A 121,896-nucleotide genomic window follows, 5' to 3' on the forward strand; every position below is an offset into this window, starting at 1 on the left:
ACTTATACATGGCTTAAATGCCCTAAGCTTCAGCTTCCTCACCTGAAAAACAGGGGTGATGATAATGTCCATTTTAAAGGCTTGTCATGGGAATCACATGAAATAATGCATATGAAATGCACCCAATACATGGTTTCCCTTTCTTTCCAATAAAAATTCAGTACTAAGAGGATGGATGATCATATGGATAAATGGCTAAACTACTGGAAAAAATAGTCAGTGCTTCCCATACACACATTCCCCACTCCTATCCCCAAGTCCTTCCCACAGAGGCAGTGACATTACAGAGTTGCCAAAAAAGCAGCCATCAAAACCTAGTATGATTTTTGTCATGCCACAAGCCCCAAGAGGTGAAGAATATATAAATCCTATGTTCTTCAGTAAAACTGAGATCTGCTGTATCTCAAATGGCAGGACCACACTCCAGCTAACAGAGACAATGTTGGGTTTTTTAATATAGGTTTAGACTGTTTGGAAGGAAGGAAGGAAGGAAGGAAGGAAGGGGGGAAAAAAGAACAGAATTAAGCAATGAGATTACATAATAGGTCACCTAATGAGGAAACCAGTGGGCCCACAGCTCTCACTCATGAGAAGATGGAATAAAAATTGGATTCTCACGTTTTTTCTTTTCTTTATTGGCATGGAACTCACACCCACACATACACACTAGTCTGCAAGGCTAAGCCAAGTCAGCAATTGAATTAGTACTCTTTCAACTGCAAGTGACAGGAATCCAGCTCAAAATGCCTTTAGCAAAAATAAATAAATGTATTGTGTCCAGTAAAGTCCAGGGTAGACCTGGCAAAATTGAATGTAAGAGCTCAAATCCTTTCTTCAGAGCCCTCTCTATCTCTCTCTCTCTCTCTCTCTCTCTCTCTCTCTCTCTCTCTCTCTCTCTCTCTCTCTCTCTCCTCCCACCACTTCCATCTTTCAGCTATGCTCCTCTCTGTTTTGAATTCACTCTTAGGGAGATCATCTCCCTATGGTGGGCCTTGCATGGCTTACCTCCCAAACACTAAAAAGAGAACTTTACACTAGCAACAAACAGTTGAAAATGATGTTTTTAATTTTTACAATACCATCACAAAATATAAATTGCTTGGGAATGAACATGGTGAAAGACCTCTGTATTGAGAACAACAAAACATTGTTGTGAAGAATAAAAAAATTTTAAAAAATGGAGAGATATACCATATACACGGATTGGAAAATTCAATATGAATAAGATGTCAACTTTCTCTGAATTGATCTGTAGATTCAGTGAGGTCCCAAACAAGATCAAAGCATTTTTTTTGAAGAATTGAAATAGTAATTCTAAAAATTATATGAAAAATTAAAGAATGAAATAGCAAAAACAATTTTGTAAAGAAAAAAATTAGAAAATTTATACTACCTAACTTCAAGGCAGTATATCAAGGCAGTGTGATATTGGATTAAGAATAGACAAGTAGATAAGTGTAACAGAATGAAAATGTTTAGAACTAGAACTAGAAGGAAAAGTAATCTATGGTGATAAAAGTCAGAATAGTGATTGTCTCTGGTGTGTATCTTAGGGAAAGATGGTATTGACTGGAAAGGGACAAAGGAAACTTTCTGGGATTGACAGGAAAAGAGGCTGAGGGAACATCTCAGGGTGATGGAAATGATCAATACCTTTATTTGGGTGTTAGTTACAAAAATGTGGTATACATTTGTCAAAACTCTTCAAACCAAACACTAAAGATATGTGCATTTCACTCTATGTAAATTTATCTCAATGTTAAAAAGTTAAAAATAGATCTTCTCTGTTATAAGTTCTAAAAAGTTCCTAGTGCTCTCATTGTACAAGTATTGTCACATTTTGGTCTCTGAACCAATCACTGGCCAGGGAAGGAAATAATCTGATTGTCCAGGCCTGAGTTATCTGTCTATCCCTGGAGTTTAGCACCCTGAACCATATAACCTGGCACTTCCCCCAAGTAAAAATCAAGTATGTATCCCTTTATATTCAAGAAATTGTGAAGGGGGGAAAAAAGAAGATGTGAGAAGTAAAAGATGTGTGGAGGGAGAGAGGGGAAACTGAGGTTCAGGCCATTAGGTTCTAATTTTTCCCATCTAACTATAATATCACCATGAAGGAACAAAGTAGATAGGTTGAGGAGAAAGCCAAGGTCATACAAAGAACTAGGCCCATTTCCCATATCTACTAGCAGAAGTCTGTGGACCCCTAGGAAACGCCACTTTCCAACATGGCAGAGAGGGATGGCACAGGAGCAGTTATAGGAAATGACCAGAGGAATGAACCTGAGCGAACACCCCTGACTCTGTCAAGGAGGGAACCAAAGAGGGCACACAAACATATTGAAGGGCAGAGGCCTGGGATCCAAAGGAAGAAGCCACCATGGACAGGAATTTTCTAACCTGAGGACAAGTGGCCAAAACCAGACTCCACCTGCATATCACTTGGAAGACTAGAAGAGACCAGTCATACTTCAGTGGCCACCAGTCCAGGGAGCAGACCAAACTAGCTCTTGGATATGAAGGACACCATACAGATCAAAGACCCCTCTCCCTACTGCCTTGAGAATGCAATAAACCCCTCAAATATGCAGATGCCCTCTTGGAAAGAAGGCGTAGGAATGGATTCTGAAAGACTGAGCATTTACTTAAAGAGTTATTCAGACCTGACAGGTATGGCTCAGTAGGTTGGGTGTTGTCCCACAAACTGAAAAGTCACTGGTTCAGTTCCCGGTCAGGGCACATGCCTGGATTTCAGGTTCGGTCCCAGGTCAGGGTTTGTACAAGAAGCAATCAATCAACGTTTCTCTCTCATACTGATGTTTCTCTCCTTTTCTCCCTCCTTTCCCCACTCTCCAAAAATAAATAAATAAACATCTTTAATAAAATAAATAAATAATAAAAGAGTTGCTCAGTAGTCCCAAAGGTACTACATAAACCAGCTTCAACAGGAAGATAAAAATGAAGACTGGAAACATTTTCACTGGAAGGAGACTGAATGGAGTGGTAGAAACTGTTGATTGGCATGTTACATTTCCCTATTCCCCTGCAGAGAAGGGGTGCATCAAGAAGGTCAGGTAAACCAAGGGGGCTACATTTTGGAGCATGTTCATTAAAGTGAGGAAATTTGCTAGTTCTCATTTAATTGCAGGTCTCATTTAATTTCAGTGTCATAAAAGCAAAATTATGTGCCCAGAGTCACATAGATAGTAAATGACAAGGCTAGACCTGAAAGAGGTCTGTCGTATGCCAAAAACACACTCATTCTGCTGTCTTAGGATCTCTCCCTGCCTCAGTGTGGTTGGTTATCTGTCCTGCTGTATCTGAAACCTTCCCCCATTGACTCCCCAACCATGTTTTTGTCCTGAGGAACATTTCTGCCTAAACTAGCCCCTTTCTGTTTTCTATCTGCTCAGGGAATAATGACTCTAAAATCAGAAAGCCCCAGCACTAAGGCTCAGGGACAGCCCTGGAAACCCCAGACTCTGGGGTTCTGAGTTTCTTATTCCACCTCCAGCAACACAGCAGATTTCACTCCAAATGATCTCTTATGGCCTAAGGGAACCAAAACCAGACTCTCAGCCAGCCATTCCAAACAACTCCCCATCTGGCTCCAACCTGCCTTTACCCTTGCCCTCACTGTCTCAGTGCCAATCATACCTATCTACTCTTGGTCCCCAAACTCTCATCTCTGCACCTTCACTTGCCACCCTCCCTGCCTCTATCACATCCTCTCATCTGAAGACTCTCCAGAAGATGACTATTCCATTCAATAGTGGCTTTCCCCTCCTTTAACTCCTCCAAAATTCATTTACTGGAAAATTGTCACTCAATGGAGAGAGTTTTGAAAAACAGACAAAACTGGATTCAAATATTGCCTATTAGCTGCTTGACATTGGACAAGTCACATGATCTCTTCCTGCCTCAGTTTAGCTCACCTGCAAAATTTCAATAGAATTGCTTAACATACAGAGTTGCCCTGGGAATTAAATAATGCATACCAAGTATGTGGAAGGACCTGGCACATGGTAGGTGTCCCATAAATGTCAGTTCTCTTTTGCTACATCCTGGGATCTTTCTAACTCAATCCTTTTACCCACAAAGGGGTAGCTTACTATGTAAGTGTCTATCCTTATCTATTCCAGGAAGATCACTTAGAGTAATGTGGCACAATAAAGCAAGAATGGCTTTTAAAAGTATACTGGGAGACTTCTGGTCAAGATGGTGGCATAAGTAAACACAGTTCACCTCCTCACACAACCACATCAAAGTTACAACTAAAATATAGAACAACTATCATTCAGAACCATCTGAAATTGAGTTAAACAGAAGTCTGACAACTACAGAATTAAAGAAATCACATCCATCCAGAATGGTAGGAGGCACAGAGATGCGGAACAGGCTGGTCCCATATCCATATGTGGTGGATAAATATTCAGGAGGGATATCTTGGGAACGAGGAGTCCCAGCCCCACACCAGACCACCAGCCCAGGTTCCAATGCCAGGAAAATAAGCCCACACAACTTCTGGCTGAAAAAATCAGCTGGGATTGAGTCAGTGGAACAAACTTCTGGAGTCCCAAGAAGTTCCTCTCAAAGAACCCACACATAGACTTCATCAGACTCTCCCTTGGAGCTCCAGCACTGGGGTAGCAGCTTGAAAGACACCAGTGGCATAAAGGGAGAAACTGAGATGTTTGGCATCAAGGTGAGAGCTGGGGGACACCTCTCTTCCAGATAGAAAGGTGGGCAGAGGCCACTGCTCCATTTCTGAACCCTCCCCCGACATAGCCACAGAGATGGAAGGCTGGTGCCATATCTGTGAGATGCCATCAACCTGGCTAACACTGTTTGCCCCACCCTCAGGTCCTCAGAGACTGCCCCACCCAACTTATGGGCCTTCCCAAGCTGCTTTTCCATATGAATGGCTGGTCTTTGCTCATGCTTCACAACTTCCTAAAGCCTCTCAAACAAGCAACAGCCAGCCTCTGTGGACCCCCAGCCCCCATGCCTCTTGCTAAATGGCCCCAGGCCCAGCATTAGCAGCAACCAGCCCAGATTTAAACCTTGGCTTCACCTGGGAATCCCTAAGCCCAGCACAAGTAGCAGCCATCCCAGACTGCTTTATAACTCAAGCAGGGTGGCCCCAGGTAAAACATAGGTAGGGGCTGACCTTGGCTTAAACCACCCAGGAAACCCCAGAGCCTGCACACCCAGCATACAGCTACAGACCAGGCCAGGGAACCACTACCCTGCCCCTGAACAGCTGATCCTCCACAGAGGGCAGATGTCAGTGGTCAGTGGTCAAAGCCAGTCCTTGCAGTTGACTAGGCTGGGTAAATCCCTCCCATTGGCCTGCCAACAGTAATCAAGGCTCAACTGCAAGAGGAGGGTATACTCAGCCCACACAAAGGACACACCTCAATTACCCATGTTTGGTAATAGGGAAGGGCTGTGCCACTGGACCCTACAGGACACCTACTACATTAGGCCATGCTACCAAGACAGGAAGTCATAGCACCTCTATGAAATACATAGAAACAAACACAGGGAGGCTGCCAAAATGAAGAGAAAAAGAAGCATTGCCCAAATGAAAGAACAGATCAAAACTCCAGAAAAATAACTAAATAAAAGGGAGATAAGCAATCTATCAGATGCAGAGCTCCAAACACTGGTTGTAAGGATGCTCAAGGACCTTAGTGAAGGCCTCGACTGCATAAAAAAAGATCTAGTAGGAAATGAAGGATAATTACAATATAGAACAATTTACAGGAAACAACAGTAGAGTGGATGAAGCCAAAAATCAAATCAATGGTTTGGAACATAAGGAAGCAGAAACAACCAATCAGAAAAGAAGAAAAAAGGACCCCCCAAAAAACAAGGATAGTCGAAGAAGCATCTGGGACACCTTCAAACAATCCAACATTTGCATCATATGAGTACCAGAAGAAGAGAAAGAACAAGAAATTGGAAGTCTATTTGAAAAAAATAATGCAGGAAAAAATCCCTAATTTGATAAAGAAAATAGACATGCAAGTCCAGGAACCACAGAGAGTCCCATACAAGATGGATGCAAAGAGGACCACTCTAAGACACATCATAATTAAAATGTCAAAGGTTAAATGTAAAGAGAAAATCTTAAAAGCAGCAAGAGAAAAACAGTTAGTTACCTACAGAGGAGTTCCCATAAGACTGTCAGCTGATTTCTCAAAAGAAACTTTGAAGGCTAGAAGGGATCCGCAAGAAATATTCAAAGTCATAGAAAGCAGGTACCTACAGCCAAGATTGCTCTACCCAGCAGAGATATCATTTAAAATTGGAGAGCAGATAAAGAGCTTCGCAGACAAGAAAAAACTAAAGGAGTTCATCATCACCAAACCATTGTTATATGAAATGTTAAAGGGAATTATTTAAGAAAAAGATCAAAATTATGAACGATGAAATGGCAATAAATATTTATCTATCAACAACCAAATCCAGAAAACAAACTAAAGAGACCTGGCTGGTGTGGCTCAGTGGGTTGGGTGCTGGCCTGTGAACCAAAAGGTCACTGGTTTGACTCCCAGCCAAGGCACATGCCTGGGTTGCAGGCTAGGTCCCCAGTTGGAAAGGCAACAGAGTGATGTTTATCTGTCACACTGGTGTTCCCCTCCCTCCCTTTTTCCCTCCCTCCTCCTCTCTTTAAAAATGAATTAATAGCCCTGGCTGGTGTGGATCAGTGGATTGAGCGCCGAACTGTGAACCAAAGGTTCACTGGTTCAATTATCAGACAGGACACATGCCTGAGTTGTGGGCCAGGTGGCATGGAAGAGGCAGTCACATGTTGATGTTTCTCTCCCTTTCTTTCTCTCTCCCTTCCCCTCTCTCTAAAAATAAATAAATAAAAATCTTTAAAAAAAACAGAAACAAAAAATATATTAATAAAGTCTTTTAAAAATTAATTTAAAAATAAATAACTAGGCAAATGAGAATAATAGAGGTAGAATCATGGTATGGAGCGGGTTTTGATGGTTGCCAGATGGGAAGGGGAGGAGGAGGAATGGGTGAAGAGATGAGAGGATAAGATGTAATAAGTAGTTACAGAATAGCCATGGGGATGTAAAATTCAGTATAAAAAATAGGGTAGACAAAGAACCTATGGATATGAACAATGGTGTGGGGATTGCCTGAGGGAGATAGGGGAGCGTAATGGAGAGAGGCAAAGGGGAAAAATTTGGGACAACTGTAATAGCATAATCAGTAAAATATTTTTTAAAAGAAAATTAAATAAAATAAAAAATAAAAGTATACTGGGTGTCAGACAAATCTAAGTTTGAATTTTGGCTAGCTTCTTGAGCTGTGTACCACTAGTCACATTATTTAACCTTTCTAAGCCTCAGTTTCATGATACTTAAAATGAAGGTAATAATAGAAACTACTCTAAAGGTTTGTTTTGACAATTCAATGCATGAGTATTTGGTTTAGTAGTGTCTGAAATTAGTGAGCCACACAAAAAAAGCTTTGTTTCTTTCTTTTTTTATTTAAATCCTTACTCAAGGACATGTTTATTGATTTTAGAGTAAAGGGAAAGGAGGAAGAGAATGACAAAGAAACATTGATGTAAGAGAGAAACATCACTTGGTTGCCTCTCATACATACCCCAACCAGGATCAAACCTCAACCTAGGTATGTGCCATGACCAGGGATCAAACCCACAACCCTTTGGTGTACAGGTCGACACTCCAACCAACTGAGCAACCCAGCCAGGACCAGCTTTGTTTCTAAGTATTGCCTTCACTCATGTCCTGATAAATCTCAATTTCCTATTTTGTAATGACATTTCAGGAAGAGCCCCCAGTAGGCTTTTTTTTCCCCACTATCTAAATGGAAAGTCCAGTCCAGTTTAAAATCTCAACTGCATATCTAATTTAGCAACTATATCTTGCCAAACCTCCCATATTAGCTAAGCATCAACCTGACAGTCTTGTCATGAAGGAGGGTACACAGTCTGCTCTTCCTCTCCTAGGGCCCTTTCTCCTTGGGAGCTTTTGGGCCTGGAAAGAAGGATAGAGAGGAAAGGGGGATTTGGTAGACATTAGTGGTAGTCAGTAAAAATATTTAGTTCTAACCTCAGGCACATGGTACGATTACAGTTTCCTATGCACTTGAAATTAGGTGGAACCATGTAGCCTGCTGTAGCAAATGATACTCGAGCACAGGTCCCACTAGAATGAGTAGAGATGAACAGGAGTAATGAACTAGGAATATATCTCCTTTGTCATAAAGCTCTAAGATTTGGTGACCATTTGTTACCTAACATAACCTAACTGATACAGGTGGCTAATAGCATTTTCATGGCCTACTCTTCACTGTCTCTGGTAATAATCTCTATGTGGTAGATCCCGAACTGATCTCGGAATGCATGCATCAGCTCTTCAGCAGACCCTACATGAAGGAGGGCTCACCACTACACATCCCCACTACTCCAACCTGACATCCTCTGAAACCCCTCAACTACCACCCTTGGTGGTCTACCCCAAATTCTCTTGCTGCCAAGCTTCCTTCCCCTGCATCCAGGCTCTTGGTTAAAGGCTTCAACCCTGGTTATATTCCCAGATGTTTGTTCAACTAATGAGCAAATTGTGCAATTTTATTACACCAAAATGCTATACCTCTCCAACCCAATGTCTCTCTGTATTTGTTTCCTATTGTTGTCCTAATAAACTACCACAAACAGTGGCTTAAAACAACACAAATGTATTATCCTACAGCCCTGTAGGCCAGAAGTCACACACAGGTCTCACTAACCTGAAATCAATATGTCAACAGGGCTGGGTTCATTTCTAAAGGCTCTGGGAGAGAATCTATTTCCTTGCTGTTCCCGGCTACTAGAGGCCATCTGCATTGCTTAGATCATGGTCCCCTTCCTCCAATTCTCCCCCTCCCCCTCCCCACTGATAATCCTCCATGTGATCTCCATTTCTGTGATTCTGTTCCTGTGCTAGTTGTTTGCTTAGTTCATTTTTATTTGTGTTTTTAGGTTCAGTTGTTGACATCTGTGAGTTTGTTGTCATTTTACTGTTCATGGTTTTCATCTTCTTCTATTTCTTAGATAAGTCCCTCTAACATTTCATATAATAAGGGCTTGGTGATGATGAACTCCTTCAATTTGACATTATCTGGGAAGCACTTTATCTGCCCTTCCATTCTAAATGATAGCTTTGCTGGATAGAGTCATCCTGGATGACTCTTTGGATGTAGGTCCTTGCCTTTCATAACTTTGAATACTTCTTTTCTGTCCCTTTTTGCCTGTAAGGTTTCTTTTGAGAAATCAGCTGATAGTCTTATGTGAACTCCTTTGTAGGTAACTGCCTCCTTTTCTTTTGCTGCTTTTAAGATTCTCTCTTTATCTTTAATGTTGGGTAACTTAATTATAATGTGCCTTGGTGTGTGCTCCCTTGGGTCCAACTTCTTTGGGACTCTCTGAGCTCCCTGGACTTCCTGGAAGTCTATTTCCTTTGCCAGATTAGGTAAGCTCTCCTTCATTTTTTTTTCAAATAAATTTTCAATTTCTTGCTCTACCTCTTCTCCTTCTGGCACTCCTATGATTTGGATGTTGGAACATTTAAAGTTGTCCCAGAAGTTCCTACGCTGTTCCTCATTTTTTTGAATTCTTATTTCTTCATTCTGTTCTGGTTGACTGTTTATTTCTTCCTTCTGCTCCAAATCATTGATTTGAGTCCTGGTTTCTTTCCCTTCACTCTTCCCTGTACATTTTTCTTTATCTCACTTTGCATAGCCTTCACTTTTTCCTCTATTTTGTGACCATACTCAACCATTTCTGTGAGCATCCTGATTACCAGTGTTTTGAACTCTGCATCTGATAGGTTGGCTATCTCTTTATAACTTAGTCATATTTTTTCTGGAGCTTTGTTCTGTTCTTTCATTTGGGCCATATTTTTTGTCTAGGCATGCCTGTTACATAGTGAGGGGCAGAGCCTTAGGTATCTGCCAAGGTGGGGCAACCCACTTGGATACATTGTGGTGCTGTATGTGAGGGAGGGGTCTGAGAAGGAACAATACCACTTGCTCAGCTCTCTGTCAGTTTCCAGTCACTTCCCCTACTACCCACAAGCAAATTGGGCCCATCTCGTGTTGATTTCCAGGTGAGTGGGTAAGTGTATCTTCTAGGACCCTGTGGGTCTCTCCATGAACCCTCTTATGAGGCTGGAAGTTTCTCCCACACCGCAACCCCCATAGGTTTTTACAGCCTTAAGTTTTGAGGTTTTCTTTTCCCACACCAGAACCTTGGGTCGCATGATCTGTCTTGTTTCCCAGTTGTGCCTCCCAGTTTATCCACATGCAAATGTGGGACTGCCAGCCACTGCCTCTCCCGCCCCATTCTCCAGCCACCACCTTGCCACTCATCCTCTCCACCCTGGATGCCTGTCTCTGCTGAGGGGGCCTATTTCTGCCTACCTCACTCTCCAATCATCTTTTCCTCCTGTTCAAATGAGCTCAGAAACAGGTCAGCAATTCCCCTGTGAAGGAGAATTTGAACCAAGAAATAAGATGTCAATCTTCCTTCATCCAGCACCCCTCCAGCTATGAGTGATTCTCTTAGAACTTCTGGTAGGGAGTGAAGACAAACTCCCCCCTAGCCTCCTTCATGAGAAATGGAAAGGCAAAGCCATATCACCTCCCTCCTAATCCTTGTCCTCATGAGCTGAAGTAGTCTTTGAAAATATTTAAATGCTTCTATTTCCAATACAATAATAAGACCTGTAACTTTAAATTTCCTACTAGTCACATTAAAAAATAAAAAAGAGCCCTGTCTGGTATAGCTCAGTGGATTGAGTGTGGGCTGCGAACCAGAGCATCACAGGTTCGATTCCCAGTCAGGGCACATGCCTGGGTTGCAGGCCATGGCCCCCAGCAACCACACATTGATGTTTCTCTCTCTCTCTTTCTCCCTCCTTTTCCTCTCTATTAATAAATAAATAAAATCTTTAAAAAATCAAAAAGAAACAGATAAAATTAATTTTAATAATATATTCCTTTAACTCAAAATACCCAAAATATTATTTCAACATGTGATCATAGAGAAATTATTGACATACTTTACATCTTTTTATTGTACTAAATATTTGAACTTTGGTATGAATTTTACACTTTCAGAACATCTCAATCAGGAGTAGCCACATTTCAAATGCTAAATAGTGACCTGGGTCCACATTTAACCATACTGAATAGCATCAGGTCTAGACTTTCATTTGGACAGGCTGGGACAGCACGAGGGCCAGGGTTTGGGCTGCAGTGAAGGGTGGAGGTAAAGAGCCCATTCAGTAGCTTCTGGAGGGGGGATCTATACCTCTTTGCTTTCAGTGTTCTTTATAATGTAATTGTGTTCTGCCTCTTATCCTTACCTTTACTTCATGATGGCCCATTCCCAAGCAATGGGCCTTAAACAGGTGAAGTGCTGAACTCAGTCCTTAGTACATAGTCCATATTCATAGATGTTACTATTATCTTACATAATGCCATGTATAGGGACAGACACACAGTAGGTGCCCCAAAGAAGTTAAGTGAATTTGATAGGGGACTCAAGACTTGGAAAATTTTAGCTTAAGGTAAAAAGTTATATGGCTAGCAAGTGATGTGTATGTTAAGCTTCTGTTTCAGAAACTACAGATAAGGCCCATCCTGGCTCCCGGGAAAAGCAGCTGACCTCTTGGGGCACTGGCTAGAGATTACCACCTGGGGACATGTTGGAGGCATCCAGGCCTTTTTTATGACCACCCCCACCCTGGGGAACAGCTAACTGCCAAGAACAGGAATGCTGCAACTTCGCTCACCTAATCCTCCCTGAATTTCAAAGCCCTCACCTCACCTTGTTTGTCCTCCCCCATCCCCTTATAAAAGATCTGGCCAGGAAGAGAAGGTGAAGATGGTTTGTTAGGGTATGAACCTGCCATCTTCTCAGATTGCCAGCCATCTGAATAAAGCACCCATAAAAGATTCAATCACTGTCATTGCTTATTGGATTTGGTAGTGACAGGCTCCCCAAACGCCGGTGTCTTTTCCAGTTACATATTGGCTTCAACTTAGTTCCCAAGTTGAACTTCCTCAGTTCCATCAAGTATGTCAGTATCAGGGCCTGCACCAGGCACAAAGTAGGACTCAGTAGGCATATTCTCCACAACACAAGGCCTGGCCCTTGACACTGACCACAGTAGGTACTCAATAAGAATGTACTCTCCCACTGTGCCTCCTTGCACAACCAAGATAGGGACAACAACAGAATAACAACCAGAACTGACAGAAAAGTGAACTGTATGGAAGTCAGACAACCAAGGAATTAAAATAGACATGGTCATCCAGACTGGTAGGAGGGGCAGAGTCAGGAAGCTGGGCAGAGAGGGCTCAAGTGGCAGCACAAAGAGCATTGGTTCCGGGTGCATAAGACTGCAGTGGGCAGACTCTGGGTGCACAGGTGGTGGCTGGCAGACCCCAGCCGAGGGGTGGCAACTGGCAGACCCAGCAAAGCAGCAATTGTGAAGCAAGGCACTGAGCAGAACCCAGGATCCCAGCACCGGGAAATAAAGACTTGGGGCACTGATTGAAAACACCTGTGGGGGTTGAGGTGCAGGGAGAGACTCCCAGCCTCACGGGAGAGGCCGTGGGTGCACAAGCCCACCCACATGGGAATCAGCACCAGAAAGGCCCAGTTGGCTTGGGAGAAGCTACGGAAGGGACTGAAATTGGCAGAGAGAGGAGCAAGCACCATTGTTCCCTCTCAGACCCCGTCCCCACATATAGCGTCATAACCCAGGGACCTGGGTTACCCCGCCCTGATGAACACCTAAGGCTAAGCCCCTCATACATAACAGGCATGACCAGACCAAAAAAAAAAAAAAAAAGAGAGAGAGAGGGAGGGAGAGAGAGATGGCTCAAACAGAAGAACAAATGAAAGCCCCAGACCCCATCCTTTTAAGCGACTAAGAGATAGCCAACCTATCAGATGCACAGTTCAAAACACTGGTGATCAGGATGCTCACAGAATTGGTTGATATTGGTTGCAAATTAGGTGAAAAAATGAAGGTTACAATAAGTGAAATGAAGAAAAATACACAGGGAACCAATAGTAATGGAAAGAAAGCTGGGTCTCACATCAATGGAGTGGGCCAGAAGGAAGAAAGAAACAACCACACAGAAAAGAATGAAGAAATAAGAATTCAAAAAAATGAGGAGAGGCTTAGGAACCTCCGGGACATCTTTAAATGTTCCAACATCCGAATTACAGGGGTACTGTAACAGGGTGCAGCCAAGAGGGGGGACCCCAAATAGGGATTTGGAATGGGGTCCAGAATTCAGGGTGTCCAGGAAATATTAAGATGTCCTCACCCCACCACAGGTGTGGGTTGGGGGAAGGGACAAATGGAACAAGGCCATTGAGAGCTGTTTTGTACAGCAAGAGCTTTGCAGCTAACCTCTGGTGTGGTCATTTAACATATCTATAACCTTTAACTGGTTGCATAGATATGTTAAATAGCTGTGGCTGTGCTCTGAGCCAGGTGAATGGAAGTAAATTCCCCACCTAGATGTAACTGGGGGGCAGGTCCCCTGAGTTATAGCACCTGCATGAGAGCTTGGAGAAGATTGGTTCTATGACATGGGGCCACACCTGCGCAGACTCATGATGACAGCTCAGTAAAGCTGGAAGGATATGAGAGGGCTAGCAAGTGTAGCCGATGGTGGGAGGAGTTGGAAATGGGGCTGCAGAGGAAGATTGTCTTGGGGATTTAAACCTAGGCACAGCAGCCATTGCAGGGAGAACCACGTGGTTTTGGCTGAGTGGAGACTCCCGCAGCCATTGTACAGAGAGGACCACGTGGCTGGGGCAGTGGAGAGAGAACCTCATGGTTTTGCCAGAGTGGGGACCCTGCAGCTTTAAAAAAGGGAACTACCACCCAGCTTTAGCAGAGATCATGGCAACACAGCTGATGGTGCCAGAAACCAAGGGAGGCCTACCTGCTGAGATGGATTGCTGGGAAGAACTGGGGGCTGCCTGAGCCATGGATTTCCATTTCTTTTTCTGAGATACAGTACCCCAGACTGGGCAAAGGGGGAAAGGAAGGACTGTGTGTGTTTGTGGGTGTTTTAAGGGACTTTGGGATTTTGATGAAGACATTAGGTCACTACTTTAAGTTCGTACAGCATTAAATAAATATTTCCTTTCCTTTTCATGAATCTCTGGCATTGAGAGACATCTTTCCTCTGGCGGCAGACATAACAAATATGGGGGATTCCTTTTGGGTAATAGTATATTGCCTCAGCTGCCCTTTGCCCCCCACCGTTGTGTTAGGTAACAGTACCAGAAGGAGAAGAGGAAGAGCAACAAGTGGAAAAGTTATTTGAACAAACAATAAAGGAGAACTTCCCCAATCTGGCAAAGGACATAGACTTCCAGGATGTCCAGGAAGCTCAGAGAGCCCCAAACAAGTTGGACCCAAGGAGGAACACACCAAGACACATCATAATTACATTACCCAAGGTAAAAATGAAGGAGAGAATCCTAGAAGCAGCAAGAGATAAGGAGACAGTAACCTACAAAGGAGTCCCCATCAGACTGTCAGCTGATTTCTCAAAAGAGATCTTGCAGGCAAGAAGGGGCTAGAAAGAAGTATTCCAAGTCATGAAAGGCAAGGACCTACATCCAAGATTGCTCTATTCAGCAAAGCTTTCATTTAGAATGGAAGGGCAGATAAAATGCTTCTCAGATAAGGTCAAGTTAAAGGAGTTCATCATCACCAAGCCCTTATTATATGAAATGTTAAAGGGACTTATCTAAGAAAAAGAAGATAAAAAACATGTAAAGTAAAATGACAGCAAACTCACAATTATTAACAACCACACCTAAACAAAAACACACTAAGCAAACAACTAGAACAATAACAGAACCACAGAAATGGAGATCACATGGAGGGTTAGCAACACGGGAGTGGGAAGGGAAGAGGGGGGAAAAGGTATAGAGAATAAGTAGTATAGATGGTAGGTTGAAAATAGACAGGGGGCAGGCAAGAATAGGATGGGAAATGTAGAAGCTAAAGAACTTATTACACATGGACATGAACTAAACAGGGGGAATGTGGGTGGGGGAGGGTGTGCAGGATGGAGGGGGGTAATGGGACAGCTGTAATAGCATAATCAATATTTTTTTAAAAAGAATGTACTTTCCCTCCACAAATAAGTTAGAAGGGTGGTTACGGCCTAGAAACAGAAACTAGACCCTTCCTCAAAGTATGAAGCCAGAGCCAGTTGAGGAACTTAGAATGTAGGTGACGACATGAAATGTCAAAGCTAAAATAAGATCTCGCCTACTATGTAAACTCACCTCCTCCAAACCTTTGTTGTACAGATGGGGAAGCTGAAGCCTGGAAATGGAAAATGACTTGCATACCCACAAAGGCAAGCCAAGTTCCTTGACATAGAACCTAGGGCTCAGCTCTGAAATAAAGATTCAGAATGCTCTCCATGGCTTTCAGTGCAAATGAAAAGCAGTATTCTGACTTGGGGGTTCACTGGGTACATGGGAGTGAAAATTCTCTTGACTCTGCCTCTAACTTGACATGTGGGCATTTTTAATTAATTTGAGAGAGAGAGAGAAAGAGATTTGTAGTTCCACTTATTTAAGCACTCATTGGTTGATTCTTATATGTCCCCTTACCAGGGATTGAACCTACAACCTTAGCAAAGCAGGATAATGCTGTAACCAGCTGAGCTACCCATCCAGGGCCCCATGTGGTCTTGAGAAAGCCCCTTCCCCTATAAGGTTCTGGAGGACAAGGAACAGAAGCCAAGTAAATGAGATGCTCCTGAGCATCTACCAAGATTTCATAAAATCGTATAGATTACCCAGACCAAGACTCATTTTTCAGGTGAAAAACTAAGGCCCAGACATGGGAAAAGACTTAGGTAAAATCACCAGCAAATCAGTGGCTGGCCTTCACTTAGGGTTCTTTCTTCTAGGACAGGGAGCATCTATCTCCCCAGATAACAGCAATCACCTCTTTTCCATCCAACCTCTTTAATTCTGGGCTGAACAGCATGGGCAACCACCACTTCTTTGGAAGGTGGAGGGGAGAAAAAGGCATATGGAGTACAGATGGACAGTCAGCTGAATTTTCTAAGCTGGGCTCTGACACTGGTGGATAAAAGAGTATTCAAGGGCCAGGCTGAGGTAAGAGCTGGCAGCCAACAATCAGCCTAGAGAAAAATGCAAATGAAATGCAGCCAAGGAGGAGAAATGCTGAGACCTGAGGCTGGTTCCACCACACACACACACACACACACACACTCAGCCTCAGCCTCAGCCTGGCATCCAGCGTCATTCAATTCCCCTGCGTGTTCTAAACCTAGATGATCAGATAATAAGAGGTTGAGTGGTATGCATAACATCAAGTTGATTAAATTTGTTTACTGATAATTCTTTCAGGTTCCCATGAATATCGTGTAATTTCCTTGCTGTATTTCAAACAGATTTGGGCTAATGCATTATTGACAGCACCCTTGCAGACCATCTCGACAATGTCATTCAGGATAATTATTTCACAACAGATTTCCAGAGCCCCTGGTTCCTGTTGGGATTCACTTGGGCATAAATTACAGAGCCGAATATTTAATCAGTGTCCCCATTAGAACCCTGTGGCTTATTTTTAGGATTTGAGGAGGGAGAGCGGGTGGGGGACAGGGTATTTGTATTATTACAGCATGAATACATTTCTTCTGTTCTGGGTGGCTTTTTTTTCCCCCAAACCTCAACCAAGCTGAAAAGCTGCCTGAAGCATCCTTGCCTTTTTTAGAAATAAACACAAACATTAATCTTTTGACTGCATTAAATTAAATATTAATGTTAACGGATCACATAATGTGAAGTTAAAAAAACGATTAACATTTACACCACATTCTCTCTCTCCCTGACTTTTCTATTACACAAATTAGTCCCTCTCTTGACTAATAATGCCTAAACAATGGTGCCTTGAGAAGGCAGGATCAGGAAGCAGGGCTGGGTGATTATTTTTGGCATATCTTAAGGAGAACAGCAGGGGGCGGGGTACGGTGTCAATGGGCACTGGAGAGCCCTGCCCTGCTCAGGTAGTTTAGCTGGAACTGAAGTATGATGCAGTTGTTCCTTGTAAGGAGTAACCTCAGTCAGGGCTAATTAGCAATGCCAGAGGTGCTGTGCAGGCTCTGGCAATGTTTACATTTCCAGCTATTTGTGTTGTTCAAGCATCAGAATCTATCAAGCAGTGAGCCTGTGTGGGCTGGCACCTAGCAAAATGTGCCAGCTACCTGCCTCCTAACTGCCTGCTTTAGCTCCCTCTCCCCAGCCCTCCCAGACTGACCTCCTCCAAAACCTGTGAATTTGTCCATTACCCCTCCTTTTTAAAAGGGTGTATGCCTGGGTTTTTGACACTTCCTCTGAGCCCTCCTTTCACTTAAAATTCTGTATCCCACTGCCCAGCTGTCCTGCAGACAGTCAAGGCTGAGAGGGTTCACAAGGGATTCGGGCAAACAGAAGAAAATTCAAGGAGCTGTGGGGATGCCTGACAGGCCTTTATTCTGAGGTGGGGCAATCCACACGTGCTGAAAGCCACAAGTCACACTGCAGAAAGTCCCAACTCCCTTATATACTACTGAGTGCACACAAAGCCGGCTGGGTTCCAACATAGACTATCACTGGTTATATAACAGACCTTGATTCTGCACTCACGGACCATTAAGCATAGTTATAGAAACACTGCTAAGTCCCAGTTCCCCAGATATCTGGGTGAGGGAGTCTGACTGACTCCGTTTTCCATACACCAGCCCATCAGAGGACATAGAGCAATGTAAGTCCCCTACAGCCATTTCTTCCTTCCTCATACTCCTCCTGACTGCTGATTCCAGCTCTGGCTAATGCCCTACAATGCCTCCCCACCAGCTAATTCAGACATACCCAGCTTCCCTAGGCCTGTGTGTCCCCTGGTCATTCACATCCAGGCCCTGTCTCCCTATAGCTCCAGGTGTCCCACCTTACCACTGACAGAGGGACCACACAGGGTAATTCAGCACCTCAGTGGCACCCAAGGTCTCCAGGATCAAGTCTTCCTGCGGCCTACAGGACAGAGGGCCCTCACAGCAAGCCCTAGCTCTGAGCACTGTCTAGCCTGGCCACTCCCTGCCATCCAATCTCTGTTCCAGCCACCTGCACCTAGTCACCGTAAAGGATTTCTGTCTGCAGAGAGGAGAAATGAGGCCAAACAACCTTTCAGCCTTCATGGAACATGACTGTGCATCTATAATTTGCCACAGGGTGGGCAATCTCCAGGAATATCTCTGAGGAGGAAATTGACTATTGCACTCTGCCTGGGTCCCAGCTGTGCAAAAAGAGATCTAACCCACTGGGGCTGTTCAGAGAATCTTCTATGAGGACAGGCATTTGAGCTGGACCTTGAAGAAATAATAAGATTTCAAAAGAGAATGCTTGGTTTACTCATTTATCTGGCCTGTCACTTAGCAATGAGAAGAGGGAAATGGGACCAGGATGTGGCAGAGCCTTCCGCAGGGTTCCAGAGGCATCTTCCTCCTCCCCATGAGGAAGCATCCATAGCCCCAGCCTAAGGAAGTTCCTGGAGGTCAGCAGCTGCCTGTGAATGGCCAGCTCTACCAAATCCACTTCTCAAATCTGGGACCCTGAGCTCCTTCAGTCTGAACCACAAACAGGGCAATGCCATTCCCTGCTAGATAATTAACAGCTAACAACCCCCTTCCAGCATTCACTGCATGGAATTTGGGGCTAGTAAACTGAGTTCCAAATCCTGCTCAGCCATTTACCAACCATGTGATCTTGGGCAGTTCCTTGAAGAAAGGAGCCTCCATTTCCTCTTATGCTGACAGGGATCAACAACCACCACCTCTCATAGGTATGCCTGATATTGAGATTACATAGAGAGAAGGGCACTGTGAATGGGAAGCCCTATGGAGAAGTCACTGGCTCCAGCATAGACTCACCATCTCCCAGCAGCCCCAGGGTCCTGGATTCAGTCACACAAGTGTCTAGCTGGAATCTACTGTGAGGTCAGTGTCCTGAATGCCTGACAAGCACAACTCTTCCCCCCAGTGCTTCCCTGCTCAGCTCAGTCTATAGCCTATAAGCAGAGGCTCTCTGTACCTCCACATCTCCCTTTCCTTTGCAAGGTGCAGACACAGCCCCATAGAGCTAGGCCATTTGTGAGTGTGTAATTGTGAACCCTATCAACACCTGTTGCCACACTTCCCTCTGGTCCTCTCTCTCAGAGAACCACATAAGCCTCATTCAGGGCCAGACAAAACTGTGGTTCTCTGTTGAGGCTGCTTTTTATTGTGTTGTCATTGCTTGAGTAGTATAGGTACATGCTTTTAAAACTCAAACCGAAGGAAGTATAGTGACAAGCCTTGCTCCCATCCACCTCCAACACCGGTTTCTAATGTGCCCTTTCCAAGAGGCATCTACTATAGCCAGAGCTACCTTACATATATTCAAACATGTTTATATCTTTCTCACACAAATTTTAGCACATTATATATAACGTTCTCTACCTTGGTTTTTTTTACTTAATGTGTCTGAAAGATTGGCCTACATCAGTACATATACATTCTCCTCATTCTTTTTGACTGTGTAAAATATTTTATTGTATGGGTGCACCATAAGTTATTTAACCAGTGCCCTACCTGTGGATACATAGCTGTTTCCAGTCTGGTGCTTTGAAAATCAGGGATACAGAAAGCCACCTTGCCAATATACCTGACCCTACACACCACAGTCCACAGGGGAGCCCACAGAAGTCATCTAATCCAGTCCATACCTCAGGTGTCACCTCCTCCATGAAGGCATCTGAATGCCTTTCCTTTGATGGATAAGAAAATGGTACCCAGAGAGGTTTTGTGGCTTAGCCAATGACACTCAGCTAATTGATAATGGAGTAGTGTGAGGAACACAGTTTTTTCAACTCCATGGAATTACTTGAATTCGTAGTTTCAAAAAAATTATTCAGCCCTGGCTGGTGTGGCTCAGTGGGTTGAGCATTGACCTGCAAATCAAAATGTCACCAGTTCAATTCCCAGTCAGGGCACATGCCTGAGTTGCAGGCCAGGTCCCCATTTGGGGTGCACAAGAGGCAACTGATTGATAGTATCTCTCATGCATTCGATGTTTGAATTCCTCTCTTTCTCCCTCCCTTCTCCTCTCTCTAAAAATAAATAAAATAAAATCATTCAAACAGTCCACCTTAATAGGTGGTGGTGGGGGGAAGCACACCTCCTCAAAATCCTAAGGCAGTGGGTCTCAGTACCCCTGGAGGAGCTTATTGAAATGAAGTGCTGTACCCTAGCCCCAGAGCTTCTGAGTCAGTGAGTCTTGTGTGGGGTCTGAGAATTTTATTTTATCATGTTCCCAGGCAATGTTGAAGCTGTTAATATAGAGACTACACTTTCAGGACTACTGTCCTAAGGGTTTATGATATTGTTTCAGGTGATGCTGGGGAAGTTGTGTGGTTTCTGGCCTCCACCCAGCCACCCACCCACCCATGATTCAAACAGACCAGCACTACTTTTTTCTGTTGGATGAATAAGATTAGCTTCTGTTTGTTATTGGTGTTTGACTGCTTAAGCACTGTTTTTGGAAAACAACTAGAAGATATCATGGAGAACCCTTATCATTTGGTGATAAGAAGCTATATTTCATTTCCCTGGAGCATGGTAGGTGGGTGTTGAGGCAGGGTGAGGGTGAAGTCCCAGGGAGATGAGCCATGCTGTCAGAGCAGGAAAAGGCCATTTCCCAGTCTGCTCCCCACTGGACATGCCACATCATACAGGGACCTGGCCAGGAGAGGGGGATGTCACAGTCTGAGCATGTCTCCAGAAAGCCAGCATGGCAACTCCCCACTATGGCAGCACTGCCAGCTCTCCCAATACCCTGCAACATTGACTCTGACTCACTGGTTCCCTAGACAGCTGGACTCTGCCCTTGCCTTGAACTTGTTGACCAGCTGCCTTAAAGGCAGGAAGAGGTCCAGCCATCACTAATCCCCTCTCCAGGAGCCTGTTATTGCTCATCACAAGGTCTGGGCCCCAATATCCAGGAGCCCAGGTACCTTTCTCAACACAACAGGAGGCACAGAAGTACCCGTCAATACAGAAATATACCAAAAATATGCCAGGTAAGGTTTCAACATTATTGTGGTCCACTGGATGGGGATTTTGAAGACCTCTAGCATTTGTCACTGACATACATCATTTTATGGCTGCCCCACATCTGAGTCTTCTTACCATGTAATAGCCTACTGTGTGAGTCTTCAGGAGGGCAGAGCCCTCCTCCTAATTCAGAAAACAACACAGTTCTGACAGTTGCTTACTATTTCCCTACTCCTCTTTGCAGCTGAAGTCCAGTATGTCACCAAGGAAGAGCAGATTGGATAGATACCCAGGACTTCAAAGTGGCACAGAGAGGCAGGGTCAGGAAAGACTGCATCCTAGAGGGAGAGGCAGCTCCTATGTCCCCAGGGCCTCACAGTGAGAACAGAGATAGAATCAGCTCCATGCCAAGCCTTCCCTGCAAAACCGTTCAGACTGTGGTCCCGGTGTCCTGCCAGCCTTATCCTGATTCCCCAGCTTTCCTACTGATGCTCTGATATCTTCTTTCAACAAATTCCTTTCCTACTTAAACCAGCCAGAGTCCATTTCTGTAGCTGGCAACAGCAAACTTGAACTAACACTCATTCCACCACAATCCTCTGAAGCTAAAAGGAACTTTTATTTGGAACTTCCTCCCTTATGTCATCAGAGCAAGCCAGCCCTCCAGAGAAAGGTTCTGCATATGGTCCAGATGAAAAGTACAGTAGCCTTGTGAGTTAAGTACTGCTTCGAATGATTGTTTATGCTGGATATTTTCTCCCTATAGAATGTAAGAAAAACTTAATATTTGCCACCAATAAATAGTAATGCTAAAATATTTTTTAATTTAAAACCCCTAGATGATCCTGCAGTCTTCAAATTAGCTTATTAGTAATAATAATGCCCATGCTTAAGCACCAATGATGTCCTTTTCAAAGATGTCCCCTCCACTTTCCTGCCTCACTATAATGAGGTACAGGTGAAGTAGACAGGGCAGGTCTTGCTATTACCAGGTGAGGTTGAGAGAGGTCAAGAGAGGACAGTGCAGGACACCTGAGGGTTTTTTTTAGTTTATTGTTATTCATAATAGGGATAACAATAATAAAAGTTACCATTTGTTAACAGTTGGCTATTTGTGTCCTGACTAGTGTGGCTCAGTTGGCTGGGTGTCGTCCCATAAAGCAAAAAGTCACCAGTTCAATTCCCTGTCAGGGCCCATGCCTGGATTATAGGTTGGGTCCCTGGTCAAGGCGTGTATAGGAGGCAACAGATCAATGTTTCTTTCACAATGGTGTTTCTCTCCTCTCCTTTTCTCCCACCCTTCTCTTCTCTCTAAATGTAAACAAATAAAATATTTAAAAAGAGTTGGCCATTTGCAAATACTGTGCTAAACACTTAATCTACATCATGCAACCTTGCAAGTTAGATGGTTTGATATGCATTCTAATAATAAGGAAGAAAGCTCAGAGAAGTTAGGTAATTTGGCTAAGGGCACTCAACTGCTAAGTATAGAACTTGGACATCAATCCAGGCCCTTCCAGCTCCAAATCTAGAAGTATTAGCCATTATAGTAAATGGATTACAACTGTTTTGCCACTGCCTGGCTCTCTGGGCAAGTCATTTAAGATCTTCTGGATTCCAAGGTCACCAGCTGCAGTAACTGCTCTGACTTGCAACATTGAAGTTTAGATTCTCCAGAAGGAAACTGGGTACCCTTGAGGCAAAGTTCTCCTGAGCCAAGCTCTCTTCAGGAAAGGAATTCAGTTACAAGTCAGGTGTCCCAAACCCCAGCACCAAAGCCTACTGGACAGACTCACATCCAGCCAAACATGAAGCCCTGATTTTGCAGTCTCAGCATTAATAAACTCTCTTTCCTCCTCTTTAAACTGTTTGGGAGGCAAGGTGGCTGGCTGGACAAGTGGGCACTGTCATATTATTAACTTGGATTCTGATTCACTTTGCCTCCTAATTGAGAGGGATTCTAATGGCAAAGTTCGGAAAGTGGCAAATCCTGGGTGCTGGTGGGATCAGCCCATTACTGTTCTTTCCCTTGCCTTGCCCCAGGGGCCATGTGGAAGAAGAGCACAGAGCACAAGGAGTGCTGGCAGGAAAGGGCATGTCTCTGCCCGTTGAGGGAAGGGGTAGCAGGCCCTGCTTGGCAGTACAGAGCGGGGCTGGGTTCCAGGTAGCAATGCTGGGGGGCCATTCTGCCCCCTTCATAGTGCTCAGAGGAGGCAGAGCCACACACAACCTCCAGCCCAGTGGGACCAATTAGAGCATTTACAGTAAAACACGGGAAGAGGGGTGCCTCCTTGTCTCCATCTCACCCTGTTTGCTGAAGGAGTGCTATGACACAGATTAATATTCTCCTGAGCAAATTACTCCTTGGGACTTCTCTCACTACCTGTGGCTTATAAATTTTAATTGGCTCTAAACGACCACCTAAACTGATGTGAAAGTGTGGTGGTACAAGGAGAGATATTGGAAACAGTGCCAGCCACACATGTAGCCTCTGGAAGAAGGAAGGAGGGAGGCGTCACCACATTCCAGGTGCCAAGGGGGTGAGGGAAGGAGGGGGATGTCTATCAGGATGTTCTTGGCCTTCCCCTTCCCTCTGCTTGATCATTCTTATCCTTTGGTCAAAGGTCCCACTAATTCAACAACTCTTCAAGCTTTGATTGAGTACCTGGTACGTGCCATGACTTAGGCTGGGTGGTGGGGAGTCAATGTGTTTATAGAGGCTTCGGTTGTAATAAAGGGACACCCATTGAAACTCTCTTGGTTACAAGTGGAGGCAGCATTGTTGTGAAGGTATCACAGGAAGAGCAGAGGGTCTCTCAGAAACCGGAACCCAGAAGGTGATCAGACCCAGACTTTCTCTGCCTCTGGCATCTTCAGCAGCAAGGACCTCTTCCTCTTTGTCCTTAGACGGGCTTCTCATCTTCATGCACACAGCCTTTGTAGCCTCCCAAACAAGGCTGCCTCAGGCTCTGTCCCCTGTGCTAATGGCCTTTCAACACAGCACTCACAGTTAATGAACTCAGCCACTATGTCCCAGGTCATATTTCCAAGAGAAAAGAAACCACTGGTCCAGGTTGAGCCCCCTGATCACTCCTGCTCGTGCTCTTCTCACCAGTGGCTTTCACTTCTTGACTTCTAGGACTCAGCTTGAGCCATCTTTCCTCTGACTATGGCTTCTCTGGACACTCCCTTTGTTTCCACAGCCTGTTAGCAGCCTGTTTCTAACCTCTGTTAGCAGCTTGTGAGCACTGCTTCCACTCCACCCACATACTGTCCTTGAACTTGGACAAGAATATCCTGTACTTTTAGAGGGTTCTACTCTGTTCCTCCTCTGCTGCACCCCTCTCTTCATGGAGTCAGGAGTCCATGGATTCAACAGGATGTGCCCGGTCAGACACCATTGTCCCTTCTAGACTAGCAGTGTCCAGGAGAGCATTCTGCAGTGATGAAGTTCTGCAAGCACTGTCCAAGGGTAGCCACTAGCTACATGTAGCAAAGGAGCCCTGGAAACATGGCTACTACTACTGGGGAACTGAGGCTTTTATTTTATTTTCATTAATTTTACTTCCCACTAAGTCTCTCAGCCTGCCAGACTTACTTTCTAATCCCATACCCACCCATCCACAGTCATTTTTGTTGTTGTTAATTTTAAAAAATTGGCCTTGACTGGTGTGGCTCAGTGGATTGAGCACCAGCCTGTGAACCAAAGGGTCACCAGTTCAATTCCCAGTCAAGGCACATGCCTGGTTTACAGGCCAGGTCCCCATTGGGTGGCATGTGAGAGGCAACCACACATTGATGTTTCTCTCCCTCTCTCTCTCCCTCCCTCCCTTCCCCTCTCAAAATAAATAAATAAAAATTTTTTACATTTGTTTTACTATGTAGAGAGAGAGGAAGGGAGAGAAAGAGATAGAAAGATCAATGTGAGATAGAAAGATCAATGTGAGAGAGAAAGATCAATGTGAGAGAGAAAGATCGGTTGCCTCCCCTACACAACCTGCCTGGGGATTAAACCGGCAACCTAGGCATGTGCCCTGACCAGGGATCTAACCTACAAACTTTTGGTGCACAGGACGACATTCCAACCAACTGGCCAACTGCACCACCCAGCCAGGGCTATGTCAGCCATCAAGAGTCACTCCCCCAAACTATAAAATACCAACTGATTCTCTAGCACCGGTATTTCAGAATAAAGTCTAGTTTTTCCACCTAGCAGTTAAGGTTTTTGTAATCCTTCTTCATCTCCTAACCTTCTTCCCTCCTCTCCCCTTGTAAACAGTCATACAGCAATGTCTGTGCCCTTCTCTATGCTCTTTGAACAAACCTTACCTTTTCTCACCTCTGTACCTTGCAAAGACTGTTCCCTCTGCCAGAAATGTACTCGACCCCACCTTTACTGCAAATGCTAGCAAACTCCTATTCATCCTTCAAACCCCAGGTTAACTGTCACCTCACCACTTCCCGTGACCTTCCCGGACCCTCTTCTCTGTTCAAGTTAACCACATCTTCTTCAGTGACCAAGTCTACATAAGCTTTGGGTAGACCTGGACGTGTGTAGATTTAACACTAAGATGACATTTGCATCGCTGCTATTTAAATGTTAATTCCCCCAAGGTCCCATATACACGTGAGCATTCCTAGAGATCCCTGCAAAGGAGTAATTTGTCATCTTTTGCAAGCGTAGCTTTGAATTTCACTCTGGAAGGCTAGTGTGGTGGGGGAACAGTGCAGCTGTCTCATAGACCAACTAACCACTCAACATCCACTTCTCAACACATATTGGTTATTCTCCATTTATTATTTATGAGATAAGTGATTTTTAATGGAAAAAAAGTTTATTTGTGAAAAAGTGCCCCTCTCATCTGCCAGCCAAGAAAAGGTCTAATTGTGGTATATATAAATTTAGATACAAATTGAGATGGTCTCAGGATGTAATCTCCCAAAATCCCATGAGTTTCCCACAGTGGTTCTCAGAAGGTGATTCCTAGATCAAAGCATCAGCATCATCTGGGAACCTGCTAGATATACAAATTATCATCTTTCCCTAGACCTGCTGAATCAGAAACTCCAGTAGGGCCCAGCACCTTGTGCGTCAACAAGCCATCCAGGTGGGTCTGACACGCCAGTATATTTATGAATTATTAGTCTTGAGGGTGGGGACCCTGCCATCCTCAGCTCTCCAGGCCCAGCCCCTGGTCCAGTACCCTTGTGTGATGGGCTGTCCATAGGTCAGTATGTGTGCACTGAATGAGCAAATAAATGGATGCATGAATGAATGAACAGAAAGCTAAAAACAAATAGAGAAGAAGTTGTACAACAGATGCAAAAGAAACTAGAACTTCCTGTTAGGCACTCATCCAGACCTTCTAATGCAACGAGTGCAGGCACTGTAGACCTTCCCCTGTACCCTGCCTACCTCAAACCTTATGCTCTCTCATCCTCCCATTCCCTTCCCTGGACGGAGAATTGAGTGGAAATGCTTGGTCCCTCAGCCTTTCTAAACCATGTCCCCACTGAAAACTCCAAGCTGAACAGCTTCCTCAAAAAATAACCCCAGAAGGAAGGGAGCACTAGGTCTTAAATGGCCTGTGCAGGACCCATAAATTAATTACTTAATATCATTTACAGAAGGCCAGTTGGTCTCAAGATGAATGAAGCTAATGCTGTTCTTGGCACCCAACTTAAAGATTCAAGGCGCCAGAAATACAAAGGAAGGCTTTTTTCAACTTCCAGACTAGGCTGCTGAATAAAGCTGGAAGGATGGGATGGCGCAGCAGGGGTGGGGAGAACTCCTTTTCAAAGAAGAGAAGAAGGAATAAAGGTTTCTTTGGTGAGGAAATATTAATCTCAATATTCACATGGTGTTAAAATATATGTTTGAGATCTCCAGAATGAGATGTTCATAAATAGATAAAGTCTAAGTGGATGATTTTTTAACCTTGATTTTCCTTTACTGAAATATAATTAACACTTCCTGAAACCAGCTAGCTTGGAATAATTTAATTCAATTGTAAGTATGCAAAACACTTAACAATTAGCTCCATGAAATGAGAACCAGCCCTGAGCCGACTTCATTAATGCCCTAAGTGCACATGCCCTATTATGAGAACCCTCAGAAATATTATATAAATCTGAAATGCCCCACAGAATGGAATGGGAAGGGAGTTTCGATTATTTCCATTCATTTGAAAGCTATATCTCATAAACACAGTGGTCTGAAAGATGACAGCAATTGGTTTTAATATTTTTATAGCACTTCCAAGGTAGTAAAAAGAAAATAAAGCAAGGTATTGTAATGGGATCTTTAAAGCCAGCATGATTTAACCTGCTATGTAGAAGGGCAGCATGTGCATTGGGAAAAGCTCACGGGTCCTCAGAGCCACAGGCCCTGGGTTCAGCTGCGTGGTTTGCACACATCCTTCCTATCTGAGTTTTCTCTTCTGTAAAATGGGGATAAACAGAGGTCCTATTCCAGCAAGTGACCCTCAATGCAGCACATGCCCTGAGCAATCAGAACAGATGCTGGTAGGTAAAGGACAACAGGCCCAGTTTCTGCATTTCCCTGCCTGTTCATCCTGGTTAACTGTCGGGTCAGAAGAATAAGAACAACTCCCTCAGAGAGCTGTGGAGAACATTCCAGCAGATAATGAATGGGACAGGGCTGCAAAGGGGGAGGCCTTTATTCACATGTGGGAGAGTGAATATTTTTTATATTTTTTACTTCTTTTTCAGACACTGACTAGTGGCAAACCTTCATGAGGTTAGGACTAACTCAGGCTACTGCCATTTTCTTGAAGCTCTGAGTGAAGTGAAAAATTAAGAATTGCCAAGGCCAGAATGCAAAAGTAAAAAAGAAGAAAAAGGTGGGAAGTTTTCCTTTTGTACGTTTACCAAAATGTTGTTTTAATCCACCAACCCAAAGTGAACTACAATGTGGTTGAGCTAGTCATGAAATAAAGCCTATATTCCTGAGGAACAGGGAGCACCACAGGGAGTGAGGCTAGGCCTGAGCCACAGGTGCAAGATGGCAAGACGCACATCCTTCTTGCTCAGTCTCACCAGTGGGTTCTGTGACGGCATGTGACCTCAGGAGGTGACAGCATCAAAAGTCCACATTTGGACTTCCAGCCAATATGGAGGCATAGGTAGACACATTATGCCTCCTCACACAGCCAAAAGAAGGACAACAAAAATTTAAAAACAAAAAACAACCAGAACTGAAAGAAAATCGAACTGTATGGAAATCCAACAACCAAGGAGTTAAAGTAGACAACACATTCATCCAGACCCATAGGAGGGGTGGAGTCGGGCAGCTGGGGCGGAGAGGACTCACGGCAAGGTGGTGGCTGGTAGACTGGGGTGAGCAAGGCTGCAGCTAGCTGGCAAGGCAGCGGCAGACCTGATGGTCCCACATTTGTGTGCAGATAAACAAGGTGAAACAAAGGGGGAGCAAGATTGACCACACAACCCAGGGCCTCAGCTTGGGGAAATAAAGCCTCAAACCACTAATTGAAAACACCAGTGGGGGTTGAGGCTCCAGAGGGAGAAACTCCCAGCCTCACAGGAGAGTTTGTTGTTGGAGAGACCCACAGGGTCCTAGAATGTACACAAGCCCACCCACCCAGGAATCAGTACCAGAAGGTCCCACTTTGCTTGTGGGAAGCCAGGGAAGTGACTGAAATCCAGCAGAGAGCAGAGCAAGTGCCATTGTTCCCTCAGACTCTTGCCCCACATACAGTGTCACAAACCAGCAACATGGGTTACCCCTCCTGGGTGAATACCTAAGGCTCCACCCCTCACTATGTAATAGGCCCAGCAAGACAAAAAAAAAAAAAAAAAAAGACCCAAATGGAAGAACAGTTCAAAGCTCAGAACAAATACAACTAAGCAACTAAGAGGCAGCCAACCTTTCAGATGCACAGTTCAAAACACTGGTAATCAGGATGTTCACAGAAATGGCTGAATTTGGTCACAAATTAAATGAAAAAATGAAGGCTATGCTAAGTGAAATAAAGGAAAATGTACAGGGAACCAACAGTGGAGGGAAGGAAACCAGGACTCAAATCAATGGTTTGGAGCAGAAGGAAGAAATAAATATTCAACCAGAACAGAATGAAGAAACAAGAATTCAAGAAAATGAGGAGAGGCTTAGGGACCTCCAGTACAACTTTAAATGTTCCAACATCGGAATCACAGGGGTGCCAGAAGGGAAAGAGGAAGAGCAACAAGTGGAAAAGTTATTTGAACAAACAATAAAGGAGAACTTCCCCAATCTGGCAAAGGACATAGACTTCCAGGAAGTCCAGGAAACTCAGAGAGTCCCAAACAAGTTGGACCCAAGGAGGAACACACCAAGACACATCATAATTACATTACCCAAGGTAAAAATGAAGGAGAGAATCCTAGAAGCAGCAAGAGATAAGGAGACAGTAACCTACAAAGGAGTCCCCATCAGACTGTCAGCTGATTTCTCAAAAGAGATCTTGCAGGCAAGAAGGGGCTAGAAAGAAGTATTCCAAGTCATGAAAGGCAAGGACCTACATCCAAGATTGCTCTATCCAGCAAAGCTTTCATTTAGAATGGAAAAGCAGATAAAGTGCTTCCCAGATAAGGTCAAGTTAAAGGAGTTCATCATCACCAAGCCCTTATTATAGGAAATGTTAAAGGCACTTATCTAAGAAAAAGAAGATAAAAAATATGTATAGTAAAATGACAGCAAACTCACAATTACTAACCACACCTAAAACAAAAACAAACTAAGCAAACAACTAGAACAATAACAGAACCACAGAAATGGAGATCACATGAAGGGTTATCAATGCAGGAGTAGGAGGGAAAGAGAGGGGGAAAAGGTACAGAGAATAAGTAGCATAGATGGTAGGTAGAAAATAGACAGGGGGAGGTTAAGAATAGTATGGGAAATGTAGAAGCCAAAGAACTTATATGTATGACACATGGACATGAACTAAAGGAAGGGGAATGTGGGTGGGAGGGTGTGTGCAGGGTGGAGGGGAGTGAAGGGGGAAAAATGGGACAACTATAATAGCATAATCAATAAAATATATTTTAAAAAAGAAAGAAAAAAAAGTCCACATTTGAAGCTCTTCACAATGTGAGGCTCTAGCCAAATGTCTCTTCCAGGCCCATGTGGCCCAGGACAGGCCCACAGGAGGGCAGTCATTACACCTGGGTCCACCCACAAACAAGGTAGCAAGGAGCTGGTCCCACCTCTGGAAAGCCTGGCTGAAAGTGAGTTCTTCCCCACTGCCTGGCTCTAACTCTGTCCTTGAGGCTGCTGGACAGGCTGCCTCTTCCCCAGGAGAGCCCCACACACAGCAGGCTACATTTGTAAGACAAGAGAGCTCTCTTGGGGAAGAGAGTGATGGGAGGAATAAGTAGCAGCATTACGTTGGGTTAGAATCCACTGAGTTCCAGGCCCATGTCAAGTGTTTTTCATGTGTTAAACTCTACAGATTTGGAAACTAAGGCTCAAGGTAACTGCCCAGATCATACCACTAATGAGCAGTAAAACTGGGATTCCTGCTCAAGTTTTCTACATCAAAGAACACACTCTCTGTACCCTTTCATCACACTCTTCACAAGAAACATACAGGTGGAAGTACTGGTACAATGCCTGGCCTGGAGGAGGCGCTTAGAAATGTCTATGGAATTTGTATAGAAAATATTAAATAAGAATATTCTATTAATTTCCTACTGCTGCTATAACAAATTACCACAAATCGAGTAGCTTAAAATCACTTAAATTTATTACCCTACAGTTCTACAGGTCAGAAGTCCTGAGTGGGTTGGCAGGGCTGCACACTTTCTGGAGGCTCTAGAGGAGAATTTGTTCCCAGGCCTTGTCCCACTTCTAGAGCGGGCTCACCTACCTTGACTCGGGGACCTTTCTCCATCTTCAGAGCTAGCAGCAAGCCATCTTCAAATCTCTTTCTCTGAACTTGGCTTCTGCCATCATATCTTCTCTAATTGTCCCCCCACCTCCCTCTTTTAAGGGCCCTTGTGATGACACGACCCACACAGATAATCTAGAAAAATCTCCCCACCTCAAGATCCTTAATTTAACCACTTCTGCAGAACCTCTTTTGCCATGTGAGGTAACATAGTCACGGAGTTCAGAATAGGACATGGACATTTGGAGTGCCATTATTCAGCCTACCACAGACCTTAACAAATGAAATCATAACAGCTGTTCCTTCTTTAGTAATTAGCCAGAAGCTTTAGCATATGGTTACAACAAACTTAAGTCCAGATTTCCAGGACAAGACTCGGTATCAAATATTGGCACTTCTTAAAAATAATAATTATTATTTATTAACTTGATGCCCTAAATGACTCCCAAGGATTGTCTCATTTTATCCTTTAAAAAATGCCCTGTGATTTAGACTTTAGTACCCCCAATTTACAAAATAGAAAATGAAGCATCAACAACTGTGTGACTTGCTCAAGGCCACAGTTAGTAAATGGTAGAGCTGGGATTTGAACCTGGATTGTCTGAAGTTGGAATGGCCATCATAATTTTTGGTTCAGGAATAATGGCCACCAGACAACCTGTGTATCAAAGAAAAAGTGCGCTGGAAGCTATAAAGAGAACTTAATATTAAAAGGAAGCACAAAGAATAATAGGGAATTATTTGGGGGCCAAACCCCAGTTCTGCCACTTTGGCTTCAATTTCCTCATCTGTAAAGTGAGTTTAATAGCACCCACCTCCATGTGTCGTTGTGGAGATTAAATGGAGATAATGCATACAAAGCGCTATAACAGGCTTCCACATATGTTTGCTGGGCAGGAAGGAAGACCAGGAGTGGCCCTAAGAGTCAGTCCTAGCACTAGGACTAATGCTGGTCAACCTTGAGCCCCTCCCTTCTCCTGTCAGGCCAAGTCTCCCAAATGCAGTGAAAAGGGTGGAATAAGCTGCTCTCTAAAACACAGCCCCTCTTTCTGATTTCCTGGGAGAAGACCTTACATTTTTTATTTACAGGCTTCCTCTGACTCTAAAGACCTTCAGAACATGGCTTCCCAATGCTGTGAGCATTCTCATTTCTTGGTCCCAGGGCAGCCTCAGAATGGATGAGAATTATAAAAAGGTCTGAAAGGATCTTGCTCACAACCACTTTCCACAGATGCTCTTCAAGCCTCTTTCAGCAGACTCGTTTATCAGGCACATGAAAACATGGCAGTAACTACAAGGTTTGCAGCCTGGTCACAAACTGTGTTTCACATGGGGATTAATGACTAGTGTGGTCAACCAGGAAAGGCTGGCCCTGCAGCTCAGTGATGGCGTCATCTGGGCAGTTCCTTTGTCCCTGGAAAGAGACACTCTACCCCTCGCCATCACACACAGGGAGGCAGACTGCAGTGTCAAAACACAGTAGACAACACCAGACCAGCTACCGCATGGAAAGAGGCCCAGGGGTCTGGCCCAGGTCACTCAGCAGGCTGACACAGCTCATGACTGTCTGCTTAGCCACTAATAGACTATGTGACCTTGGGAAAGTCACTAACCTTCTCTGTGCCTCCATTTCATCAACTATAAAATAGAGTCAATGATGTACCTATTTCACAGTGTTGTGAACATTAAATAAATTAAAACTTGCAAGGTGCTTAAAAGAGTACCCAGCCCATAATAAGTACTATGTTATTATTAGATTGGCTCCAAGCCCCCTGACTCCTACATTTTTACTCTTCCCATGACGTCAAAGCCAGACATCTCCCTGCCAGGTCAGTGCTCTGACATTGCCATGTCTTCTCTCCTCAGCTGAAACAGGAGTCCTGGGCCAAGGTCCTCTTTCATTTTCCCAATTCATGCAAAACAGGACTGTTCCTTCACCAATACTCTCACTGGTGGCTTCTGGGTTCATTATAACATAAGGAGCTAGTTATAACAACCTAGGAGTTAAAAACTCCCAGCCAGAAGCTCCTTCCCTACACAGTGATAAAAGCAAACAGGCAAAGGGAGAAGGCCCTCACACTTTCCAGAAAGTTGCCCAAGCCTGTTGGTCCCTGCTGGGATTAGTCTCCTGAATTTCCAGAGCCAGAAGGAAGGCTGCCCCACATAGTTCTGGTTGAGCTCTGGCAGTGTGCTGCCACACGACCCCTAACCTAACATAGCTGATGTTCAAGGAAGCAGGAGGACTGTATGGATGTAGCAGGACCCAGCTGGCTGTTCTGACAGGCAGTAAAGAATGATCACGTTGTCACATTGCCCATTAAAAGCCCTGATGCTAAAATACTAAAGCCTCCTTGATGTCTAACACTCTCTCTCTCTCCCCTACACACACACAGCTTATTTTTTCACGTAGACATGACTCCAACATTGGAGTGATCCATAGCACTCAGGAAATTTTTGGCAGGAGTGGCCACAGACAAACATGACCCTGCTCAGCCAGCTGGGCCAGCAGAATTCCCAGACACAAAAACAGTGTCCTGGCCCCTTCAAACTACTATAACAAAGACCACAGACTATATGGCTTATGAACAATAGAAATTAATTTCTCAGAGTTCTGGAGGCTAGAAATCCAAGATCATGGCACCTGCATGGTCAAGTGAGGGTCCTCTTCCAGGTCACAGACTTTTCACTGTGTTCTCACACAGAGGAAGGAGTGAAGGCACTCTCTGGGGCCTCTCTTTTAACAGCACTGATCCATTCACAAGGGTTCTACCCTCATGACCTGGTGGCCTCCCAAAGGCCCTATCTTCAAATGCCATCACCTTGGGGGTTATGATTTCAACATATGAATTATAATCTGACACAGACATTTGGATCACCATACATGCTATGACATGTGGCCTATGAAAAGCCCACAGGTCTCTGTGACACTGGAATGGGGAACACCACACAGGGAGGAGCAGGAATGGGGCCAGAAAGCAGAAATAAAGTCCTGGATGCCTTGCAGACACTACCGCCACCTTGGATCTTCCTGAGCTCAGCCACAGTCAACCCCACCGTGTTTTTCGACATCACTGACAACAGCAGCCTTTGGGCCACATCTCCTTTCAAGCGTCTCTTTTGTCTTTGCAGACAAAGTTCCAAAGACAGCAGAAAACTTTCATGCTCTGAGCACTGGGGAGAAAAAAATTTGTTATAAAGGCCCCTGCTGTCACAGAATTATTCTGGGATTTCCATGCCAGGGTGATGACTTCACATGGCACAGTGGCACAGGCAGCAAGTCCATCTACGGGGAGAAAAGTGATGATGAGAACTTCATCCTGAAGCACACAGGTCCTGGCATCTTGTCCATGGCAAATGCTGGACCCAACACAAACAGTTCCCAGCTTTTCATCTGCACTGCCAAGACCGAGTGGCTGGATGGCAAGCATGTGGTCTTCCCCCAGGTGAAAGACCACGTGGATGCTATGACAGCCATGGAGCGCTACAGGTCCAGGAATGACAAGACCAGCAGGAAGATCACCATTACTGACTGTGGACAACTCTCATAAATTTGACTTGTGTTTTATCTGAACCACCAGAGCATTCATTCTGTAGCTCAGGAGAGTGCCCCTTCACCCCCATCTGCTTAAAATGTTCTAAAATCTTCATGTTTTTGCCTCAGTTCATTGGGTCCCATGTTTTTCTTACCCCTTCCAAGTCCAGCTGGATTGCAGAGTTAAGTTTATGATTATGAAATAAAAACTTAAACAACAATAAAAAAGAAAGTCAGTCCTAGATATAAAGCAGGAAGGTGGGAGGAGCACACCCAGGAACCCCACTCCCCAACACTCCTTCAGAAATCAAAGTAACCAGCTGACGCAAAGACCATGAGAACATTACTTTCCAGGTGCCCCTTGGCCAGCAAAATCTATCTTTACCAAGAATTTCTGAATCACATAAGAGGCCCTTAGGCCTGGGTTCAAATTCAGATTGTGTCACTCACTAGCTGCGTGACCTTTTACTAATATAAAGAACTTAACTTCTCCAGACTTCAATTTCCTTACCTGCAAAAAGTATTAAAAACAGAAACCCTTTTATAGGGTTCTTTTGAGGACTGAAAGGGATAAATACAGACAGGATTCAGCAGAAGTAAGGCCTCCTTGAGTGTGGTTGGTAGGGTATATGGGTATAATAATATATAGTCTTAATTTTAATATTTCACCTAAAATGTCATATGTTGTGCTTGAGTGTGATATTGTTATGTTACAGGATTATGTGCTATGATTTTGTAATAAAAGAATTTGTCATAAAAAAGAGGCATTATTTGTGCTGGACCCTGTATATTACCAACTCCTTCACATGGTCTCTGATCTAGTTAGCTTGCAGTAATAGTAGCTATTGTGTGCCATTGTATCCCCAGTACACAGTACAGCCTTGGTACCTAGTAAGCACTCAATAAACAGTTGATGAACAAATTAATATGTCTTCATTTTTGTAATAGTTATAATTGGGCCCATTTTTCCTGACAGGGCTGTGAGAATTAAATGAAATTACATGGGTAAAATGTTGAGCACAGTACCTGGCACATGGGAGATGCTCGGGAAATGGTATTCCTAGATTCTTGACTAATGTGTATACATGACTCCCATGGTGCCCTCCCTTCCTCATGGGCTCAAATGAGACAAAGTCAGATAGAAACCCAGCAGTGAACTGTAGTCTTGCAGGCCTCCCCAAGGGCATAAGCTCTCTGCTCAGAACCTTCAGAAAGTAGCTGCCTACTCAGAGAAAATAAGACCACAAGAAACTGAGCCTGGTTCTGCCTTCCTGCCCATGGTCTAGAGTAAGACAAATGGCAACAGCTTGCCCTTGGTCTATGGTAGATGTGTTCAGGCGTATTTGTCCTACCCACAGACACAGAGGAAGGGGCAGTCCTAAGTGGCCATTTTTGTACCACATACTCTCCTCTGGTTGGGCCAGAGATGGACACTTGACCTAAGAACATTAAGTTCATTGGCTAACCAGTGACCAATCAGATTTTTTTTCTCTCAAGAATTTAGACAAAGTTAGATAGTAATGGGCATTTGGGGTTGTATAGAGTCATGGTCATGGTTGGCCCTATGGCAAACAAGCTGGAGAAGGGGGTATGCAGAGCAGACAAGCCATGAATAAGCAGAGGAATCCTGACTGCAGAGGGAAAAATGGAATGGAGGCTGAGAAAGAGGCAGAGAGCAGAGGCTATACAGTCCAAGAGAAATGGGAGACTGGAGACAAAGACAGAAAGAAGGCACTCTCTCCCTGGTGGCTCCCAGATCTACTTCCCATGAGCTGCCTGGCCTCACTTTAGATGGCCTCACTCCATCTAAAGAAGCCTGTACTGCTCCAATAACCATGTCCTGTACCCCACCCGCACGCAGTTCATGAGCTGGTGCACATGAATTGTGTTCCATGCAACTCAGTGATGCTCACCTACAATAATGATGCCAAGGGGCATCCACCAGCAAGCAGGGGTATATCTTTCAGGGGCCTCTTGGCCCTGGTGTAAGGGATCTGACTCCATACCTGTCTGAATATCCTTCTCTCCATCTCTCCATCTTTTCCAGGAGCTGTAAACCAATAGGCATGCAAGGACTTCCTCGAGTTCCTCAGCAGTAAGCAGATTAGCCTGCCACAGAACTCCTGGTGTCCTGGTTCAGCTATCTTTACAGACAAGAGATCTGTAAAATAGTCCTCGAGTTACTGCCCTTTACCAAGGAAGCTTCAGTGCAACCATGACATGATAGATTTGTTTGCTTTGGTCTCCTGGAACTGAAAGAGTCTCCTCCACCAAATAAAAATATAAACCTTCAAAGCCACTACATCATTAGCCAAGCAAGCCATTTGGCATCAAAAAACTTGGGTTCAAATGCAGGCTCTGCTACTTACCAGCTCTGTGACCTGGGGCAAATAACCTCTTTTGTTCAAATTTCTCATCTTGTGGAGCTAGTATCCAACTGGTATGGTTTGGAAAAGATTCGGCAAAGTAATGCATTTAATTTAAAATAGTGTAAGAGGTTGTCTGTCCATTATAAGTCATTTTTCATTATAAGTGACTGGCAACAAGTAGATACAAAATAAATGTATTGTGATGGGTGGGGGAGCTGCTTGCTTGGTTGGTTTTAAAAACATTTATGACCAGGAGAACCTACTGAAATGGGAAAAAATAAGGTAGAAGTGTGAGTCATGTTTTACACTTTTGTAGAGGCTGATTTTTCTTGACACTTTCACAAATATTGTCTCACATGCTCATCATGACCACTTTAGAATGCAAGGGGAGGCAGAATTACTATCCCCAACTTACAGATAAAGCATCTGACTCCCCACTGCCTTTCCATCCCCTACCAGGACTACAGGATGATCCAATTTTGCTTTGCAGTAAGCACCAGGAGGGAACCCCAAGTACGCTCAGTTAGACCAGTTGCTTTCCTGGGCACTGCCTCTCCTATCTTAAGGACTACAGAAAAGCCTAAGACTTGAAGCTGCTTCCTTTTGCCTCTGGGAACAAGTCCAAGGTTAAGGGGATGGACCTGTCTCTGTGGATCTCAGAAAGCCAGGCCAGGAGTGCTGCCCAGTGAAACAGTAGAGCACTTCTGCCAATTCCAGAACCACTCTCAAGTAAAGTTCAGGGTTTCCCCCCTCACCCACCGGGGGCTCCTCCCAACTCTCTGTGTCACACATTAAAGCCCAGAACCATACCTTTAGTCTGATGCACTCTAATAATTCTGTAGGTCACCCTTCTGCCACAAGTAGATTGTAAACTCCCAGGAATTAAGAATGGAATCTCTAGTGCTTGCTTCAACAGCACATACACTAAAATTGGAACAATACAGAGAAGAATAGCATGGCCCCTGTGCAAGGATGACATGCAAATTTGTGAAGTGTTCCATATTTACAGAAAAAAAAAGAGTGGAATCTCTAGAATCTGGTTGTCCACATTCAAAGCCTATCCTTGTCACTCTATGCTCTGTGACCTTGGATGCTTTCCCTACCCTTCCTGAGCGTGTTTCCACCTCTGGAATAGTAATAGTCTCATCATTGCAATTGTGAGGATGAAGTTAAATAATTCAGGAGGAGAGTTCAGCCTCAAGCAAGTACATGGCAGACATCCAACAGACATTAGCCCTCCTCCTCCTATGGAGGTCGCTGGCTATTATGCCCAGTGCCATTAAACATGTGCATCACAGAACCTGCTCCCTGCCTGCACTAGACCATGAACCCCTCAAGAACAGGACCTCTATCTTATTCACCCTGCTATCCCCCAGTTTCCAGCACAAGCTGTGGCACAGACCTGAAATGAAGAGACAAATGAATGGGTTCCTTACAACACATTCAGCTTTGGAATTGTTTGGCTCTCATTATCATGAAAATGCATTCTGTGAGTCCACACCTCCTGCCTTAGAAGAGTCAGAGCCTTGGCATGGATTTGGAACTAGGACTTCTTTTTAGCCAGGATGGAACATTCCCACTGTGGTAAATAGATGATTGGGAACCAGGGCCAGTGGACAGGGATACCCAGCCTCCTCTGGGCTTTGGAAACAGATTCTCAGCTGGGACACTGGCTTCCTGCCAATCTCTTTCAACACACATACATGCACACACATATACACCAGGCTAGAGAAGAAAGTCTCCAAGCCAAGCTAGCCTCACTTAGAAGATCCCAATCCTCGGACAGTTGCATAGGAGTTGCAGGAACTGGGCCAGGCAGGGACCTACAGGGATAGCTTGGAGTCCATGAGTGGGTTTTTTCCCTGAGGGTATGTACTGCCACGTGCAAAATGTTAATGCCAACAAAGATGGATCCTGTTCAAGGAACCAGATAGCATCTGGGAACCATATTCTAGAACAAACTCAGGGACCAAGGAGGCAAAGGGAAGTCACACACCAAGGTGATTTGGTATTCAGACCAAGAGCTGAGCCCAGAGAAAGGTCAGGGTCAGAGCCTTGGGTTAGCTGACTTACCTCAAAGAACCTCCCATCCTCAAATGGTTCCTTCAGGTCAAGTGCCCCAGGAGAGACATCACCATTCACACCTACTGGTGACATGATGTCAAAGTAGGAAGATACCATGTGATCATCCACCCCACTCTATCATTCACCTCATGGTGGGATGGGTGGCAGGGGTGAAGGCTTGCTGAAGAGGAGTCAGCCACAACTCTTCATACAAAGGACTAGGAGGACATGCCAGAAAAGGAGACAGAACACTAATGCATCTCTTACCACTCCCTACCCTGCACATCAGACCCCAGAATGCTCCAAGTTCTCAGCACACCCTATTCCACCATGCCTCCATATCTTTGTTCTTGCTATTCCCTTTCCCTAATATGCCCTTCCTAAATTTCTTACCTTGCTAGTTATTATAATCCAAGACTGAGCTCAAAGGTCATCCCCTCCAGAAAGGCTTTCCTGAGTGCTCAAGTGCTCAAAGGTTAGTGAAATAACCTCTAAGAGGTCTCTACCCCCATGCTGGCCTCACCTGTTACCATTTCATGCCAAGAGTCTCTCCTTATGTCTATGACCCCCACTTAGCCAAGATCTCCCTGAGGATAGGCACCATTTTGGGTCATTCTTGGATCTCCAGTACCTATCACAGGGCTAGGGTTATAGTAGCTGCTCAGTTAAGTACCTGTTGAGTAAATTCTCACTGCAGAGAAGACACTGGTTTGGATTATGGAGGAGAGAAGGAAAGGACATGAGAAATTGGATATGAGCATAGTAATATTTGGTGGGATGTCGAAGTGGAGACAGAGACACAGGGGGAGCTCGGGGCTGGTGACAGAAGCTAGAGGGGGTCTCCCACATGGAGGTGATAATTAGGAGCATGGAAGCATTTGAGCTCTTTGGGTTGGAAGCTGGTTTGGTGGGTGGGAGAGGAGGATGGAAACCATCCTGATGCTCCTAAAACACTCACTGTACACAAACGCTTAATGTAAATATGTACAGCAGGATGTCGGTGGGATTTTTACTGTAGCCCCTGGGCTAGACACTTGGGCACATAGCTAAGGGCAATGAAATGCTCATTATCACACGCAAAGAGAGCCACCAGTAATAGACACCCTGCAAAGGGTTTCATCAAGAAGAAACTAGCCCTGGGTAGTGTGGCTCAGTTGTTTGGAGCATCACCTGGTAAACAAAATGCTGCAGGTTCAATTCCTGGTCAGGGTACATGCCTAAGTTTCGAGTTTGGTCCCTTGTCCAGGCGCGTGTATTCCCCAGTCTGGGCACATAAAGGAGGTAGCCAGTTGGTGCTTCCCTCTCACATCAATGTTTCTCTCCCTCTCCCTTCCTCTCCCTCTAAATGCAATGAAAAAGTGTCCTTGGGTCAGAATTTAATAAATAAATAATCCCAATTTTTTTAAAAAAGAAGAAACTAAACCAGCCCCAGTTCTTGTAACACCAGACCCCACTGTAATCCCCTCTCATACACACACATCCTACATGTTACAGACCAGGGAGGGGAGAGACAGAAGAGGGCCACTGGGGGGAGCTGGCCCTCTTGTACAGAGCATGTAGTTTTGATGCAAGGTGCTCCAGACAATCACTCATAGAAATGGTTGGGTGCCCTCAAGATGGGGAAGCTGGCATTTCTCTCCCCAGAATCTGCAGCCCCACTCTGATACTGCCATGAAAGAGGAACAAAACCTAGTGAAGGAGTACATGAGTGAGGCTAACTCAGGTCCTCTGGGGCTAGAGGATATACCTGGACATGGAACGTGATGCCCACTTTCCCTGGAGCTCTCTGAAGGCAAAAGACTTATTAGAGTTCACAGCATCAGGAGGGCCAGGGAACAGAGTGCCAAGGAAAACTGGTAGTAGGGTATCCACAGCTCTGATCCCACAACCCACAGAAGGCACAGAAGGATTTCAGCTCCTCCTGTGCTGCCATGTGGAGGTGCAGGGGTGAGGATGGGCTGGAACTTAGGAAGAGCCCAAGAAGCAGTGCTCCACTCAAAGAGACAGCGTATGCAGCATTCATGGGGCAGAAGGGAGAACACCTGTCCTTCTCTAAGGGCGTCCTCAGTGATGCATGCTGCTGGACTCTGTCCCAAGGCCACCAGCTCTGCCATCTACACAGAGACCCCTAGGTCAGCCATGGCAGCAAACCAAAGTAAAGATGCTTCTCAACACCCTCTAGGTAGCCTCCACAGCCCACTGTCCCTGCTCCCAAATCTGAAGGAGATTCAAGGCTCTGGAGTAGGAGGAGGAATGGAGAGCAGACGCTATCCCCTCCTCACTTCCATCATCTGAGTACAGATCTGGCTTATAGTAGGCCAAGGGCTGAGCTGGCAGTTTTGAACCAGCCTGGACTTTAAATGACCATAAAGCTATGGGCTTACCCTGATTGGTGTGGCTCAGTTGGTTAAATGTCATCCCGCACAACGGAAGTTTGCACATTTGATTCCCAGTAAGGGTGAGTGAGGGAGGCAAGTGATCAAAGTTTCTCTCGCACATCAAAATGTTTCTCTTCCTCTCTTTGTCCATCCCTTCCCCTCTCTCTAAAATTAAATAAATAAAATCTAAAAAAGAAAAAAAATCTATGGACTCCAATCAAGCTGATGTTAAAGGTAATTCGGCAGAGTTGAGCAGAAAGCAGCAACTAGAGGGAAAATAAAACCATTCCACATCTCTATGCTACCAAGCTGACACTGATCAATAAACCAGTTATATGAGGCCAAATGTGGAAGGCCCTCTCTGGGCTTATAGGCAAAGGAAAAAAGGAAGAGGTGGAGGGCTCTCAGCCCCCACCTCTGTTTCTCAGTAAGACAGAACTTAAGTCAAAACCTCCTCAGTCTTAATTACCAAACAAAAAAATAACCAGATGAGCCTCTCACTGTATGTCTTTATTTATACTGTCATCTGCTCCAGCATTTTAATATCCAACTTTCCTTTGAAAGACAGATGCCTGGATGTTCACACCCCGTTCTAATGGCTTAATACCCTGGGTACTGGAGCAGGGAGGGGGCTGCAAAGAAGGAGGGGGATGAAAGCCGCCACCACATTGAGCACAACTTTGGAGCAAATGGGTTTGAATATTCATTAAACAACATTTAATTTAAACACCCAAACTCTGAAAGCAGCAACATATGGCCTGTTTTATTTTACATAAACTGAATAGGAGGCTGGGCCATTAGTTTCTGTAGACATAATGTTCATTACCAATGAAGAATGCTTTCCTTTGAGGACACCCCTGCACTGTACTGGGCCCACTGCCCATTGCCCCCACCAGCTTAGAGAGCCCAAGCTGAGGGCTCCCTGCTGACCCACTTATGGTGGCACAGGAACATCAACCAAATCTCCATCACCCATCAGGGAAGATTAGGACTTCATTAAGGAAACAGGGAAGACTCTAGAGACCTCCTGGCTCCTTGATTTGCACCCTGGGAAAGTGGATTGGACAGAATCCTCACCCTCATGGACTGGGCCTCCATGATGCTTGGGGGCCTGGTCGGCAATGTCCAGGTGGCATGAGCTTGACCTCTTCTACCCATGCACAACTGCTGATGGTCATACCAGGTCCCAGAACTCTGCTCACCTACCCTGGGACTGAGCATTGTGCATGTGTTTATATAGAAGGCTGTGGGTACAGAGCAAGATGTGTGTTCATATGCCTTTGTATGAAGCATGTGTGAATGTGAATATGTACTTCTGTGGAGAAATGTATACTTAAGGTCACATATGCTAAATATGTGTGTGTGTGTATGGACATATATGCAGTGCTTCTCTGGGTGTCCCTGTAGCTGTATATGAGTGTTCATGCACAGCTTGTTCAGCTGGGGAGGTAAGAGGATCCTGGGAGGAGCAGTATAGGTACATACATCTTCATTGTGTGTGTGTGTAAGGGTTTTGGGGTGTTTTTTTTACAACTACCTGTCACTTAGCATTCATGGATAGAATGCAAGGAGACCATTAACTTGGATGGCGGGGGGGGGGGGGGGAATTACATCTTTATTTCACTAAACTCTAACTTTTTTCAATTACAAACGTAGACAACAAACCCCAGCCGTCTGATCAGTTCCAGTGACTTTATCACCAAGAGATGTCACATATTTGAATATAACATCACAGGAATTACAGGGGGTATCTCCAAAGGTCCTTTCCACTCTCCATCACCACCTTGAATTGTAGTAGTTATTAAACCTGCCACAAGACACTGTTATTATCATATTAATAAAGAAGTATTTGTGGAAAATTTTTAAAAGCATACATGGTACTTGTCAGAAACTTTTAATATTTTGCTAAATGTACCTAAACATAATTGGTTTTTTTAAATTCATGTTTTTTATGCATTATGTAAAATTCTAGGAAGGAGTCCATTGGTCACCAGCCCACCCAGAAGGGCAAAGAAAATTAAAGGTCCTGCATGGGGATGGCATGAAGCTGCCTGTGGTCCAGCCAGTGAGGACAGGAGCCCACAGAGATGTGTGCATAGGCCACCAGCAGAGGTGGGACCAGTGCCTTCCATTCTGAGCAACACCCTCCTAAGAGGGCATGTGTCCATAAGAGGGTAGGGTTAAAAACCCAGTGACTCTATAAAGAGATTTCTTCCCATGGTTCCAGTAGTGCTAGAAACCATGAGGACAGCCTAAGCTGGCCCACTTCAAGAAGAAGTAGCTCAGGGCATCTCCTTGGCACTAACCTTCTACCTGGTAGGACAGAAGGCTTCTCAGAGGAGTGGGTACTTGGACAGGGGTGTGGAGAACAAAAGCTACACCAGGTTCTCACCATCCCCAGTCATGCCCTTGATCACTGCTGATCTACCCAAATATCAATTAGGCTTTCTTCAATGACCAAGACAGAAAAGCCAACTCAAACTACCTTGAATAGTAGACAGCACTTATCAGCCCCCATAACTGGAGTCCAGGACAATGAGTGCTTCAGGTAGGTTTGAGTACAGCTCTGCCCTGCTCCAAATTGAAACTTTGTCCTCAAGCAGGCTTCCCTCCTGGTAGCAAAATGCCTGTGGCAGTTCCAAGCTTCATTTCTGCACTTCACATGACCTGGAACAGGAGTGATCTCTTCCCAGCCATCAAAAGGAAGCCCTCCTGGCCACTCTGATTGACTCAACCTCAACCAGTCACTTTGGCCAGGGGCAATTCCTTGCACTGATAGGCTTAGATCTGGGTCACTGCCCATAACCAAGCTACAGCAGGAGTGGACATCATACTATTATTGACTTATACCAGTCAAGACCTACCCCCTAAGAAAAACAAGTGGGGAGAGTCATAGGGGAAACAAAATGGATGCCTGGTGAGGCAACTGCTCCTCTAAGATCTCTTTCTACAAACTGCTAGGCAGACGCCTCAGCTCCCAACCTAACTGCAGTACCTGGGGCAGGAGCCATCTTATAGTCTCTATGCATCAACCCCAAGGTTGGAAACCCCAAGTGAGAAGAGCACTTCATACATGTCCTCAGCCACAGCAGGCCCTCAACCTGCCACTGAGCGCACTAGCAGCCACTCTCAGTCACTGCCACACAAACCTGAGGTGTCTCCCCTCCCCCATAGACACCAGAGTTCTTTAATAAAGAAACCGAAGAGCCTTGGCTGGTGTAGCTCAGTGGATTGAGCCCCAGCTGGCACATGGAAAGGTCACCGGTTTGGTTCCTGGTCAGGGAACATGCGTGGGTTGCAGGCCAGGTCTCCATTTGGAGGTGAGGCAACCAACTGATATATCTCACACACTGATGTTTCTCTCTCTCTGTCTCCCTCCCTTCTGCTCTCTCTAAAAGTAAATAAATTAAATCTTAAAAAAAAAAATTAAGAGAGACAGAAGAGTTGGGTTTTGTCCCTAACTTAGTGGGGAATTATTTATGTGGACCTCAGTCTCCACACATGGTCAAAGAGAGAACTGGATAAACTAAACCCAAAAGCTCTCCTCAATTGACAGTTCGTGTATTATAGCCAGGGAAGAGCCTCTAAACCTTGGCATTTTATAGACCTAAGCACCCCCATCTACTCCCATCTGATTCTGCCACCGCCTCCCAGCTGGTCCCCCACTCCACTCCAGTCCTGTCCCCAGCCCAGCGTGCTCCCCACACAGCCACCATTTGGTGGGCCAGTCATTCAGCCAGTCATACAGGGTGAGACAAAAGTAGGCTTATAGTTGTTCGTATGGAAAATAATACAATAATTGTTAAATAATAATACAAGAATAAACTCTGTGTTTCACACACTCACAACTGTAAATCTACATTTGCCCCACTGTGTATTCATTTACCTGCTGGGAACCAGGCACTGTTCTAGGTACTCAGGACACAGCAATGAATGAGTTAGATGTATGTACAAAAATAAAAAATTCCTGCCTTCATGAAGCTTCCTTTCTAGCAAAGAAACAACCAATAAACAAGAAAATATCAAAAGTGAATGCTACCTGGCTGGCGTAGCTCAGTGGATTGAGCACGGGCTGGGAACCAAAGTGTCCCAGGTTCAATTCCCAGCCAGGGTACATTCCTGGGTTGCAGGCCATAACCCCCAGCAACCGCACATTGATGTTTCTCTCTCTCTCTCTCTCTCTATCTCCTTCCCTTCCCTCCCTAAAAATAAATAAATAAAATCTTTAAAAAAAAAAAAAAGTGAATGCCGAAGAGAAAAATATTGAAACCAGGAAGGGAATTTCAGGGTAGTTGTTACAACCTTTGGTAAGATGATCAGAGAAGATGTCCCTGAAAATGTAAACTTGGGCAAAGACCACAAGAAAGGAAGAGAGTGGGCCTGGCAGACAAAATGACAAATGCAAAGGCCCTGGAACAGGAACAGGGCTGACAAGCTGGGAGCAGAGCCACTGACTGGGAGGATGGTGGAAAACCAGGTCTGGGGCCATGTGGATCATGGAGAGACTTTCAGCATCTCACTGAGTGAGATGTGCAGCCCATAAAGGGTTCTGAACAGAGAAATGACCTCATCTGACTCTGATATTCACAGTGCACTCCAGCTGCTGCATGGAGAATACATTAAAGGGCAAAGGAGTAATCAGGAGCACAGTGAGAGGGCCTTGGCAGTAACAAGGTGAAATGTGAGGTCTTGAACCAGAGAAACAGAGGAAGTGGTAAGAAGTGGTCAGATTCTTGATATATGAGGATATCAAGAGCCAAACGATCTATGGGTGGATTGGACGTAGGGGTGAGAGACATTTGCAGGGTTTTCACTTCCAGCAAGGGGAGAGAATGAAGTTGCCATCCATGGGTGGGGAAGGCCAGCAGGGAAAAAGGGAAATCAGGGAAGGAATACTCAGTTGCTGGCCAATGCCCTTTGTAAAAGGTGAATCTGATAGCACCATTCCTCTGCTTAAAATCTTCCAGGGGCTTCCCCACTGCACTCCAGATAAAGTCTGACCTGGAAATACCTGCTACAGTCCCTACAATACCTGATCCCACCCACATCTTTGAGCCACATTTCCATATACTTCCAGGTCCTGGCTCTTATACTATCTGGGAACCCACCCGCTTTCTCTTGCTTTAAGATGTTGGCATCTGCTGTTCTCTTCCTAGAAAATTTCTCCCTGTGCTTGCTATTCCGAGCCCCAATTCCCTCATCTGCAAAAGAACAAAGAGTATAGTACCAGATGATTTTCAAGGGACCTTCCAGCTACAGCAGTCTGTGGCCCTGGGATTTTGTACACTGTCCCCTTGCCTAGTGTCAGGGAAGACTAGCAACAGAGTCCAGCCAAGAGTATCCCCACTACAGGCTGGGGCATTCTCCAAGGGCTGGCCTGAAAAACAAATGCCAAGGCTTGAAGGGAAAGAGGTTGGGAGTTATAAAGATAGGTGGCTATGAGAGTGTGAGTAGAGGTAAGAATGACAAATAACATGGCTAAAGTAGACAAAAACCCAACAGCCAATCTGCCTTTGCCCAAGCTGAGTCCTCGATCTAGGGTACCTTCCCTTCCATTTGGGCTCCTCCTTCACAGAGATTCCAGCAGCCTCTTCCCTGAGCCAGACCACAGTCCTGCTTCTACCTGCCCTGGCTCTCAGACCATCTATGCAACAACACCCAGCTCATAGGCTTAGAATCTTAAAGAGCTCCCTATGAGAGCCCTCTCCTGGGGAAAGTAAGCCAGAGATATAAGGACCTTGCCTACATTACATACCTAGGAGGTAGGAAAACCAGATCCAATCTCTGAGCTCCAGACTGCAGAGCCAAATTCAGTCTCTCCAGGACTCCCCAAACTCAACTCAAAACCCCTCTGCCTGAGGAAGTCCTCTTGCTGTCTCTGGAGCTTCACATCAGCAAATTACCCCCTCTGCAAGCCAGTTAGTGTTGGATACATTGGTCCTCCCCTTCACCTTGGGGCTCAGACTTTTTCTCACCTCCATGCCCACCCACTCCCATTCCTGAAAGAGTCAACCAGGAGTCTTATCCATGGCGGATGTGTCTGAAACTTTTTATGGAATCAGATCACCAATATACAATATTGTGCCCAAGATGTGAGCTTCCAGCTGAGAGATACATGCCTTACCAAATGGACAACATGTACTTTGGTGGGAGAAGGGGAGAGAGGGGAAGGAGCAAGCCCAATGGGATGTGATCTAGGCCACTTCCCTAGCTTTCTCCTAATGAAGAACCCAAAGAGAGATTTCTTCTCCTCTCTCTCCCTCCATCACCTTCCACCCAGGGATGTGTTCTGAGAATTAATGGGATAACAGATGAAGTGCCTCCAAGGAAACGGACTATGTAAATACAAAGTGTTGTTGTTAAATTCCAAATTTAGCCCTCAGGATCAGTGAGGCCTGACAGATCTGAGCTGGGAGCAATCCCAGCTGCATGGACAGGATGTCCCTGTAAAACCAGAAGCAAGACATTCAGGCTTTGGGGGTCAAAGGAAACCATAAAAAATACCCCAGGCCTACACTTCACAGAAGGCCCAAGATCTTCTCCAGCAATCCCACAAAGGAAGCAGCTAGGCTCTGCTTGTACACCACCAGCAACAGGAACCTCAATACTCCCCAAAGCAGAACCTGCCTTCTTCCATTAGCTCTGAACTTTTTAAAACTTACTCCTGTCCAACTAAACCATTTCACCAAACTTTCCACGCTCTAGGACAAACCTTACCCTTTCCCATGTAACCCTTAACCATCAGCCCCTTTTTATGTTTCAGTGCCAGCTAAATACATCCAGTCCTTTCAAACAGGCCTCACAAGCCACCATCTGAAGGCAGACCACCATCCTGATGCTCTTTTCTGAATGGGCTCCAAAAATAATAACCTTCAGCAGTGGTTCAACAGGACAGGGCAGAACAAGACCCAGTATTCCTTCATTCCAGGTGCCCACTTCATATGAAGGCAGCTGGAGGCAACAATTTATTGGAGGTTTTTGTTCTTTTTTTTTAACGTCCAAATCACACTGTGAAATCATATAATTTACATTTGTGTTTCAGACCATAACCCCTGCTACACATGATTCTGGCTAGTCATGACACCAAAGAACTCCAGAAAGCATGCCCAGGGTGGTAGAACCCCCTGGGATCAGAGAACCATGGCAAAAGGACAAGCCCAGACCTTGGAGCCACACCGACTGAAGTTCAAGACCCAGCTGTGCCTTACTGAACAACCCTCAGCAAATGGCTAAAATCCTGACTTTCAATTTGCATATCTCTAAGCTGAGAACAAAAATACTTGTTGCCAGCCCTGACAGGTGTGGCTCAGTTGGTTGGGCATCATTCCACAAAGCAAGAGGTCACCAGTTTGATTCCTAGTCAGGGCACATGACTAACTTGTGGGTTTGGTCCCAGTCAGGATGCATATGAGAGGCAACCCATCAATGTTTCTCTCTCATATGGATGTTTGTCTCCCTCTCTTCCTCCCTCCCTTCCTTTCCCTCTGAAAAAAAAATAGTAAGTTTAAAAATATATACCTATTGACAATAAACCTTGCAAAACTTTTGTGAGGACAAAAGAAAATACAAATTCTGTCCAGAAGGTATCCAGCCACATACTATGAAAAATAGAGATATTTACTGAAGAAGATACAAAATACAAGAAACACTGTACATAGGACAATGATGCCTCAGTCCCCTTCAAAGCAGGCACCTTAGAACCTCAGCAGTTCTCCCAATCATCATCAGCTGACCGTCATATTTTCCTGAATTTCATCGATAGCCTAAAATCTCTTCCCTTTCAAAAATGATTTTAGTTTTAGGAAAAGTCAGAAGTCACAGTGTGCCAAACCTGGGCTGTAGGGAAGCTAAGACATCTGGGTGATTTGATGTTCTGCCAAAAGTTCTGCACAAGATGTATTGCATGAGTGGGCATGTTGTCATGATAAAGCTGTCAATCACCAGTTGCCCATAGCTGTGGCCTTCTGAATCATCCCAATAGTTTCTGCAGAGGAATGTTCAAACTTAATGTGAAATTTGATGCAGATTCCTTGCTCTATTCATTCAGTCATTTTGAAAGCAATGGCCACACAAGACACACCCTCACTCAATGGCATCCACCACCCCCACTGACTAGTACAGTGAAGTGGTCATTGTTCACACATGTACATTCCAGTCCACTCTCCTTGGCTTCTAGGTTATGTCAATGTCATGCAAACCATTCTTGTTCTATTAACAATGGCTGGACTTTTTCCAGACAGATCTCATATACATAATGTGCCTAGCATAAGAATAGTAGATGCTTAATAAAAGGAAAGTATTATTGTTATAGTCAAAGTCTCATGGGATCCCTGACAGCAATTTCCAAGGACAGAAAACCCAAGAAGTGGCAACATAGTCCACCCATCTTCCACAAGGGTGCCAATACAATTCAGTGGGGGAGAACAGTCTTTTCAACAAGTAGTGCTAGGACAAGTGAGTAGTCACACACAAAAGAATGAAGTCAGATGTCTTTCTCACACCATACATAAATTAACTCAAAATGAATCATAGACTAAAATGTAAGAGCTAAAACTATAAAACTCATAATATAAAACATAGCTATCTTTGTGACTTTGAATTAGGCATGATTTCTTAGATAAAACACCAAAAGCATAAGTAACAAAAGAAAGATAATGTGGAATTTGTCAAAATTTTAAAGAACACCATCAAGAAAGGGAATTTGTCAAAATTTTAAAGAACACCATCAAGAAAGGGAAAAGGCAGAATGGAAGAAAAAACATTTGCAAACCAGATATCTTCCAAGAGACTAATCTTTAAAATATATGAAGAATACTTACAACTCAATACAAAGACAAATGACCCAATTTTAAAAGAACAAAAGTCTTAAATAGACATTTTTCTAAAGAAGACATAAACAGCCAATAAGTATATGAAAAGATGTTCAACACCATTAGTTATTACAAGATACAAATCAAAACCATAATAAGATACCACTTTATACTCACTTGGATGGCTAAAATCAAAGTGCAGATAATAACGAGTGTTGACAAGGATGTGGAGAAACCAGAACCCTCATAGAAACGTAGGGTGCATAGAAACATAGAATGGTGCAGCCTCTGTGGAAAATAGTTTGGCAGTACCTCAAAATGTTAAATATAAAGTTATCATTATGACCCAGTAATTCCACTCCTAGGTATATACTCAAGAGAAATGAAAACATGCATCTACACAAAAACTTGCCCACACATTTTAATAGCAGCAGAATTACTTTGTTGTTGTTGTCTATAAGGTTTTTGGTTTTGGTTTTATATTCAATATTATTTTGTATTAGTTTCAGGCATATGGTATAGTGGCTAAACAATCATACTTTACAAAGTGTTCCCACAATATTTCCAGTACCCGCCTGGCATCATGCATAGTTATTACAGTATTATTGACTGTATTCCCTGTGCTGTACTTCAATCCCCATGACTATTCTGTAACTACCAATCTGAATTTCTCAATCCCTCCGCCTTTTTCACCCAGTCTCACAACTCCCCTCCCCTCTGGCAACCATCAGTCTATCCTCTGTATCTGAGTCTGTTTCTGTTTCATTTGTTCATTTATATTATTCTTTAGATTCCACCTATAAGTGAAATCACATGATATTTGTCTTTCTCTGACTGGTTTCACTTAGCACAATACCTATCCTCTAGATCTATCCAGGCTGTCACAAAGGGTAAGATTTCATTCTTCTTTATGGCTAAGTAATAGTCCATTATATATATGTGCCCCAGCTCTTTTTCTTTTTCAGTATACTGATGGGCACTTGAGTTGCTTCCATATCTTGACAATTGTAAATAACACATAGCAGCAAAATTTTTTAAGAAGTTTTATAAGAGTTTGAACCAAACTGATGACATATGCTTGAAAGCAGGATTTCAAACACTCCCAAGAATTTTTTTATTACCCAAAATGTTCATCAATTAATGAACGGATAAATATGGTATATCCACACAATTGAATATTATTTGACAATCAAAAAAATGAAGGACTATAGTCTACCACAACATGGATGAACCTAGAAAACATTGTTATGCTAAGTAAAAGAAGCCAGGCACAAAATCATACACATGGTATGATTCCATTTATATAAAATGTCTGGGAAAAGCTAATCCATATAGACTTTAAAGCAAATTAATGGTTGTCAGGGGTTGGGAGGAGAATGGGGAGAAACTGCCAATAGGTAAAAGGTTCCTTTTTTGGAGTGATGAAAATGTTCTTAAAGTAGATACTGGTGAGTGGTGTACAACTCTGTGAATATACTAAAAACAACTGAGTTGTATATATCATAGGGTGAATATTATGGTATGTGAACTATATCTCAATAAAGCTGCATTTTAAAAATCTATCAAGTACTGATACAGTGCAATATGAATGCAACTTGAAAACTATGTTAAGTGAAAGGATCCAGTCACAAAAACTATATATTATGTAATTCATTTATACAAAGTGGATTTGTCTAGAATAGGCAAATGTATAGGGACAGAAAGTACATGAGTGGCTTCCCAGTTTAGGGGGTAGAGGCTGGAGGAAAAGTGGAGTGACTGCTAAATGGGTTTCTTTTGGTGTGAAAAAATGTTCAGAATTAGGTGGTGGTGATGGTTGCACAACCCTTCAAAAACACTAAAGCACACTGCAATGCAAACTTTAAAAGAATGAATATTTGTGAATTATATCTTAATAAACCTATTTTTAAATAAAGTTTTTAAATATTTTTAAATCTATTTTATTGATCATGCTATTAGAGTTGTCCCATTTTTTTCTCCCCTTCCTTCCCCTCTGCTCTGCACCACCCCTCCAACCAGCATTCCCCCCTCTTAGTTCATGTCCATGGGTCATACATATAACTTCTTTGGCTTTTCCATTTCCTATACTATTCTTAGCCCCCCTCTGTCTGTTTTGTACCTACCATTTATGCTTCTTATCCCCTGTACCTTTTCCCCCATTCTCCCCACTCTTCCTCCCTGCTCTATCCCGCCATGTGATCTCCATTTCTGTGATTCTGTTCCTGTTCTTGCTACTTGCTCAGTTTTTTTTAGGTTCAGTTACTGATAGTTGTGAATTTGTGGTCATTTTACTGTTCATAATTTTGATCTTTTTCTTAGATAAATCCCTTTAACATTTCATATAATAAGGGCTGGATGATGATGAATACCTTTAACTAGACCTTATCAGGGAAGCACTTTATCTGCCCTCCCATTCTAAATGCTAGCTTTGCTGGATAGAGTAATCTTGGATGTAGGTCCTTGCCTTTCATGACTTTGAATACTTCTTTCCAGCCCCTTGTTGCCTGTAAGGTCTCTTTTGAGAAGTCAGCTGACAGTCTTATGGGAACTTGGCTGTGTTGTGGTGCTGGGAGGAGGGAGGTGTCCCAGAAGGAACAGTGCTGCTTGCTGTGCTTTCTGCTGGCTTTGAGTCACTTCCCCCACTACCCACAAGCAAATTGGGCCCTTCTGGTGCTGATTCCCGAGTGGGTGTTTTTGTGTACCTTCTAGGACCCTGTGGGTCTCTCCAGTGAACTCTCTTGTGAGGCTGGGAATTTCTCCTGCTGCCACAACCGCTCACAGATTTTTAGAATCAGGGGTTTTGAGGCTTTATTTCCCCACACTGGAACCCTGGGTTGTGGGGTCTGTCTCAGTCCTCAGTTGTTCCTTCTTGTTTATCCACATGCACATGTGGGACCACCCAGTCCTCCTGCCACAGTCTCAACCCATCTGCCAGCCACCACGCCACCTGCCCTGGTCCTCTCTGCCCTGGCTCCCCATCTCCACCCCTCCTACTGGTCTGGATGAATGCTTTTTCTTTACCTACTTGGTTGTCAGACTTTCATACAAGTCAGTTTTCTGGCAGTTCTCGTTATTTTTCTTTGTTTGTTTTTAAACTTGTAGCTATCCTTCTTTTGGTTGTACGAGGAGGCAAAGTGTATCTATGCCTCCATCTTGGCCACAAGTCTCTAAAGTATGGTGTTTGTGTTTTTTTAAGTGTTAACATGGTATAGCCTGGGAGTCACCAGAGAGACGCAGAAGTCAGCAACATGAGGGATAGCTGCCATGGCCATATTAGCAGCCTCCTCAGTCTTCTCAGCAAGTGCTCCCTCTGCCATAGATAAGTGGAAAATGGTACCCATGAGCTGGCAGGACCAGGAATGGACCCCTCTCCTCGACCAGTCCAGTCAGCATCTCATTCCTGGGAAGTGACAAAGAGGATGCAGGGTCTAATTGATGTTGTTGGGTACTTACAGTGGGAAGTAATGGGAAACCTGGTGTAATGGCAGTAGATAGAAGAGCAAAAAGAGCCAGCCTGAAAACAGAATGTGGAGTAGCCTCAAAGAGGAGGAGGAGGAGGAAGAAGAAAAGGGTGATTTACCTTGGAATACTTTCCAGTCCCAATCTCAGGGAGACCACCAGCATTGCCTATTCATATTTTGGTTGTTTGACATCTCCAATAAATTCCTTTTGCTTGAGACTCCTGTTCAAAGGGTCCATTTACTTCTTCCTGCCATGGCAAACCTGGTAGTTGTCCCTCAAAACCATGTTCCTCAACCTTGCCTGGGCTAGAGCTAGCCTCTATTTCCCCGCCCCCTCCACCACCCCCCTGCAGGTAGGTGTGCCAGGAGACTAAGCCATAGCAAATGCAATAGGAACAGAAGTGACAAGGGTGGACTTCTGGTCAGGCCTTTGTGAAGAACTAGAAAGAAAGCTTCCTGCTGACTATGACTACCCTGCCTTGGATTAGAATAGTTAAAAATAAATTTGTATTGTGCTTGTGCCCATCCCATTGTGGGACCTATTTGTCACAGTTTAGCCTGCTATAACTAAAACAAGGCAGGAAGGCAGTCTCTCTCACCAACATTATGGAGGGCACAGTTAGCCCCAGGGCCAGTATTGTAGAGTGAGGAAATCTTGAGGTCATGAAAATGCTAACCTTTACTTGTACCACCCTGAGTGAACACCTCCTTAGATTTCACATCCTAGGCATCTTATTGCCTCATCCTAGCCCTGTTAGCCACCACTGTAATTGGCAACCATCTTACAAAATGGAGCTAATACAGAGAGAGAAAATGTCTATAATATTGTGGTAACTATAGATGGGACCAGGCAGGTACTGGAAATACTGGAGGGATAACTTTGTAAATTATATGATTGTCTAACTACTATGCTGTACACCTGAAACTAATGCGAAGTAATATTAAATATAGATTGTAATTAAAAAATACAAATTTAGACCTGGCTGGTGTAGCTCAGTGGATTGAGCATGGGCTGCGAACCAAAGTGTCGCAGGTTCAATTCCCAGTCAGGCCACATACCTGGGTTGCAGGCCACAGCCCCCAGCAACCGCACATTGATGTTTTTCTCTCTCTTTCTCCCTCCCTTCCCTCTCTAAAAAATAAATAAATAAAATCTTTAAAAAAAATACAAATTTAAAACTTTTTAAAACAGGCAGAGGAACTAAATAAACAGTTTTTCAAAGGACATACAGATGGCCAGCAGGTACATGAAAAGGTGCTCAGCATCACTAATCATCAGGGAAACTCAAATCAAAACCACAATGAGCTATCACCTCACACCTGTTAGAATGGCCGTCATTAAAAACACAAGAGATAACAAATGATGGCAAGGATATGGACAAAAGGGAACCCTTGTACATTGTTGGTAAGAATGTATTGGTGCAACTACTATGGAATATAGTATGGAGGTTCTTCCAAAAATTAAAAACTACCATGTGAACCAACAATTCCACTCCTGGGTATATGTGGAAGGGAAATGAAATCACTAACTCAAAAAGACATCCACATTCCATGTTCATTGCAGCATTATTAACAATAGTCAATCTAAGTGCCCACGAAAGGAGACATGGATAAAGAAAATATATGTAAGCTCGCGCACACACACACACACACACACAAATATTACTGAACCATAAAAAGAAAATGCTGCCACTTATGACATGGAGGGAGCTTGAAGACAGTATGCTAAGTAAAAGAAAGCAGAGAGAAAAACATAAGTAGTGCATGATCTCACCTACATGTGGAAATCTTAAAAAAAAAAAATAACTCAGAGAAATAGAAGACAGACTGTGGTTGCCAAAGGAAGTGCTGGCCAGGGGCGGGGGGGACAAGAAGGGTGGAAGGTGGGGAAAATGGAAGCAAGGGGTCAAAAGGGACAAAATTACAGTTATAAGGAAGTTCTGGGAATGTAGTGTGCAGAATGATGACGATAGTCAGAAATATTGTATTGCACATTTGAAAGTTGTTAGGAGAATAGATCTTAAAAGTTATCACAAGAAAAAAATTATATCTATGTGAGGTGATATTAACTAGACTTATAAAAGTAAGCATTTTACAATATATACATATATCAAACCATTTATGCTATTATACACCTTAATACTATGTTATCTGTCAATTATATCTCAATGAAATAAAAATAAAAATAAAAACACCTAAGGGTAGAACATTTTTTTTTTAAAGTAAATGGCACTGAGTAGCAAATGGCTCACCTGCTGTCAGGAGGGAAGCCAGCTCAAGGTGAAAAGGTTTGAAGCTCAGTCCTCTCCCCACCGATAAGCTGAGGGACTTGAGGAAAGTCACCTAACCTCTCTGTGCCTCAGTGGTTGCATCCATAAGCAGAAAAAAAAATGGAGTGCTACCTGTGTGTAAAACAGAGGTGCCAGATCAACTGAGAACTTTCTTTCCTTCTGTGAGGGGGTCTGAAGGAAAGAGGCATCCTGTTTCACATTTCCTCCACCAAGGAGAGTTGCAACTCAGTGTTTACCTACAGGTCGGGCAAATTCTCACCAAACTCCCTGAGTATCATTGTCAACAGCAGGAGTCAGCACAGGACTGAACCAGACCCTCTCTTGAATCCCCTCTGGCTCCGTGATGTGTATACGTACAGCTTTCTGAAAACATAATTCCACAGACTAACTGCAAAGGCAGAGCAGCTCAGCTGGGTGAGCGGTCACTGTGAGGTATAGGGAGCCTATCCCTGGATTAATGAGGTGAATGCTGAAGCCCCCACACTGTCGCAGCCCCTCCCTCTGAAACAACGTATTTCTGAAAGAAATATACACTGCAGCTGAGAAGAGAACAGGGTGTAAATCTTTCCTTCCTCCAAGCAATGCAGAATAGAAATCTATAGAGGCAAATGCTTGATGTCCAAAGATGTGGACTTTTTTAAGAATCCAATTTGATAGGTTCCACCTTACTGCCTTGCACCAAGTCCCTGCCAAGGCTTACTTAAAGGGATACAAGAGATGGATGTGATGCAGCAGGGCTTACAGCTGCCTTGCAGTCCAAGTTCCTTGAGCAGGATAAGACTGGCTCCTCCTCAACTCACCAGGGCAGTATTTTCTACCTTTCAATTTCTTGCTCTTCGAATAAGATGGTTGAAAGCTACTTTCTCGGCTCCACTCCCTTATCTTAGAGTAGGAAACTGAGGCCCAGAGATGAAAGGGGACTTGCCTGAAATCACGAAGTACGGTTTGGCACGGGTAAGGCTTGCAGGCAGGCGTTGTACCCAGGACTCTGGCCCCCTACCCAAAATGTCAAAGAACGTGGCAGAGACATTGAGCTGTGGGGAGAACACTGAACCAGAATTGGGCCTCTGGGGTTCTAGCATTCTTTCTCCCAAAGAAATCACAGGCCCCTTGACTGGGGAGCTACAGGAGGAATGCCGTCTGCACAGGATCTGCAGAGGCATTGCAGCAAGGATGGGTAGACATTGCCATGCACGTGTGAACAGCAGAAAGCCCTGCAGGTTCAGCTTCCCTACAAGGGCCGAATCCCATAAACAAGATTACCACCCCCATCAGACCTTCTCTGAGAAAAAAGAGTGACCTCTCCAGTTGATGTGGCATTGGGCTTTTTTCACGCTTCCACAAGGGTAGCAGCCGTGACAACAAAGCAGGCAGCATCCAAGCCTGTGCCCACAGTGCCCCCTCGTGGGAATCTGCGTGGCTCATCACATCTATTCTGCCAAAGGGAAGGTAGGTCAGTGATGGAGCAATCTTTAGTACTGCCCTTCCTGGGCCTCCACAGCTGTCCCCTCTGGAAAGTCTCCCCCTCCAATAGCTCAGTGTAGCTCAAACTTCAGGCTGCATCAGAATCACCTGAAGGACTTAAAACACAGGCTGCTGGGCCCCACCCTGTTTCTGATTGAGTAGTTCTTGGGGTGGGGGGGGAAGCCTGAGAATTCGCATTTCTATCTGACAAGTTCCCAGTTGCTGACACTGTCTGTTCAGAACCACTTTGGGAGAACCACTGCCTTAGCTAATCTCTCGGCACCCATCAAGGCTCAGTACAAGTTCTAGCCCCTTAGTGAGAAATTCCACGAGTGTCCCCAGACATGTCATAGAATGTCAGACCTGTGTAATTTTGACCCAGTTTCTTAACCTCTTTGAGCATCAATCTCTTCATCTATAAAATGGAGATAATAGTACCTCTCTCATAGAGTAGTTGTGAAAAGTAAATGAGATAATTCATCTGACAGGCTTACTATGTACCTAGCAAATAGAAAACTATTCTATTGTCATTAACTATTTTATTAGCATAAGTAATAGTATCACTGTTTGTATGCCAGTTTCTTGAGGACAGAGACCATGTCCTACTCAAAGACATACAATTCTCAGAGACAGAAAGGACTTCAGAGACTCTTCAGTTTCCCTAACCTAGTTGACCAGCAGCATCACCTGAAATTAAAACTTCAGATGCTTGGGTACCACTAAGTCTGGGAGACCAGAAGCCTTGGGCATTTGTATTTTGAACAAGCCAACACATGCCAGGCTTGGAAACCACTTATCTAGCCCTTATACCTCATCTGGATAGGGAAATGGAGGCCCAGAAAAGAGAAGTCCCTTGCCATCCCATGGCCCAGCTGCTTGGTGGATGGGTGATCAGAAAGTAGGTCTCCAGATTCCAGTCTAGTCCTTCCCCAAACTAAACTGCTTGAATGCCAGCTCATCAATCCCTAACACCCTGCACAAATCCTCTCTCCTACATACATGATGAACAGTCCAACAGCTTAAGTATCTGCCAAGCAGACAAATTCATCATGTGTCAAGGACACTCAATCCACTGTTGAACATCTAATTTTCCACCGTATTCATTCAACCAATACATTGAAGAGAGATCCTTAGCCTGGCATACAAGGTCCTCCCTGACCTGTTCCCAGAGTCACATTTCCCACCAGAACCTCACTCGAACTCCTAACCAGACCACAATTTGTTATTCTGTGGCGGAGGCAGGGGGTGGGGCTCACTTCCACAAGTCTAGCACACATAAGTTTAAGGGTGAGACGGTGTGGAAGGTCAAACGAAAAGTAGTGTTGGTTCACGTAGACCCACACTGCGGAGCTCTAGAACTCAGGAAAGCCTCTCTGCTTTGTCAGCATAAATGAATCGATTGGGATACCTCTGTACTCTTGTAACCACCTTGAAGTTGGTTTCTGAAATGGGATTTCTCCTACCAGAAATGCATTGTGCAAAACTGCTGGAAGCCACATCACTGTGGGACCTCCCAGCTCACTGATACTGAAGACAACCTACTTGCCCACTCTGCTCCCACCCTCCCCAATCTGATCCACTTCCCCCAACAGAATGATTGGTATCACAGCTGCCTGCTCTTCCCACCTCTGTTCCTCTCCTCTTTCATGGCCCCAAGTGAGCCCCGTTCCTGTGTCCAGACCCAATCATGTGTCTTGCCTCAACCGTTCTCTCAAAAGCCAGCCAATACCCAACCCTCCTACACAGATCCTCTCGCCTCTGGGTCTCTACAACATAATTTAACACAATTACACACTTTCTGTTTCTTCATGGTAAGCAGAAGCCAGACCATGACACTTGGTTAAGTTGATAAACCCACTCTGAACTTTAAGGGGAGGGACTGCTTCTTGATCCAGGTCCCAGAGCAGGATACTCACACACAGCTAGGTAAATGAGGGATTCTTTTGGCCATCTAATAACTTGTCCAATAATCTCCTGGTGACACCTTGCTGATAACATAGTATATACACAGCTCATGAATCTTATGTATTTTATGTCCTGCAGAAAACAGCTCAGTATCTGAGTACATGAATATATGTGTAACATTCACCTTACAAATTGTGTTCCAATCTCAGCCCCATCACTTAGTTGGGTAAGTCATGTAACTGTTCTCTCTCCAACATGAGTACAGTTAAGACCTGACTCTTAGGGTTACTGTGCAAATTAGGAGAGAGACGTATTTAAGATGTTGCTTTTGAGAGCCTGAAATAATCAAACTGCCAGCAAAAAGAGCTGCCTGGGCACACGAAGCTACAAAATTCAGGAGTGTAGCTCTAAGGCAAGCTGTAAAGCACCCCACTATTCACTGGGCTGTTTAAAGCTGCCCTTTTCAGAACCACCTCTAGCTTTTCTCACCCCTCTCCACAGATACTTGCTCCCTCTCAGCGGCTCAGCCCCCAACAAGTACCAAGTTGTAGGAGTGGATGTGCTCTCCTTGTTGACTCTGATTAGTAAAGTCAAACTTGAATTTTTATGGAGGCTCTTTCAAAGCCCTTTGACAGCAGCAGTGTGGTGTGATTACTGTCAGGGCCAACAAAGTGCTGAATCTCCAAGAACCCATAAGTTCAATAGCACAATTGTCCTCAATTTAGATAATTCGTGCAAGTCCCTGCTTCCTGTCAGTTGCCCAGCAGTTCAGTTTCCAAACTGTTCTCAAAGATGCATTCATGAGCATCAAAACAGCCTTGAGTTGGGGCAGCAGAGCAAAATACCCTTGGAAGCCCCAATTTAAAGAGAAGTTAACCTGAGCAGGGGACTAAGTGACTTACCCACACTCAGCTGGACTAAATGGAATGAGCACGCAGAAGTAAGGAGTATGCAGAAGGGATGCGAGACCAGCAAGCAGGCTAGCTGCAAACACCTACCTATCCTGATGCTTATAGCCAGACCTCTAAACCTTACCATCATCCTCTGGTATTTAAAGAGGCTAAAACTCTGTACCTTCATGTAAAATGTTTCAAAATGCTCTGCCTGTCCAACAAAGCCTACAGATGAAGACTGCCGGTTTGTGACTTCCACAATCTCAGCCCAAGCAGCTCCCTGGAAAAACAGGCCCTACCAGAATTAATCACGATTCCCTTCTCCAGAGACTAAGGCTACAAACTGCCTTCTTCACGTGCTCCCTGCACACCGCCTCCCCCCTCCCCTGCCAAAACCAACCACACAACATTTAGAATGGAAGGGCAGATAAAGTACTTCCCAGATAAGGTCAAGTTAAAGGAATTCATCACCAAACCCTTATTATATGAAATGTCAAAGGGACTTATCTAAAAGAAAGATAGAAAACATGTACAGTAAAATGACAGCAAACTCACAATTTTTAACCACACCTAAAACAAAAACAAAAACTAGGCAAACAACTAGAACAGGAACAGAATCACAGAAATGGAGATCACATGGAGGGTTAGCAACAGGAGTGGGAGAAGGGGGGGATAGTATAGAATATAAGTAGCAGAGAAAATAGACAGGGGGAGGGTAAGAATAATATGGGAATGTAGAAGCCAAGAACTTATGATACGTGGACATGAACTTAAGGGGGGCAATAGGGGTGGGGGGGGCGTGGTGGAGGGGAGTGAAGGAGGTAAATGGGACAACTGTAATAACATAATCAGTAAAATATCTTTTTAAAAACCTACCCACACAAACTCTGCATCTTGAGACTTTTTAAAAAAGATTTACTTTCATGGGGGGTGGGCTGGGATGGGAATGAAAGACAGAAAACTGTACTTGAACAATGAAAATTTTAAAAATCTGACAGGCTAATATAAAACAAAACCAAAATAGTAAAAACAAATGAAAAAATTTACTTTCAGAGAGGGCAAAGGAGAAAACCACCCATTGTCCCTTGCACGAGCCCAAAAGACCTGGCCTGCAACCCAGGCATGTGCCTGACTAGGAACTGAACCAGATTTAGCTTTGCAGGTTGATGCCTAACCCACTGAGCCAAGCCAGTTTGGGCTGCATCTTAAAACTATGAGGACCACCTTTACCTCCATTCAGGCTCCCTGCAGCTGTCATATCAGTCCTTATAGTATCCCACTATGAAAACTACCCACACCTTCAGTTTTTGATGTATTACTTCCATTAGACCTGCTCCTTTATAACCACCTACTCCTGGGACCATGCCCCTCCCACCCCTACTTTCAGCTTCACCCCCTGCCCTGTACCCAGCCAGCCCAAATATAACCTCTCCCAACATCTTCCCAGTCTTGCCCCTGCATACTGGCCAGTCCTCCGCTCCCAAAGCCCAGCTCAGTCACAGCTAACTCCATCCCTTACTGCAACATTTACCATCAGGTATTAATGACCCATCCTCCATGCACTGTTCCTTTAAACATGCCACTCACCTCAAATCCCCTACCCCTCACCCATTTGGATGCAAACTGAAGCTTACAGGCTTAATGCCCCTACTCCTCCATTCTCCCTAATAACCATCTAACTCCTGAGTCCTAGCAAGGGACCCAACAGGCCACAGGCTCCACAAACCCCCCCCCCCCCCCCACCAGGCCCCTCAAGTATGCACTCTACCCACTAGTCTAGCTCCATCTTGTCAAGGCGTCTCCCCATTCACTCCTGCACATCTGATATGCCTTCTGTCACAATTCCTCCTTTTTTCCTGGATCCCCTTTACCCAATCAACCAGGTCTTTTCAAATCCTGTACTGCTTCATCAGGTTTCCCTGGAGCTTTTCATCCTCTACCATGGTTTCCAATAGCATTTGTAAACTTGACTCCCAAATGGACCCACCCAAAGTGCAAGCCTATCATACATTAATTTCAGGAAAACATAAAATGGCATCCCAAACCCCTAAGCCACTAACCCTTTTCTCCCCGCACCCACTTTTTCTACCTCTCAAAGGGCACCTCAACACACACAGTAACCCTAAAACAACCCCTCTTCAAATCTCCCAACCCCACACAACTAACCAAAAACTCAAAGTTCAGGATGACAACCCTACTGCCTGCAAAAGCCATGAGAATCAGTGTCCTGGGGGAAAAAGAAAAGCAGCACTAGGTAACACTCATGTTTCATAAAAAGCATGCATCATCAGATTTAACAATTACACACAACACACAAATTTTCATTACACAAGAGCCTCTTTCAAACATAAATCCCAAACATAAACCTACCATACACAAATGCCAATTCTGATAGATCCTATTCAGGACAAATGAAAATGTGACCTACAGATTTGGGGGGAGAGGGAGGCCAGTAAATAATGTTTTGGTAACAAGAACAAAGTGGGGTTCTACAACGACCAAAATGGAATTTTAAGTGTCTCTCTCAGAGACAAACTACACTGAGGGCTAATTAACATGAGCACTCCAGACTGGCTCCATATATGCTCCCATGTTGCCCATATTCTATACCTGACATGTTTGTGTCATGAAATCAAAGGATAAACACCACCCCATCACACCAAGTGTTCAGTGAATGCTTAATGGAACAGGTGAACTTGGACAACAAACTAAGCCTGCTAAAATGGCACACTAATTGCATTCCCAGTACACTTCAAATATATTTCAAAGAACCAGACACATAAAAATTCTTAGTTTATTAATCTTCTCATGAAAAATCTGCATAATCACCACAGATAAAGTCACTGAAGAATCTTTACTCCTTCTGTGAATCAAAGAAAAAAAATTAGTTAGCAACTGAGGAACTGAACTTTAAAAATTAAAGTTCAAAGTCTAACAAACTCCAAAATTCATGACACCCATGCAGAACAAATATTAGTAACCTAGAATTATGTTAGGTTTGTATGATTGTAACACAATGTAAGCATCAACAAATAAAGCATTCAAGTTAGGAATAAAACAAAAAAGTGAGTTAAATATTACTATATTTTAAAAACAAACCATGTCACTATTAGAGCATTTAATAGGCTACAACTCCTGAGAGCATTTGTAAATCTACTTTCTTAATCTATTTCACATGCTTTACTTTTAAATTACTGTGTCAGTAAACCAAGTCTAGTGATCTAAATGAAAAGCTTGAATTATACCTGTTGACCAATCTCCAGCTCACTGAATTAGTGGCAGGGAAAGGAAAAGGGAAAAAAAACATTCATTAACAGTCCTTTTTAAACTCCAAAATAACTTGCATTTAAGTGCATGCAATCAGGTACCTTAAAGATGATCATTTTGTTCTTTGCAACTGTATAAACAACACTCTTTGGACACACTCATTGATTTTATTACTTCCAATTTTGAGAACACCTTGCCTGGTTACTGCGGTTCTTATGCAAACAAGGTGGCTAGCACAGTGAGTTCGCTAAGAAAGGAGGTAAGTAATAATGATAATGGAAAGCCAGGCTGCCCCCGCCTACTTCTGGATGAAGTCCGCATACCTAGCCTTGGGCCCCCTGCTCTGCCCAGCAACATTGTGCTGGGCACACTTGCGCCATTGACAGACTTGGTCATCATCCCAGGCCAAAGTCTAATTTAACTACAATATGAGAGCTCTAAATGATCAAACAAGTCTTTGATAACTTATCTCAGTTTAATACTTTAAAAGCCACCATTCACAGCCAACAAAAGCAGTGCAAATTAGTATTAAAAGAGAATTTAGCTAAATTAAAAATGCCTTAACTGTTCTTTAAACATTAAACTATTTATTCCTTAATTTTAAATAACTCTTATTGCACCCAAAAGGTAGAAGCAAATACTAATTCCAACATCTGAACAAAACTGAAATGAAAGGAACACTAATATGCCTGCCTTTTTTTTAGCCAAAAAAATACAGGAGCTCATCTATGCATTCATTTTGCAGTTGACTTTTCAGAGCAGTGCTAATAAAATGCACCAGTGCCAGTTTAAATTGTAACAGTGATGGCTCAGGTCTCCTCTCTGTACCTGTCACTACTGAGCAGTAACATGTGAGACTCAGGCTGAATGAAGAATTTGTTAAATATCCTTCAGCTATAGATCAGAAGGCATATATTGACCGAACCTTTTCTGCAACCTCCAGAACTTCTCTAAATAGGTGTAAGCCTCATAACAGGGAGTGTCTTTAAGCAGCAAGCAATTCCTTGTGCAGTTTGTTACTATTAATTTCATGGCACTGAGAACTCAATGTGATTTGAGTTCTGGGCAGGAAGAACAGGTTTACTGCCCAGCCTGGCAGGAAATACCTGCCAGAGTCAGTGACCACCAGTTTCAAAACCCTACTATCTCCAACCCAGGCTCAGCCCACATTATATATACTTGTGGGAAAAACACATTTATCAACAGCTTTAATGTGAATATACAATTAATTATACTGGAAAGTTTTCAATAAAGACAAACATCAGATGAAAAACTAGAGATCAGTAAAAACCAAATGAATGGTAGAGAGGGTAAAAGGCAGCTCTGAGTGGATGATCCCAGGACAGTGGCTTTGCTGTTTTCCCTGGACCAGTTTATTACTGGAGCTGCCCGAATGTGGAGCAATCTCCAGCCCCCAAGGAAAAGACTGCTCCTAAATGGGTGAGAGGACCTTTCCAAAGCCCTGTGTTCACTAAAGCCATTTCCTGATTATGTAACCTTCTGGGACACAGCTTCCCAAGTAGAAGTTAAGAGGCCTACTTAGCAGGATATCCACCTTCTTCCAATAGGTCACTTTACAATCTAACATGCATTTTTGAGTTTCCAAAGTAAGTGTGATTAGAAGTTTTTCTCCTTTGTTCACAATATGCTATTTTAAAACATAGCAGTGGTTTTGTAATAAATCATACTACAAAACTGTCCTTCAAAAGCCAACATGCAAAACATCAAAGCAAACTCAGTGAAGGTGATGCATCCCCACACCGTGCTCAGAGTCTCAGTACCTGCCAGACACTTCATTTCTGATGAACAAGAAATCCAAGAAAGTAGAGGGAAAAGGCAAAAAAAAAAAAAAAAAAAGTTCACACAACACTTGATTATTTGTTAATTTAACAACCCAACACTTAATTCAACTGTTTACAATTAGCTAGGCAAAGCTGGTAAAAAGCTGCTTATCATTAAAACCACTTCAGTCTTGGCTAACTGGAGAGGGAAACAATTGAGATTTCAACTGCCTCTCCAGCATGCCAGGAAAATACGGGCCACATTGATTCAGCTTTCTTAAACCAGTTGTCCATTTTAAAATTAGTTTCAGAAAACCAGATCTGCTCCCACAGTTAAGTCTATGCCAATCAGCAGTAACATGAAAACCCTCACTGGGCTTGCAAGGCACCTACCAAGACAATCAGTGAACCGATGTGGCCCCCACATTGTGCTAATCTGTGAGCTGTAGCAAAGCTACTGTGGAAGAAGTTACTCTACTGAGGTGGTGTTAAGATACTACATTACTTAGCTTCTCAAAATACGTTACCTTCTGTGATCCAGAAGAAGTACAAGGGAAGAAACATTAAGAAAGGTTATTAAAAAAAAAAAAAAAACCCCTCTTTTCTAGAAAATAAAGACCTGCAGTTGACATTTCTGTAATTTCCCTGATGAACCATACCTTTTTGCCTGCGCCAACATTGGCCTTTGCAGTCCCCCTGACTTTCTTCATTCTGTTCTTGCGTTCCTTTCTCTGTTTTCTTGAGGTCTTCTTCTTCTCATATAGGCCATGCTGAAGGAAAAAGGAATATATACAGGTGACTTGCAAAACATTACCTACTAATGTGGTAGGGAAACAGATGAGCCTGGAACTCAATAAATACGGCTCCCCATATTGGAACTTTTAAAGTACATTTAGTACTTGAACAGAAAGGGTCATTAAGGAACTGTGTACATCAGCACAAGAAACAAATGTTTATTCACACTCCCTGCATGGTAAATTTGGGAGACTGAGCTATTACTGGCCATCCTTGAACCTACAGCTCCCAAGGTTACCACATTTTGACTTCTCTCCAATGGTCTCTTCTTAACCAAGGGTCGCACTGCATCTCTAGATTTACTGCTCTCACAGTAAAGCTCACATAGGAGCTTTACCAGGTGCTCTACCCACCCTTCATAGACAGGTGACTGCTATCATCTACTCATCTTCACTCTGCCCACTTTTGCACTTACTGTTCCTGCTGCCTTAAGACTGCCTCCCCATCCCTGCAAGGACCTCGGCTTCAATGCCACCTCAACACCTCCCAGACCACCCAATTATAGAGTGCAGTGTCTATCTGCCACACCAAAGCGATTTCCCTCACAGCTCTTCTACAGAAAAATTTATCTAATGTCAGGGAGGAAAAGAGCTAAAGTGACAGATATAAATAACAATCCATTGACTAATTTAGTTTACTGTCTAGAATGTAAGCTTAGAAGCTTGCCAAGCCCGCTACTGCAGTTTATTGTAGTTTACTCTAGTGCCTGGCATTCAAGAAATTATCACAAACCTTTGTGGTTCCTGACTACCTATGGGAGTTAAGTCCAAAAAACATTTGGTAACAAGGATCTCACTTTATTTGGTGCCAACCTACCTTTCCAAATTCATCCCTACTTCCCGTTCTAATCTCCTGCAATACTACCTTTTGTCTGCCCTTCTAGACCCAGCTCAAAAGCTGCAGACCCCACCTCTCCTAGTTCCTGTATCAAAAAATCTTTTGTTTTAATCCCTTACGAGTCCCTTAGGTCCCTCCCCATATAAAAACCATTTTTTAAAAAAAAGTCTTCAGTAGTTCTTGAACAAAATAAAGATACCTACTCTTGCAAGTCTGTGTTTGGGTTCATTTTTCTTTGCATAATCCAAGGAATCATAAATCATGCCAAAGCCAGTTGTCTTGCCACCACCAAAATGGGTTCTGAATCCAAACACAAAGATGACATCTGGTGTGGTCTTATACATTTTGGCTAGTTTTTCCCGAATTTCTGTCTTGGGTACTGTTGCCTTGCCAGGGTGAAGGACATCAATGACCTAAAAGGAAATACCAAGTTTGGTATTTGTTAATATGAAACACATCTTTAAAAGTGAAGAACAATTGCCTGGGCCAGAGTGCCTCATTTGGAGCCTTGTCCAGTAGACCCAAAAGTTGTGGGTTCGATTCTAGATCAGGGCACATACCCAGGGTGCGGGGCTGAACCCCACTGGGGCATGTGTGAGAAAGCAGCCAATCCCATCAGTGTTTCCCTTTCTCCTTCCCTCTAAAAAAAGGCAATGAAAACAAACACACAAAGTGGAGAACAAGTAAGCCGACTTTGATGTGCGCCTTCTTTACCATTTGTTTCCGCTGAAGTAGTCTGTTGGTCATGAACTTCCTGGTCCGAATAGTCACTGTGTCGTTCTGAAAATATAAATAGTAGTTAGTGAATCTATTCAACCTTTTCTTGGTCTTGCTGTGACTTCCCAAGTCCTAGAACTGCAATGTCCAAATCAGTAGCCACTAACCACATGTGGATAGCTAATAAAAATTAAATAATATTTAAAATCGAATTCCTCAGCTACCGGAGCCACATTTCAAATGTTGAAGAGCCACATGGACTAGTAACAGGAAAGCTTCAATACAAAGAAAAAAGGCACAAATTCCCATCTCCTCCTAACCCGCTTACAGTGCCTAACTCACAGGGCACACCTCACACACACATCAACTAAGTACCCAAAAAATGCAGTCAATGGCTTTGTATGAATCTATTTATACTACTTCACTTTGTAATGGGAATCACCCTGGAGCATGGTATGTCAACCTCAGTACTACTGGTATTTTGGTCCAGAAACTTGTCCCAAGCCTTTTAAGATGTTTAGTTGCAACCTTAGCCTCCAAAATTACTAGATGCCAGAAGCAACCCCGCTTTCCAGCTGTAACCAAGCGTTTGCGTATTTTCATTGTCCCCTTTGGAGCAAAAAGTCACCTCCAATTAAAAACAGCCTCTCTGGGGTAATACAAGCCTGTAAAGAGTCACAATACCGTGTTTATATAGCATCCTGTACTAATCTGACACAAACACTGCACTGACCTGCATATAAACTACCCTTCCTGAACGACCAACTCTACAGCCCATATGGACTGCCTTCTGAATGGCCCAACAGCTCTTTTCCATAGTAACTACCAAGAAACGTCGGGTACTTAGAATGTTCACGCTAAAAGGAAATTTCACCCAAAAGACGGGAAGGCTTCACATGCCAAGGACTGACTGCCAGATTTCAATTTGTTTGAAAAAGCACATCAAACACTTTGTCCACTTCAACGGTACATAGTTACAAATGTAGAGTCAGGAAAAAATGGGCGGCAACTGAGCGAACTGAAAAACTTGTGCTGAAACGTTCGAATGACCGGGCTTGGTAGTCACAACTTAAGGATGATGGATTCTTTTTCTCGGGCATCAGTTTCCCCAAGGTATAACAAAAGGATCCAATCAGCTGACAATATTCTGGCTTACACATGGCAACGGCTGCACTCGCCGCAATTCGCCCGGGGTCTGCCGGCAACCTCTTCACTTCCAGGGCTGCCAGCACCAGCGAACTGCCTGTCCCAAATTGCGACTGCAGGTGCGATGTCTTTCACCCCAACCCCCTCAGCTCTACGAAGCCCACAAACTCAGCAGTCGTTTCCTCTCTCCGGATGCTCTCAATTCTGACTACCGGCATGCCGCGTCCGCAGCGCAGCTTGGAGAGTCAAGCCGGAGGCACCGGGCCCTCGGCCACCGGCCTCCGTCAGAAGCGGCCAGGGAAAAGCAACCAGGTTTCGGGCGGCAGTAGCGCAGACAGGGAAAGCGGGGAACCAAAGATGGCTCAGATATGCAGTGGATGACTGCACAGGTCTAGGAAACTCACCATGATGGCTACCGATCTTCAAGCAGCAAGGGAGAAAAAGAGAACCACTTGAATCCGGCCAATCATATCAACGCATTCGGAAGGACCCCAAGTGGTGCCGGCGTGGGGCGTGGCCAGGCCGCGAGGCAGACCTCGCCAATGCCGGATTGAAAATGCCTAAAGCCCCGCCTCACCCACTTTTGGCCACGCCCCAGAGTTCTGGACTAGTCAATACGGAGACGGAACAGTTAGGAGCTGACTAGGTTATGTAAGCACTCGTTCAATTTTAGTTCAATACGTTATCTAAGTTGTCTGTACTTAAAGTTTCTGTACAGTGAATTATAACTTAACTCCAACCATAGACAAACACCCAATGATTTCACTTATACGTGGAATCTAAAGAACAAAGTAAACAAGTAAATCAATTTGAAAGAGACTTAGACACAGAGAGCCGACTGATGGTTGCCAGAAGGGAGGGTGTTGGGATGATGGGTAAAAAATGTGAAAGTTCAAATTGGTTACAAAATAGTCACAGGAATGTAAAGTTCAGCATAGGGAATATGGTTAATAATATTGAAATAACTATGTATGGTGCCAGGAAGTTGTTTGAATTATCAGTGGAACCACTTTATAAATTATATAATTGTTCACCATTATGCTGCACACCTGAAACAAATACAAAATATTGAATGCCAACTGTAATTGAAAAATGAAGTTTAAAAATATTAAATGAAAAGAAAAAATCACGTCAGCTAGTTAGAAATTGGTAAAGATGGAACACACGGTAGGAGGCCCTACTGATCAGCCTCCTCATTTGACAACTAAAGAAACTTCAGAAACTCTGACTGGAAACTTTTGCTATTTCAAGTGCACAAACTGTTTTGATTTATTGCTAGTTAGTATTTTCTGAGATTCTCTGATGATTTTTCTGACTAAAAATGAATAGTTCTTTATCTTTTTGTGCAAATCTTAGTTCTTACAAAAAATTGAGCTTTTAAGGAGTACTTGCTTGATCCAGAAATTTAGTTGTTCAAAGTGAAAGAAATGTAAAGATAAAGAAGTAGAGTGTTTGTGTTCAAAGAGAGTGTTAGGAAAGAGGTTCCCAAAGGTCAGTGTGGACTAGGACACCAGGATGCAAGTTTGAGGGTAGCTTTCCTATATGCTTCAGAATAGTAAGAATAATTAATATTCATTGAGTGACTGCTATGTGCCTGTAACATTCTAATTATTTTTACCTTCATTATGCCATTTAACCTTACCAACTCTAAGAAACAGGGTACCTCTTACTTAACCCTTTTATAGATGGGTAAGTAGCTAAAACACAGTGAGATTAAATAACTTTACCAAACTCACAGAACTTGAAGTCACGGTAGTTCAACAACCTTTGCTCTTAACCTCTAGTCATTCATCAAATTTTGTTGTTACAGAATTGTCAACATTACTCCAAAGATACAGTAAGTGATTAACTGCTGAAATAGGTTAGGAAAATCTGATTTGCTTTGCTTTTTGTGTGTAACAGTATTGTTTTTATTAGTGGGAATTCATTGAGTCTGAAAGTGAGATGGCATCCCTTTATAAAATTCAAAAGTTGTTGGTCCACTTTCTTGGGTTCCGTTTGGAGTTCCTCACAAATAGCAAAGAAAACTCAGGTTCTGTAGGGCTGAGTTCTATGGTGGTGTGGTTTCCTTGCTAGTCTCATTAGGATCACCTTCCACAGGTTGTCACAGACTGTAAGCAAGCATATATTTCAATACATAAATGACCTTCCCTTCCTGTTCTCCCCTCATCTTATTTCCCTAGCTCATCGTGGTTCACTTCTCACTCTGAACTGACATTTTCATCTTCTGTTTTTGTAATCAAGAATATGGGTTTAATTATTTTCTTTTTCAAAATAACTTTGTGAACTGGAGGAGCATGTATGGCCGTATTTTCTGCCCCGTTTATTTCTTTTGTTGGTCGTCCAGATGGTGCCCTCTGTTCTTTGGGAGGATTCATTTTAGCCTCCAACTCTCTTTAAACAATTAGAGGCTTTAATTAAAATGGGATTAATGTTGATAATGACTATTTTTCATTTTAGCAATCTTGTCTTTCTGGTTGTCTAAAAACTCTTAAGGCAATAGGTTGTAGTTTATCTGCAAGTGTCAGATGACCTGGAGAAATGGGGCTGAAATGGGATTTTGAAAATACAAAATCTGCTGTAGTTTCAAAGAACTCCCGCAAGATGGCAGCATAGATAGAACTAAAAAATTGGCGTGTCCAAAGCCTCTCTTGACTGACGTGCTGGCGTGTAGCGGAAGCGGAAGCGGCCACGTGGGGCGTTTTACGGTGGCCGAGAGGATGCGGTGGCTGTGTCAGTAACGAGTCAAGAAGCGTTCCCCGGAGGTGTAGGGACCGTCTTTTTACTAACGCAACTGCCGGAGTCTCGAGGAGGTACCCCGGCAGCCGTCACCATGGTGAAGGAGCAGTTCCGGGAGACGGATGTGGCCAAGAAAATGTAAGATAGAGCAACACTGGCCAAAGGGCGGAGAAATGAGGGGCACAGGGGACCGAGGTCAGGGGTCCCAGTGTCTTAAGGGTTTGAGGTGAGGGCCAATTGAATGGGGCGGGCCGGGATCAGAACTACCAGAGTAGTCAAAGAATATTGATCAGGCCGAGGGCATTTCAGCATCTAGGGGACTGCAGGTTGGGATGGTCACTGGGCTTGGGCGGGATGTGGCGTGAGCCTTGGCGATGGGTACACCTTGGACCGAAGCTCGAGTTCTCCCGAGGTCAAACGATAATCCCTTTCTTTACACAAATCTCTCACCATTTCAGCGTGAGCAGCATTCTAGGGCAGGGACTGCCTAATCCTGGTTTTGCTATAGAGCACAGGACTGGGAGGCAGTATTGCTGATCAAAAGGATAGACTTGTCAGGTAGAGGACTGTACCACCAACGATGATAGCAGTCTCAGAAGTTAAGCTACCATTGTGGCCCTTCTCCTTCAGAGCTTATTCATTAGGCCACCGCTCTCCTTAGAGTCCTGTAGAAAAATGAAAATCACTAGTTCTGGCAGCACATATTTACCGAGGAAGGTGTGTGCTAGGCCCAGTGATAGGCCTTAGACATACGACCTGAATTAGGACCTTACTGCCTAGTCTAGTTGGAGAAGGTAGACAAGTCAATGTTGGTTATGACAAGTACAAGGACAGGGGCATTTATAGGAGCTTCTGAGAGCACTGAATGGGAAGGAGGTTCAGGCAGAAGAAAACAAACTAAACAGCCTTCTTCGTACTGGAGGGAGAAAGGGTGGATGTTTAGAAGGAAGCAGGAGATTTTAAGCTGTGTTCCGGAGTCATCTTGCAAGGAATATGGGACCTTTGAAGGGTTTTAATAAAGCAGGGCAGTGGCTTGAAAAGAGTACTTCTAACAGGTCTCTTGACTCAAGAGAGAGGGAATAAGAGACCTTGGAAGCCACTGTAGAGATCCAGGAGGGGATGATGATGGCTTGCTTGCACTGGAGTAGTAGAGTCATTGGAGAGAAGTGGATTCGAAAGGGATTTAAGTATAAAATTGGTAAGGAGAAATGAGATTGACACACAGAATTTCTTGCTTGGGCAGCCGTGTGAATGGTTGTCATTAACCACAATGGGGAACCTGTGCCTTACCAGGCAGTCTCTCCAAATCTACCCTGGCCTCTCACACCCTCTCCAACCCCTTCCTGTATTCAGATGTAATCTGTCCTAACAAAGCAACCCAAGAGCCTCTGTTAAGATGCAAATTACATCCCTGACACTTCAATTTAAAATCTTCTAGCAGCCTTCCATTGCACTAACATTTAAATTCCCTACCATAGTTCCCCAAGCCCTATGTGTGGAACCTGGCTCAAGTTCTTCACTAACTTCATCTTGTACGATCGATCAGCTTTCTTTGCTGTACTGTACTGCTTTCATTTGGTTTCTTGAAAGTGCCAAGCTTGTTCCAGTCCTAGGACGCTTGCCCTATTTATATTTTATTTCAAATGTTCAACCAGTGGATCATCTTATTGCTTGTTCTTTCTTATTCAGCTTAAGAGTCAATTTTACAGAGAGGCTTTCTGACCACATAACATAAGTAGGCTCCTCAGACTCTCTCTAACCCTTCATATCATTTTAATTCTCTGTATTTGTTCACTTTTGTTTATCAGTTTATTATGTCTTGCCCACACTGAACTGTGAGCTCCATGTTGGCAGGGATGTTGTCTGTCTTATTTAATCTGTATTCTCAGGATAGTGTCTGGCACACTGTAAATCCCCAGTTTGGGGGGGGGGGATGCAGCAACAGATTTGGGAGACAAAGTACTAGGTCCTGTTTTAGATGTGTCAAGTTGGAGGTGCCTGTGGGATATCCAAGCAGAGGTGCCCAAAGAGGTGTCCATATGGTCTCCAGCTGAATAGAAGTAGTAGCTGGCCTACAGATAGAGATAAACTGACATCAGCATGTACTCAAGTAACACTCACTCAGGAGAAATGTGGAGAATGAAAAGAGGATGAGGCCTGTAATCCTAGGTAGGGAGAGATGCCGATATTTAAGGGACAGCAGTAGAAAAGACCACAAAAGTAACAGCCAGAGATGGGAAGAAAACTCAAGAGTATATGGTGTTACCAAAGCCATGAAAAGACAGTATTTCAAGACGAGGGGAGAGGGAGGTGTTACATGCTAATGCTACAGCTAGGTAAAACGAAAATGTTCTTATTAGATTTAGCAATAAGCAGGTGGACTTGGTGACCTTTGTGAGCACCATTTCCTTTGATAGAGTGGGAACAATTCCCGCAGGGTGAAGGGGTGTCCCCCCAAGGAAAAGTGGGAGAGGTTTGACTATACGATAATGGGGGAGCAGAGCCCATAAAGAGCTGGAAGGATGTGGTTGGTTATGGTGGGTCGCATATGTAATGGCCATTTTGGGTAAGTGGTTTTGATGTAATTGCTCCCTTGTTTCCTTTCATTCCAGAAGCCACATCTGTTTTGGAATGAAGTCACCCGAGGAGATGCGACAGCAGGCACACATCCAGGTCGTGAGTAAGAACCTGTACAGCCAGGACAACAACCATGCCCCCTTGCTGTATGGGGTGCTTGACCACAGGATGGTAAGACCCCTGCCACTTCCCAGTGCCATGTGTTCTTTTGACTTGCTGATGAAACTGGTGACCTACCAGATTGGTAGAAGCAGGAACTCCTTTCCATCCACCGTATTCCCCTGCACATCGCAGGGACTCCACCTCTAGCATTCGGTTAGTTTCATGGGAATATGCTTTAGCTTCCCAGGTGATTCTGATTCTGAATGACCTGGCCACCTGTGGGTACTGGTCCCCACTTTGCTGTCCAGTATTCTTCATTGATTTTTGGGTGTGCTTTTATCAAAGGGTACCAGTGAGAAGGACCGTCCTTGTGAAACCTGTGGTAAAAACTTGGCTGACTGTCTGGGCCATTACGGATACATTGACTTGGAACTGCCATGTTTTCACGTGGGGTACTTCAGAGCAGTTATAGGCATCTTACAGGTGAGCATTTATGTGTTCATAACCCAGGCATGAACTTGGGAGTTATCAGTTAGGGACATCGCAGTGAGCTTAGGAATTGTGAGTGATAGGAGACACACCTAGGGAAGATTTTTATATTAAACACATAATGTTTTATCTTCAGTAAATTAAATGTTTTAAGGTTTCTTTATTCCTTGAATTTCCTTTAGTATATGATAGATATATATTATAAAATAATAATTCAAGTAACAAGAACAGCACAGAGTTAAAAAGCAAACAAACAAACTTAAAAACCCTACCAGCCAGCTACAACTATCACAAGCATTCTCATGATCATGGGCTGCCTCTCTATACATATCTTCATGCAGATCCGTTCATGCATCAGTTACGTGTCCTGGGCAGGGAGTGGGGACACCATTTTAAAAAGATGATAAGATTTTTTTATCCTCTTGTCCTTTTATCTGTTTTAATTTTCAAAAGATGATCTGCAAAACCTGCTGCCATATCATGCTGTCCCAGGAGGAGAAGAAGCAGTTTCTAGATTATCTAAAGAGGCCTGGCCTGACCTACCTCCAAAAGCGAGGACTGAAGAAGAAAATCTCTGATAAATGCCGAAAGAAAAACATCTGCCATCACTGTGGTGCTTTTAATGGTGAGCACAATGCAGGAAAGGCTTAGCAATGACCCTTCTATGAATTGTTTGTTTAGTGTATTAGTTTTATGCAGTTTGTCCAAGTCAACTCTTTTCTTAAAAATTAGGGCTTTATGCCCTGGCTGGCATAGCTCAGTGGATTGAGCACGGGCTGTGAACCAAAGTGTCGCAGGTTCGATTCCCAGTCAGGGCACATGCCTGGGTTGGAGGCCACAGCCCCCAGCAACCGCACATTGATATCTCTCTCTCTCCCCCTCTCTCCCCCTCTCTCCCCCTCTCTCCCCCTCTCTCCCCCTCTCTCTCTCCCCCTCTCTCCCCCTCTCTCCCCCTTCCCTCTCTAAAAATAAACAAAATCTTTAAAAAAAATTAGGCTTTAGAGCCTACTCACTGACGCCCTGTTAGGAAACGCATCTCATCTTTCATTGCTGTAGCAATTTCAGTAACTTCATTACCTAGGCTGCAACCTCAGGGTAGCCTTTCCATGAACCTAATGTGTTGAACCTTGGCAAAAAAATTTTTATAGGTACTGTGAAGAAATGTGGATTACTGAAGATAATTCATGAGAAATACAAGACCAACAAAAAAGTGGTAGATCCTGTCGTATCAAATTTTCTTCAGTCTTTTGAAACTGCTATAGAGCATAACAAAGAAGTGGAGCCCCTGTTGGGACGGGCACAGGTGAGCCTGCTGTGCATGCCTACCCTCTTCCTGCCTCCGCTACTCCCTAGGTCTCAACATACGTTCTGTCCCTCCACCTTCTGATACATACACCTTATTCCAAAATAAGTTCAGTTCAGTTAGATCTCCAGGAATACTTCATGTGGCAATTGTTTAGCCCTGAGTTTAATGTCACCTGGCCTTATAACTAACAAATTTTCAATTGTCTGGGTAATGTATTACATTTTTATTTTAAAGCTATAGCTGAATAGAGCATAAACTGAAAGATTGTTTCTCACTTAGATAGTAAGACATAGGTAATTGTAGGTAATTCTCATAACTTTAATTGGTACAAACGTAACCGATAGAATTCTGTAAAGTGTCATGTTTTTACCTTGCTCTGAGTTCGATTAGTTCTTAATTTCCGTAGTACTATATAGACTACTATATGAAACTAACAAATTAGTTGAGTGTCTATTGAGTACCAGACTCTATCAGACCTGACAGGGAGCATCAGGCACTGGTCTGCTCTCAAACATCCCACAGGTTAGGTGTATCAGTAGCCACTAATCTGTGAAAAGATAACTAATATGACAGGCCACAGTGCTGGCTGTCACAAGAATGACAAGGACAGGAAGTTCAATGGGAAATCAGGAGGAAAATTTCATTTTGAACTTGGTTAGAGAGGACTGTGAGGAAAGATGTTTGAGCCACTTCTTAAAGGTCAGTAGGGTTTGAACAGTCCAGGGCAGTGAGCTCAGAATGTCCAGGTGAGTGTCTAGGCTCGTTCAGGAGCTGGGATTCTGTTTGGAAGACCAGAGAGTGATCTAAATAGAAGCACCTGCATTTAGTGACTGCTGTTACCCTCAGGCATGGTTCAGAGTTCTGCAGCAGCGTTACCTCATATGGGGAGGGGCAAAGAAAGTTTGCAGTTGTGGATACACAAAACAAAGTTTACTTTTATAGTATTATTTATTAATTGTCATATTATTTTCCATATAAACAACAGCGAACCTCCTTTTGCCCCACCCTGTATTTAATCCTCTCAACAACCTTATTTGAGAGCATTGTCTATGACAGTGAGTGATATAGCAAGAATTCTTGCCAAGGCAGTTGGCGTGCAGACCTCAACAAATGACGAGACCACTTTGTAGAGGGCATCTTCCTCTGGGGAGTGTGGAGCCACCAAAAGTTTCGAACGGGGAATGGACATGATGAATAAATGGCAGAATTTTAGAAGAACCTGCCCACTCTTCAAAAGACCAGCATGAAACATTGACTGGGAGAAAACAGTCACAATTCATAAATCTGATAGGACTCTCACAGCCAGAACATAGAAAACGGTTTTTACAAATCACTAAGGAAAATACAACCTGATTTTAAAAGGTGGAAGACCTGAATTGACACTTCCTAAAAGGATATATTCAGATGGTCAATAAACCAATGAAAAGTTGCTCAATGTTACTGATTATCAGGGAAAGCTAATTAAAACTACACACATACTTTCCCAGAAAATGTAAAATGTTTAAAAAAAAAAACAAGTGTGGGGAAGGGTCTGTAGCAACTGGCACTCATGTATTGATGGTGGAAGTGTAAAATGTTACCACCACTCTGAACGACAGTTTGGCAATTTCTTATGAAGTTAAACCCATACATACCATATGATCTAGCAGTTTTACCTTTAGGTATATACTAAAAAGAAAGGAGTGCGTATGTCCACAAAAATACTTGTACAAAAATGTTTATTGCAGCTTCATTAGAAAAAGCCAAAATTGGAAACATCCCAGGTGCCTGTCAACTAGAGGATGAACAACTGTCATAGACCCATGCAGTGGGATATCTGGCAGTGAAAGACGTGAACTCCTGACACACAGCCTGGCAGAATCTTCAGATCCTGCCGAGAGAAAGAAGCCATGTACAAGAGTAGACACTGTAGGGTTCCATTTGGATCAGGTCTGAGAACAGGCTGGACTGATCTGTGGTAACAGATACCAGGAGAGCCGTTGCCCCTGGGCTGAGGGCTTGGTACTGACTCAAAAAGGAGTATCCAGGTACTTTTTGGAGAGGTGGAAACATTCTATATCTTGAACTGAATGGTGGTATAAATGTACACAGGTGTATACATGTAAAGGTTTAAAAAACATTTTTAAGAATAGTACAATTTACTATGTGTAAATTATGCTTTGAATTGAAAGAGAAAAATAGAAAGCCAGCCCTGAACCTGGGCAGTGATAGTAGAATCAGAGGCCAGTCATTGTGTACAGTAAGAAAGGACAAGAATTGGTGACCAACCACGGTGGGCATGGGTGAGAGGGAGTGATCAGAGGTGAGTGAGCACCTGAGTGTGGGCATCAGGGAAATAATTCTGGAAATGGGAAGGGGGAGCAGCAATGATTCATTGAGGTGGAGATGTCAAGGTAGTTCAAATGAAGCTTCTGCAAAGGAAGTTGAGATGAAGGCTGAGGAAGTTAATCATGACTTTCTATGGCATGAAAGGGCAGCGCTGTCCAGGCTGGCAGCCCTGTAGACAGTTGTCAGAGGCCTGGCCGGCATCCTTAGTCAGTTTGGATAAGGGTGCCTGGGCATTCTTGGGCGCAGCCTTACTTGCGGTTCCCCATGTAGTTACTCTGCTGCTCTCAGATCAGCCTCCCTGACATCCTACCAGCACTGTCCCCTGCTGGCTTTCTGCCCAGCACCTGCAGCCACTGTCGTTGCTTGTCGAGGACCGCCTCTCTGGCATTCTGCCCAGTTAGTGATTTTCCTCAAGGGCCAGGAGCCATCTTTTTTGGGAAAGTCTCCCAATTGGCTTGGCCTAGGAGGTAACCCCCTCCATTTAAGAATCACTTGTTTAAGGCCCTGGCTGGCGTAGCTCAGTGGATTGAGTGCAGGCTGGGAACCAAAGTGTCCCAGGTTCCATTCCCAGCCAGGGTACATTCCTGGGTTGCAGGCCATAACCACCAGCAACCGCACATTGATGTTTCGATGTGTCTCTCTGTCTCTCTCTCTCTCTCTCTCTCTCTCTCTCTCTGTCTCTCTCTCTGCCCCTCTCTCGCCCTCGCCCTCCCTTCCCTCCCAAAAAAAACAAATAAATCTTTAAAAAAAAAATCACTTGTTTAGAGCGTTAAGCTGGGGTCTTGGGACATGACTCTACTGCTATCACCTCCCTGTGTACCCCCCTCACGCCCTCCCCCACCTAGCCTGACCTTACCCAGGTTAACACCCTAGAGGTAGTTGAGGGTAGTAGTTAAGAGCTTTGGCTTTGGGGTCAGACAGACCTCAGATTAGATCCCAGCTTGGCTGCTTACCTGTTGTATGACCTTAGACACATGACCCAACCTGGACCTCAGTTTCCTCAACTATAAAGCAGAGATTACAAGAGTATCTGCATTAGGGCTTTTGTGAAGATTAGCAGATGAATTCCAGATCGAGTACTTAGCACAGTGCCTGGCACGTAGAGCATGTTACCCAGTTGCAGTAGTGGTTATCCCTGCTGCTAACATCCCTATAATAACCATCACGATCAGACAGATGAGGTTTCCTCCCACCTCTGCTGTGTGCTCAAACTCATAGTGTCCCTTGAGCTTAAGGAAGCCGTCCTTCCCTCCTCCTCTCCATCAGCAGAATCCCCATCCCTTAGCTGCTTCCATGCAGCCTCCTCTGCTCTCCGGACCCACTTCAGGATCTCAGCCTTCCCTCAACCATGTGTACATTTTCTCTGCCTTGTATAATACTTGTACTCTGTCTTATATTTTTGATGGTTTCTTCTGCATAAGCTTGGTCAGTAACAAGTTCCATTTTTCTGGTGTCCTGTTTGATGCTTAAAGTATGCAGGGCCCTAAAGATCATTGGCTCATCCTAGTGCATTTAATGTTCAGGAATGTGGAACCCCATACCTTTATGGGTAGCGCAGCATGATTGAGTTGAAACAGACCCTAGTGCAGTGGTTGTTGACTTCCTCTGGGTTACACACTCATTTAGGAATTCAACAGAACCTCTGGACTCTATCCCTGGAAGACTAATGTATATCCACTTCCAATTTTAATACAAATCCAGGAGTTGGTGAACCTGCAGACAAAAGTCCCTCCATAGATGCCATCAGTCCTGTCTCCCCACCAGGTAAAAATGTCACAACATGCCTAGTACATGGGTGGTGGGCTGCCCTGCCTGACAGCCTTCCAGCCATGTTCCCTCACCACCAGCCAAAGCAGCATACACTCCATCACTTCAGAGCTCTAGGTGTTACGATGTTCTGCCCTGTACAAAACTTAGTCCTTCTCTACTGTCTCTGCATGGGTCCCTGATTTCTGCCCTCTGGTGCATAACAGAGTAAGTCACCAGCCTCTTCCAGCCGCCTCTGGGGAGGCTGTCGTTACATCACTCTTGGAGTAGCTGCTCTTGCAAAGAAACGGTTTCTAGACTCTTGCCAGTGTTCTGCTCTCCTGGATGGCCTTCAGTCCCATGGTGTTCTCGTCTAGTACTGACTGGTGCTGCAGGTGATGTCTTACCTTCATCTCTTTCCTAGAATTCTGTGAACAGTTTTAGATTCCCTCCCTACCTGCTTCAGGGGTATAGTGAGGTGTACCCATTGCTGGGAGACAGGGAAACTGAGGAAGGGAATTCTTCTCTGGGCAAGAATATTGATTGGAAAAGCCTCCCTCTCCCTGACTTCAGTGCCCTTTTCTCCAGGATGGGACTGCAGTTACTTTCTTTTGCAGCACTGTTCTAAGGGCAGTAGCCATTCAGTCATTTCTTTAGTTTTAACTTTGTTCCCCTTCTCATTAAGTTATACACAGCAAGTTCTGCTTGTAGCACATATTCTCAGTCATACAATCTTTGATCCCAAGAAAAATTAATAAGCAACAGTAAGACACAAGCTGATCATTCTTATCTTTAATCTTTGATTATCTCTGATAGTTTGCCTAGTTCTTTTATTATAGAGTAAGTTCTTACAGGATGACAGTTCTATTAAGTGAACTTAATACAGACCAATATAAGTTTACTACAGAACATTTGAATGTAAAAATGGAAGCAAAATGATTATAATTCCACTCACTGAAAGACAGCACTGTTAAAACCTTGGTAAGCTCTTCCATTTCCTTGTTTCTGTATTGATTTACATCCTAAATGAGATCATATTGTATATGTGCTTTTTTCATTTACCAGTATTTTGTGAACACATTTCATGGCAGTAGCTACATTTCCATAGTGTCTTTTTTTCTTTTTAATGCCTTCATAGGTTTTTCAATGTATGGGTATCTCATGGTTGTATCTAATAACCTGTCAGGCTATTTCCAACTTCACAATTAAGGACAGCTTTAGTGAACATCCTCATTGCTGAAACTTTGCATTAATTTTTGAAATCATACCCTTTGGAATCATCATGAGAAGTGGAATTATTAGTTTAAATCATTGGGATGAAAGGCATGCATATTTTAAGAGCTCTCACAACATACCAGATTGACAGAAAATCTCTGTCATCACTTGTACTTCTTCTAAATGGCAAGTAGGCCAGAAAACATGGAAAAATAAGCCTTGCCCAAGCTATGGGAAATTAACATACCTTTTCCCTTCCCACAGGAAAACTTGAATCCCTTGGTAGTTCTAAATTTATTTAAGCAAATCCCAGCTGAAGATGTCCCTCTTCTTCTGATGAACCCAGAAGCTGGAAAGCCTTCTGATTTGATTCTTACGCGACTTTTAGTTCCCCCCTTGTGTATCAGACCCTCTGTTGTGAGTGATTTGAAGTCTGGCACCAATGAAGATGATCTGACAATGAAATTGACAGAAATCATTTTCCTAAATGATGTCATTAAAAAGGTCAGTGCTTCCCATTAGTATTTGCAAGCCCTAAGGTTTAGAGTGTATCTATGCAAACACTTGTGATAAAGAAAGTCAAATTGACAAGGCCTGTTTCTGTTCATACTCTGCTCATTTTTAGCATCGGATATCAGGAGCTAAGACCCAGATGATCATGGAAGACTGGGACTTCTTACAGCTACAGTGTGCCCTCTACATCAACAGTGAGCTCTCGGGCATTCCCCTTAACATGGCACCCAAGAAATGGACCAGGGGCTTTGTCCAGCGCCTGAAGGGAAAACAGGGTATGTCGCCAAGAAAATGTATAGGAAACAGTTTACTGCCTTTGCTTGTGTGTTTGTTTGTGTGTGTGTGTGTGTGTGTGTGTGTGTGTGTTTGGTTGGTTTGTTTTTGAGTGCATGCCCAACTTATCTAATTGGAGATCACAGACTTTCCTCTTTCTGCTCCCATTATCCCCAAATGGCACATCTTATGCTATGGAGACCTGCGACATATTTTTATTTATTTAGGTCGATTTAGAGGCAATCTCTCAGGAAAGAGGGTGGATTTTTCTGGCAGAACGGTCATCTCACCTGACCCGAACCTCCGAATTGATGAGGTAGCTGTGCCAGTTCATGTGGCCAAAATTCTAACCTTTCCCGAGAAAGTAAGTACCATTCAGCTACTTGATTCTTTGTTTTGCATCCAGTCTTTTACGTTATATTTTAAAATCCAAACAACAGACAGCAGAAAATCCCCAGTAACCCACCCAACCCACAGTTTGCTGTGCGTTAGCAAGCACATCTTTCCTGTTTGATTCATGTTTTATGCAAATATCCGCATGTGTAATATCTACAGCACATACAACTACAACTGTATGTGTACTCATAGACTGATGAAATACACTGTTCTGCAACTTTTTTCCCAAGTAATATTGTCTTTGACATCCTTCTGTGTTGCTTTATACCCCATTTTTAAAAATATTTTGTTGATAGTGCTGTTATAGTTGTCCCAATGTTTCCCGCTTTGCTGCCCTGTCCCAGCACCCCTACTGCCTTCAGGCCGTCCCCCCACCATTGTTCATGTCCATGGACCGTATGTGTAAGTTCTTTCACTACTACTTCTTTCTCTATATTGTACTTTACATCCTCATGGCTATTCAGTGACTATCAATTTGTACTTAATCTTTCACCTCTTCACACATTCCCCCAAACACCTTCCCATCTGGTAATCATCAAAATGCTCTCCATATCCATGATTCTGGCTCTGTTCTTTGCTTAGTTTGTTTTTTAGATTCAATTGTTGATACATATGTATTTATTGCCATTTTATTGTTCATAGTTTTGATTTTCTTTTTGTTAAATAGGTCCCTTGAACATTTCATAGAATAATGGTTTGGTGATGAATTCCTTTAGTTTTTTTCTTGTCTGGGAAGCTCTTTATCTACCCTTCAATTCTAAATGATAGCTGTGCTGAATAGAACATTCTTGGCTGTAGGTCCCTGCTTTTCATGACTTTGAATATGTCTTGCCAGTGCCTCCTAGCCTGCAAAGTTTCTTTTGAGAAATCAGCTGACAGTCTTATGTGAGTCTCCCATAGGTAACTAGCTGCTTTTAAGATTCTCTCTTTATCTTTAACCTTTGGCATTTTAATTATGATGTGTCTTGGAGTGGGCCTCTTTGCATCCATCTTACTTGGGACTCTCTGGGACTCCTGGACTTGCATGTCTTATTTCCTTCACCAAATAAGGGGAGTTTTTTTCCATTATTTTTTCAAATGGATTTCTAGTTACTTGCCCTTTCTCTTCTCCTTCTGGCACCCCTATTATATGAATGTTGGAATGCTTGAAGTTGTCCCAGGGGCTGCTTGCACTCTCCTTATTTTGTTTTTGTTTTTCCTTTGATTGTTTTTCTTCTTCTTGTTCTGCATGGTTGTTTTTTGTTTTCTTATTTTCCATATCATTGTTTTGATTCTCAGCTTCATCTACTCTACTGTTGATTCCCTGTAAATTGTTCATTTCCATTAGTATATCCTTCACTTCTGCCTCTTTTTTATGCTATCGAAGTACTCACTGAGTTCCTTGAGCATCCTTATAACCAGTGTTTTGAGTTCTGCATCTGATAGGTTGCTCATCTCCATTTTGTTTAGTTCTTTTTCTGGAGTTTTGATCTGTTCTTTCAGTTGGGTCATGTTTCTTTGTCTCTTCATTTGGCAGCCTCCCTGTGTTTGTGTCTGCATATTAGGCAGAGCTGCTGTGACTCCCTGTCTTGGTAGCATGGCCTGCAGGGTTGAGTGGCATAGCCTTCCCTGTTACCCAAACTGGGTACTCAAGGTGCACCTCTTTGTGAGCTGAGTACATCCTCCTCTTATAGTTGAGACTTGATTGTTATTGGGGAGGGATTTATCCAGGCCAGTCAGCTGCACGGACTGGCTGTGACCACTGGTCACCAACCTTCACCCTCAGAATCACCTGTGCCAGGGCAAGGTAGTGGTGGTCTGGCATGGTCTGTAGCTCTCCACTGGGTGTGCTGGCCCTGGGGTTTCCCTGGTGGGTCAGGGTCAGTCACCACTTATTTTCTGCCCCAGGGCTACCCAGTGTGAGCTACAAAGCAATCTGCAAGTAGCTGGCTGCTACTTATACTGGGCTTGGAGGTTCCAGCTGGAACCAAACTGTGATCCAAAGTTGTCTGCTGCTGATGCCCGGCCTGGAGCCATTTAGCCAAAGGTATGGGGCTGGGGGCAGGCCTTAAGTTCGGTGGGGCAGAGCCTCAGGTAAATACCAGGTCAGGGCAAACAGTGTAAACCAGGTTGATAGGGTCTCAGACATGCCTGCCACCTGCTGGATCTGTGGCTCCGGGATGGGGAGGGCTCAGAAAAGGCACAATGACCTCTGCCCACCTTTCTGTCTGGGAGGGAACTGTCCCCCAGCTCTCACCTTGATGCCAGACACTTCATTTCCTCTCCGTATGCCTCTGGTGCTTTTCAGGCTGCTACCATGGTGGTGCCAGAGATCAGAGGGAGTGCGTGTGCATAAGTTCAGTGCAGGCCCTTTAGAAGGAACTGCAGGGAGTCCTGTACTTCTTTTCACCAACTCCAGTCCCACTGATTTTTACAGCTAGGAGTTATGGGGGCTTGTCTTCCTGGCACTGGTACCCTGTGCTGGGGGTTCTGATGTGGATCTGGGACCCTTCACTCCCAAGATATTCTGGAGGAATTTTTATCCACCAAATGTGGATGTGAGGCTCACCCATCTGTGCCTCCGCATCTTCTGCCCTTCTTGGTTGATGTGATTTCTTTGGTTCCATAGTTGTCAGATTTCCATTCAACTTGATTTCTGAGAGTTCTGGGTGATCTTTGGTCTGTAGTTTACTTGTGATTTTGTAATGGTTGTACGAGGAGGTGAGCCATGCTTACCTATTCCTCTATCTTGACAAGATCTTATACCTCATGTTTTAAAACAACGAAATGATAAACACCCTATACAGTTAATTTTCTTGGGGTGGATTTTTATTTTTAAAAACCTTAGAATCCAGTATCATGGGGAGCTGAATTACAGGGCACAGGCTGGTGGGAACCAGAGCTCATGACCCCCCCCCAGAAAGGTAATTGGTCAGTCAGCAGTGCCAGGATCTCCTCATGGTGGCCATAATGGTGCGCATGAATGTCCTGGCCAATACTTTTAAGAGTGTCAACAATGCTGAAAAGAGAGGCAAATGCCAGGTTATTACCAGGTGATGCTCCTAAGTCATCGTCTGGTTTCTAACTGTGATGATGCAGCACAGTTAAAACAGGTTACGTTGGTGAATTTGAAATTATTGATGACCACAGAGCTGGGAAAGCTGTTGTGAATCTCCTGGGCAAGTTGAACAAGTGTGGAGTAATTGGTCCCAGATTTGCTGTGGAACTCAAAGATGTAGAAAAATGGCAGAACGACCTGCTTTCGTCCCGTCAGTTTGGTTTTATTGTACTGACAACCTCAGCGGGCATCACAGACCATGAGGAAGCAAGACGAAACACACAGGAGGGAATATATTCCCTGGGATTCTTTTTTCTAGGGATGTAATACATGTGTGCAAATAAAATGCTTCAGTTGACCAAAGAAAAACAAAAAACCGTTTGTTTTTTCTTTTAATATTTTAAGGCTGTTGGTGCATAACCAAAAAGATTCCACCACTTTACACTCAATTCACATTCCTCATGAGTGTAAAACATACTTTTTTTTAACTGAGGTATAGAAGGTGTAATAACAGGAGGATATTAATAGGCTTTGCCCTTGAAATTCATAATTAGCCCAGGTCACAGATGGTTCTGGTAAAACTTGTGTAAAGTATCCTTAGCTGAGTTACTAATGATCCAGAGTTTCTTTCTCTGAGATGATGTCCTAGGAGACTGGTATCCAGGAGGTTGTCAGACACAGTGATGCAGAGCAGGGGCTCTGGTGCCTGTGCCACAGCTTTTAAACCTTGGAAGGCCATGGTGAATTATTGCAGGTGAAGTTGCCACCTGTTTTTAGGATCACAGGTGTGCTGGAATGTTCCTACAAATCCAGCCCATTTATTTTTACTGATGGGATACCAAAGGCCAGTGAGGGACTTGACCATGTCATCCAGCGAGTGAGTGACCAAGTGCAGATTGGAAGCTGGGGTCCTTGTGCCAACCTACTGTCATTACACTTGACCCTCAGCAGCAGGATGCCCAGGGTGCTGCTGCTCTTTCTTCTAGAACCACACAAAGAAAGTAAAGATTCAATTCAGTATAGTGTACAATTGGTAGAAGTATGAGAAGTATAATCTAATAGTATCCCATTGTGGTCTTGCAGGTAAACAAAGCAAACATCAGCTTTTTGAGGAAACTGGTTCAAAATGGACCTGAAGTTCACCCAGGAGCCAATTTCATTCAGCAGAGACATACACAGATGAAAAGGTAATGGTTTCCCAATCTAGTTGGATGTAACTACCTCCTCATGACTAAGTGCACTCTTGCCATACTCAGCCACAGAATGCAGTCCAGAGTACAGTTTTGGGGACATTTTAGCATGTGGAAAATACATATTGAAGTTGCAGTGGGCCCATGTATGTCATTTGCCTTGTTGGACGAATGAATATACATGCAGTGTGAGTTTGTTCCCTAGCATTTGCTGTTATTGGATCTAATGAACAAACACTGTGGGATAAATTAAGCTATATCTTACATTAATTTGTCATAGTTTAATTGATAGTTTCTGGAAACACCTTAGATTCAGTGAAATACGATCATTAGAGATTGAATCTTGATAAAAAGAGAGAAACTTGGTGAGGGAACTTTGTTCTCACAACTCATGTTTATTATTGTAAAGGTTTTTGAAATACGGAAATAGGGAAAAAATGGCTCAGGAGCTCAAGTATGGGGACATCGTGGAGAGACACCTCATAGACGGGGATGTGGTACTCTTCAATCGGCAGCCCTCGCTGCACAAACTGAGCATTATGGCGCATTTGGTGAGTGTGAGATTTCTGGTTTTCTTTTTTTGTGGGCTGGAAAGAATGCTGTGCGTGTAGTGCTAGATTCCAGATGGCTGAAATTGAAGTTGCCAATAATCTCAGATTTTCATAACTTTTGATTTCCCTTTCTTTCACTTATTAATTGAGTGAAACTTGTAAATTTCAAGCTCCTATTCAGTGTTTTTAATATTTATAATGTGATATTCATACACAGTAAAACACAGTGACTAATTGAAAATTAGTGTGAAAGTGATTAGCATGATTTCACTTGTAAACTTAAATGTATTACATATGTGTGTGCACAAATTTATATAAAATAGATATAACAGAAAATTAACTTTGATTTAACTTAGCATATTAACTAAGGAACTAAAATGCTTAAAAAATTTTCTTTTGCACCAGTCCTCCAATTAAGACCCTAACCATATTTTTTTGGTGGTATAGTTTTGCAACAGCAGCAGCTCCTTTTTCTGGAAATTTAAAATGGAAATGAGATACAACTTTAACTTGTTAAATATTCTTCAATTCTCCTATCTTCAAAGCCATTAAACCCATGAGCATTTGTAAATAGTGTTTAAACAGGCTTTTAAAATAGTGTTTTAGTAGATTGAGTTTTTCAATAGTTTGTGAACACATTACATCAGTCTTTTTACCTAGCGGTGGAAATACCAAAACCGCAGTATATGATTATGATGTTGTGATTGTGGGATCCAGAGGAATAGAAGCCTTCCTCTTCTAGAAACTTCTGCATGGCTATGAAGCAGTTTTTTAAACAGAATTTTTTGTAAGTATTTTCAAATTTATACAAAAATAGGAAGAATACTATGATGAACTCACATATTCCCATCCTTTTTATTCAATAATTTTCTTGATTTTGCCTCACTTGTTTTATGTCTTCCTTTTCTTGTTGACAAACTGAGACACTGTGTCCTTGTTCCATGAGTGTTCACTGTGCGTCTATAAGACACACGACCACCACAGTGCCGTCGCCACGCCTCACAAACAAGCAGTCCAGTGCTCAGTCCAGTCACACTTCCCCAAGAGTCTCAAAAATCTTTCTGCAGCTAGTGTTTGAATCAGGATGCAAAGTCCACACATAACATTTAGTTGATACATGTCTTAGGTCTCTATTGATCTAGAACAGTCCTCCTTTTTTAAAGTTTAATTTCATTGTTGAATAAACCAGGTTATCTGTCCTCAAGAACATCCCATGTTCTTAGTTTGTATGGAGTTAAATGTTTCTTCATTCTTCCTTTTATTCCTATAAACTGGAAATTAGCTGTCAAGACACGATCAGATTCAGGTTCAACTTTTTGACAGGTGTAATGATGGTTGGTGCCTGCCACTTCCAGGAGGGCTTATTTGAAGAGTCTCATGATCTGAGTGCTCCACTCTTACTCTAAAAACCTTGGAGAAGTCACCTGATGTCTTTTTGAAAGGTTCCTTCCTCATCAGCCTTTTTTCTAATGATTTCATTAATTTATGATCATTGCCTACATTAGCTCATTAGGGCTACCAAGTGGTGGATCTCTAATTTATCATTTCTTCAACATTTTATGCATAGGATTCTTGTACTGAAAAACTAGGTCTATTTGCTTACCTAGAAATACAATTCATAGAGGAAAGGCAGCCTAAATACCTAATTCTTTTTCCGTTATTGTCAATTTGGGAAGTAAAAAGTTGGTGTTCTGTTACTTCCAACTCAGTTGTTTTAGGTTTTTTATTTGTTTACTTGTTTGGCCTTCCCTTTTTTTAATGTCACAATAAACTCATAGATTTTTATATATTGGGTAAGCCCAAAAGTCTGTCTAGTTTTTCCTGTAAAATAAAAAATACATTTTTCATTTTCACCAACACTTTATTGATTTGGATATTTTGAGTATGTTAGCTCTCCCTCATAGTGTAACATTGATTGGTTCAATTAATATCTCAATTTGACCACTGTCAACTTCAGCTGGTCTACCTGACCATGGAGCATCATCCAACGAAAAATCTCCAGCACGAAACTTTGCAAACCACTTTTGACATGTTCAGTCCTTCACAGTACCTTTTCCATACACTGCACAGATCTTTTTTTGCATTTCATTGTGTTTTTACCTTTCTTGAAATAATAAAGCATAGTGTGCAGAAAACTTGTGTATTTTCTTCCATCTTAAATATTAAAATAACTACACAAAAATGACCAATTTTGATAAGTCTTTTTTGAATGCACACAATACAATGTAACAAAATTGTTTCGAGTGAAGTTAAAGACAGCTAAGCACTACTAGAGCCATTGTATGAGAAAAAACAAACTAACTTTTTGGCCAACCCAATAGTCAGTGTATTTTAATTAACTTTTGCCATAAATCTTTTTAATATCAAACTGATGTCATTGGCCAGAGGGAACCCCTTCACATGCCTCCAATGTTAGTGTTTGCCTCACAGTGTTAAAATAAGCTCAGTGCATTGGCATTGATGAATGTGTCTACAAATGACATACCTCATTTGACAGAACATACTAGAAATTTATTTCCTTAATCTAAATTTCCATTTTCCAGAAAGCTATTTTTTAATGTTTTGAAATGAAGAAGCTTTTGAATAAATGACTAAGTCCTTCTCTTGTATTCCACAGGCCAGGGTCAAGCCCCACCGAACCTTCAGATTTAATGAGTGTGTATGTACACCCTACAATGCAGATTTTGATGGTGATGAAATGAATCTTCATCTTCCTCAAACAGAAGAAGCTAAAGCAGAGGCCCTTGTTCTAATGGGTGTAAGTAGGGTAATGCGGCCCAAATTATAGCTTCATAAAAGGAGGGAAAGGGGACCATGCCCTGTTGGAAAACCCCCCCACAGTATATATAAGTGAGTCAGTGTCTGTAATAGGTGCTTAACTGGGGGGCGTTGATATTTTCCAACCTATAATGTGGATCCCTGAGAGAAGATGTGTACATGAGTACCAGTTATGAAAAAATGAGAGAAGAGTACAGCAATATAGTAACCACTGGGTTCCATGGGAAAAGGTATTTTACATAAGTAGATTTTCCAGTAGCTAAAGATTCTTAAAACACCAATACATGTTATTGAACATTCCATCTGACTGGAAACCTTCCTAAAGTGTATTATATGTTTCTTTGTCTTCTAAAAGGCACACTAAAAACATAGTCATTTTTGTAATGACTTTTAGCACCATTTTATTTTATTAACAATAAGGAGAGCCATTAGATGCTAGAGTTGCTGAGTGACAAGTGAGGCAGTTGCCTATTCTTGGGGAGCTTGCAACTGGGCTCTCTCTGTTCTAATGCTTCACTCCTGAACCCAGCCATAGCACAGTGTCCTGTGGTGCCTGCTGTGTAGGGCCCTTCTCTTCCTAAACTTAATGACCCCAACCTGTTGAGTTTTTAGGACTTAGGTGTTTGCTTTTCCAGTATTCTAATTTTCTACATTATACACTGATGTGTCTTCTGGTTGTAAGAGTTCCTTCCTCCAAAAACACTACCATTTCTGATATGATGCTTCTAATCTATTTTGGGTTAGGGTGTTAGTATCAATTCTGAAGTGAAGATGATTAAAGCCCATGGGGATTTGGTGGGAATGGGAGGAAGGGAGCTGTATTTGTGGTCCTTCCCAGGGTTCTTCATGGCAGGAGTTGACATATCTTTTCTGATAAATGAAGTATTTAATGTAGCCTGTATTGTATATACATGTTTAAATTATCCTTTGAAGAATTTAATAACTCTAAGAAATTTATGTGCTAAAATTGACTGAGATCTTCAACTTTTAAAAACATTGATTTTTATTCAAATGTTCTAGCATAATAATGTAAGTTATTTAAATAAGGTAAAGTTTCTATACATTACAGCTTTCTTTATTTCTACCTCTTAGAGGTAAGTTTGTTCCTTATCCATGAATTTAGATGGCTGCTGTCATGGTTTAAATAGCCCTTTTTTTGGTTAACATTATAAATACACAATTTGCTGTAGGGTCTTCATGATTGATTATTACAAGAGCTTTACAGTGTTTCACCAAGTTAACACACCATGATTATCTACCCTCTGTTGTTGAAAGTTTAAAAGTTTAAGGTGTTTTTCTTGTTTTCCTTTGAAAATAATCCCTCAGGGGCTATCCCTCTTTGCATTTACAATCTTTTGAATTATTCCTTTATCTCTTTGGCCTTTTCAAGTGGGTTAGTTGATGCTGATTGAGCACTACTATGTGCCACGGACTCTTCTAGGAATATAACAGTGAATAAGAAAGTCAAATTCTTGCTTTCATTCCTATTTGAGTGGGGAGAGATGGAGAATAAACAAATCTAAAATATATGTGAGCTGGTTATGAGTGCTAGGAAGAAAAGAATCAAACAAGATGAGAAAGGAAAAGAATGAAAGGGGTTCTGTTTTACGTTGAGCTGGTCTGGGAGGGCCACTAGAAAAGTACCATATGAGCCAAGTTCTGAAAGGAGTGGGAGAATAAGCAGTGGGACTGTCAGTGAAAAAATAATTCAGGCAGAGGAGTGGTGGATGCAAAGGCCCTGTGGTACAGTCACACTTGGGGAAACAAGGACTAACTTGTTTTCTCCAGAGATCCCTGTCTGTGGCAGTGGTGATGAGTGTCGTGTTGGGAACTGGTGGGTGATAGAGAGGACAAGATGGTTAATGGGTGGGTGGTTGATGGTGGATGGATAACCATGACTGAGTTCGTCTTCTGCACTCCTGTAGTCGAAGGGTGAATAGATCAATACAGTCATTCTTCCACTCTCATTTCTAGCAAGTTCTCCAAAGGAAATAATCAGAGTTGCAAAATTACTTGAAATAATGGAACACAGGCAGCTTCCACCTATAAGAAATTGATTAAATTATGTCACAGCCACACAGTGAAACCCTTTATGGCTCTTAAAAATGGTGACATAGTTGTACACATAGTTGATTGGTAAATAGATGCTTATATGTTTGTAAAAATGTTCACAGCAAAAAGTTGAAAGGGTTATATACCAAAACCTTAAAACAATAGTCTTTTTACTTGGCAGTTTGACACATTGAGGATTTTGATATTTTTATGGTCTGTGTTTTTAGTGGGGTATTTTCTGTAATGGATATACATTATTTCTGAAATTAAAAAGTAATGTTTAGAATGTTACTAGTGATAACAGCTATGAGCCTACAGCCAGTTAGACTTTGCTGTTGAATTTGCTATCATAGATCCATTTTGTTAGACATCTTGTTATTGCAACGTATTTCATTGATTAAAAGCGAAAACAGTAACACACAGACTTAAAGGATATTGGATTGGAAGAATCCATAATTAATATCTAGACAGATCCCCTCAATTTCATGTGAGAAAATTATCTACTGCACCAATGCAGCAGTCCTGTCTCAGTGGACCAGGGTGGACTCTAGCTTGAATGTAGCCCAAATTGCCCTGGAAACTTTTCCAAAATGTGTACATCTCAGTCTCACACACTTTGTTCCCACCTCAGACCACTTGCTGTCCAACCCCAGAGAAATTCTCTGAGCCAGAAGTGAACTGCCCAGCTAAAGGATCTGGGTACTGCTCTGAGTAGGGGTTCAGAAGAAGGCAGAAACAGGTCTCTACTTGGAGGGCCTTTCGCTCTGGGTGAGGAGGCCCAGGGTACCCACCCACAAGTGCACACGAGCACCTCCACATCGAGAGCTGAGCAGATGCACTCTGACACACAGAAGCTGCTTTAAATTTACCTGTGCATTGAACAGCTAGCGTCCTTTTCTGCCCAATGTGCACTCACTAAATTTTAGTTAAACGCTATTATTGAATTATTTGTTGTTAGATTGTAATGCCTGTCTTACGAGAAAGAGAACAGTACTGTTCACTCATAGATGTGAAGGTTTTTTTTGGAGAAGTATATTTATTAATAACAGTAGTCTTGGATGGATAGTAGAGCTCTTTACAAGAATCCAAAACAACTTCACTCAGTTTTTTATTTTTGTGCTAGTAGGAACCTCTGAGGTCTGTCTTGCTGGTATTTCTTCTCTCCCCTCAATAGATAAAGGAAATGGAAATTAGTCTCAAAGCTGGAATTAAGGCCTTTGGCTTCCATTTCTCAGCCTTGGAGTACAGATCTTTGGATTGCATCATGCCTCCAAGAATGGTAACTTACTGTATTCATTTTTCTTTTAGACTAAAGCAAATCTTGTAACTCCAAGGAATGGAGAACCACTAATTGCTGCTATTCAAGATTTTCTAACAGGTGGGTTTGTGAGGTTCACTTGAAAGGAGACTGTGGAACACTGATTCTCATTCGCAATGCTTTTATGTGAAAACTTGAAAGGCTGGTTTATTGCCTGTGTTTAATTCTATTGCTTGTTTACTGAGTTTAACTGTGAACCTACTTGAGATGTTTTGTATTGGTTGAATATTCATTGAATCAACAAGCATTTATTGAACTTCCACTGTAGACCAGAGCTTTTTTTAAGCACTGGGGATACAGCAGTGAGTAAATCAAAGTCCTTTTACTTGTGGAGCTTAGTCCTGGTTGGAGAGAAAGCCAATAAGCAGCTGTATGTATTGTCACTTTTTAGTAATCTTACATATTTATTTTAAAATTGAAATATGCCTTGGCTGGTATGGCTCAGTGGGTTGAGTGCGAGCCTGTAAACCAAAGGGTTGGATTTGCAGTCAGGGCACATGCCTGGGTTGAGGGCCAGGACACCAGTAGGGGGCAAGCAGGAGGCAACCACACATTGATGTTTCTCTCCCTCTCTTTCTCTTTCCCTTTCCCTTTCTTTAAATGTAAATAAATAAAATGAAATAAAATTGAAATGTGATTTTCTCATGGTTTCATTCCTTTTGTGTGTGTGTTTCTTAACATTTTTAGGTGCCTATCTCCTCACTCTTAAGGACACTTTCTTTGACCGAGCCAAAGCTTGCCAAATCATTGCTTCAATATTGGTTGGCAAGGATGAGAAAATTAAAGTTCGCCTCCCACCTCCTACAATATTAAAGGTTTGTGCAGGAAACTGTGTGTGTGTGTGTGTGTGTGTGTGTGTGTGTGTGTATCCATTCATTCATCCACCCCCATCTGCCCATATAGATGTACCCATGTAGTGCTGGGTTTGCGTGTGATTGCTGTAGTACTGCCTTATTTGTGTGAAAGGGGTTGAGACCAGACTTGGCCAGTTGATGCTCTGGCTTCCTTTCCTCTTTCAGCCTGTCACCCTGTGGACGGGAAAGCAGATCTTCAGTGTCATCCTTAGACCTAGTGATGACAGTCCAGTGAGGGCCAACCTTCGAACCAAGGGCAAGCAGTACTGTGGCAAAGGAGAAGATCTCTGTGTCAATGATTCCTGTGAGTTAAAACAACAGGAGAGGGGAAGGAGGTCAGAACAGCAAGTAACCAATAACTTAAGTTCACCTAGCAAGCAAATTTGATGTTTCTCTAAGGCCTTAGACTTAGGACGTTTATTCTTCAGGGAAATGTAGTTGGTGTTTCTCCTCTCAGATGTGATTTTCCATTTCTCCAGAATGTAGAGATACTGTAGACACACGATCTAGTGACTAGTATGTTCTTCTTCGCATGTGTTGTGTCTTAAGTGACTAGGTTCTGTCTTTTTTTCATTTTGTGTTTTTTAATTAAACTTACTTGGATGACATTGTTTAGTTTCTGTCATTTAATGCAATTTCTTTTATTCTGCCTTTTTTTGTTTTGGGGGGCAATTTTTTTTTCATCAATGTGGACCTCATTACTTAAAGCATATAATTTATTTTATGTGCAAAAATGCATTCATTGACCAAAAGTATGATTAAAAAGTATAACAAAAAAGACTGTTTGTTTTTACCTGGTCAGTGAATTTTCTGACAACCCAAAGGTCAGGTGTAACAATGAGTATTTAAGTGCAAGCCAACAGATTCATCTAGGCTAATTCAACCCACATTATGTTCCACAGAATGAGGCAGGTTCTTTTTGGAATGAGACCAGTGCCATTGAGCCAGCATTGACTTTCCAGCATGAGCTCCTTAGTTCACCCCATCTGCTAACAAGAATGGGCTTGGCTAGCAAGGCCTTGTGACAAGATCTGTAGAACCCTAAATGAAGGAATAAACTCTAGAGTCTCTCCGAAGGCCAAGGTTTCTACTGTCATAATGAAGATGAAATGTTTGAAGGGCATTGATTTCTCTCAAGTTTGTAACCTTTCCTTTGAATATATACTCCTTGGATATGTAAATATTTTGGTTCATTGTTTTAAATTGTGTTTCATTTCTTTCTAGAAAAGAATTTCATTTTTCTGTTGAATAGGCTCTTCATGATGGTGCCACTGTTAGTTTTCAATATCTTAGGTGAATAACATAGTGCTTTTCCACCGTGGTTACAAAGCGCTTTGCCATACATGATTTCATTGATGCCCAAAATATCCCCATGACATAAAGATGGCAAGTGCCTGATACTGTCATTTACAGTTCACAGATGAAGAGAAAGAGTCAAATAGTATATTTCAGAGTTAGGATTGTAAGGTAACTGACAGGGCCTTTCATGCTTTTTAAAAGTCGCTAGATTTCCCCCCGTCCCCACAACCAAAGAAAAATTTTAAGGAGAATTTCTGTTTGCTTTAACTTTCAATTTGGGAATAAACTTTCTCAACTACCTCAAATTCTTTTTGGAATGAAGCAAAGCATATTAATTGTTTGTTCAAATGCATGATCATTATTATCCTCCCAGACGTTACTATCCAGAACAGTGAGTTGATGACTGGTAGCATGGACAAAGGAACACTGGGATCAGGGTCTAAGAACAATATTTTCTACATTCTGCTGCGAGACTGGGGCCAGAATGAAGCTGCCGATGCCATGTCACGGCTTGCCAGGCTGGCGCCTGTCTACCTCTGTGAGTATCTCAGCATCCTCGTCTTATTGCTGCATTTATTGTGCTTTTAGAGACTTCTGCTGTTGTTTCATCCCCCTCTTCCCATCCCACACACATACACAGAGAAAAGGGTACTTAATCCAACCTCAACATTTATGCTTTTCTTAATGGAATTAATGTGATACACTGACTGATTTTGTTGCAGATTTGAATTTGCTTTTCAATAGTGGCTCCCTGTTGCCTACCAGATAAGGTTTTATTACATGAAGGACCTTTTATCAGCTGCTTCCAAGGTTCCACTCACAGTAGCCCTCTGAGCCTTCCAGGATTCAACCCTTCAGCCCTACCAGATACTCACATGTTTTCCTGTATTCTGCACTATTCCATTTCCTTTGTTTTCTCATACCACGATTCAAGCAATTTTGCTGCTCAAAAACATCTTTAGGTCTACTCTTACACGTGATTATTTGGCTGGATATAGAATTTTCAATTGGAAACTATTTTCCCTCAGATTTCTGAAGTTATTGCTCTATTCTAGCTTTCAGGGTTGTTATTAAAGTGTTTAATAACGCTCTCTAGTGTTTAATGGCATTCTTATTCCCAAGTTTTTGTATTTGAATTTTCATTTTATTCTGGAAGCTTTAAGAATCCTCTTTTTTGGGCATTATGAAAGTTCACAGTGATACAGCTTTGGCATGGGTGATTTAAAATTCGTTGTGCTGAGCACCCTGTAAGCTCTCTTAATCTGTAACTGTGTGTCCTTCACTCTTGGAAATTTTCCTTTATTATTTTTCTGATAATTTTCTCCTTTATTTCCTTTCTTTCTTTTTGGAATTTCTGTTAATTGCCAACTAAAGCTCCTGTATTGATTCTCTGATTTTATCTTCTTCTCCTTGTCCTTTTTTTTTTTTTTTTTACTGTTATGTATTTAATTTCCACCTACTGTTCTCATCCACAGGTAGTTAATTTGTTCCTTTTCCTTTTTTTTAAGACTTCCTGTTTTTGCTCCCCAGATATATCTTCTCTGTCACTCTGAGAGAATACAACTCAGTTTTATTTGCCTCCTGAATAGTCTTTAGGTTTCTTTTTTCTTTGTGTTTGTTGTTTTCTGTCTTTCATGGTAAAAACTTTGCCCAAATAATCTGATTCCCTGGCCGTCATTCATAGTTTATGAGTAAGGCCCTAAAACATTGATTGGAAACAGAGCTGATTGTCTGATGGGCCTCTGGGTCTCTTAATTGAGCTGGAAACCAGTTTTTGTATTGAGGACCTGCCTAATATCCCTATTAGTAATGTTTTCTCCAGAGACATTTTTCAATCTCAGCCTCTTTCCCAAGGATAAAGACCTGGCTGCTGGGATTCTGGGAACTGAACAGGGAAAGGGGCTAAGGAGTTTTGTAGCCATGGAATATGAAGACTTTTCCCTCAGTACCTGGTTTTAAGTCATCCCCACCTGTCTGCACCTACTACCCTTGATCCAGAGTCTCTCTCCTTCCATCTTTGGTGTACTAAGCTCTCATCTCCCACAGGGGTAAGGCCCAGGAGCCTGTATTTTATGCAGACTTTACACTGGGCTTCTCTGTTTCCAGCACATACACTCTCTCTAGCATCTGTGGAACCTGGTGGTCTAGTTTCTGAGCCTTTCCATTGGCCCTCAGTTCTGTAGCAACTTTTAGGCATGTTATTCCCCACCTCTCATCTGCTCACTTTTATATATATATTAGGGTGCAGATTATATGTAATCTGCACCCTGATGGTATAGACTTCTGTCAAGGTGAAGTTTACATTTGTTTCTTATTCTCTCTGTTTTGGAATGATTTCTGGAAAGAGAAACCAGGACTTGGGAGTGTGGGGCAGAATCTCAGCCCTTATGTTTCTGTCTTAGAACCGGAAGTCAGATGACTCACTTTCCATAGCTTTCTTGGGTCGCTCTCTAGTGTTTAATGGCAGTCTGCTTTATATTACAGTTAGGACATCACTGTGCTCCCCACTAAGTTGTAAGGTCTCTGAGAGGAGTTAGTGCATCCCAGTCATGATTGTTTAACTCCCTAGACACTGACACAAGTTTTTTGTTGTTTTTTATTGAGAGAAAGAGAAGCATCAATTTGTTGTTCCACCCATCCATGTGATCATTTGTTGATTCTTATATGTGCCCAGACAGGGGATTGATCCCATAACTTTGGTGCATTGAAATGACACTAACTGAGCTACTGGGCCAGGGCTGTTTTAATTTAATTAAATTATGACAGATTCCCTGAAGTTATAAACTTATCTCTACACAGTAGGTTGACTGACATCTATGACTCTCTCTTCCTGTTTTACCTGCCAACTATTCTACAGCAAACCGTGGATTCTCGATTGGGATTGGTGACGTCACACCTGGCCAAGGGTTGCTAAAGGCCAAGTATGAGTTACTGAATGCTGGCTACAAAAAATGTGATGAGTACATTGAAGCCCTGAACACAGGCAAGCTGCAGCAGCAGCCTGGCTGCACTGCTGAGGAGACTTTGGAGGTGAGTCTGGCTCTTTGGGTCGGTTAGTTCAACCACTTCATGCTCACAGGATGAAGAGAAGGTAGCAGAGGGGAGTGGGAAATAAACATGCTTCAGCCTCATCTTGGCCTGGTACTGCTTGTGCATGTTCTCATTTGTTTAATGAGGAGAAGGCCTTCAATCAGGCCCCTTACATCCCTTTCTCCACATTCTAGGTAGTGAAGACACAGCCCTATCTGTTCATTCGGCCACACGGGGCTGTTCTTGTTCTGACATCATGCTTAGGCCCCTTCTGGAGCTGGTGCTTAGTGCTTCTGCCCTTTCTATTTCTGACGTCCTTTGACTGGAGGCTAGCACTGCAGCTGTTTAAATGGGTGGTCTTTGAAAGATACTTGGATACAGAAGATGGAAAGTTCATGTCGAGAGTCATACACCAGACTGCTGTCGCACTCCCTCACATGTGAAACTAGGTTAGCTGCCAACAGGACCAGCACATGCCGGAGTCAGAATCACCACCATCCCTGGAGAGCCCTGCCTTTTCTCTAAAGCAGCCAGGGTCAGGAATCTGACTGCACTGGGCTTGCATGGCTCCCTTCTGCCTCCCCTGTATACTGGGCTCAAGGGCTTTAACTCACCTAAGTATGGAAGGAAGGCTGGTTAAGCAGTAAGAAATTTTCTGATGAACAGAATGTTTTAAAAAGTTGTATAAGGTACTCACCCTTATTAGCTCAGCCTTAATCTCATTTAAGTGTTAGAGAGAGGGAAAGAAATGCATGTTTGTCACCTAGAAAATTACTTGAGGCTCAGCAGCACTCATTTTTAATGGAACCATGACTCCTAAGTGATTCAACATGCTAAGTTGTGAGTTGAGGAATAACAATCTGGGTGAGCTCATGGACTAGAATATTCCTGTAGAGTCATCTCATCACACGGTAAACTCATGGGAATTCAGTTGTATTCTTGGCAAGAAAAAAATAGACAAATTTTATAAATAGTACAAGTATTATCTTACACTTTATACATTTATTTAGGCGTGTGTGTATATACAGTAATATAGATGCAGATATTTATTGTATAGGTAAGATTCCTGTACACAAAACCATGTACGTTCTACTTTATTGCTACTGAAAGGATTGTTCAAGGTTTTGTTGCTAATCATTTTTACCTTACACACTGATTTTGGAACCTTGTCTGTGTATATAAGGTGTCCTGATCTTCTGAGGCTCTGAAACCTTTATCTTTTGGAAGTCTGACATCTTGCTTAAATTTTTTCAAATTTCCATAAATGTCGGATTGTACATTGGTGGTCAGCAGAGCCAGTGAGGTGGCTCCACCACACATCTTCCTTTCTCCCACCAGGCTCTGATCCTAAAGGAGCTGTCGGTGATCCGTGATCACGCCGGCAGCGCCTGCCTCCGGGAGCTGGACAAGAGCAACAGCCCCCTGACCATGGCTCTGTGTGGCTCCAAAGGTGAGTGTGCTCTCTGACTGCTGCCATCATCACATTCTCCGTGTGGGCAGGCTGGTGTGGTTCTGGAAAATGGAAGAATCGTGACTTCAAATAGACCTTTTGTGTATAAAAGCATATCTTTTTAACTCATGTGCAGATAACCTTGACCAACATAGGTTTGAACTGCGTGGGTTCACTTACACAGTGATTTTTTTTAAAATAAACTGTATTTTCCATCCGCAGTTGGGAATCCACATATCTGGAGGGCTGACTTAAGTTATTTGTGGATTTCTGTGCAGGCAGCCAGTGTCCTTCACTTCACCCTTATGTTATTCAGGGGTCAGCTGTGTATACAAAAAGAATTATGTGCATTTGGGGGAGTTTAACTCTTTTAGAGGAGCTTATTGGTAATGTGTGTGGGTTTCTGAGTTTCAAGATATTTTGAGCAACTTTAAATCAACTTTTTAAAATTTATAATAACACATTTATTGTTTCTACAACACCATTGCAGATATAAAACAACTGTTTCGAAAAGCTAGGGAATTTTAAAATAATATACAGTATTTAGTGATGGGGCAAAATACTTTAATTTCATATTTACCTTAAAGCATTAGGTTTCGTGATATTGTGCTCAAATCAAAAACCCCCATACTTCTCTTATTTCTGTACGTGCTTTATAGATGAAGTCCAGCCTTTGACCTTTGCTGCCTCGCACCTTAATGTTCTACTTTTGCTCCTGGTACTTACCCCACATGTTCCCACGCTTCCACACACTTTGGAAGCCCCCCCCACACCAGCCTTTTTGTGTCTCATCTATAATGTCCTCCAAAAGTTGAACCTGGTTGCTTCTTGAAGATGCACCTGCAGGTGTTACCTCTGGCCCTGAAGTGCTGGCTTGCTCTCCTTTTCCTGCATTACTGATAGCTCTACTCTAGATTATGAACTTTTCGAGGAGAAGGGGCTGTGCTGTGTGATGGTCCTGTTTTATCCCACATATCTGCTTTCACTTGAATTAATGTTATTTCAGTAAATGAATATTACATGCCTGACCTCCTTCCCCAGGTTCCTTCATTAACATATCACAGATGATTGCCTGTGTGGGACAGCAAGCCATCAGTGGCTCCCGAGTTCCAGATGGCTTTGAAAACAGGTCCTTGCCTCACTTTGAAAAACACTCAAAGGTAAGCAGTAGTGGATCAGGCAGAACTTGGAAAGACAGCCATCAGCAGTGCAGAAGAAAGTAACTGAAGCTCTGTGGCTGCCAACCAAGCGACTCCACAAGGTGTTGTATGAGGGTGGGCGCTGCTCAGGGTTGTTATTCCCTCTTCAGTCCAAACTGAGTCATGGACAGGAGCCTTGTTAAACTCAGAGCTATGAAACTTGGACAATGCCCCCTTGTATATTTTCTCTCTGAGGAGGAAGATTTCAGTTCCCCATTTAACTCCAGTAATCAAACCAGTACTTACTACATATATACACACACACACACACAATCAGTACGCTTGTTTTGGGGGCACTGATACAAAAGTATAAGGATTTTAAAATAGTGATCATGTAAACCACACTCAATCAACCAGGAAATTTCAGGTTCTCTCTGGAATTTTCAAACTCAGCTTGAAAATGACTTCTGAATTTTATTTACCTTTGTGGTTTGGGTGTTAGTGTAAGCAGAAAGAGACAAACCTGTGCCAAGGTTGTTTTGGGATTCAGAGCAGACAAGTATTAAATCTGTAGTTAAGGAACTTAAAGTAGATTTGGTCACTCAGTAAATTCTGGCTTTGGAGTCAGCTATTGTTCCTGTTAAGGCACAAATGTCCATCCCCTCCCAGATATGTGGACTATCTGTATCAGGTAGCCCCAGGAGCAGTTCAGATCCTCTGTCCAAGATCAGAATTCACTAGAGGTCAGGCAGATAAGTGATCACTGGAATGGTGCCTGCCCGTGCTTGTCAGGCTCACAGTTGTAAGGTAACCTGACTCAGAGGAGAGGCCAGGGCATCCAGACTGCTTAGTCCCTGGACCAGTGATAGATTAGACTCCAGGAAGTCTGTGCTTGCCTAGAAATGTCTGTGAGTAAAGCAGCTGCCCCTTAAACAAAATAAGGAAGCAGGAAGTTGGTCTGTTCATCCAGATTGTCCTCTAAGGGACAAAGACCTATCAATCAAAGGCCATTTGGCCATTTTACATAGTGTTTTATATATTTATGTATTTTTATGGTGTTACTAAAATACATTTCATATGTCAGTCACCCATGCAAAAGATACCCATTCAGTGACTTGTATATACTCACATAGTTGTGCGATCACCACCATAGTCTAATTTTAGGGCATTTTCAGCACCCCATAATGCAACTCCATAAACATTAGCAACATGAGGTTGTGTTTGGGAGGTGGGCAGGCCTGGCCCACAGGAAGGCTTGTCTGTAGGGGAATCATTATTTCCCAGGGAACAGGCCACTGCAGTCAGGCAGCACCCTCTGGAGGCTGAATCAGTTGCAACCCAGGCTTTAGTTTCCCTCTCCCGAGTCACTTGCCTGCCACTAGCACCAGCACAAACTCTGGCTGGGCCTCACCCTCCTTGTCTTTGGTAAGGCTGGGTTGTGCCAAATTATTTCTCCTTTAGGAAAGGGTATATAAAGCCTGTCACTTTGTGAAAGTGCATTGGCCAGGTGTTTATAACTTGAAGGTGTGGTATTTTCTGACTTGAATGGGTTTTGGAATGGTGGACCTTGAACTTTTTGTTGTTGTTTGATTTTTCTTTTTTTTTTTTTCCTACCTTTCTTTAGCTTCCAGCTGCCAAAGGCTTTGTGGCTAATAGCTTTTATTCTGGTTTGACACCAACCGAGTTTTTCTTCCACACAATGGCTGGCCGGGAAGGTCTAGTTGACACAGCCGTAAAGACAGCTGAAACAGGATACATGCAGGTAATTTAAAGAAATGTAGACCATTAGCAACAGAGTAGACAGGTCTCTCTGTGGATTTTGACTGCTGAGTGTTTACATATTTTGTGCATGAGCTAAAATTTATCCTATCTTGGTTTTTAAAAGGAAAACTTAAGAAACATAGGTTCCCTAGAAATAAACAGCAAAAAGGGTAGTGTTAATGTTCCAGATCTTATGTTCCTCGAACGATCAAGACCAGGCCAGATCCACACAGACCAGGGCTCTGTGAGAGGAGCATGGGGACTGGAGGTGCATCCTGGGACACACTGCTGAACCTCACGGAGCCTCTGTTTCCTAATGCACCATAATGGGCGTAACAGCTCGTGCCTCCTGTTCATTGAGCGGACTCTGCTTCTCACTTTGAACTATTGTGTAACTCATTATTAGTATCATTCTGATTGATTCCAAGAACCTATTCTGGTGCCCGCCCGCATGAGGGAAGGCTCTTCACTGTGTGTACAGTGCTAAGATAATAGGCTCAGGCAGATAAGGCCAAACTAGAGGGTTTCCTGCGACTGTGCTTCTCAGGCTGCCACGAAGGTACCCTAATGACAGAGGAGTGGAAACACATTCCTACTTTGCTCTTCCATAAGACCACAAGGAGAGGACTTCTTTTCAATCTAATTTTTAGTTCTGCTCTGTGTACTCCATAATATGCAGGTGGGGGGCGGGGCAGGTTGTTGATGTTTTTACCTACTTACAACACTGGGTAAAGTTAACACTTCAAGTTGCTGGGCCATGAACTTGCTGTAGCTTGTTGTCTCCTCTTCTCACTGTGGATCCCAGTTTGAGAAACATGGCTCTCTGCAAACTGGGAAACCAGGATTGATAATTAAGAGATGTAATTGAGTGGACCAGAACAAACAAGGTTGATGAGGGTGAACATGGACTCGGGGCAATAGACACCTCTTTCTGTAACCACTTTTGTACCTCATGTGTCCTTACTGATACTTCCCTTTCAATCATCTCCTGATGGGAAATTCCCCTTCAGTTTTGGAGTGTGCTGCTTTTGTCAAAAACCCAACAGACTGAAATGCCTTTACCACTGTTGCCAGAATGTCTTTTGACTTTATTCTTTTGTCTTTATCTTTTAGAGTAGAGTATGACTTTCCCAGAGCAGTGTGTTAACCTAGAACAAATTAGTTTTGGCATGAGGGATTTTTGTTTTGAAGTTGCCTGGAAGAAGCTTTCTTTCTCTTTAATTCACTGGGCCACTGTCACATTGCTGGCTGGAGTGTGTTCTGCCTGTGGGAGGTTTTCCCTAAGCAGATTTGAGAAATGGCTGCTGCCTGCTGGTTCAAGCACAATGCCTTCCCTGTTCTCTCTTCTTTCCCGTCTGTCCCAGAAGAGGGTCTGCACCTGATCCTCTGTAATTCATATAGAAGTCCACAGGGGTCCTAGATTAAGTTGTGTTTAGAAATACAAAGCCATTGCATTAATTTATACCTTAGGGAAAAAGAGAGGGAAGGCAAAGCAGGCTAGGAAAACAGTGTTTGCATATACCATTTGGGGTTGATGGGGTTTAAATTGCATGTATTCTGAAATACACTAAAGTGCTGGAGCTTGAGGCATATTATAAATCCCACTGGACCAGCTAGTGAGGCACTCTCGGCCTTGTTCTTGGGGTCAGGGGAATTTTTTTTTAAGGAATTCCTTATAAAATGTGTTTATCTGATTAATGGGCTAGTAACCTTAAAACTTAAGAGTTGCACATCTCATCCTCTGCACATGTGACTAGCCTTCCCAAAGCAGGTGAGCTTTTTTCCCTCTGTTTTTTTTCCCTTTAGAGAAGGCTTGTGAAGTCCCTTGAAGATCTTTGTTCACAGTATGATTTGACAGTCCGAAGCTCTACGGGTGATATTATACAGTTCATTTATGGAGGAGATGGCTTAGATCCTGCAGCTATGGAAGGAAAAGATGAACCCTTGGAGTTTAAAAGGGTTCTGGACAACATCAAAGTAAGATTTAGTATTATATCGGGTTAGAGTGTTTTGGAGGACATTTCTTTAGAATGGAGGTACCCTTTGGAAAAATCACACACAGTTAATGTTCAGTCGTGTCCAACTACTGGCTTAGTACTTTTCTTTTTGTGTTATTCTGCATAATTTTCCCAAACATAAAGGAAAGATATTTTCTCAGTTTAAAAATTTAGTACCCAGATGCCAATAGGAGAAGAGACCTTTGGTTTCTGTACAGTAGTGGCCAGTGTTATAATACTGACCATGGGTGTTGAAAAGCAGGCACATTTCACATATTTTAACTGGGGGTATAATTGAGAACAATCATTTTGGGAGGTAGTTTGACAATACTGATCTGAATTTAAATGTGGGTGCATTTTGACCCCATAGTTCCACTCACAGGAATCTGCCCTACAGAAATTATCTAAATGTGCCAAGAATATTTTCCCAGTGTTGTTTATAGTAGAGACAAGCCATCCAGGTAGGAGAGCTCAAATATCTAATGGTCTGCCTGTGCGTTAGGATGGTAAGGAGCCATTACAACTTTGGGGAAATTCCATGAGCTTGAGGGTGGAGGAATATTTTCATTCTTAAAATATCTGGGGTTTTTTAAAAAAAAACAATTTGTATTTTTTAATTTAGTCTTTATTGCCCTTTTTTTTCATTACCATTAAGTCCCTAATACCCTCTTCCCCCTAACAATGTTTAAGTTTTATTTATGGATTTATTTTTAGAGTGGGGGGAAGAGAGGGAGAGAAGTATCAATGTGCAAGAGATAAATCAATTGGTTGCCTCTGGTGCACCCTAACCTGGGGACCTGGCCCACAACCCAGGCATGTGCCCTGACTGGGAATCAAATCGACAGCCCTTTGGTTCACAGGCTGGCACACAATCCTCAGAGCCACACCAGCCACGGCAAGTTTGTATTTTTAATGCAAATCTGGGTTGGGGTAAAGTTTAGGAAGTAATGGAACAATATCCACTGACTATCCCAGAAGTCTTTGTATAAGGTAGTATATCAGTTTGCCCTGTTTTCACCTTCATATTAAAGGTAGAGTCTGAAATTTGTTTTGAATGGGAAAAAAACATCACAGGTTGCTAAAAAGATCCCTCTGAGTAAGGTTGTTCTGTCTCTTGTAAATTCTCGCATGTAATATCAGCCCCTTCTCCATTGCCCTCACATGCCACACCGTTTCCTTTTAATACTTGAGGCAGTCTTCCCGTGTCAGAGTGAGCCTGCTCTCAGTAAAAATGAACTGATCCTGACCACTGAGTCGATCATGAAGAAGAATGAGTTCCTCTGCTGCCAGGACAGCTTCCTGCAGGTAAGCCTTCCAATGCTGATCACACCCAACTTGGCTGTCACAAAATTGTTTGCCGAGTGCCAGCAGGTGAATTTTTAAGCTGGGGGGGGTTATGTAAGAGTGTTTCTTTGTTAAAAAATTCAAGAATGGCCTCAGCAAAATCTAACAGCCAACATGAAGAATTTATCTTAGGTCTTTCTTAGTTTATGGCTCTTACACAAGTGTTTTTATACTAGAAGAAAAATGCTTTAGCTAGAGAACTAATTTTTTTTAACCCTACCCCTATTATCAACACCCTATAGTCACTTTCTTATCCTGTGGACCAGTGCTTCCTTACATCATTCTGAATCCCAATGATTTATATTAGTAGAGTTGTTCTAGTACCTTTCATTTTAAATTGTTCTTTCTCCTACTGTGGTGTGGATTAGAAATCTATGGAGCCCACCTTCCTTTTCCTTCTGGGGGCTTGTTACCTTGATGTCCCCTTAAGGTTTTCTTTGTTTGTTTTTGTTTTTTAATGCCACTGATCTGCTCAAGCAGCTCCTTCCTATTTATATTGTGGTTATGACCAAAACAAAAGGATACAGAAATCAGTGTGGCTTCCTTTGTGTACTGATTGGTGATTCAGATGCAGCAAAAAAATCAGCTGGAATGACTCCCTTTCAGTATATCAAAACTAAAAACCACAAATTGAAACTTTAAGAATGCTTTGGTTAAGGAAGCTCTTCACTTCCTTTCATATGTTGAGGTGTGAAAAGTAAAAAAGAGAATCTTACAGATTTTTTTTTTTAGAATCTTATAGATTTTAATGTTTGAAATCAAGAGTGGGGTTAGGCTATGCACCTTTGTTTGATTTTTTCAATAGTTTTTTTTTTAACTAAGAAATTAGAATTGTGACTTTGTTTTCTGCATAATTATATTTACATATTTATTTCTCTGTTTACCCTTGAAGACCCTAACTGAGACAGGCTATGAGAAGTATAACGAGGTAATGCACTTAGCATGCTGACTGCTGAGTGTGAAGGAGTGAGCTCTAGCAGCGCCCCAGCTGTTTGCCAGCACCAGAGACAACAGACTTCCATCCCGGTGCTGGCAAACACGGCTTCCCTGTGCATCACTTTGGACTGGTGCCTTTCTTGCCTTTGACACGGTTTAACGGGTGACCTTCTGACCTGCAGTGTTTATTTAGTCAGCAAGCACTTGTTCAGCTGTCACTGTGTCACACACTGTGCAGCTCCTCGGGACACAAAGATAACTAAACATGTCCTTGCCCTTCAGTAAGCTCACAATCTGATGGATTCAGTTTTGCCAAGAGGGTTCAGAATCCACTGGCCAGATTGATGTGTCTGAGCTTTGGAAATGTTCTCTGGCTCTGCTTTGTGCCAGAGCAGAGGCAGCTCCTAAATGGCGTCAAGCCCTGGCCCTGCCAGAGGTTATGCCTGTGTTCACAGACTGCTGTGGTGTTGAGTGTGAGGATTTAACTGCTGGTTAATCGTGTGATTAATTGCCTGCCATTTGCCATGTTGTTAGTTCTCTGTAGTATGCATGGGTTGATGCAGCTGAATTCTTAGTCATTTATTTCAGTTTCCATTTCTGCAAAATAAGCTTTTTTGTTTTTTAACCTCCAGAATATCTAACTTTTGTGTAAGGAAAGTCATTTCTTTCAGCAAAGCCACTAGAAGCAGTTCCCTGTGGGTGGCAGCTGAGAGATCTCATGTCTAGCACCTAAGCTGGGGGATGGTTTTAGGTGTGTCCTCTCTACTTCTATGTGTGCAAAACCCCTGACAGATGAAAATCCCCTGATCTGCTCAGCCATAGGCTCTCGTTCCGGTTTCCCTGTGCCAACAGGTGGGGCAGCCTTTAACACCTGAAGATCAAATGGCAGCACCTGAGCCAAGAGGGCTTTCAGGAGCTCGTCTAGAAGGATACGACAACACCTAGACAAATAGGCTGGGGGAGGAAGTGAGCAATATGAAAGAATCTTTTTTCACTGAGTAATATATAGCAAAAAATGAAGCAGCAGAGGGTATTCCTGCCTTTGAATATTCCCACTGTTAGGCAGAGTCACTCCAGAAGAGATTGCTCCACCGCCCTCTCCAGCTCTAATTTCTTTCTCTGGTTTTCAATAATGGACTGTATCTGAAAATGCACTCTCAAACTTGTAATTAGTAAGTAAGCCTAGAGAGTTTCTCTTTAAAAAGAGTCCCTTGAGAATTTTCAAGTTCTTGCAAACTAATAAAAGTCCTTTGTATGTACAACAATGGCTGAATGTATCTCCACACTTTCTCAATGAGAAGAAGGCAGTGTGGCATGTAAAGGCCATGTTCGTGAACAAGGGGTAACCAAGGTGTGACGGACTCCACGGGTAAGCCCCTTGTCCACCTAGGATTGCAGGATACAGACTGAAATTCTTAGTGGGCAAAGACGACATTGCTGAAACCCCTATCCGAAGAGCAGACTTTGGAGAAACCACCTGACCTCATGAAGAGGCCTGTCACCTTGGCAAAGCATATGATTGCCTTCAGCCCCTTAGTGGTCTCTGCTGTGAGTGCTGGGACTAGTGCCATGCCCCCTCAGAGGGAGGGCTCACTGAGCTGTGCAGTCACTGCCAGAGAAGGGCCCATGAGCCATGGACTAGTTTATTTTCAGAAAAGGTAGTAACAGGAATTGCCAGGCAGTCGGTGGGAGGCTAAAGAGGTTTATTTTTGCAGTGTTAGGATAGAACTGGGTTACTACATGTTAAGCTCTCTATAGGTACCTTATAGGGTTTATTTTTGCGAAAGTGGACCTCTGGTTTAGTTTCTTCTGAGCTTTTTTTTTTTTAAGATTTTTATTTATTTTTATAGAGGAGAGGGGAAGGGAGGGAGAAGGAGAGAGAGAAACATCAGTGGGTGGTTGCCTCTCCCACAGCCGCACCCAGGTCCAGGCCTACAGCCCAGGCGTATTCCCTGACTGGGATTCGAACCAGCAACCCTCTGGCTCTCAGGCCAGCACTCAATCCACTGAGCTACACCACTGACAGCTCTGCTAAGCTTTTAATCAAGGGAGCAAGACAGTAGCAAAGTTCAGCCTCTCTGCTGCCTGGTCAAACAAAGCATCAAATACTGTTTTCTGTTATATACCCATTTCTCCTTACCTGCTTTCAAGGGAAAATAAGCATTAATACCAATACCCAAAGTAAAATCAAACAGCCTGGATAGAAATCTCAGCTCCCAGTAAAGCATAATTTTCTCCTATTTTTGGAAAAACATCTTTTATCATTAAGAACATCTGAGGTTGCTCCACTAGCTACATTAAAATTCCTGATGCCTTGCCTTGGAATGAGCATAGCCCCTTTCACATCAAGACATCCTTCTACAGCATTTTTGTTGTCAATAAGGCACTTAATATAAATGAAAAAAAAAGGAAACAATATAGTACAAGCTTTTCCTTTTGGACACCCAGTAGCTTCATTGTAAAGAGATTGGGAACAGAGTAGTCATTTAATGCCCTTTGGGATCATGTAGTCAGGCTGTTCATGGGTGCTATAAAGTAGGTTTTAGGAAACCTATTTCCCTCCTCATGCTAATACCTTTGGGTCACAGCTAGAGGGGCAGCTACTCCCTGACTGTGAAGGGCTATTGCATTTCCAGACTGAGACTGGCCACCAGCCAACGTAGCTCTTCAGAAAGTGTCCTGGGCTCTAAGGATGGGCCCTCAAACCTACCCCCAACTGCCATTCCACAAAGATTAGACAAATGCACAGACTTCGACCTCAAGGACCACCTCAGCAGCATGGATAGTAGGATCAACTCAGGGACAGCCAGGCAGGGAGGCCAAGGAAGGTGTGATGGTAGCTGCCACCAGGCTTCAGCAGGGTTTCCATTCACCCAAGGCTTCTACACCATCATACTTACCTGGATACACCCAATGCCCCCACAGGGGCAAAGCCAAGGTCCCATCTCACCCTAGGCTCAAATGAGTGAGTGAGGCAAACCAGCACTCTGGGGACTCTGAAGACCCCTGGCCATGCTCCTTTCTCCTCAATCTGCTCTTTAAAAAAAAACACCTGTTTCAGACAAAACTAGGTGTTTTCAGCTATGTGATATTAGCTGAGGGGACTTGGGGCAGGGCATGCTGGTGTTTTAGGGGGCCCCTTAACCAACCTCAGAATCCAGAAGCAAGACCTCAAGGCTTTGTAGCCACAGTATGCACTCCATCCTTGGGCCAGGTCACTCACTGGTCTGTCCATGCAGCTGGACGCCTACAGTTGGCCAGAGTGCCGTTCATGCTTACTCACCATGATTCATCCAAAGTCATCAAGGGAAATTCTATTTCCCAGAGAGCTGCTGAGGGGAAATGTCTGTCCACTCTCCCCATACCCTCAAAAAGGACTTCTGCTCCTGCATGGTATGTGACATCAACTCATCTGAGAAGTACTCTTAAGAGTCATTCATTCCCTGGCCAGGTAATGAATCGGTTGGTGGGAGTATCATGTGATTGCACCAGGGTTGCACGTTCAATCCCCAGTCAGGGCACATACAAGAAACAACCAATAAATGTATGAATGAGTGTAACACCAAATCGATGTTTCTCTTCTCTCTCAAATCAATAATTAAAATTAAAAGTCCTAGTGCGCCTAATATGTGAGCCCACCTCCCCCAGGGAGCAGGACTTTGATGGGGTAGCTCATTAAAGCATACCATACCCCCTTCTGTAAGTACTCCCCGAGAGGAGGTGCTAGCTGATTCTGGTTCCAGGAGTGACCATGAGGCTGGCTTTTGTTTCATAGACACACTATCATTTGTAAACAGACGGCTTTTTTCCTCTATGAGCAGTTGCCAGAAAACCTTGAGTCAGGTCCACAGACTCTAGTCCTGGCCTGTGTACCCCGCCTTGGATGTACTTCTCACCTTCCTTGCTCCATTTAGTCACCATCCTGGGGCTTAGAGTACTGTTCTTTCCATCTTTTTTGTTCTTTTTTTGTTCTTTTTTCTTCTTGTTTCTTTCATTTTATGTAGCAAGAATAGCAAATAAACTGATGTTTCACTTCTAGCTTTGAGAGTGGTTTCCAGGAATCCTTCCAAAGTTCTAATGGTGTGTGGGAAGGGAGTGAGACTGAGGGAGTGATGCAGAGGTGAGAGTCGGAGAGGAGAAGCTGGATTGGGGAGTGTTTCCTTTTCAATGAAGGCAAGTTCAAAGCATGTGTTCAAAATGTATGTAATGTCTGCAAAGCTATGCTTTAGCGTGTAAGTATTTAAATTGATCATAACAACTTCAGAAAAAATTTAGAAATTAATCTAGAGACTAAAAGTGTAAGTGGTACACTTCTACCTGTCTGAACTGTGTGAATGTAAGCAGTGCAGTGTGCCGGGGAGCAGAAGAGAAAGCAGCAGGTACAAAGGATGATCCTGGTGCTGTACAAGGGTGACGTAGCAGAGCCAGGAGAGTAACTGGAGCGTGCCTCATTGGCTGATGCCTCATTGGAATAAAAAGGTCTTAGAAACATCTAAACCAATGAGTGATGTGTCTGGACTGTGGATGATTTTGTGTATTCTTTACAAAAACATTTTGTAATAGGAACCTGATCCATAGTGTATCTTTTTTTTTTTTTAAAGATTTTATTTATTTATTTTTAGAGAGGGAAGGGAGGGAGAAAGAGAGAGAGAGAAACATCAATGTGTGTTTGCTGGGGGTCATGGCCTGCAACCCAGGCATGTGCCCTGACTGGGAATCGAACCTGCGATAGTTTGGTTCGCAGCCCGCGCTCAATCTGCTGAGCTACGCCAGCCAGGGCAGTCATAGTGTATCTCTTGTAAGTATATATTTAGCTGTCACTAAAATATAGGCTCATCATACTACTGAAGTTTAAAACATCATGCCATCTGAATTACTGAGGAATATGCAACTTATGTTTGCTGTGTCACCTTTCAGGAAATAAAAAAATTCATTAAGGGGGTTTCTGAGAAGATCAAGAAAACCAGAGACAAATATGGCATCAACGATAATGGCACAACAGAGGTAACTGGCCTTTCCCAACAGGTGGGACGAACACTAAGGTGTTTTCAGGTGCTGCCAGCCCTAACTCTGCATTTGGTTCTGCTCTTCCAGCCCCAAGTGTTATACCAGTTGGACCGGATCACCCCGACCCAAATAGAAAAGTTTCTGGAGACCTGTAGGGACAAGTACATGAGGTATGGATGCTAATTGTCTTAGACTGCCAGGCAGTCACATGGCTCTCTCATGTCCTTCCTGTTTCCCCAGGGACGTAAAATTCTGCACCAGGACCACTTATCAACTGCCAGTATTTGAGCAGGTCCTCTCACCTCTTACCTAGGGATTCCGGTGGGTAGATAGATAGACTGGATACTCCAAGATGTGGAAATAACAAAGAAATTTCCAAGTGTTTTCTCCCCACAGAGAAACTACCAGTATATTTGGCAGGTGCTACCTGCTGTTTCCACCTTCAGTACCATTTGTTAACGGGCTTTTTTTTTTTAAGACTTTATTTATTTTTAGAGAGAGGAAGGGAGGGAGAAAGGGAGGGAGAGAAACATTAATGTGTGTTTACCTCTTGAACGCCCCCAACTGGGGACCTGGCCCACAACACAAGCATGTGCCCTGACTGCGAATTGATCTGGTGACCCTTTGGTTTGCAGTCTGGTACTCAATCTACTGAACTACACCAGCCAGGGCTGTTAGCGGGCTCTTGTATGTTCTTCAGGCAATAGACGTTTGGGCCCAGGCATTGCATATTGACTGCAAGTAAACCACACAGTATTCACTTTCATTATCGGACCCTTCTGAGCATTGTGTCTCCCTGTCTGCACCTGTTAGTGATCTGTGCCCAGTTCTCCCTCTATCACAAGCACAGCCTGGCTCATTGCCAATTCCTTCCTGACCCTAAAGGCACCTGCATTTATTCTGTTGAAAAGACATAACCAGAAGCTTCTCCCCAGAAGTTTTGATGGACATTTCATTCATATCTTTTTCTTCCAGGGCACAGATGGAACCAGGTTCTGCAGTAGGTGCACTCTGTGCCCAGAGCATTGGTGAACCGGGCACCCAGATGACCCTGAAGACTTTCCACTTTGCAGGTGTGGCCTCCATGAATATCACTCTGGGTGTGCCCCGGATCAAAGAGATCATCAACGCTTCCAAGGCCATCAGGTGCCCTACCTCTATTTCCCTTCTCTTCCAGAACTGCCTGTCATGTTTTTTGAGAAACAGTGATCCTCTGTCAGATGTTCTGTTTAAATGGGCAGTATCTTAAACTTCAGTGTCATGCTTGTGTTAACCATATTTTAGTTTTTTAAAAACCACACTCAAGGCCCTGGCTGGCGTAGCTCAGTGGATTGAGCGCAGGCTGCAAACAGAAGTGTCGCAGGTTCGATTCCCAGCCAGGGTACATTCCTGGGTTGCAGGCCATAACCCCCAGCAACCACACATTGATGTTTCTGTCTCTAAAAATAAATAAATAAAAACTTTAAAAAATAGTTTAAAAAAACCACACTCAAGAAAAAAACAGGTTGAAACCAGTTACAGTCAAAATTGAAAAAGTGGTTCTTAATGGCTACAGGTAATATGAAAGAAACATTAAAAAAACAAGTACTACTGGAAAAATGATAGCAGTGTGTCATGGTAGATTTCAAACTTTTGATATCATATTCCCAGTGAAACCTGACTGCTGTGTCTACCACTTGGGCTGTGGCAATATTCTGTGACTGTGATTTCATGATAGGATTTATAGGCGATCTGAGACCAGAAAAGATAGAGATGTATTGCAGTGCATTTGATGACAAAGTGATGATTCACCCATGATTGGAATCTAAAAAAATGACAGACAGCATTAAGTGAAAGAGCTACACTTGGCTCCAGAACAGCAGCTATAGACGTCCGGGAGGCAGGAACTCTGCCTGCCTCCTCCCGGTTGGTCAGATCTCTGCCAGGAGTGTGTGTTCAGGGACACCACCCAGGACAGTGAAAATGGAAGCTGATTAAGTAGTGGTTGGAGGAGCTGGAGGTGTCCTGGAGAGCAGGTAGTGGGGGTGGGAGAAAGGGATGGAGAAAGCTGTAATACACAAAGGGCCAATTTATTCAGGGAACAGAACTAAATTAATTACTTATTAGGACCAAAGAGGAAGAGGTAGGTTCACCCGGTCAGGAAGAATTTTCTGAAAGTCATTTCATTCACTGGTAAAGTGGTTTGCCTCATGAGCTCCAAAAATAGTAAATCTAAATGAGAATGTATGAAGAAGTGTGCTTGACACACAGTGAATGCTCAATAAATTTCAGTAGCTTTAAACATCTCTCTTCTCAGTAGTAGTCAGGTTTAACAGTGGCCTGCAAGCAAGCTCACTCCTTGTGCTGTAATTGTTTCTCCTTTACTTCTCACAGCACTCCAATCATCACAGCACAGCTGGACAAGGATGACGATGCGGATTACGCTCGCCTTGTGAAAGGGAGGATTGAGAAAACCCTCCTGGGAGAGGTAAGGGAAATCCCTCTTAATAACAAGAAAACTAGACCAGTGTTGCAAGGAAGTATAAAACCAGTCGCAGTGGATATACGGGTCAGTATGTTCACACTATTCTATATCTCTAAAAAAAAGAGCAAGAAGTGAACGCTCTTGGGAAAGGGGAAGGTGACTGATTGACTGATTAACATTCTGATCTTTTGACACTACAGATTTCAGAGTATATTGAAGAAGTGTTTCTTCCCGATGATTGCTTTATTCTCGTCAAACTCTCCCTGGAACGGATTAGACTTCTGAGACTGGAAGTGAGTCATGTAATTAAATGTGTAGAAGAAGCCATCCTTTCTTATTCTGGAGCTAGGCACTGATAAAATAGGGCAGGGGCGAAGCAAGACACAAGCATTATAGAGGCTTTCCTTTGGTTGATCTGTGTGATCTGTGTGAATCTGTCTTATCTTCATGTTCTGTATTCCTAAGTCAGACTCTGACAGACATTGCCTTCTAAAGACATATAGGGAATTAGTAGAAATTTTGTGCTGGCCACAATACCCATTCACTGTGACAAAGTGTTGCAATAATTGTTCTCCTTGTCTGTCTTCCCAGTGTTTGGAAGGACCATAGGGCTGTCTGTGTCTTATACATCTGTGGCTCCCAGCACCAGCGCAGCACCTGGCTAGCTAGCTTGGTGCCTGTTTTTGGATGGGTGGGTTAACCTTGCTTAACAGTTGAAAGATTATCAACCCTTTTCAGGGTACAAACTGAGTAATTCCCTGGCACTTTCCTCTTTCTTTCATGCAGTTAAAATCTGCACTAGTCTTCACACAGTCTGTATCCCATTCTCTCAAGTACCAAGTTCATGTGTTGTCCATGTGAAAGATGACCTAAATTGAGTGGCCAGTTGTCCAGGTTGGGGATTTCTGTAGCCTGGCTCTGGCCACCTGCGGCCCTTTTACCAGAAGGGTGGGGCAGCCTCAAGGAATGTAGCGGTTGTGGTGAAGACGGTAAGGGGAGGCTTCACTGATGCTTTTAGATTCTCCTAGCCACCAGCCTCTAGCCTCCCCTCAACTCCCCTAGAACCCAGGCATGCCTCCAGGGCCTGAGTGTGCATTTTCAGTGGGGTGGGGGTTGGAAGGCTATAAAAAAACTTTATGCTCTTTTTATGAATAAGCACAGATATTCATACAGCACACAAATACACAATATATCCCTGGTATAAAATTTTCATGGTGGGGAGAGAGATTAGGAAAACAATACCTAAAAAAGGCTTTTCAGAGCCACAATGATTAAAAAAGACTGGGAAACCCTGGAAACAAAGGCTCCAAACTGCTGTCAGTAATGTCCTGGGCATCTGGCCCATGCCTGGTCACCTTGCAGGTGAACGCTGAGACGGTGCGGTATTCCATCTGCATGTCCAAGCTCCGTGTGAAGCCGGGTGATGTGGCTGTTCATGGCGAGGCTGTGGTGTGTGTCACCCCCCGAGAAAACAGCAAGAGCTCCATGTACTATGTGCTGCAGTTCCTGAAAGAGGATCTCCCCAAGGTGAGACGACAGTCACCCTTTAGGGCCCTCCCCAGCCAAGTGCCAGGAGACTTGTAAAGGGGGCGACCACAGCGACCACTGACAGGAATATTAAGGTGCCAGTGAAGGATTCTGCTGCCACTGAGACTGAGGATGGCACCCCATTTCTTCCTCTCTTCTCTGCCACACTCCTAAGGAATCAGCCCATTTTCTTTCCTTCCTAGCACTGTCACGCTGACTATGTCTATTAGATTTCTTTCTGTCTTCTCATAAAACTGATGGTCCAAAAGGACATGGACCCCTGAATTTCTGCAGGGATCCCTAATCCCTGAAACAGCGGACAGGCACTGTCAGGTTTGGTATGCCACTGATACTACCACCGAGAAACGGGGATGATCCGAGTGACAAACCCAGGGCTTGGCGTTCCCCGTTCTCACTGCTGCTGCGCTTTCTGAGGCTGCCAGCTTGATGGGGGCCCGGGGCACTACAGGGTCCCAAACCTTCCGTGTCTCTGAGTCCAGGTGGTGGTACAGGGCATCCCAGAGGTGTCCAGAGCTGTCATCCACATCGACGAGCAGAGTGGAAAGGAGAAGTACAAGCTCCTGGTGGAGGGCGATAACCTGCGGGCAGTCATGGCCACCCACGGTGTCAAGGGCACCCGAACCACCTCCAATAACACGTATGAGGTACTGCTCACACCCAGGGTCCCCTTACAGTCGTCCTGTCTCCCTTGGCACCCCCTCCCGGCCCTCAGCTGGCTCCTGGCACATTCCTCAGACCTTGCTGCTTGCTCTGGGTCTACAGCGAAACATCTGTTTCTGGGAAAGGGCATGGGACTTGCTGTGAACCTGCGGGGCAGAGGAGGACTTAGGAGAAGTTGGGTAGCACCCCGGAAGTGGCTGCTTCCACTCCTCCTGGCTCTTCATAGGTGGAGAAGACTCTGGGCATCGAAGCTGCCCGGACCACCATCATCAATGAGATCCAGTACACGATGGTCAACCACGGCATGAGCATTGACAGGAGACACGTGATGCTGCTCTCTGACCTGATGACCTACAAGGTTTGTGGGAGTGACCGGTCTCTTGAGAAGGAAGCTGTCGTGCTAAGACATGGAGAGTACATGGCTCTGATGTCCATTGAGCAAAAATAAGGTGGCACCACCCCCAAAAAAATGAATCATGGTGCTCAGCTGGCTGCTCCAGTAAAATTCCAGTGCAAACACTGGAATGGTATGCAGTGGAGCATGGTCTTTTGTTTTTATTAGAAATTTTGTTCTAAAGCAAAGCTAGCCGTTGACAAAAGGGCAGGGATTTCCTGGCAAACTGAGGTGTTTATTCCCTATTAAACCCATTCATCACGCTTCTGTAGCCATACCCAGGAAAAGAATAAGTTTAACATGATCTTGGGGGTGGGTGACTGAGGTTGGTTGGTTGGTTGGTTGATTGGTTGTATTTTCTTTCTTCCCTCCAAAGTGCCTTCTGTCTAGTAGTGCTGTATGACAAGAGGTTTCCAAGGCCTTTCCCATTCAGACCTGCACGGTGCTGCAGAATGTTCAGAAACTAGGCAGGAGAAGTGGCCCATTCCTACCACCTACATAAGGCTGTTATTGTCAAGTCTTCCCTTTCAGCCTGGCTTTGCACATATATATTGTGTTACTCTGGTTTCAGTAAAGAGTGGGCACCGGGTTTTATCCTGACTTTTTTATTTAACATTGTATTTTCCATGTTGTTGCATAGTTTTTTATTTTGTTTTGTTTTAATTTTATTTATTTACTTTTAGAGAGAGGGGAAGGGAAGGAGAAAGAGAGGGAGAGAGAGGAATATCATTGTGTGGTTGTCTCTCACATACCCGACACTGGGGATCTGGCTCACAACCCAGGCATGTGCCCTGACTGGGAATCGAACCTGCGACCATTTGGTTTGCAGCCCGCACTCAATCTATTGAGCTACACCAGCCAGGGCTTCATAGTTTTTTAAATATGCCTTTTTAATGATGTCCCACCAGTCCTTGGATTGAAAATACCTAAATGTACTTAACTCTCTCCCAGCTTTGAGGTGTTTAAGTTGCATTTTGAGCTCTTTAAGCCATAGTAAACATCTTCAGAAGTACTCTCTTTTTTCTAAGGTTAGGTTCTGAACTCTAGTTCTCAGTTCCTAATTGTTTGTTCCAACGGCCCCTGCCTGTGAGTGTGAGGATCCATGATGAATGTCCATGACGAATAGCCCCAGTGAGAGACACAGGTGGGGCAGAGAGCTGTTAGGGTCCTGTTCTAGCCTGAGGTTGTGACTTGAGCAACCACTGTATTGGGCTAATTTTTGCTTATTCTGTTGAGGGGATGCCATGGATGTAGTTGGTTTTGAGCTTTCACAAGTGGCGTGGGTACCACTCTGACACGTTTATCCCTTGACACAGGGGGAAGTTCTGGGCATTACTAGGTTTGGCCTGGCCAAGATGAAGGAGAGTGTGCTGATGCTGGCCTCCTTTGAGAAGACGGCTGACCACCTCTTTGACGCTGCCTACTTTGGGCAGAAGGACTCCGTGTGTGGTAGGTTTGGTGTTTCTAAAAGCGTAGCCAAGGCCTTGGTTGTCTGTAACTTAAACCCTAGCAGGGGCTTTTGAGGAAGTGAACAAACTGAGTAGGCAGAGCTTTTATTTTTTTAAGAATAAAGTTACAGGAAATCATGGAATTGGAACCAATCGATTTCATTTCCAGAGTTTGAGCAGAGCATCCTGCATCCCCCCATCTTTTACAGGGCCTCTCTGTCAGTACAGCCAATATTTGGTCCAAGAAGAAAAAGATCGACCATGGGCCTGTAGGAACTTTCCCAGCCCATGTGATGCCAAGGCTGGCAGGAGAGAGCAGTGCCATGTGTCTCTGTTGTCCTTTCTGCCTGGGAAGGGCAGCCAGCTTGTTGAGCCCCCGTGCCAGGCACCTTAAATGCCCATATCTCAGCACCTCTGGGAAGTGTAGGCATTAAACCCTTTTACAAGTGAGAAGAATGAAGAAACCAACTTGCCATCAAGCGTGACTACAAATTCTTGCCACGCTGGCCATATCCCCCAACTGTGCAGTGCTTCTCTGATGGGGCCTGGGAGAGAGGGAGTGTTAAGCGGGAGCTGTCACAAAGGTACCTGCTGCCCACCCTGCTCTTCCTTGTGTCCTTTACAGCAGCGCACTGTACTTCAGCCTTTCTCAGGCCAAGACCCTGCAGGCCTGAGTGGGAGCTTATGAGGGGCTGAGGCGTAGGAGGGTCAGTAGCTTTCCAAGGTCACAAACTGGTCAGCCCATGTGGGGAGTCCAAGCCTGGGTGCTGTCCCTGCCTCCAGATCTCTGCTTCCTAGTGGCCATTTCAAAGCCTCACCGCCTACTCTTGTGTGGGTTTGCCAAACAGGTGATGGTCTAGTGGGGCCCAGTCAGCATATGCCTAAGACGAATGCCTTTCCAAAGGGGTATAAGTTGCAGATGAAAGGAAAAAGAAAGTACATAATTCTTTAAGATAATAAATGGTGAAAGGCAAGAAAAGGGAACAGAAATTGGAGCAGGAGAAGGCCAAAGCCAAGGTAAAAGTAAGAGCAAGTCTGCTTGACAAGGGCACTGAGACCCAGCACCCCAACCTTTCCAACAGGACATGGGACCCTGGGCCTGTTCTGTCGCCCTGCTGCCCTCCTGAGGCCCTGCCCTCTGCTCCCTCTCCGCTGCGACCCCTTTAGGCACCTGGCACAGCCACCCAACCCCCACTTTGAAATCTTCCCCCTCCTCCTGATCCTTTACACATTGTAACATAGTGTCAGTCCTCACTATGCTTGGGTTTTAGGTTGGTGGTTTGCCTGTCTGGTTTCACAATAGCACAGAGCTCAGAATGCAGCAGGCACACACTTGCTTATTTTAGAGCCAGAAGCTTGATGCAGAGCAGAGCATTTGCATCTTAGAAAGCTGAAAGGGAGCTTGGGAAAGAATCTTCACCACATCCTTATTTTTGTCGCTCTACTAGGAGCCCCGCCTGCCTTCGGAGTGTTCCCAGTTAAAGCTCTGATCTCCCAAGGCTGGCGGTGCCTTTCATCCTGGCCCGACCCTGGCCTCTGAGCACAGTGAACCTCTTGCTGTTGCTGGTTCCGAGGAGATTATTGCCTGATCGTATCATGCTGTTTGCTTTTCTTCTTGGCGCTAAGATAGGAAACACTGGCTGGCAAATTCAGGATTCCCTGAGCATCCTTCACTAGCCTTGCTCGCTATGTTTAGTGCTACAGAGTGTTTGGCTCAAGATGGAGCGAACTGCTGAGCCGTCAGTCTCCAGCCAGCAGCTGGGCTGTGAAAGGGCACTGCCCTTCCCCGAGCACACGAACTCTCCCCCACATCTAGACGCACAGTGTGTAGCCTGTGCTTCTCAGCCCTCTCCCTGTCGCAGACGAGGAGTAGTGACCAGCCCCAGTGCAACCCGTTGACATGCAGTGGGGCTGGGACTCAAATCCCAGTTTCTGGCTCCTCGGTCAGCAGTCTTTCCATCTTGACGGCCCACTGTTGTGTCGAGAAGCTCTCTAATCTTCTTTCTGGTTGGTTTCAGGGGTGTCCGAATGCATCATCATGGGGATCCCCATGAACATTGGAACTGGGCTGTTCAAGCTGCTCCACAAGGCTGACAAAGACCCGAGCCCTCCCAGGAGACCCCTGATCTTCGACACAAACGAATTCCACATCCCCCTTGTCACATAGTCCAAGGAAGAGGGGACCGTGCCTGACCTTGTCCTGTCTAGAAAGGGCCTCCAGACCAACAGCTGCCTCCGCCATGTGCTCCCTGGGGCGGAGGCCCTGGTTCCCACGCCTTGTCAGCAGTCAGAGAAGGCCCCTGCGCCCCCGGGAGCAGCTCGCCCACTAACTGACCACACCGCTTGGTCAGGACAACTGAGTTTTCTCTGTCGTTTGTTTAAACCTAACCCAGGAATAACTCCAGGCGTCCCGCCCACCCACCTCCCTGACTTACAGGGATGCCCTGCCAGGCGTCTTCACTGCTTCCCACTTCACTCGTCTGCCCACCAGCGCCCAGGACCGAGGGTGCTGAGCCCCAGAGCCAAGGCACAGCCCCAGGTTTCCAGTTCCTCAGTCATGCTGGAATCTCAGTCTGATGTACCCTTGTAAATACTGTTACTATTTATTCAATTTAAAAATTTGGAGGTTTTTTATTTGGTTTTACTTTTGAAACCATGAAAGCCAGCATTGAAGTGTCACTGGAAAAACTGGTTAAGCAAATGAGACAGTCTAGGATTTGTAATTGATCTGAGGCTGCCGTGAGGCCCAAGCTGCTCTGAAATGCCTTTCACAGGTGCCCTGGCCACCCTGTCGTTTTCGTCTACCTCCAATCCCACAGGTTGTGGCACTACCTTATCACTACTATGTGACAGAGTCAAGCCTGTTCTTCATGGCCTTTGGGCCCTGCTGAGGTGGGGACTGTCTTTATATGTGGAGATGATGAGTGAGGCCGGTCCAGGCTGCCTGCACTGGCATCCGCACCCCTCCTGAAGCAACAGGCAGGTGCACAACTGGTGGCTTAAAAAGTGCCCCAGGGGCACTGGCAGCAGGTGCCAGCTGTAAGGGGTGAAAGGGTCACTCAGAGGAATGGAGACCCACATGGGTGAGTGCCAGCTGGATCTGGGGACTTGCCCATTTGGCATGGCAGCCTCCTTGAACGGAAAA

At 43.6% G+C, this 121,896-nt stretch overlaps 2 protein-coding genes, 1 non-coding gene and 1 pseudogene across 10 annotated transcripts; 3 read left to right on the forward strand and 1 right to left on the reverse strand.

Annotated features, from left to right (window-relative positions):
- The first annotated feature begins 34,030 nt into the window (after positions 1 to 34,030).
- On the forward strand, positions 34,031 to 34,843 carry LOC114497117 (annotated as a pseudogene).
- Positions 34,844 to 37,901: 3,058 nt separating this feature from the next.
- Positions 37,902 to 38,008, forward strand: LOC114498201. The gene has a single exon (XR_003684649.1). It is a non-coding gene; the product is annotated as a U6 spliceosomal RNA (small nuclear RNA).
- A 25,033-nt stretch (positions 38,009 to 63,041) lies between these two features.
- Positions 63,042 to 69,329, reverse strand: RPS24 (ribosomal protein S24). 7 transcript variants are annotated; one of them, XM_028513962.2, is made up of 8 exons: positions 69,215 to 69,329; positions 67,662 to 67,727; positions 67,151 to 67,360; positions 65,975 to 66,085; positions 65,843 to 65,845; positions 65,316 to 65,333; positions 63,513 to 63,534; positions 63,042 to 63,130 (listed from the first exon to the last, which is right to left on the reverse strand). In XM_028513962.2, the coding sequence occupies exons 1-6, from the start codon at positions 69,215 to 69,217 to the stop codon at positions 65,328 to 65,330; spliced, it is 399 nt and encodes a 132-aa protein (XP_028369763.1). In that variant the 5' UTR covers positions 69,218 to 69,329; the 3' UTR covers positions 63,042 to 63,130; positions 63,513 to 63,534; positions 65,316 to 65,327. The 7 variants fall into 7 exon arrangements, with proteins under 7 accessions (XP_028369763.1, XP_028369765.1, XP_028369764.1 ...); XM_028513964.2 differs by lacking the exon at positions 65,843 to 65,845; XM_028513963.2 differs by lacking the exon at positions 65,316 to 65,333.
- A 2,173-nt stretch (positions 69,330 to 71,502) lies between these two features.
- Positions 71,503 to 121,355, forward strand: POLR3A (RNA polymerase III subunit A). Of its 2 annotated transcripts, XM_028513958.2 has the most exons (31): positions 71,503 to 71,687; positions 74,162 to 74,297; positions 74,574 to 74,711; positions 75,171 to 75,342; positions 75,866 to 76,020; positions 81,577 to 81,816; positions 81,938 to 82,100; positions 82,326 to 82,462; positions 86,615 to 86,718; positions 87,131 to 87,272; positions 89,890 to 90,030; positions 93,411 to 93,480; positions 94,108 to 94,235; positions 94,440 to 94,578; positions 95,947 to 96,111; positions 98,431 to 98,603; positions 99,942 to 100,053; positions 101,095 to 101,213; positions 102,817 to 102,954; positions 104,760 to 104,930; positions 106,142 to 106,255; positions 112,148 to 112,234; positions 112,325 to 112,407; positions 113,213 to 113,383; positions 114,611 to 114,704; positions 114,902 to 114,994; positions 116,064 to 116,228; positions 116,729 to 116,893; positions 117,136 to 117,267; positions 118,620 to 118,752; positions 120,770 to 121,355. In XM_028513958.2, the coding sequence occupies exons 1-31, from the start codon at positions 71,644 to 71,646 to the stop codon at positions 120,916 to 120,918; spliced, it is 4,173 nt and encodes a 1,390-aa protein (XP_028369759.1). In that variant the 5' UTR covers positions 71,503 to 71,643; the 3' UTR covers positions 120,919 to 121,355. The 2 variants fall into 2 exon arrangements, with proteins under 2 accessions (XP_028369759.1, XP_035882654.1); XM_036026761.1 differs by lacking the exons at positions 71,503 to 71,687; positions 74,162 to 74,297; positions 74,574 to 74,711; positions 75,171 to 75,342; positions 75,866 to 76,020 and adding an exon at positions 80,470 to 80,492.
- Positions 121,356 to 121,896: the final 541 nt, after the last annotated feature.

The sequence above is a fragment of the Phyllostomus discolor genome, chromosome 5 (genome assembly GCF_004126475.2).
Source record: "Phyllostomus discolor isolate MPI-MPIP mPhyDis1 chromosome 5, mPhyDis1.pri.v3, whole genome shotgun sequence".
In the NCBI taxonomy this organism is placed as follows: domain Eukaryota; kingdom Metazoa; phylum Chordata; class Mammalia; order Chiroptera; family Phyllostomidae; genus Phyllostomus; species Phyllostomus discolor.

Bases quoted from the DNA above. Each gene is read 5' to 3' on its own strand.
- RPS24 (XM_036026762.1), bottom strand. The intron at 67,361-67,661 runs GTAAAGAAGGCG...ATTTCCTTTTAG, and splicing joins TACTTCAGCGGAAACAAATG to GTCATTGATGTCCTTCACCC. The intron at 66,086-67,150 runs GTAGGTATCTTT...TTTTTCCTTCAG, and splicing joins CCAAACACAGACTTGCAAGA to CATGGCCTATATGAGAAGAA.
- POLR3A (XM_028513958.2), top strand. From the start codon at position 71,644: ATGGTGAAGGAGCAGTTCCGGGAGACGGATGTGGCCAAGAAAAT. The intron at 75,343-75,865 runs GTGAGCACAATG...AAATTTTTATAG, and splicing joins TCACTGTGGTGCTTTTAATG to GTACTGTGAAGAAATGTGGA. The intron at 116,229-116,728 runs GTGAGACGACAG...CTCTGAGTCCAG, and splicing joins TGAAAGAGGATCTCCCCAAG to GTGGTGGTACAGGGCATCCC.